Source organism: Mirounga angustirostris, unplaced genomic scaffold (genome assembly GCF_029215605.1).
Source record: "Mirounga angustirostris isolate CCGP_5_RB_7025 unplaced genomic scaffold, mMirAng1.0.hap1 SCAF_17, whole genome shotgun sequence".
Classification (NCBI taxonomy): domain Eukaryota; kingdom Metazoa; phylum Chordata; class Mammalia; order Carnivora; family Phocidae; genus Mirounga; species Mirounga angustirostris.
In genome coordinates this window covers 39,693,553-39,833,078 of record NW_026991725.1, presented here as the reverse complement: position 1 = coordinate 39,833,078, position 139,526 = coordinate 39,693,553, and the positions used below count along the sequence as shown (strand labels likewise).

General features: G+C 49.7%; 4 protein-coding genes and 1 pseudogene across 11 annotated transcripts in view; 3 read left to right on the top strand and 2 right to left on the bottom strand.

The window, feature by feature from the left end:
- The window catches only part of QRICH2 (glutamine rich 2), a 36,911-nt gene extending 8,375 nt beyond the window's left edge, over positions 1-28,536 (top strand). Inside the window, exons 4-19 of one of the 2 annotated variants that reach the window (XM_064582531.1) lie at positions 11,116-16,270; positions 16,832-16,917; positions 17,484-17,581; positions 18,091-18,205; positions 20,324-20,578; positions 21,537-21,659; positions 21,742-21,816; positions 22,002-22,166; positions 22,275-22,396; positions 23,006-23,071; positions 23,354-23,455; positions 24,059-24,262; positions 24,573-24,720; positions 25,116-25,209; positions 25,941-26,075; positions 27,619-28,536. In XM_064582531.1, coding sequence (XP_064438601.1) covers positions 11,116-16,270; positions 16,832-16,917; positions 17,484-17,581; positions 18,091-18,205; positions 20,324-20,578; positions 21,537-21,659; positions 21,742-21,816; positions 22,002-22,166; positions 22,275-22,396; positions 23,006-23,071; positions 23,354-23,455; positions 24,059-24,262; positions 24,573-24,720; positions 25,116-25,209; positions 25,941-26,075; positions 27,619-27,788 — 7,113 coding nt within the window. In that variant the 3' untranslated portion in view covers positions 27,789-28,536. Of the gene's footprint in view, positions 1-11,115; positions 16,271-16,831; positions 16,918-17,483; positions 17,582-18,090; positions 18,206-20,323; positions 20,579-21,536; positions 21,660-21,741; positions 21,817-22,001; positions 22,167-22,274; positions 22,397-23,005; positions 23,072-23,353; positions 23,456-24,058; positions 24,263-24,572; positions 24,721-25,115; positions 25,210-25,940 lie in introns of both variants that reach the window. The other variant, XM_064582530.1, reaches the window with a different exon arrangement.
- On the bottom strand, positions 7,332-11,121 carry LOC123853743 (cytosolic 5'-nucleotidase 3A-like; annotated as a pseudogene).
- Positions 28,537-30,553: 2,017 nt separating the features above from the next.
- Positions 30,554-36,312, bottom strand: UBALD2 (UBA like domain containing 2). Of its 2 annotated transcripts, none has more exons than XM_064582535.1 (3): positions 35,915-36,312; positions 35,452-35,514; positions 30,554-31,727 (listed from the first exon to the last, which is right to left on the bottom strand). In XM_064582535.1, the coding sequence occupies exons 1-3, from the start codon at positions 36,032-36,034 to the stop codon at positions 31,407-31,409; spliced, it is 504 nt and encodes a 167-aa protein (XP_064438605.1). In that variant the 5' UTR covers positions 36,035-36,312; the 3' UTR covers positions 30,554-31,406. The 2 variants fall into 2 exon arrangements, with proteins under 2 accessions (XP_064438605.1, XP_064438606.1); XM_064582536.1 differs by having other exon boundaries at positions 30,554-31,724; positions 35,915-36,311.
- A 15,977-nt stretch (positions 36,313-52,289) lies between these two features.
- Positions 52,290-131,288, top strand: RNF157 (ring finger protein 157). 5 transcript variants are annotated; one of them, XM_045888414.3, is made up of 20 exons: positions 52,291-52,557; positions 75,805-75,923; positions 103,693-103,781; positions 108,354-108,500; positions 108,956-109,073; positions 109,966-110,032; positions 110,301-110,344; positions 110,895-110,942; positions 113,051-113,122; positions 113,635-113,794; positions 113,951-114,063; positions 116,605-116,843; positions 117,792-117,900; positions 119,791-119,902; positions 120,342-120,520; positions 120,803-120,868; positions 121,912-121,960; positions 123,651-123,761; positions 127,454-127,494; positions 129,240-131,288. In XM_045888414.3, the coding sequence occupies exons 1-19, from the start codon at positions 52,470-52,472 to the stop codon at positions 127,492-127,494; spliced, it is 1,971 nt and encodes a 656-aa protein (XP_045744370.1). In that variant the 5' UTR covers positions 52,291-52,469; the 3' UTR covers positions 129,240-131,288. The 5 variants fall into 5 exon arrangements, with proteins under 5 accessions (XP_045744371.1, XP_045744370.1, XP_045744369.1 ...); XM_045888415.3 differs by lacking the exons at positions 127,454-127,494; positions 129,240-131,288 and adding an exon at positions 124,857-125,102 and having other exon boundaries at positions 52,290-52,557; XM_045888413.3 differs by lacking the exon at positions 127,454-127,494.
- Positions 131,289-133,186: 1,898 nt separating this feature from the next.
- FOXJ1 (forkhead box J1) lies at positions 133,187-137,577 on the top strand. 2 transcript variants are annotated; one of them, XM_064582122.1, is made up of 3 exons: positions 133,187-133,334; positions 133,880-134,554; positions 136,276-137,577. In XM_064582122.1, exons 2-3 carry the CDS (start codon positions 134,057-134,059, stop codon positions 137,029-137,031), a joined length of 1,254 nt encoding a protein of 417 aa, XP_064438192.1. In that variant the 5' UTR covers positions 133,187-133,334; positions 133,880-134,056; the 3' UTR covers positions 137,032-137,577. The 2 variants fall into 2 exon arrangements, with proteins under 2 accessions (XP_064438192.1, XP_064438193.1); XM_064582123.1 differs by having other exon boundaries at positions 133,204-133,334; positions 133,883-134,554.
- Positions 137,578-139,526: the final 1,949 nt, after the last annotated feature.

Below are 139,526 nucleotides of genomic sequence, written 5' to 3'. Positions count from 1 at the left end.
CCCTTCCCCCACCCCTGTAGCTGTTATGTCCATTTTTCTAGGATCACAGACTTTTGTGCATTCTGTAAAACCGTGACTTTGCTTTTAGTCACCGTGGTAAGCTGAATAATGTCGGTTTACACAGAGAAGGGGACTCAGCAGACGTGAAGTAGTTAGGGATCGTGAGATGGGGGCTGGTTCTGGATCATCTGGGTGGGCCCGGTGGTGGGATCACAAAGGTAACGATGAGAGGGAGGCAGGAGATTCGACCACAGAAGAGGGGGAGGCGATGCGGCCACAGAAGCAGAGACTGGAGCGACGCGGACACAAGCCACTCTTGAGAAGCCGGAGGAGAGGGGACGCAGGTTGTGCCGAGAGCCCACGCCATCGCCAGCCCTGCCCGTCACCTTGACTTCAGCCCAATGCAACTAGCTCTGGGATTCTGACCTTTTGAACTGTTCGTGTTGTGTGAAGCCACTAAGCTGCGGGGTAATTTGTCAGGGCAGCCATCTGGAACATATTAATACAGTCCCCTTCTTCCTCTTGGGGCAGTTGGTGAATGACTGGCTAGTCAGGGAGGTTTAGCAGCACTCTCCTGCCATTTTCTGTTGCTCTTGTTTCTGAGTGTCGGGCAATAACCTGGACACAAAGTCCACAGCAGTTGCTTCTTGGAGTGTCTTTTAAGACTTGCTTTAAGATTCCCACCCTCTGTTGTGCACACATATAATCCCCTCGGGTTGTGGGCAGAACCTGCGGATATGGTGGGGCATCTCTCCCATAATCAGGTTGTTAATAAATTGACTTCAAGTTTAATCAAAGGAGGGATCGGGTGGTCCTGACCTCATCAGGTGAGCCCTCCTCGAGAAAGTGAAACCAGAGGGTGGCCCCTATGGAGAGGGGGTCGCGTGGCTGGGTTTGAGAGTGGGCTCTAGGAGGTAAGAGCTCCAGCCATGAGGAGCTGAATTCGGGCAACAACCCCGAGCCTCAGATAAGGCCGCAGCTTAGCCTGGATTGCAGCTGAGGCCCCAACAGCGAACCCGATAAAACAAGACCAGACTCGTGACCCACGGAAACTGAGATAATAAACCCGTGCTGTTTTCGATGTCTACATTAGTGGTAACTTGCTCTACAAGAGCAGTAAAGGAATCTAGGACCCTGAGCTAGTGTTTTTGTTCAGTGATTTTGGGGGCAGCATCAACTAGTCCCAGAGCTGGGCCGGTAAGTCTCACCAGTGAGGCAGCTTTGGACCTCAGGGGGAAGTACCGTGCCCCCAGCCTGGCAGGCTCCGACTGGGTGAGGTCCGACGAGGTTGTGAATCTTTCCTGCTTCCTGGGATCTTGTAGGTTCTTTGTGAGTAGTAAGAAATTGTTTTGCTGAGATTTCCAGGTCTTCCGGTGTCCAGGGAGTCCACAGTCACCCTGGGGTGGTGCCAGTCTCACCCTGGCCAGAGTCCCCTACCAACAGCTGTGTGTTTGTGGCTTTACAGAGGTTGGTCACTGCAGGTGACATTTAAGATTAGAAGCATTGGGTGGGGGTGCCTGGCCAGCTCAATTGGAAGAGCATGTGACTCTTGATCTTGGGGTTGTAAGTTCAACCCCCATGTTGGGTGTAGAGATTACTAGAAGCATTGGGTGGGCCGGGGGTGGGGGCTGGCTGGCTCAGTCAGTAGAACACGCAACTCTTAGATCTTGGGGTTGTGAGTTCGAGTCCCACGCTGAGGGTAGAGATTACTTTTAAAAAATTTAAAAAAAAAAGAAAAGATTATAATCATTGGAACCTGGATCCTGACTAAAAAATGACTGTGATGGGGATCACAACATAGCCTCTGGTCAGGATTAGATATGCCTAAAAGGGGGTAGTGGGGAAACTGCTATAGCTGTGGCTCATGGAGACATCCCCCCTCCCGGCATTTAAAATTTGACTTAAAAAAAACAAGACTTTGTTTTTAGAGTTTTAGATTCACAGCAAAACTGAGTAGAAGGTATAGGAGCACCTAGCTGGTTCAGTCAGTGGAGCAGTGACGATAGATCACAGGGTTGTGAGTTCAAGCCCCACATCGGGCATGGAGCTTCCTTAAAATAAATAAATACATAATAAGTTTAAAGGGACACCTGGGTGGCTCAGTGGGTTGAGCATCTGCCTTCAGCTCAGGTCATGATCTGAAGGTCCTGGGATCGAGCCCCACATTGGGGTTCCCTGCTCAGCGGGGAGTCTGCTTCTCCTTCTGCTCCTTCCCCTGCTTGTTCTCTCTCTCAAATAAACAAAATCTTAAAAATAAATAAATTTAAAGAAATGGAGTAGAAGGTATAGAGGTTTCCCTATTTATACCTTCTGCCCATATACACACACATAACTTTCCCCACTAACAACGTCCCTCATCGGAGCAGTACATTTGTTACAACTGGTGAACCTACAAGGACACATAATGTCACTCAGAGTCCATAGTTTTAATCAAGCTTCACTCTTGGTGTTGTACAATTTATGAGTTTGGACAAACGTGTAATGGCATGGACACACCATGATAGTACCATACACAGTAGTTTTTCGGCCCTAAAAATCCTCTGCTCTGTCTCTTCGTTCTTCCCTCCCCACTCGCAGCCACTGATCCTTCCACTGTCTCCATAGTTTTGCCTTTTCCAGAATGTCGCGTACAGTTGGAATCCTACGGTATGACGGCTTCTTTCACTTAGCACTGTGCATTCACGTTTCCTCCATGTCTTTTCATGATTCGATATAGCTCATTTCTTTTTAGTGCTGTATCATATCCCGTGGTCTGGGATGGACCACAATTTGTTCATCCATTCACCTACTTGAAGGGCATCTTGGTTGCTTCCAAGTTTTGGCAATTACGCATAAGGTTGCTGTTGGCATCTGTGTGCAGGTTTTTGTGTGGACATAAGTTTTCAACTCCTTTGGGTGAATACCAAGGACTGTGATTGCTGGTATATAGAAAGAGTGTGTTTAGTTGTTTATAAGAAGCCGCCAACTGTCTTCCACGGTGGTTGTGCCATTTTGCATCCCCACCAACAATGAATGAGAGTTCCTGCTGCTCCAGATCCTTGTCAGCATTTGCTGAATTAGTCAGTGTTCCAGATTTTGACCATACTGATAGGCGCGTAGTGGTATCATGTTTTAGTTTGTATTTCCTTGATGACATTCCTGATGGTAATTTGTGTCTCTTCTCTCTCTAATTCCTCATCAGTCTGTCTAGAGGTTTATCAATTACATTGATTTACTCAAATAGTTTTTCATTTTATCGATTTTCTTTGTTGTTTTCTCTCCATTGTTTTCTGCTCTGATCTTCATTATTTCCTTTCTTCTGCTTGCTTTGGGTTTAATTTGCTCTTCTTTTGCTAGTTTCTTGAAGTGCAAGCTGAGACTCTTTTCTATTTCAGTATTGGCATTTAGTGCTATAAATATGTCCCTAAGTATTGCTCTAGCAGCATCCCTCAAGTTCTGGTATTTAGTTCAAAATACTTTCTTATATCCCTTTTGATTTCTTCTTTCATCCATGATCTATTGAGCAGTCTGTTATTTTGTTTCTAAATATTTGGGGATTTTCCAGGGATCTTTCTGTCACCCATTTCTAATTTAATTCCACTGTGGTCAGAGAATATAATTTGTACAACTTGAATCCTTTTAGATTGATGGATGTATATTTTATGGCCCAGAATATGGTCTATTGTGATAAATGTTTTGTGTGCGCTTGAGAATGTGTCCTCTGCTGTTGTTGGGGAAAGTATCCTATAAATGTCGATCGGGTTAAGTAGGTTATAGTGTTGACAAGTTTACTGTATCTGTTAGGGTTAAACTGTGTGTCCTTCCCCACCCCTCCCAAAAGGTGTTGAAGTCCTAATTCCCAGTACCTGTAAATGCGACCTTATTTGGAAATGGGTCTTTGCAGATGATCAAGTTAAGATGAGGCCATTAGGGTGGGCCCTAATCCAATATAAGTGAGTCTTTATAAAAAGGGGAAATTTGGACGGAAAGACAAGACACATGGAAAGAGAAGACGATTGCCCATAGATGGTAGGGAGAAGACAGCCATCAATGAATGCCTGAGGCCACCAGAGGCCAGATTCTCCCTCACAGCTTTAGAAAGAACCAACCCTACAGACACCTGGATCCCGAACTTCGGGCCTCCAGAGCTGGGAGACAATACATTTCTGTTGTTTAAGTCACCGAGTCTGTTATAGCAGCTCCAGAAAATGAATACAATGCCCTTGCTGATTTTCTGCCTGCTTGTCAATTAGCAAGATAAAGGTACTGAAATCTCTGACTATAACTGTGGATTTGTCCATATCTCCTTGTAGGTCTGTCAGGCTTTGCTTCACATGTTTTGAAGCCCCATTATTAGGTGCAGAGACATATAGGATTGTTATGCCCTCTTGATGAATTGATCTCCTTATGTTAAGAAATGACCTTTAAAAAAAAAAAAGATTTTATTTATTTGTAAGAAGGAGAGAGAGAGAGAAAGAGCACAAGTAGGGGAAGCTACAGGCAGAGGGAGAAGCAGGGTCCCCGCTGAGCAAGGAGCCGGATGCAGGACTCAATCCCAGGACCCTGGGATCGTGCATGACCTGAGCCGAAGGCAGACGCTTAACCTACTGAGCCACCCAGGTGTCCCAAGAAATGACCTTTTTATCCCTAGTGATATTCTTAGCTCTGAAATCTACCTTGTCTAATATTAATATAATGATTCCAGCTTTTTTTTTCTTTTACAAGTATGAATATGGTGTATCTTCTTCCATTCTTCTTTGTTTTACCTATTTGTGTCTCTCTATATAAAATTTTTTTCTTGTAAGTGGCGTATAGTTGGTCTTGCTTTTTTAACTAATCTGACAATCTCTAATTTAAAAAAATTTTTATTTATTTATTTGAGAGAGAGAATGTGTGCGAGCACAAGCAGAGGTGGAGGGGCGTGAAGAGGAAGAGGGAGAGGGAGAAGCAGACTCCCCACTGAGTAGGGAGCCCAACATGGGGCTCAGTCCCAGGGCCCTGAGATCATGACCTGAGTCAAAGTCAGATGCTTAGCCAACTGAGCCACCCAGGGACCCCTGACAATCTCTGCTTTTTTAGTCAGGCTGTTTTGATCATTTACATTTAATGTGATTATTGATATAATTAGGGTTGAATCTGTCACCCTATTAGGATTCTATTTGTTCCATCTGCTTTTTGTTCCTTTTTCCTTCTTTTTTCTACTTCTTTGGTATTATTTGAGTGTTTTTGTTTTTTAACCTCCTTTGTTGGCTTAATAGATACACATCTTTGTTATTTGAGTGGTTGCTTTAGGGTTTATAGATTTATACCTCTTTAACTTATCACAATCCACCTTCAAGCGATATTATACCACTTCACAAATAGTATAAGGACTTGACAATAAAATATTTCCAGGTGCCTTTATTTCTGGGGTCAGAAAACTTTTTGTGAAGGAGCCAAGTAGATATTTTAGGTTTTGTGGGTCATACGGTCTTTGTCACAGTTGCTCAACTCCATTGTCATTGCGTGAAAGCAACCATGAACAATCCAGAAATGAATGAGTTTGCCTGTGTCCCAGTAAAATGTCATTTACAAAAACAGATGATGGGGGGCGCCTGGGTGGCTCAGTTGGTTAAGCAACTGCCTTCGGCTCAGGTCATGATCCTGGAGTCCCAGGATCGAGTCCCACATTGGGCTCCCTGCTCAGCAGGGAGTCTGCTTCTCCCTCTGATCCTCCCCCCTCTCATGCTCTCTCTCTCTGTCTCATTCTCTCTCTCAAATAAATAAATAAAATCTTTAAACAAAAACAAAAACAAAAACAGATGATGGGATGGACTTGGCCCATGGGCCATTGTCTGCCAACGCCTGCTTTATGCGATTGTTGTCATGCATTTTACTTCTACATTTGTTATAAACCCCACAATACATTGTTCTTGTTCTGTTCAGTCAATTATCTTTCAAAGGGATTTGAGTCAAGAAAAACATTTCCAGTCTGCCTGAAGGATTTCGCTCAACATTTCTTGTAGTGTGAGTCTTGCTGTTGATGAATTTCAGCTTGTATTTATATGTTTGAAAACATCTTTATTTTTCCTGTGCTTTTGTGTTTCATTTTGTTTTCTAGTGGCCTTAACATATGGTCTGTTGTGGAAAATGTTGTGTGTGCACGCAAGGGTGTTTATACAGATCTTGTTGGGTGGAGTGTTCTGCAGATGTTTGCTGGTCCCGTTGGTCTGTGGTTCAAGTCTTTTATTTTATTGTTGATCTTCTGCCTCTTTGTTCTATCCCCATCAAAAATGGAGTATTAAAGTCTGCAACTATTATTGTTGAATTGTCTGTTTCTCCCTTTAATTCTGTCAGGTTTTCTTTATGTTTGTTAGGGCATTATTGCTCGGTTCATATATATTTGTAAAACTATTATGTCTTTCTAATGAATTGACTCTCTTATCAGTATAAAATGTCTTTTTTTGTCTCTATTAACAATGTTGTCTGATGTTAGTACAGCCACTCCACTTCTCTCTTGCTCTTTTTTTTTTTTTGAGTAATCTCTGTATTCAACGTGGGAGTCAAACTTACAACCCTGAGATCAAGAGTCGCTTGCTCCACCAGATGATCCAGCCAGGCACCACCCCCAGCTCTCTTTTGATTACTGTATGCATGGTTTATTTTTTCTATCCTTTCACTTTCTATCTGTTTCTTTCTTTTCTAACGTATGTCTCTTAAAGACAGCATATAGTCAGATCATGTGTGAGTTTTGTTTTTTAGTTTTGCTTTTCATTTCATGTTTATTATCAGTGCTTCACTACAGAACATTTTGTAATGATTAGTAACATATGGATACCAAGAGTTTTTTTCAAGCGCCAAGTGCCAATATTTTATGGTAAATATTAATGTTCCAAAAACAAAATAATCACACATAACACAATATCAGGAGATGGTTATGCCATCAGCATAATTCACCCAAATTATAAAAAGAGCAAAACTTAAAGCCATGCACATCATGTCACCATTTCATAAAACTTCTTTTTAACTTCTACAAACTTTGCCAGTATAAAAAAGGCCCTAAAAAACTTTGTGGTGGGGTGCCTGGGTGGCTCAGTTGGTTAAGCATCTGCCTTGGGCTCAGGTCATGATCCCAGGATCCTTGGATGGAGTTCCACATCAGGCTCCTTGCTCAGCAGGGAGTCTGCTTCTCCCTCTCCCTCTGCCTCTGCTGCTCCCCCAGCCCCCTGCTTGTGCTCTCTTTCACTTACTCACTCTCTCAAATAAATAAATAAAATCCTTTAAAAAAACTTTGTGATAACATAAACTACAAAACTCATTTTGGAAAAGTTAGAGGAGTTACTTTTCAAATTTTGGCTTTAAGATTCTTTGGGTTTTGTTTTTTTTTTTCAATCTGTCAAAAAGTGTGGTGAGGACTGTATTGAGAGAGGTGAAGAAAGAGGAGCTTCCAGTTGATGGGTTCAGTGTGTCTCAAGATACTCAGTAATGCAAAGGAAAATTTCAAGGGCAAGAATATATTATAAATAAGAGTTTTTGAGCAAGATGAATGGATAAGCAGTTCTTGTATCAGTTGCATCCACAGGAAAGAGGTCTTAAAGAATGCTTGCTTACAGAAGTTTCTGTAAGACAGTGTTGGCTATCTCCAATATTCATCTTTTACTGAAACAATATCATAAGGGTCCATGTACTTTTCTCTTTTTTATTATTTTTTTATTTTTAAAGATTTTATTTATTTATTTATTTATTTGACAGAGAGAGATAGCAAGAGCAGGAACACAAGCAGGGGGAGCAGCAAGCAGAGGGAGAGGGAGAAGCAGGCTCTCTGCTGAGCAGGGAGCCCAATGCGGGACTCCATTCCAGGACCCTGGGACAATGACCTGAGCCGAAGGCAGACGCTTAATGACTGAGCCACCCAGGTGCCCCTCCATGTACTTTTCTAAAAGCTCATCTACTCCATCATTTTGATATCCAGTTTCTAGAATGTGTTCAACATTGGCTAGTCCGTCTGCAATTCTCAAGCCTCCTTGGGAGTCTCCCAGCAGAGTTGTGTTGTTACTGTCTTATGGTTGATTTGAGATGTTCTGTGTTGTTCAAAGCCCTACCATGTTTATTTAATTCATGAGCTAGTTCTCCTTTAAGTCTTTTGAACACCCCATTTTCATCAGAATCCATGGAGTTAGTCATGACTCTGACGTTTGGATGATCAACACCAGCCTGAGGGATAACTTCTAGTACATCACCCATACCAGCTGAAAATTTGAACACAGGGAGACTGTGTTGTTGGAGCTTATTGAAGACATTCTCGTATCCTTCCTTGAACATACATCAGATTCTGCCGTAATTTCTTTCAGTTTAGCTTTTGGTAGAGCTTGTTCAACAAGCAAACCCTGTGATTTAGGTCACTGTTGAACCATATAAGGGTACTTCTCTTCTATTGGAGGAACAGGATCCATTTTACTAACATAATCTTTTTCCTTTAGTTGTAGTAATACTTTTTGGCCTCCATCTGTAACCAGCTTATAATTGTCAATGATATTATGACATGTTGGGCATCCTTTCCCTTTGTAGAAAAATCTACTTAGTGTCATGCCAAAGTCTATTATTATCTGAAAGGTGACAGGTCCTTCTTTGATAAGACCACAGATAATTTCTTCTCTTATAGGGTTCTTGATGTGAACTGAGCTTTTTGGAATTTTGACCTCATTTTCACACACACAGCAGATTCTTAATTAGTCACTTCTTGGTTATTCAGTTGTCCTCCAAGGCACTCTGAGTTCTTCTGTTCTTGATTGTCCTAGAGCCACAGCACAGACAGAAAGCAACATCCAGAGATGCAGGGCTTGGATATAGGCATCTCAGTGATCTTGGGCTTCTGCCTCATGTTTCTCTTCAAGGTGAATATGTCCTGGGCCAGCAGCACTCCTGCCACCAGGACACACATGCGAGTGCTGGCCATGGCTGCCTAGTCCATGGAGAGGGTCTCATGTGCCTCCAGGCCCAAAAAGAAAAGGTTGCACACAGTGAGTGTGGGCCCCCTGGATCATGTTTTTATTTTTTATTTACTTTTTTAAAAAAGATTTTATTTATTTATTTGACAGAGAGAGACACAGCGAGAGAGGGAACACAAGCATGGGGGAGTGGGAGAGGGAGAAGCAGGCTTCCCGCTGAGCAGGCAGCCCGATGCGGGGCTCGATGCCAGGACCCTGGGATCATGACCTGAGCCGAAGGCAGATGCTTAACAACTGAGCCACCCAGGCGCCCTGGATCATGTTTTTAAATCCACTCTGCAAATCTCTGTCTTCTGATTGGAGTATTTAATTACTGATAAAGTAGGTTTACTTCTTCCATTTGCTTTTTGTTTTCTATATGTCTTGTCTTTCCTGTTCCTCCATTCCTCAGTTTTGTCTCCTTTGTGTTAAATAAGTGTACTCTGGTGTACCGTTTTAATTCCCTTGTTGTTTCTTTTACTGTATATTTTGTTTCATTGATTTTTTAAGAGATTCTTATTTATTTGAGAGAGACAGAAAGAGGGAGAGGCACAAGCATGGGGAGGGGCAGAGGGAGAGGGAGAAGCAGGCTTCCTGCCGAGCAGGGAGCCCGACGCGGGACCTGATCCCAGGACTCTGGGATCATGACCTGAGCCGAAGGCAGACGCTTAACCGACTGAGCCACCCAGGCGCCCATGGTTGATTTTTTTAGTGGGTCCATAGCAGTGTTCAGTGTAGAGCCGATTATTCTCCACTTTTGAGGTAACACCTTTCTGAGTACTCTCCTGAATGGAGTTTTTTCCAAACTGGCTGATAGAAACAGGCACTGTTCCCAACCCTGGGAGAGTCTGGGCACTGTTCCCTCCAGCCTTGCAGATGGCTCTTTTCCCAACCTTGGGTAGTTTCCTCACATATACATGCTGATCATTTCTGTGCTGAACACCCAGAGAGGACTCTCTACAGATCTCCTGAATCCTCTCTATGTGTATCTCTCTTTCTCTCTCTCTCTTTTTTTTTTTTTTAAGATTTATTTATTTATTTGAGAGTGAGAGAGAGAACATGAGCCAGGGAAGGAGCAGAGGGAGAGGGAGAGAGAATCCTCAAGCAGACTCCCCCTCCCCGCTGAGTTCGGAGTTTGACACAGGGCCCGATGCCAGGACTCTGAGATCATGACCTGAGCCAAAATCAAGAGTCAGACGCTCAACCGACTGAGCTCCCCAGGCGTCCCTATGCTTCTCCTTTCTTTCTCATACTCTGTCCTGTGAGCTGTTTCAGTCTCCCTGAATGCTCAGGTCTGTCCCCTCAACTCAGGGAGTCCCACTCCTGGAAATGCAGCCTGAAGACTCTATTGAAATGGCAGTAAGCTGAGACAACAGTAGGGCTCACGTAGTTGGTCTCCTCTTCTTTCAGGGATTGCTAGCCTTTACTAGCTGATAGCCAGTGTCTAGAAAACCACTATTTCATCGTTTTGAGGTTTTTGTTTTGTTTTGGTTTGGTTTTTGGTTTTGGTTTTTACAAACAGGAGGTCCAATTCCTGTTATTCTATGTGGGCTAGAAATGGAAATATCCATAATTTTTTAATGGATTCTTAGTATTCTACTCTATAGGTGTGCCCCCTACATATATCAGTCCCCTACTGATAACCTATTTTCATAAACAGTGCTGCAGACTCCGTACGTATGTCCTGGAGCCTTTGTAAGAGTCCTTAGAGAAAATCTTATCTATGGAATTTCTGGGCCCTAGAGTTTGTGCATTTACATTTCAGATATATTGTTTACTTGCCCTGCAGTGATACTTCTACCATCGGCAATGGGCCAATGATGGGACAAACTTTATATTTTAAACTTAATAAATTACTCATGTCTTTTATTTGTAGACCCAGCAATAGTTGGAGTAGATCGCTTGTATTATGTGGTGTTCCTGCTGTCTTTTATGAGGGGGATTAACATATTATGATGTCATTTGCAAATGTGCAGATTCTCAAAGCCTTGGAGACCTATCCTTCAAGAATGTCAAAGTCTTTGTGTCCAGCCCAGTTTTGGGGACCAGAGGGTGTGTTTTTCCAAAAGCCCTAAGTCATCCTAGTCAGATGTCCCAGATTTTCTTGTCTTAGAGTGAGCGAGTCCTTTCTACTTGTAGTTAACTGTCTTCTTTCTTCCTCTTCAACCAGAGCTCAGAGACAACAACAGGACTCCCTAAACGCAAAGGGCGCACTTCCGTAACATCAAATGATATACTTCACGGTGGAGTCCCCATCAAGCGCTCAAGTGCTGACCCAGCTCTGGATTTTCCCAGTGGTTATGGCTCAGATCAGACCTTATCAGGAGTCAGTGGCATAGGAAAGCCCTCTGAAGGGGTTACCAGGGAACGAAGCAGAGGTGTCTCTGCTACTACAGTCCCGGGTAGAGAACAGCACCCAAGGGCCCGTGATGAAGGTGGCCTGGCAAAGTCCCATCACCCGCCTATGTCCCAGTTCAGAGTAGAATCAGATCGTCACAGGACAAGAGAACTGCCGCCGCATAGCTTAGCCCATCTAAGAAAAGATGAACAAGAGGCACACCCTGGTCCAGTTCAACAGGACTTACCTGCAGCCACTGTGGCCAGAGATCAACATCATCAAGTATCCCCAGATCAGCATAGGGGGGTGTATCCAAGCCAGGGTCAAATCTATCCCAGGCTAGTTCAGCATGGATTAAGACCACTTGGCACGGATCCGCTTGCATGGCACCGTCCTAGCACCTGCCCACACGGTGTGGTACCCCTCAGCATGGGTCAGTTTGGTATGATGCCACCTGGAATGGAGGAGCAGGGCTTGGTACCACCTGGCATGGGTCAGTATGGCATGGTGCCACCATTGGTACCTGGCACAAAACAGCAAGGAGTGGAACTACCTAGTACAGCTCAGCCTGGTATGGTTCCACGTAGCACATATCAGTATGGCATGGTACCTCCTGGCACAGACCAACAGCCTGGTGTCGATCAGCACGGATTGGTACCCTTTAGTATAGATCAGCATGGATTTTTAATATCTGGCATGGATCAACAAGGATTAGTACTGCCTGGCATGGATCAACATGGATTGGTTCCACATCTTACAGATCAACATGGTTTGGTATCCCCTGGTTTGATGCAAGTTGCTGCAGATCAGCAAGGTTTTATACAGCCCAGCCTGGAAACATCTGGGTTCATTCAACCTAGTACAGAGGAGCATGATATAATCCAGCCTGGGGCAGATCAACACAGTTTGGTACCAACTGGTACAGATCAGGCTGCTTTGGCCCAACCTGGTGCAGGTCAGCGTGGTTTAGTGCAGCCTGGTGCAGGTCAGCGTGGTTTGGTCCAGCCTGGTGCAGGTCAGCGTGGTTTGGTTCAGCCTGGTGCAGATCGGCATGGTTTGGTGCAGCCTGTTGTAGATCAAAGTGGTTTGATCCAGCCTGGTGCTTACCTACCTGATTGGGTACAACCTGGTGCATATCCCAGTGGTTGGGGACAACCTGTTGCATATCCATCTGATTTGGTACAGACTAATGTATATCCATCTGTTTTGGTACAGCCTAGTGCAGGTCAGCCTGGTTTGATACAATCTGGAATGGGTCAGCAAGATTCAGCCCAACTTAGAATGGATCAGTATGCTTTGGTGCATCCTGAAATGGATCAACATGGTTTGGTCCAAGTTGGAATGGATCAGCATGGTTTATTCCAACCTGGCACAGGTCAACCTGGTTTAGTGCAGCCTGGTGCAGGTCAGCGTGGTTTGGTCCAACCTGTTACAGGTCCACGTGATTTGGCCGAACCTGGAGTAGCTCAGCATGATCAGGTCCAACTTGGAATGGATCAGCATGGTTTGGTGCAACCTGGTGCAGGTCAGCCTGGTTTGGTCCAACTTGATGCAGGTCAGCCTGGCTTGGCGCAGCCTGGAATGGATCAACGTGGTTTGGTCCAGCCTGGTGCAGGTCAGCCTGGCTTGGTCCAACCTGGAATGGATCAGCGTGGTTTGGTGCAACCTGGTGCAGGTCAGCCTGGCTTGGTCCAACCTGGAATGGATCAGCGTGGTTTGGTCCAGCCTGGTGCAGGTCAGCCTGGCTTGGTCCAACCTGGAATGGATCAACGTGGTTTGGTCCAGCCTGGTGCAGGTCAGCCTGGCTTGGTCCAACCTGGAATGGATCAGCGTGGTTTGGTACAGCCTGGAATGGATCAGCGTGGTTTGGTGCAACCTGGTGCAGGTCAGCTTGGTTTGGTCCAACCTGGAATGGATCAGCGTGGTTTGGCACAGCCTGGAATGGATCAGCGTGGTTTGGTGAAACCTGGTGTAGGTCAGCCTGGCTTGGTCCAACCTGGAATGGATCAGCGTGGTTTGGTGCAACCTGGTGCAGGTCAGCCTGGCTTGGTCCAACCTGGAATGGATCAACGTGGTTTGGTCCAGCCTGGTGCAGGTCAGCCTGGCTTTGTCCAACCTGCAATGGATCAGCGTGGTTTGGTCCAGCCTGGTGCAGGTCAGCCTGGCTTGGTCCAACCTGGAATGGATCAACGTGGTTTGGTCCAGCCTGGTGCAGGTCAGCCTGGCGTGGTCCAACCTGGAATGGATCAGCGTGGTTTGGTGCAACCTGGTGCAGGTCAGCCTGGCTTGGTCCAACCTGGAATGGATCAGCGTGGTTTGGCACAGCCTGGAATGGATCAGCGTGGTTTGGTGAAACCTGGTGTAGGTCAGCCTGACTTGGTCCAACCTGGAATGGATCAGCGTGGTTTGGTCCAGCCTGGTGCAGGTCAGCCTGGCTTGGTCCAACCTGGAATGGATCAGCGTGGTTTGGTCCAGCCTGGTGCAGGTCAGCCTGGCTTGGTCCAACCTGGAATGGATCAGCGTGGTTTGGTGCAACCTGGTGCAGGTCAGCCTGGCTTGGTCCAACCTGGAATGGATCAGCGTGGTTTGGTACAGCCTGGAATGGATCAGCGTGGTTTGGTGCAACCTGGTGCAGGTCAGCTTGGTTTGGTCCAACCTGGAATGGATCAGCGTGGTTTGGTCCAACCTGGAATGGATCAGCGTGGTTTGGCACAGCCTGGAATGGATCAGCGTGGTTTGGTGAAATCTGGTGTAGGTCAGCCTGGCTTGGTCCAATCTGGAATGGATCAGCGTGGTTTGGTGCAACCTGGTGCAGGTCAGCCTGGCTTGGTCCAACCTGGAATGGATCAACGTGGTTTGGTCCAGCCTGGTGCAGGTCAGCCTGGTTTGGTCCAACCTGGAATGGATCAGCATGATTTGGTCCAGCCTGGTGCAGGTCAACCTGGCTTGGTCCAACCTGGAATGGATCAACGTGGTTTGGTCCAGCCTGGTGCAGGTCAGCCTGGTTTGGTCCAACCTGGAATGGATCAGCGTGGTTTGGCACAGCCTGGAATGGATCAGCGTGGTTTTGTACCACCTGGTGCAGGTCAGCCTGGCTTAGTCCAACCTGGAATGGATCTGAGTGGTTTGGTGCAACCTGGTGCAGGTCAGCCTGACTGGGTGCAGCCTGGAATGGATCAACATGGTTTAGTCCAGCCTGGTGCAGGTCAGCCTGGTTTGGTCCAACCTGGAATGGATCAGCGTGGTTTGGTACAGCCTGGTGCAGGTCAGCCTGGTTTGGTCCAACCTGGAATGGATCAACGTGGTTTGGTCCAGCCTGGTGCAGGTCAGCCTGGTTTGGTCCAACCTGGAATGGATCAGCCTGGCTTGGCACAGCCTGGAATGGATCAACATGGTTCGGGCCAACATAGTGCAGCTCAACCTGGTTTGGTACAGCCTGGTGCAGGTCAGCCTGGTTTGGTCCAACCTGGAATGGATCAGCGTGGTTTGGGACAGCCTGGTGCAGGTCAGCCTGGTTTGGTCCAACCTGGAATGGATCAGCATGGTTTGGTGCCGCCTGGTACTGGTCAGCCTGGCTTGGCACAGCCTGGAATGGATCAACATGGTTCGGGCCAACGTGGTGCAGCTCAACCTGGTTTGGTCCAACCTGGTGCAGGTCAGCCTGGTTTGGTGCAGCCTGGAATGGATCATCGTGGCTTGGGTCAACGTGTTGTAGCCCAGCCTGGTTTGGCCCAACCTGGTGCAGGTCAGCATGGTTTGGCCCAACCGAGAATGGACCAGCGTGGGTTGGTACAACCTGATGCAGGTCAGCCTGGTTTGTTTCAGCCTGGCATAGGTCAGTCTGCTTTTGTCCAACCTGGTGCAGATCAGCGTGGTTTGGGGCAAGTAGATCAGCGTGGTTTGATACAAGCTGGCACAGATCCACATGGCTTTTTTCAACCTGGTGCATATCCTCCTGGTTTGGTACAGCCTGGTGCATATCCGCCTGCGTTAGTACAGCCTGGTGCCTATCCACGTGGTTTGGTCCAACCTGGTGCCTATCCACAAGGTTTGGTGCAATCTAGTGCCTATCCACGTGGTTCGGTTCCACCTGGTGCCTGTCCTCGAGGTTTGGTCCAGCCTGGTACATATCCAGAAGGTTTCCTGCAGCCTAGTACTGATCAGCGTGGTTTGGTTCAACATGGAATAGATCAGCATGGCTTGAGGCAACCTGGTACAGAACGAGGCTTGATACCACCAGGCACAGAGCTTCGTGGCCTTCCAACATTCCACCCTGAGTTTCCAAAATTTTTCTCACATCCCTATCAGCATGGTGTAATACCTCCTGGCAGCTATCAACATGATCAGGTGTCACCACTCCTAGCCAATCAAGGTTTGGCATCACCAGGTATTGGCCAAGAGGGTTTATCAGAAACTTACCAGCAAGGTTTGTTACATCGTGGCACAGACCAGCATGGCCTAACACCATTAAGCACCCGTGTGGGATCTGTACAGCGAGATCGACAGCATTTGGTATCACCTGGCCCAGATCAGCAAGGCCAGGTACAAGCAGGTACAGACCAGCGTGACCGTGCATACTCTATCCCAGAATCTCGTGACCTATTGTATCCCGGCCCTCACGGCCCAGGCATTCTGGCGGTAGATCCGTACGTCCAGAAAGGTTTGGATCCAAAACAAATATATGCCTCGGACCAACCTGGAATTTCTGTCTGGACTACTCCAAGCCAAGCAGCCGCCTTTGCCAGGAGCATGGACTCTCTTAACCATCTCTACCGAGTCTCATCAGAAAAGAGTGATTTCCAGAGCGAAAGACATGATTCACTGGATAAATTGGCTCCGAGCTTCCCCATGGCAGTGGAAACATTTCGTCTGATGGGCGAGCTCATTGGCCTCTATGTAGAGCTCAAGGAGAACATGAAAGAGCTGGATGAGGAGCAGGAGGGCCAGACCGACTTGGAGAAGATCCAGCACCTGCTCGGGCTCATGGGTGGGTTCCACTGGTGCGGAGGAGGGACCACTGTCTGTGTATTCAACATCCCCTGGCCTCATCTGGCGGCTGGGCTTCTTCCTGAGTCACTGCAAATAGCGTGTCCCTTCTTAGCCTTTCTGGGCTCTACCACAGCCTTTGGGGTCCAAAAGATAGACTTAAACCAGTCGGAGTGAGGCGGTTCCAGTGCCCTGGCAGACTGTGTGGACAGCAGCTGAGGACGGTGGGCGGGGAGGGAAGATGCCGAAGAATTCAACTTCACCTTGGTCCATGCACAGCTGTGGGCCCAGAGAATAATTAAGATTTGAGAGATGGGTGGAAAGTGCGGGTCCGTAGTGCCAAAGCCCTTCGGGACAGTAAGCACTGGGTGGATTTTTTAGACGGTAGGGATACCCCTCTTTCCTTTCTTCCCATCCTCCCCCTTCCCCAGTCACCAGGACAAGCAGAAGCGAGGTGTCCTGCTGTTTGCTGGGGTAGCTTCCCCGTGGGGGCTGGGAATGGGGATTGGGGGCCTGCTGGAGATCTAACGCTTCTGACTAAGAAGGCCTCCACTTCCCACAGTCAAAAAGAGTCTACCCGCTGACCTGCAGGAACAGCTGAAGACCTTGAAGTCCTTGACCAAAGAAGTTTGGCAGGAAAAAGCAAAAGTAAGTAAGGGAGGGCCCGCCCACTTTGCCTTTGAGTGCCAGTCGTCTGATCACTTTCCATCTGTATTTTGATGGATCACAGGATCCTTGCAGGACATTATTATCTCATTGGATCTTTACAAACCCGTCAGGTAGGAAATGCACCTCAGGTATCATCATGTTCATTTCCTGATCTCAAACCTGATGCTCAAAGCCCTGAAGATCTGGCTGAGCCAACAAGGAGGCCATCCATGGTCCTTCCGTTACATGGGGGGCCATTTCCAACAGATCCCACTGGTACTGAGGCAGCCTTGGAGCCAAGTTTGTGGGACTGTCTGGGGCCGGTGGCCATGGAAGGGGTTGCTGGGTCTTTGTTCTCTTAAAGCCAGCTGTCCACGGGATGGACGGATGGACGGACAGGTGGATGGATGGATGGATGTCCAGAAGGGACACACTGACAGATGGTTTTTGTTAGAGGCTTAGATTAGGACGAGGACTCGGGAGAGGGGCTTGCTCGAGCTGCGGACACATATGCCGAAGGCAAAGAACTCAAGCCTACCTGACCTTCCTCTTCATTGGGTTTGTAGATGGACAGGATACAGAGAATCCTGGAGGGCACCGGGGAGCAAGAAATAGGAAAAGAAATGAAGAATGGCCAGCTGAGCTTGCAGCTGGGAATCCTCAGGTAAAATGCCCCTGCTGAGGGCAGCTTGTGTCCGGGCATCTCATCTCCCCAGCCGAGGAGGTGATGGCAGCCTTCGGTTCACTCACAGTCTGAACTGGCCCCTGTCTTTGACCCAGGTTGTGTCTGCCTTTCAGGGTGTCCGTTTGTAGTTCAAGTTGCTGGTGGAAGTTTCCGAGGTTCTCAAAACAGTTCAGCACCAGGGCTTGGGAGAAAAACAGCTACCAGTCTCTGTCCCCAGTTGGAGGCTGGAGGAGAACACTTACTTGCCAGAGCCCCCTGAGAGCCCTCTCTTTGTGGTGCCAGGTCGCACCCCCTAGAAACCTCTCAGGCCAGCACGGGGGTCCCCACTTCCCAGACAAGCAGCACCCGGGACTCCCTAGACAGAGCCTGCTGCAGGGAGGGCCCAAGAGCCGTGGTATGCATCTTCTTTCTGTCCCTGATGGGACTGGTGGGCCTGGGCCCTGGGGTGGGTGGCGGGGCCAGGCTGTCTCTTTCTGCACATCTCTCAGAGTTACCGTGGCTGACATTGAGAAGGAACTGGCCGAGCTGAGGGAGAGCCAAGAGCGGGGCAAGGTCAGCATGGAACATTCAGTCTCCGAAGCCTCCCTCTACCTGCAGGACCAGGTGAGACCAGAGCTCTTCTCAGAGTGAGCTATGGATGGTGGGACTACTAGACTCTTAGCTGACATACAATTTGCAAATAATTTTGCCCATCCTGTGGGTTGTCTTTCCACTCTCTTGTTAGTGTCTGCCTTTAAGATTTATTTATTTCAGAGAGAGAGAGAGCACAAGTGGGGGAAGGAGCAGAGGGAGAGGGACAAGCAGACTCTGTGCCAAGTGTGAAACCTGACGCGGGGCTCAATCCCACGACCCTGAGATCATGACCTGAGGTGAAATCAAGAATCGGACACTTAACTGACTGAGCCACCCAGGCACCCCGATAGTGTCTGCCTTTAAATCTTGAGTGATGCTTCGTCGTCAGTCATCCCAGAATGTTCCCACTGAAGAGCTTCTGGACCAGGAACAGCCCTCTTGCAGAGGATAGGATAGGAAAAGCCACTCGGCCAAGGGGACTCATGTCAGGAGCCCCCTCAGTGATAGAGGCCCCATTCTGGGCCACTCCCACGTTTGCCAGGACACTGGCATGTACCATTTCTTTCTTTTTTTTTTTTTTTATTTGAGAGAGAGAGAGAAAGCACAAGCTGGGGGGAGGAGGAGTAGAGGGAGAGGGAGAAGAAGACTCGCTGCCGAGCAGGGAGCCCAACGTGGGACTTGATCCCAGGACCCTGAGATCACAACCTGAGCCAAAGGCAGATGCTCAACCAACTGAGCCACCCAGGCGTCCCTGGCATGTACCATTTCTTGACCCCAAGCCAATTGTCCAGTGTGGGGCTTGAGGAGCAGAAGATTTATGTGTCCACAGCTTCCGTCTAAGCTTAGCAACCTCCAGGGTTTCCGGGGGCCACACTCGGAGAGAAGCCACGCCCCGCTGGGCAGGCCCAGGCTCCCGCCACAGCCTCTTCGAGGCACTGGCCCCCACTCTCCCAGATCTCCCACCGTCTTAGCTTCCTACTTCAGAACACACTGCTGCTTTCCCATGCTGCTTCTCGTCCCGGAACATCCTTGTCACCCCCACTTACCCAGCGGGCTCCTACTGGTCCTTCACAACTCCACTAAAATGTCCATAGTTTGGGGAGGCACCTTCCTCTCTTCTAGGGAGAATTAATCCGTCCTTTTTATCCCACGGACCCTCTGACATGCTCTTACGGACTCTTCAGAAGAGTGTAGGCTCTTCCGGGTGCAGAGCAAGGGTCTCACGAACTCAGGCAGTAGGGCGCTTGGTTGAAAGTGCCTTGGTGTGTGGGGGCTGGAAAAGGCAGGAACTCCTGGGCCAGGGGGGCCGTCTGGCCGGGGCCACTCCTTCTCTGTCTTTCCGTGTCTGTTTCTGTGTGTCCCTGTGCCTCTGTGTCCCTGTCCTTATCCATTTCTCTCCAATACCTCCACATCTCCCTCCCACCGTGCTCCCAGCCCGCTCTCCCTTCTCTCACACATGGCCCACAGGGGCTGCCTAGGCCCCGCGCTGTCACACACTTCCAAGAGAGGGGGTTCGGTTGGTCCAGACCCTCTCTGAGCCCGGCCAGAGGTCCCACAGCTGTGGGACCAGCTGCCCGAGAACCGGGTGCCAACCCGGGCGGGACCAGTCATGTGGTAATGCACGGGGACTGTGGGACACAGAAGAGGACAAGAGAGCCAGTGCAAGCATCTGCTTTTGCCCAGACCGAGAGAGGCCCCCGCAACAGAAGTAGCACCCATCCCACTGATTTCTTGTTACTGACATGCGGGGTGGGGACAGAGCCTGTGTGAGCCCACCCCTCCCGTCCCCAGGGCCCCAAGCTGCGACTGGGTGTCGTCAGGCTCCCCTAAGTGTTTGTGGACTAACGGACATCACCACTCGAGGGTTTAGCTAGAGGAGATGTGTCCTCACGCTGAATCAGTGAGCTGGCTGGAGAAAGGTCCAGAAGCCTCCATCCTGTAGGGGTTTTATTCAGCATCAAGGCTACACTCGCTGAGAACTCTGTTCACTATTTAACAGACGGGCACTGGGCGCCTCCTGCGTGCCCCACATTCTGTGAGGCACTGGGGGTGCAGCGACTGCCCGAATCACGCGGGCGCTGACAGCATGGACAGAACGTGGCCATGCCTCGCTCACTGCCCTGCACCTGCCTTCTTGCCCGCACCCAGCTTGACAAGCTCAGGACGGTCATCGAGAGCATGCTGGCCTCGTCTTCCACGCTGCTGTCCATGAGCATGGCTCCTCACAAGACCCTGTCAACCCTGGAACCTGGCCAGATTGACCCTGAGGCCACCTGCCCCGCCTGCAGCCTGGACCTGAGCCATCAGGTCAGCATTCTGGTGCAGCGCTACGAGCAGCTCCAGGACATGGTCAACAATCTGGCAGCCTCCCGGCCTTCCAAGAAAGCCAAGCTCCAGAGCCAGGTGACTGCCACTGGCCCCCCTCCCGGCATGGCCACCCATGCCCCACAGTGGGGAGCCACAGGCCAGCGGCCCACAGAGTGGGGAGCGGCTGATAGAGCTTTAACTGGCCTAAGGGCCAGTTTTCCATAGTGGAGCCCTTAACTGACCCCACAGGAGTCCCTGGGCCTTTCACTAGGTCACAGCGAGGACAGCAGCCGAGCTGGCTCTGGGGACAAGAGACCTGGCTCCGTGGGGGTGGGACGGCACAGCTGGCTGAGGGGTGGAGCCGTGCACTCATGTGCCTCGGGGGACACCGGCAGAGCTTTAGGGTTCATTGACTCCCCTTCACACCAGTCTTCCAGGCCCCTTCTTGATTCCCCACCAAAGGGCAGGCTTGCCGGTGGGGACAGGGAGAGTCACAAGTCCCTGAGTCCTGCCTCTTGGATCCTGGAGTTCAGATCCAGCCCAGGGCAGGTGGGGAGACTATAGCCCACATCCCAGCTCTCAGGAGCCACAGGGCAGCTCACCACTCTGGAGCCTCTACTGGTCACCCCCAGCGGCAGACCAGTTCCCCCAAGGCTAGACCATGGGGTGGTGGGGGACTGAGGCTCACATCCCGTTGGGTGGACACACAGAAAGAGCAGAGAGCCTCCCCACTATCGGGGGGAAATTGTGGAGAGCCAGAATGGGGTCCAAAGTTGGCCTACCTGCTGGGTGATTTTTTTTTTTTTTTTAATTTATTTGAGCGAGAGAGAGTGAGAGTACATGAGCAGGGGAGCAGCAGAGGGAGAGGGAGAAGCAGGGAGCCCGATGTGGGGCTCGATCCCAGGACCCCGAGATCATGACCCGAGCTGAAGGCAGACGCTTCACCGACTGAGCCACCCAGGCGCCTCTGGGTGATGTTTTAAGGGCTGATCAATCAGGCCAGCAATACTGCCCAGTGGCCCCAGGGAGCCTGCCTTTGTGCCACCTGCCACAGGATGAAGAGCTGCTGGGCCGTGTCCAGAGCGCCATCCTGCAGGTACAGGGCGACTGTGAGAAGCTCAATATCACCACCAGCAACCTCATCGAAGACCATCGGCAGAAGCAGAAGGCCATTGACGTGAGGGGCCCGCAGGGCTGCCGGGGCGGGGGCGAGGCCGTTCCCGTCCTGGCTCCTCATTCTCTGTTCCCTCGCCTCCCAGGTACTGTACCAGGGTCTAGAGAAGCTCGAGAAGGAAAAGGCCAACAGGGAACACCTGGAGATGGAGATGGACGTGGTAAGGGCCAGGCCCGGAAGAGCCACCTTGCGTCCCACAAGTTCTCAGCGGTCATTCTTCGAAAGGCCAGGAGTGAAGAGAAGCCCAGAGGGGGAGCTCAGCGTCCAGGCTTGATGCTTCAGGGCAGTGGGGCCCCTCCATGGCTCTCTCCCATGTGGGGGGCCCCCTCCTCTCTTTCCGGGCAGAAAGCCGATAAGAGCGCCCTGGCGGCCAAAGTGAGCCGTGCCCAGTTTGATGCCACCACGGAGCAGCTGAACCACATGATGCAGGAGCTGGTGGCTAAGATGAGCGGGCAGGAGCAGGACTGGCAGAAGATGCTGGACAAGCTCCTGGTGGAGATGGACAGCAAGGTGAGGGCAGAGGGCAGCTCCCGTCTGGATGCTGCAGATGGCTCCCCCACCCCCGCCTGGCTTTCCCAGCGCTCACTGGTCACTGCCCCACCTGCCCCCCCCCCGCAGCTGGACCGCCTGGAGCTGGACCCCGTGAAGCAGTTGCTGGAAGATCGCTGGAAGTCCTTGCGGCAGCAGCTCAAAGAGCGCTCTCCACTCTACCAGGCAGACGAGGCGGCGGCCATGCGGAGGTGGGGCACGGACGACAGCGGGGGCTGGGGGGGGTCCCCAGATGAACAGCTCTGGGGGAATGGCTGATCCCACTGGACCATCCCACAGCTGCCGTGACAGAATTTGAGAGCTTGAAAAGCTCTTCCAGCTTAGGCCGGTTCCTTAGGGCGGAGAAAGGGCGGGGAGAGAGGCTAAGGCTCTCTGGCACGGCTGTGCTCCGCGGGGCCGCCGTCCTGGGGACGGGCCCACAGTCCCCAGAGCTGAGCCTGCTCGTGGGGGGCTGGTCCACGGCAGGCTGGAATCCCAGGGTTTCCATTATTGGCCGCCAGAGGGCCCCCGAGGTTCACACAGGGCATCCATCAGGGGCCCTTTGAAAGCCTGCTGGCTTTGGGTTAGGACAGGTGGGTGGTGGATGGGCGCCCCAAAGCTGGCATGCCTAGGAGCTAGTGTGTTCCCAGGGAACTGGGACCAGATCTGCCTCTGTGGCTCGGGGCCTGCCACCCTGGTGAGCCGAGCTTCCGGCCCGCCTGGCCTGCAGAGGGGCCGTGGCCTTCTGTGTCCTCCGTCTCTCCCATTCCCGACCCTCTGGGCAGGGCACTCACCATCCGTGTGTATCCCACTCCTCACAGGCAGCTCTTGGCACATTTCCACTGCCTCTCTTGTGACCGTCCCTTGGAGACAGCTGTGACTGGACAGTGAGTGCCCACACCTGGCCAACCCCAGCTGGTGGCGGTCATGGGGGCGGGCCCAGGAGGGCTGCAGATCCTCCATTCCCTACCTGCCTCCAGCTCTTGTCCTTCCTCGTCTCCTCTCCCCCGGGTCCATTCCTGTGTGCCTGACCGCTTGCTAGCCCTCCGTCCTTCCCTCCGCCTCACCCTGGACCGGAAGCCTCCTCCGGCACGTAGACTGTGGAGTCCTGGATTTGGGAATGGGATTTCTCACTCCCCAACCCTCCTCTTCTCTCTGTCCCTGCCCAGATTTATCCCTGTGACTCCTGTGGGCCCAGCCCTGCCTGGGCACCGTTCCCTCCGCCCCTACACTGTCTTTGAGCTGGAGCAGGTCCGGCGGCAGAGCCGCAAGTACGGGGCAGTGGGCTTCCCGGGCAGGGCTTCACAGGCCAGACGGGGGCAGAGGCTGGAGGGCGAGTGTGGGGGGCTCCTCCTCCTGGCTGGACAGTGGGGGGCACGGAGTGATTTCTGGGCCAGCCCCCCAGTTCTTCCCCGGGAGACCACTTAGTAATCCCCTGCCTTTGAGTCCCTACTGGGGGTCCCGGTGGGACATTGCCAAGGGTGCTGGCTGTCTGGGGTAGCTCCTCTTTTTTTTTTTTTTTTTTGGGGGGGGGAGAAGGTGGGGAAGTATTGCACACTCCCTCGGGCTCCTGCCCCCCTCCCCGCTGCATTTCCATCTCCCAAGGATGGGGGTTCGGCAGTAAGGATGGTTTGAAACTGCACTTCGGAACCCTCGGGGTTCCAGGGAGGCAAGGCTAAGTGTGCAGGGCTTCTCCCCATTTCAGCTTCTGCCCTGCCCCATCCGTGGTCCCTCGGAGTGCCATGGGAAGGGCTCCTGCCCACACAGGGTCCTGCTTTAAAAGGCGCAGATAAAGGGGTGGCGTGGGCCAGGGTCTGAGTGTGGGCTCAAGCTGGTGTGGCCCCCTTACCCCGCCGTCTGCCTGCGCCCTACAGCCTAAAGCTGGGCAGTACTGCCTTCCCTCGGGGCGAGTTGGCGCACATAGAGCGGAGCGTGGGGCGCCTGCGCACCATGCACTCCAAGATGCTGATGGACATTGAGAAGGTGCAGATCCACTTTGGAGGCTCGGTCAAGGCCAGCAGCCAGATGATCCGGGAGCTGCTGCAGGCACAGTGCCTGAGCTCCCCCTGCTACAAACGGTAGGACCACACAGACCGGGCCGCTGGCCGCGGGGCTCAGCTTCTGCGCACCCATAGCCCTGAGAATGTCTCATCCACCGCTGGGGAAAGCCCTGCCAAGGAGGGGTGGCGGGGCAGGGGGTAGAAAGAGGGTATTAGAGGTCTTCAGGGTGGCCCAGCAGTGGGGTTGCTCGGCTCACCCATTCCCTTGCTCCTGCCCTGGCTCCCGGAGACCCCCGACACAGCGGTCCCACCTCTGGCCGGCTGGCCCCCACCATAGGTGGGTCGCAGGTGACACCTCCTCCCGGTGACTCTGCCGTCCCCATCACAGGGTGCCGGACACCGCCGACTACACGTACTCGAGCGTACCCCGGCGCTGTGGGGGCAGCCACACCCTCACCTACCCCTACCGCCGCACCCGCCTGCAGCACCTGTCCCAGGGCCTGTACCCCCCCGAGGAGGTCCAGATCGCCATGAAGGTTGGGGGTGCTGCCTGGGAGTGAAGAGAGAGGGCCCTGACATGACCCCACGTTCTCAAGTCGTTCTGGAAAAACCACCTAAGTCACCAGAAGGGCGGATGACCAGCCCTCTGCCTGGAGGCTGTTTCTGAAAGCCTCTGGTTCTTAGGCTTTGTTGGGAAGAATGCCATCCTGGCCACCTGCCATCCTGGCCACCATCTAGCACTACCATCCCCACCATGGGCCCTCTCTTCACCCTGGCGCTGCCAGAGCCCTGGGGGAGGGTTCTGAGCACCGTTTGGTTCTGGGAGTCAGGAGAGGACGTCACTCGGTGCCCCCCAGCCCTCGTGGAGGAAGGACCGGGGGGCACGCTCTAGGTGCCACATGGTAATGGATGTCCCCCTCCACCCCCACAGCATGATGAGGTGGATATCTTGGGCCTGGATGGACATATTTACAAGGGACGGATGGATACAAGGCTGCCAGGCATCCTGACCAAAGACAGTGAGTGTCCCGGGGGCCCAGAGGCTCCTTGCTCGAGTCCCCGGGGGTCTGTCCAGTTCCTGGAAGGCCGTGGGGCCCCTGGATCCTGGGTGCCTTCTTCCTCCGCTACCTCCCTGATTGCAAATGTCCTGAAAGCCCCAGGTCAGTGTTTGCAGGTCGGAGGCAGCCGTCCACTCTCAGCCAATGAGCCGGGACGTCATGGCCGCATCTTTCTTGTCAGCCTTCCTCCTCGTGCTGCCTCACTGGCTTGCCTGCCTCAGCCTCTGTTCCCAGCACCACCGGGGCCGAGTTCTGCCCCTCCTTCAAAACTCAAAATGCCCCTCCTCAGCCCCCCACCACTTGGAGAATTTCCCACCCCCCTGATGCCCACCTCCAGCGAGCCAGACCGCACTGTTTATCACTCCCCACCTGCTCTTAGAGCACTGTGTGCACCTGTCTAGCCGCCTGCCCTCCTGAACTGTGAGCCCAGGTCAGAGCCCGCCCAGCAGCAGGCACAGGGCTCCTGGGTGTAGGTCCCCAGAGCATAACTGAGTGGGTGGGGGGGTGGATGGACGCACGGACATGGGAACGAATGGAGTGCTTAGAAGGCGCATTTCCATCAGTTCAGACGGGGAAGGACCCCGGCTGAGGCTGGCTGTGACCGGTGGCCCTGCAGCCCTCTCCCCATCCCACGGGTCCCCCCAGAGCTCTCACTCGGCGTCTCGGAACTGACCCCCCCCTTCGCTGTCCCCCGCCAGCCTCCATCTCCGGGATGACCAAGCACAAGGCCAAGCAGTCGCAGCCCCACGTGCACAGGCAGCAGTCCCTGAGCGACAACGGCCAGCTGCCCTCGCGGCCTCAGAGTGCTCGGATGCTGGCGGGCAACAGTCCAGGTAGCTTCCCTTCGGCTGGAGCAGCCTTCCAGGTGGCCTCCCCACTGCCCCAGGGCCTCTCCTGCTTGCCCCGCCGGCCCCCTTTCCTGTCCCTGATGGTCTGTGCCCTCATTTCCCCGAGAGAGGAAGTGCGTAGGAGCCGAGAGATGGGATGGGAGGGAGAAGAGAGAAAGTCCATCTTTACTGAGTTCCTGTTATGTGCCAGGGCTGTACTGTCCGATGTCCCAGAAGAGGGAACAGGGGCAGGGTTGCAGCCCAAGGCTCCGGCTCCAGACCCGAGTCCTGCCCCGGCTCACAGGGGCTCACTCTGCTGAAGCTGGTGCTCAGCTCTGGGCGGCAGCTGGTGGGCACCCCTCAGTCCGACCTTGTCTGGGGAGGAGCTTCTCCTCACCCCCAGGCCTGGAAGGCCCCCTGAGTCCCCATTCTCCCCTGAGGGGCTAAATTCTGCCTGAAAGTCTGGGTGCTAAGGGTCCCCCAGGGTCCAGCCACACTTGGGGACCAGAGAAGGACACAGGCCTGGAGCCACGAGGCCGGACCACCTTCAAGTGACTCTGAGCAAGTCTCCCCCCATCTCCAGACCTGTTTCCTCATCTGCCCATAAAGGGGTGCTGGATTGGTGCTACTCAGAGTCGGGGCGCCCGAGAAAGGTGATCTAACGAAAGGGGCTGACCTTCCTCCTATACAAAGTTACGTTCTCCCAACACTTTGCAGATGCCTGCAGGAGGTTCAAGGGCCGCCCCCCCTTCCCCCACCCCTGTTAAAGGCCCAGCCCTAGATGCCCTTTACCACCCATTCCAGTTCCAGCGCTCAGTGAGTGCCTGGAGGAAGCGGAAACAGAAGTGATAGCCCAGGTCGTGGCACCTCGCCTTTAGTTTAATCCTCACACCAACATTAAGAGGTAGGGACCACTGTGAGCATCACTTACAGCTGAGAAAATGGAGGCACAGAGAGGTTAAGGTACTTGCCCAAGGTCAGACAGCTAGGAAGCAGCGGGAGTGGGATTCAGACCTAAGCTGTCTGCCTCCGGAACCTATGCTGGTCACAACGTGTGGCAGGTGACTCAGTGGCGGACGGGCCGGGACAGACGACTCGGTGGCGGACAGAGTGCGGGGCTGTGACTGCGTTCTTGGGGGCACTTAGCTTCCTCCTTCTTGGCACTCCACTGTCTACTCCGAGAGCACCTAAAATGTCAGGGGAGCAGGAGAGGGAGAGAGGGCAGGCTTAGGAACAATTCCTGCATCTGTTGGTGTGAACAGTGCCTCAACAGCCCCTGCATTACTAGAGGAAACATCACTTAAGAGGCAGGCTCTCTTGGCCACCAACGGAGGGCTTGATTATTTTTAACTCCCAGAGATTAGCAAGGAGCTCTGCTCAGGAGCTCCCGTGCAGGCTTGCACTGCCCACCACAGCCCTGCGGGGCCCCCCTCCAGCATTCTGCCCGCCCCCCAACCGGCCTGCCCTTCGTGCAAGCTGGGGAGGGCCTGGCAGGCTGCGCCGGGTGTGGGGAGTGGGACAGAGCCACCTCAGCCCCCATGTCTCACAGCTCCTCCTCGTCCGCGGAAAGACAGACCCTTGTCCTCCGAGGGGCACCTGGCCCAGCCCAACGCAGCCCACCCGCCCAGCCCCAGCGAGATGGAGATGCAGATGGACTTGCCTCCCGGGGAGGGGCTCGAAGAGCCCACCCGGGGACCGCGGTCCACCACTGCTCATTGACCAAAGTTATTAATAAATGTGTGGGAAGAAGCTTGGGGGCAGCGACGCTTCAATGGGCTTGTCTCAGGAAGATGGAGTGGAAGGGGAGGGACCCAGCCCGGGGTCCAGGTGGCCGGCCTTCAGTTATTGGACAGGTCGGACTTACAGCCTGAGAATGAGACCATGACCCGCCCCGCCAACAGATGAAGCTACCCTCCAAGGGTGCGGGGGCTTCAGGAGAAGCTGCAGAGGCCGGACCCCAGACCCGGGGGCTGGCGGGCCGCAGCAGGACCCACTCTCACCCCTGTCAGCTCTCTCCTGACCTCAGCGGGACCCCGAGGCTGCTGCCTTCCCGTCTGGGGAGGCTGGGGCGTTCAGGAGAGGTTGGGGTTCGTGGTGTCCGTGCACCAGCCGTGCCGTGCAGTCAAGGTGAGGGTGGCAGCGCCCGGCTCCTGGCACCACGTCCCGGGGGAGCAGGGCCCCCGGGCACCTGGGAAGTTTTCGGCTTGCTGCCTCTGCAGCTTACCCTTGAGCAGCTGCTACAGAGGCAGAGGGGCTGCCTGGCCTAGGCTGGTTCCCTGCTCCGCTCACCCCTCCCCAGAAAGAGCAGAAGGGTGTCAGGAGGGGGTTTGCCAGGTGACTGCCATTTGCCCAGCAGCCTCCAGGCCTAGCCTTTGTCCTGCCCCAGCCCGCTGGGCTCCACTAGCCCCAAACAGGCACGAGGGTTCAATGCTACCCTGAGTCCTTTGTGCTAAGGGTCTTGGCAGGTTTGAGGGGACAGAGGAGCGAGGGGCGGGGACTGAGCTCAGCAGGTGCAGCAACTCTAAGGGACGAGCCCCCAGGTCCCACTGGAGCCCTGAGGACAAGGGAGAACTGCCCTCCCCCTGCGGCCTCTGAAGTCACAGAAGCAGCTTTCCTGTCTTCAGGTCTGTCCTCATGGGGGGCCCCCACCCCCAGTCCCCATCACCCCGACATGGGAAGGGGATGTCTCACATAAGAGGCCTGCTTTAAGGTGTGAGTGGATGGGGTGACAAATGACAAAAGGAAAGTGTGGCAGGAAACTGCCCAGAAAAGGGTTTCTCCCCAGTCCCGTGTGGGCAAAGGAGGGTGGGGTTGGCTGGGGGTGTCATGGGGTAGGGCAGGTGCTCCCTATGGGGTGTGGGGGGGCTTTCCCCTACTTTCCCCATGGGCTGAGACCCCATCCATCTTCATACAATGATCTAATGCTCTGGCTAGACAAGAGGAGGGGAGCAGCTTGAACCTGGGGGCCCGGGTCGGCAGGCCTCACACCAGGTACCCTTTCCTCTCGGAGCAGGGGGCAGGGCCCGCTCCAGCCCCTCTGCTCCCACTCGGGCTCCTATTTCTCACCTTGCCTGAGAGATGTCAGAAGGTTGCCAGCTCAGTGTCCCTGGCCTAGAATCCAAACTCACCAGCTTGGCAGGGAGGGGCAGAAGCAGGCCATCCCAGCCCTCCACACCCAGACCTCCCCCGCGCAGGCAAGGACACGGAGGGGAGGACATTCCCCAAGCAGCGCAGGCCAACCCCCATCCTCACACCTGGGCCAGGCCGCCCACCCTCCCCAGGCTGTGGTCCACGCGCCAACCCCCATCCTCGCACCTGGGCCAGGCCGCCCACCCTCCCCAGGCTGTGGTCCCAGCGTGGCCGCCCACATGCCCTGCAGGGACTTCCCCTTGCAGCCCCGGAAAGCACAGGTGGGCTGGCTGAGGGGTGAGGCCGGGAGGAGGCCCAGGGGTTTCCAACCAGGAAACAAAACTGAAAGGACTAACCCATCCTCAAAGTAAACCATCCCATGCAGAGGGGCTGAGGGCAGCTGTGGGCAGGTTCTGCTTGGCTCTGCAGGGGCCGCTGGGCGGGCAGGCTGGAGGAGGTGGCCTGGCCTACTACGCAGGGCCCTTCTCAGGTGTCACTCCCACTTTGGGTATGAACCTCCAGCCCCTGCAGCCCCAATCTACAGCACGGTCGATTACAGGGCTCTGGCCCCCCGAGGGAGAAAACAAGCCCCCCCAACACACACATGTTGAAGGGGTCTTGGGGGGCCGGGGGGGTGCAAGGTAGCATCCCTCCTCCCCAGCATGAGGCTGAAGAAATCCCAACCCTGGGGCCAGCCACCCACTCCTCCAGCCCCACCTCACCACCGGCACTGCCCGGTCATTTGAGCGAAGGCCCCACTGGGCCAGGAATCCCCAACACTGCTTCTGTTCCAATGGCTGGAGGCTGTGGGGAAGGTGGGAAGGGAAAGGAAGCCAGTCCCTTTGGGGACTCACCCTGTCTCTGTGGATCCCGGACAGCCCTGGTTGACCTCTGGGGGATGGCCGCTCAACATGCACTCAGGGCCAGGCTCCCCCAAGAGGCTGAAGATAGGAATAGAAGGGGTGGGCCCAGCGGGAAGATGCCTGGGGGGCCTGAGCTGGGGGTGGGGGTGGGGCCTGCCAGGGGCCACAAGTGGAGGAGTAGCTCCCCCCACCGCAGACAAGGCTTTAGGGCCAAGTGCCAGCCTGTGGCAGGCCACACTGCAAGGGCCAAGAAGGGGAGAGGGTCACGGAAACCAGTCAGGCCCAGGCCCCACTCTCCCTCCCATACTCAACTGGACCCCAGCCGGTCCCATCAACCCCCTGGTCTGGACACCCCTTCTCCGAATATCCAGACCAGCCACATGGCACCGAAGCCCCACCCCCCCAATCACAGCACACCCCAGGAGCCCCACCCCCCCTTCCCAAGGAGAGCCTGGTTTCCTACCAAGGCAAATAAAGGCACCGCAAACTAGGGAAGTTAGAAAAGTCTCTTTTAAGTTTTTAAATTAAAATTTCACCCTGGTGAGATGATTGATCTGGGAAGTAAATCCAAGGCAAGCTCTCCACTCTGTCGGGTGGGACACACAGTGGGAGAGACAGGGTGGCCGAGGAGGATCAGGACCCCTGCTAGGCAGAGCCTGAGTCTCTGGCCCAAGCCAGCTCTTTAGTTCTGCACAAGCCCCGCACATCTGGCTGGCGACGGGTGACACCAGAAGAGACCCGGAGCTGCAGGGCCCCTGAGGAGCCAGCCGCGGAAGTCCGGTTAGGGAGAGCTCGGATGGCAAGGGGCCTCCACACCTTCGGCCGACGGGCGCTTCAGGGAGCCCCTGCTGTGGAACTCCTTGAGTGGATCCACGGTGGTCCTCGATTCCCGAAGGCGTGACCTCCAGGAGGCAGCTAGCAGACCCCTCATGACTGCAGGATCACCCCACCTGGCTTCCAAGCACCTGCCCTGGGACGAGGGGTGGAGGGAAGGGGTGCTGGCCCAAGGGGACGCTCTGGCCCTTCCCTGCCGACCCCAACACCTCGGTCAGCCAGCCCCATTCTCACATACATTAGTTATATTTATATTTTCATATATATTATAGTTATATATTAAAAAGAGAAAAAACTTGTCTGAAGAGAAACTCCTGAAGGACCCAAGTGGCTCAGGAAGTTTACTATCCCCCCCCCAAACCCACAAAAATTATTTTATAAAATCTTCCAGTGCGATCTTCAGGAAACCCCCCCCCGCCCCGGCTCCCCCCACCCCGGCCCTCCTGTGTCCCCACGACCCTGGACTGCCCCCCCGCCCCAGCTCCAGCCCAGCGCCCGGCAGCATCCAGTCTCATCTCTGGCCATCCATGGCAGCCATGGCTTTCTGCTGGGCGCCACCCTGCTGCGCTCCAGGGGGCCACGTGGGCTGTGGGTGGTGGAGGTGGTGGAAGCTGTGGGCCGTGGGGGAGGAGGGCGGGATCCAGGCGGCCTGGTGGCTGGGTGGGGACGAGGCCCAGAAGGGGCTGAAGCTTGCAGGGGGGGAGCAGGCCACGGCCGTCATGGGACTATTGCTGCCCTGCAAGCCCTCGGAGGCACGAAGCTTGGAGAACATGGCCAGTGCGTCAGGGAAGTTGGGCGGCGTGGCAGGTGTGTTGCTTGGGGTGCACATCTGCTGGGAGAGAACACAGGTGTCGGGAAGGTTATGGGCACACGCCACCCAACTCTGAGCCATGCCCAGTGGACCCCCAACAGAGCCTACGGCGGGGCTCACCCAGGCCGGCCCCTCCTCCATTCCCATTTTCCAGTCCACGGGCGGCTTCCACAGAACAGAAGCACCCTTCTCGCCCTGAGCCAATACAAACAATAAAGACAAACCCCGACAATTTTTACCAAAACCAAAGAGCGTTTCCTGAATGCCGGGCAGGGACGCCCCCGAGGAGTGTCCGCAGCAAAGGGTTAATTCCAGCCAGAAGCCAGGCCGCCCGATTCAAGTGAGGACAAGAGAGCAGCCCAGGACGCCAGCGCTTAGCGCCTCAGCCTGGGTAAGAAACCAGCTGGCGCCCTCAATAATCCGCCCTCAGATGTTCTGAGGTTGTTGGTCAAAGGAAGGCAGCCAGACCCAGGGTCTCCCTCCGCTGCTGAGGGCGGAGAACAGAAGCCGCACCTTCCCAGCGTCTGGCCTCACTCCACACTCTCAGCACCAGCGGGCAGACCTGGGAGGCTCTGTCTCATGATCTCAGTTGTCACAATGCCCGGGCACAGATGAGGAAACTGAGGCCCGGAGCTCAAGTCAACGGACCGAAACACACCCGCTGCAGGCTACAGGCTGCGAAAGATGGGATTCCTGGGCTCGGATTCCCAGGGCGGTGAGGGGGCCTCCGAGGCCCCAGCCCTTCAATCTCTAGCCAACCCTGACTCGTCTGTGCTTCACGCCTGGGCTCCCCGAGGACAAAAACCAGGGATTTGGGTTTCTGTGTCCCCAGCATCTCCTCCATGATGCGTTGGCAGGATGCTGGCAGAGTCTCAGCCTGTTCAGTCCCCTCAGCCCTCCTCCTGGGGGTACTTACAAACACCCCAACATCTGCTGTTTTCTGCCACTACCCTGGGAGGGAAACTCCCCAAACCCTCCAGTATCCCCCACCCTTTCTGATCAGGGACCCCAGCTGGGAAGGGCAAGGACTGAGGTAGGGTGCTGTACTGTGACTGGCGTCCCCCCCCCCCCCCCCCGGCCAGCAGCATGGTGGGGCCGGGGGGGTGCCACTCAGAAGTCTCTCCCAGGACCCTGGGGAAGAGGCAGCAGAGAGCAAGGCCTACACAAAGCCCGTTCTGACCTCACAGCAGCTTCTCCCTTTCCCAGGAAGCCAGGGAGTCCTTCTTTGAATTTCTCCTAATTTTAGCAACACCAGCCCCTCCCCCAGGCACGGGGCTAGGGGAGCAAGATTCTAGGGCTCTTCACCTCGCAGAGGGAGCTTTTCACAGCTCTGCAGTTAAATCCCAGCCAGAAATGGGGAGGGAGGCGCATCTGTCCTGTTAACTGGGCCAGCACCCTATCAGCAGCCAGGGAGCTCCAACCATTGTCTTCCTCAGGGGCGGCCACGGGAGACCCAGCAGGCCTGGCCCCACCCAGACCACTTCCCTCCTCCCTCCACTATTCCCCGCCCCCCACCCCAGGGCTGACTTCTCGGCAGCAGGAAACAATGAATGGGGGGTTGGGGGGAGAGGCCAATTGCATCACAGCATCGTGACTTCCCCAGTTGACCAAGCCAGTGAAGCCGCGCTCAAGAACCACCCTGCCGCAGAGAACGGCCTGGCTCGCCTGGACCAGGGGCCTCCTGTGCCCACCTGGCTGTGTGAGCTCAGGCAAGTTCCTTAACCTCTCCGAGGTTCGCCCTACTTCGGTAAAAGCAGGGGTTTGGACCAGATGTTTGCAAAGCCCCTCCAGCTCTTTGCTTCTAACAACTATGGATGGAGCCCACTGCACCCTGCTTCCAATCTAGTGCCTCACTCCTCAGTGCCCCTCAATTCAACCCGGAGCCCCCCCTGCCTGGGGGTGCCCTGGGGTCACTTCTGGAATTGCTATTATGCCATCACTGTTGTCTTGCTTTTATTTAACTTTTTCCTTTGTCTCTCTCAAAAAATTACAGACTCCCTGAGGGCAGGAATGGCATTCTCCACTGTGCTGATGAAGTACTCAATACGCGCTGTATTGCTGTATTGATGGATACACCGATTATAATGTCTGTTACGAAAACGGCCTTGAGGGAAGCTTTAAGAGATTATAATCCCTGGGCGCCTGGCTGGCTCAGTTGGAAGAGCATGCGACTCTTGATCTTGGGGTCGTGAGTTCCAAACCCCGTGTGGGGTATAGAGACTACTTAAACAAATTAAAAAAAAAAAAAAAGATTATAACCCCTTGGGATTTGCAGAGAAAGAACAACGAGGTCTAAAGGGGCCGGTAGTCCCCGCTCTCCCGGGTCAGCCTCCCTCTTCACAGCATCGCAGAATGGCTGTGCTGGAAGCCCCTGGGCTTTTTCGAATGGCCACAAGCTGGTGGAGCAAACCTCAAGGCTCTTTTGAGAGATAGGAGGCAGGGTGCTCCCAGGCTCTGCTGCAAGGTGGGAGCCAGAGCTTTCCCATGGTCAAGTGCAGGGGAGGGTCTCCTGGAGATGACCCCTCTTGGTTTACAAGGAACCTGGCCTTAGCTGCCACAGCCCTGCAGCTCCCCCAATTCTCCCACTGTGTTCCAATACGTTTTTTGTCTTTTGATTTATACACAGCATGAGCCATTCCAAGCGGAAAGCCGGTTAAAAGGTCAAGATAGACCCTTCTACTTGTCAAAGGACAACTAGATGAAAACAAGCAACTAGATGAAAACAGGGCACCAAGGACAAGACACAGCAGAGGAACCATCTCAGCTCCTCCAGGAAAGGCAGCAGCTCTGAGAAGGGAGCCACGGGTAAGGACACCAAGTGTTAAAAATGCCAAAAATGCACTCTGAAAGCCACAACAGATCTCCTGGGGAATAATGTTTTACAATCCCCATAGCGGAGCCCAGTCCCTCCTCCCCCAGCAGAGCTAATAGGTAACTAGGGGGGTGGGGTGGGGAGGGGAGGGGAAGGCATTCAAGCTTCTGAAGTGAAAGCGATGTCCTGTGCCCCCGGAAAGCAGAACACCCCACTGGCCAGGAGGGCAAAGGCTCAGGCCGAGGGGGCCAGCTTGGGAAAGAGAAGAAAGCATATCCAGACCTGAACCGCTCTGTTTCCTGTACTTTCCGTGTCTTTACATACTGAAATTAAATGCAAATTCTTGTCCTTATCTTGTCAAAATCCCTCCATCCTCCACACTCAGGGCATGTCCCTTTTCCAACAACAGGAAGGAGAGAACATACCTCTCTGGGTAGAGCCTCGCTCCCTGAGCCAGGGTGGATTTATCCCTTTCCTGTTCCCTGCAGAGCTGGCTTGTTTGGATGCGGGGCTACCACTCCGACAGCAAGTCGGGGCTCCCGGTAAACACAGACACCCCAGCTTCCGGCGCCCTCAGGCCCTTCACTCGGGCTCCCCGCTCCCCCAGACTGAGTAGTTATTATCCGAGCCCCCTCCCCACGCCCCGCCACCCGCCCTCCTGCCCGCTCGCCCCGGCGAGCGCGCCCGGCCCAGGCCTGAGGTCGAGGGTACGGCAGCCCGGGAGGCCGGGCCACGAAGTCGGGCGAGCCGGCGGCCCCGGGAGCCGCTCTTTCCTGGAAGACATTTTGGCTCTTTGTTTACATCGCGGCGCGGCGCTTCCCGGCAACATGGCTGTCACCGCCGGCGGCTGACAGCGGCCCCCCGGCCTCCGGTGGGCTGCGGGCCGGGGAGGACGCCCCAGCTCCCCGCCCGCCGGCGCCCGGACCCACTTACCATCTGGTGGTGGTGGTGGCTGTTGGGAATGTTGGTTTCTTGGAAAAACGTGCTCAGGGCGGTCTGCGGACAAACACAGCGGCAGGGCGGCGGTTAGCGGGGCCCGGGCCGGGCCGGGAAGCCCCCCACCCCCAACCACCGCCCGGCCGGCGCGGCCCCGCGAGCGGGGCTGCTCCGCGGTGTCCCCTCGGACGGCCCGGCCCGGCCCGCGGCGCGCCAGGGGGCGTCCCCGGGCCGCGCGCCGGTGTGTGTGTGTGTGTGTGTGTGTGAGCGGGTGCCGCCGGCAGGGCCCTCCGCGCCGCCCCCGGCCCGCGCCCGCGCCCCACGCGAGACCGCGCGGCCGCCGATCGCCTGGCCGGGCGGGCGACATAAATAGAGCTCCCCGTCCCCGGCGGCGCGCCGCCGGCCGCCCCGCGCCTCCCGCGCCTCCCGCACCCCCCCCCGGGCCTCAGCCCGCGCGCACCTCGAACTGCCAGTGGGCCGCCTGCAGCAGCTGCTTCGCCTGGTCGGCCGCGCAGCCCGCGGCCAGCACGAACTGGTTGATCATGACCTGGTGCCGCAGCTCGTCCATGTTCACCGACATGGCTCCGGCCGCCGCGCGATCCCGGCTCGGCGGCCGCGGGAGGCCGGCCGCCCTCGGCTCGCGCTCGCCGCCGCCCGCCCGCGGCCTCCGGACCCTCGCCGCACGCCGCCCGCCGCCCGCCCGGCGAGTGTCCCGGTCCGGCTCCCGCGGCCGCCGACACCACAAACAACGGCGCGGGGCGGGGCCGGTGCCCAACGTTCGGGGGCCGCGAGTCGCCGCCGCTGATTGGCCCGCGCCGCTCGGCCTGCGCCCGACTCTGGTGCGGACGTTCGATTCGAATCCTGCGGCCTGCGGCCCGCACTGTTTCTCTTTTCGCCCGGTCGCGCCCATTGGCGGAGGTCGGCGCCGTGGGGCTGCCCGGCATTGGTCGGCCGCTGTGTTTTGGCCCGTCCGGGCTCCTGGTTGGCCACGGCCGGGAGTTTGGGGCGGAGCCGCGCGCGCTGATTGGCCTCCCGTGGGCCCGTTTGAACTCAACTTGAAAACCTTGAGTGTCTGCTGATTGGCCGAGGGCCCTGTGTTTGCTGTTGTAGGCTTGGGGGTGGTGCGGCCAAGTTCATTCATTACTTCATTGAAACTGAACATGCTCAGCTGGAAAAGCAAGACAGAGTGGCTTTGACTCATTTCCTCTGAAAGATGTGGTCATCTCGAGACACAGAATGATCAAAATAGAAAACAGACAGAGGCTTTGCAGTTGCTCAAGTCCCCAAATTGTTTATTTTTTTAAGACTTTCAAGCAGCTCTACTTTTTTTTTTTAGCCTTTTATTGAAATACAAGGTACCCGCTTTCTGCCTCCTTTCAGTCACTATCCTCCCCAAAGGCCGAACAGTCTCTTCCTGGTTTTTAGACCAAAAACTTTGCTCTCTGAAGATGTAAACCAATGTTAACATACACTAAGCATAGTTGCAAAAGGGAAAAGTTAGTGACTTTTTCAGTCATTAATATCCCAAGCCGGGAAGTTTTCTTTTTCTTAAATCGGTTGACCTAGCTGAAGTTTTAATTTCTACCATCTTTCTAAAAATAGTGTTTCTAGGGGCGCCTGGGTGGCTCAGTTGGTTAAGGATCTGCCTTCAGCTCGGGTGATCCCCGGGTGCTGGAATGGAGCCCCTTGTCCAGCTCCCTGCTCAGCGAGGAGTCTGCTTCTCCCTCTGCCCCTCCCCCCCTTGCTCTCTCTTCAAATAAATAAATAAAATCTTTAAAAAAAAACAACAGTATTTCTCTCAACCCTAGCTATTTATTTATTTATTTATTTATTAAGATTTTATTTATTTATTTGACAGAGAGAGAGATAGTGAGAGCAGGAGCACAAGCAGGGGGAGTGGGAGAGGGAGAAGCAGGCTTCCCGCCGAGCAGGGAGCCCGATGTGGGGCTCGATGCGGGGCTCGATCCCGGGATCCTGGGATCATGACCTGAGCCGAAGGCAGACGCCTAACCATCTGAGCCACCCAGGTGCCCCCAACCCTAGCCATTTAAAAACAAGATTTGTTTATGTGTGCTGAGCTTCCATCTTCTGGATAAGGATGTGATCCTTCAGGGGTGCCTGTCTGGCTCAGTAGGAAGAGCATGTGACTCTTGATGTTGGGATTGTGAGTTCGAGCCCCACCTTGGGTGTAGAGATTACTTAAAAATAAAATCTTAAAAACAACAAAAAAAAGGGGTTTGACCTTCAGGGCTGTGTCTGGAATTGTAGGCGTGGGGTAAGAACTAGGAGTTGAAGCAGATGGAGGAAGGGGCAGAGAGGTTACAAAAGTAAATATTGCTAGGGATTCACTGTTAGAATTTCTGTTTCTGAAAAACTTAGCAAGTTTTGGATCTGAAATACCAATCCCATGGTATATTGAAATTAGTTAAGGGTCTGCAGAATAGGAGGCTAGAAGAAAGCAAGCCATAATTCTATTTTGACTTTGCCTAAAGTGAATGTAAGTCTCTGAGAAAACTTGACCATATAAAAAATAAAATATAAATAAGAGAAAAAATTACACCCGATGTTTATGTACTGATGAAAAACAGCCTTGGGCATTATAATGAGCTTGTCCCATTTAGTTAGTCTTTTTGTTTGTGTGCTTGCTTGTTTGCTTGCTTATTTTGAAGGGGAAGGAGTCAGCTTTTTGACTGCTTCTTTTGCCATAATGAAGCGCACACGGGCTGAGCCCCAGAGTGTGGCTGGAGAGTCAAGTACAGCTTGCAGCCCTTCCCTTCCAGTAATTGCAAGGTGAAAACAAAAGTGAGCAGCCAGCAGCTTGTATTGCAGGGAGCTCAGGCCATAAGCAGCCCCAGAACAAGGAAGTACCGACATTGTGGGGTTCCAGTTTTCACAAGTACATACAGATGGCAAGCATGCCACGACCGTGAGTGGTAGGATTTACCCGGGCAGAGGCATTTCAGCCTGCAGGATCCCTTGGGTCTTAATTAAGAAGTTCTCCAGGAAAACCAGCATCCTGAAAACACCAGAATTGCCACCCCACCCCCTCCACACCCCCAGAAGAGGGAGAGCAACAGAGCTCTGTCTCTGATCTTGGCTGTGAGAGGTGGGAATGCTCAGTCAATACTTTGGCTTCTGAGAATCTGGTTGGAGATGAATTCGGGTATGGCTTCCCCTTCTCAGGCTGGTTAACACAGGAGTGTCCCTGTCCTGGGAGCGCAGGGAGAATGAATGAGGTCATGTTTGTAGAGGGCTTTGAGCTGCTGGGATGAAAGCAACTCTCCAAGTGCGAGGTATTATTAACCGAAGGTATCATTATTTTAATCTGAGAGGACAATGTGCGGCAGGTAAAACAGAGCAATAAAAACCTGCCCATTAATAACAAGTCAAACAGTGGTAGCCTCAGAAGGAAGAAAATCCTCGTTCCATCAATGGTCTGAGCTATAGAGGGAGCCGAGACCTGGAAGAGAGACGGTCACAGCCGATATTTCCTGGGGCGGCTCCCAAGGATGTTGTGAATGTAAGTCGGGGAGTGGGTGCTGAGACAGGCAGCAATGGCCAGACCACAACAAACCACCACCACCTACCGAGCACTTCCTGTGAGCCAGGCACCTTTCTAAGAGTTTAATGTCAGTGAACTCATTTCAATCGTCACAAGAATCCAGAGTCCCATTGCACAGCCAGGCAGGTAAGGCACACGGGAGGGGAGGAGCCTCCCCAAGGTCACAGTAGTAAGGGGTGGAGTGAGGCACGGCGTGGGGTCTAGTTCCAGAACCTCATGGTTACCCCTTACGGCTCGCCCCCTTCCTTCGTGCTGGAGAGGTTGCCTTTTCCACACAAGGGCTGTCAAGGGCACTGGGATTTCCACTGGGGATACTTGGACATGAGTGAGCCCCCGATGGGGAAAAGGGGACACCAGCTGTCTTTGTATCTTCGTATTTCTTGTTTCCCTATTGCTCCTTCAAGTTGCCAGAACAAAGGGACAGGTGGCCAGGAGAAGCAGAAAGAGTTGGGGGAAGGCGAGGGAGGGTGCGAAGGATGCCCGCTCCAGGATGAGAAGGCAGCACGAAGGCCGGCAGCACTGAGGCCCCCCTGGGCAGCTGGCTGAGGCTGGACGGTCCGGCCCGGGAAGCGGGGGCTCAGGTGCTGACCGGTGGGATGGCCCCCTTCCCCTGTCTTGGACTTCCAGTGCTGCTCCTAGCTTTTGTTTGCTTCCCGCAACCTAGGTTGTGCTACTACTTTTCAGTGAAAATTGATGCTATTTCTACTATAGATAGTGGGTTAGGTAGACCTTGCCGCTTCGAAGCATTCGTTTTTTTTCCCTAGTCTTTCTCCTTAAAGAGGATGGGGGCTAGTGCAGGAGTGCTCCCTCCACTCCAGGCAAATCCCAGTTCTCCTCTGTGATAATTGAGATTTATGTCTATTGAGAATGTACTATGAACCCAGCTCTGTGCTAAATCCTTTGTTTGAATTACCTTATTTAATAAGGTAATTACCTTATTTAACAGCCCAGTGAGGTGGGGACTGTGCCTATCCCCAATTAGCAGGTGAGAAAAGCAGGGTCAGAGGGGCACCTGGGTGGCTCAGTCAGTTAAGCGGCTGCCTTTGGCTCAGGTCATGATCCCAGGGTCCTGGGATCGAGCCCCGCATCGGGCTCCCTGCACAGTGGGAAGCCTGCTTCTCCCTCTCCCACTCCCCCTGCTTGTGTTCCCTCTCTCGCTGTCTTTCTCTCTGTCAAATAAATAAATAAAATCTTTAAAAAAAAGCAGGGTCGGAGAGGTTAAGTGACTTGCTCAAGGTCACTCAGCTAGCTCCGGGTGGAACTGAGCTCTGAACTCAGCATGTGTGTTTGCCCCCAAAGCTGGTGCTCTTAAATATCATAATCTACTTTCTATCCCTGCCTAGCCCCTGGCATCCACCTTATCTCCTCCCTTGGTGTTACTAGAAAGATAGAAAAGGGGACACCTGGGTGGCTCAGTCGGTTAGGCGTCTGCCTTCGGCTCGGGTCATGATCCCAGGGTCCTGGGATCGAGTCCCGCATCGGGCTCCCTGCTCCGCGGGGAGCCTGCTTCTCCCTCTGCCTCTGTCTCTCTCTCTCTCTCTGTCTCTCATGAATAAATAAATAAAATCTTAAAAAAAAAAAAAAAGAAAGATAGAAAAGTGTGTCTGGGTTGTTGGAAGTAGCAGGAAGGTCAAAGCCATTCCGCAAGTGATGAGTTCATGCTGGTTTACACCAGATTACATTTTCACCAAATGTCACATGTCCCCCAAAGGACAAAGGCCATACCACTCCCAACATAGTAAATGGCATTTCCTAAAAGCAGCACTGGGGGCCTGCACTCTGTCCTGCGCCAGCCAGCTGGGTGATAAGGTGGCCCCACCTCCCATTGCCAGGTGTGTCTCACGGTAGGTGAGTCTCTGACAGCCTTTCGAAGGGACACCGGAGGTGGGGTCTTTGCCAAAGGGGAGAGAAAGGCAGGGTAGAGAGACAACTTTCTAAGGAAAGTTCTCCTTCTCAGGGGCCTTCGTTGTCCGCTTGGACTCAGGCTCCCAGCCACTTCCTCTCGAGGGTCTAGGAATTGACTGGCGTGGAGCTGGGCCTCTGTAGCCTCACCCTTGCATTCAAAAACATGGGAGACCCATTGCTGTGGCAGCTGCTGAGTTCAAGTTTTGAGGCAGCCTCCTTACCTGACCCCCCTTTTCCTTTTTTTTTTTTGAGAAATACATCACACACCAAGAGTTCATATATAACCTCTGCGCGGTTTGAGGAATAATGAACAATCACCCACGTACCAACACAGAACCTAAGATGTCCAAGACTAGTACCTTTGAAAACTCTCACGTGAGCCTCCCCAAAAGCATACCTTCCTTTCCTCCCCAGACCTTAATCCTCAAATTTGCATTAATCATTCCCTTGCTTTTCTTTGTCCTTTACTCCTGTAGGTATGTATCTCCAAACAATGCACTGTGGGTGTGACAGATTGATTCTTTTGCATACGTGGCTCACCCCTTCTGCCCTCCATCCCTCTCTTCATTAACTCTGCTGGGTGAGCTCTGTGGACCCCGCGCCCCCACCCTTTACCAACATGGGTCTCTTGCAAACAGGGCTGGCTCTCTTGTTCTTTCTTCCATGACCCCAGACAGCAACTCTGATCCAAACTAGCAATCATAGATGGTAAGAAGATAGGAGGGCTCCTTGAGGGAGGAAGAAGTGAAGCTGGGAAGGATTCAGGTAGATAGAAAGGAGAGTGAAAGGAATTTTCAGAAGGGAGAATAGTACGAACCAAGGCACAGAGTTACTTTGAAAGCGAGTTCATAGCAAGGAGTTTTCAAGCATCTTTTGGGAGACATAGGGTGGGGGCGATGCTAAGCTTGGATAGGCAAGGGTTAGAGTGGACCCTCTGTGGGCTGTGGGGTAGGAGGGGGTGGTTAGTATCCTTCCCTTTGTTTCAGAAAAATGGCACATGCTTTCGCAAGGTGGTGCAGAGACTCCTCAAATTGATCAGGTCAGGCTAAGCTATGTTCAAGTAAGTACAGTCCTAAAATCTTACTTCTTACCAATACAAAGTTTGCTGCAGTTGGGTGACTCTCAAGAAGAACTGCCCTCTGGGCAATGACCTGATGACCCCGACTGTGGGAGTTTCCACGATCATGAAGCTCCCACTTGATAAAGCCCTTGGGTGGCTGCCTGTTTTTATAAATAAAGTTTTATTGGAACCCAGAGTGTGGCTGGAGAGTCAAGCACAGCTTGCAGCCCTTCCCCTCCAGTAATTGCAAGGTGAAAACAAAAGTGAGCAGCCAGCAGCTTGTATTGCAGGGAGCTCAGGCCATAAGCAGCCCCAGAACAAGGAAGTACTGTCATTGTGGGGTTCCAGTTTTCACAAGTACATACAGATGGCAAGCATGCCACGACCATGAGTTATTTGTTTCTGTATTATCTATGACTGCTTTTGTACTATAGCAGAGCTGAGTAGTTGCAGTATGGATCACAAAGCCTAAAAGGTTTCCTATCTGTCCTTTGCGCTGTGTGGAACATTCCAGCAGGCAACGTGAGCACTAGAGAGTCGAGCCTTGGCAATTACGTGTCTTAGCCCAAAAGTAACACACCTCTGTTCACGGTTCCTTGTCCAGAAGAATCACGTGGCCTCTCCTAATCCAGGGGGAAGCAAGAAATAGAGGAGACCAGGGTATTGATGAGCATTATTACCATCTAACTGCCATGTGGCTTTTCCACAGGCGCCAGGCTGCTGGGCAGCGAGGATGAGCCTATTTTCACCTGCTTATCTCTAAATCCCAGAGGCCCAGAGGGAATTTACATGGCCTATGACTGGAGCAGAGCAGAGGGCAATGTTGAAGAGGTCTGGAGTTTCTGATGAGTTGCTGCTTGAGGTTTCAGGAATTTTCAGGAACACAGGAAGTCAGGGCAAGTCCTGGAAGAGACGTGTTTGGTTAAAATAAAGTCCCTGATCTTTTTTTGCAAGTTTGGCAGTGATAGGTGCCCTTCTCCTCTAGGAACACAGGGCACCTTGGGGTGAAATTTGGACGTGTGCTATTTCCTGACCCCAAAAGCCCAAGCCACACCGATCATTTTTTGGACCAAGCACGGGTGCTGTAAATGAACCCAGGGCAGCGTTCTGCATAAAGAGGAAGGAAGTATTTACTGAGAACGAGAGCACTGCATTGTACACAACAGAATTGGGAAACCACCAGAATGTGCCTCATCACCAGCAGTGCCCAGGCCTGGCCTGCCCCTGGGCCCAGAGAGCAGTCAGAGAAAATCCCTCATCCTGCCCTTCGGCAGCCTCCAGACCAGAGCTGCCCCACTGACCAGACTGGGTACGGAGCCCAGTCAGCAGAAGGGACTGCTCCAGGAGATAGGGCGTCTGTCCAGGCCTGAAGGCAGTTATGAAGCACAGCGTCCACAGAGAATATCTACCAGAGCTCTTGGAGAGAAGTTTAAGGCCAAAAAGGATTTCTATAGACAAGAGGACATGGAGTGTCAAAGGGCTTGTTGAAAAATGGCCCCAAAGGGAAAAAAAAAAAGGTCCTAGTTCAGATAAGGAGGTGATGTAGAAGGAAGTGGGTAGGATAAGGAAGACAGATTAAATATGGAGGGAGGCAAGGCAGAGGTGGGGCTGGAGGGAGGGCCCCGTGCATTGCCCTTTATTACTGGTGCAGCTGCAGACGGAACCACTCTGCTAACTTGGGGACCAGCAGGCCTGGTACTGGGACAGGTTTCCTATGGAAGCTGGTAGGACAGGCAGTCTGTGGGGAAGACCGGGGGCTTTGGACTCAGATGAACCTCAGGCAAGTTCCTGCTCCCTACACCTTCTTGAGGGAGCTTCGGTTTCCCCACCCAGGAAATATAACAGTGTTAATCTCTTCGGCTTGTTTTAAAGATTCAATGAGATAATCCATTCAAAAGTGCTTGGATGGAGTGATTGCTCAAAAATTATTATTCTTGGGGCACCTGGGTGGCTCAGTCGGTTGAGCAACCAACTCTTGGTTCCAGCTCAGGTCATGATCTTGGGGTTGTGAGATCGAGCCCTGCATGGGCTCTGTGCTCAGCGGGGGAGTCAGCTTGAAACTCAATCCCTCTCCCTCCTGCCCCTCCCCCTGCCACATACTCGCTCGCTTTCTCAAATAAATAAATAAAAATCTTAAAAAAAGAAAGAAAGAAAGAAAGAAAAATTATTATTCTTTGGGGCACCTGGCTGGCTCGGTCAGTAGAGCATGCGACTCTTGATCTTGGGGTTGTGAGTTTGAACCCCATATCAGGTGTAGAGATTCCTTAAAAAGAAAAAAAAAGCTTAAAAAATGATTATTCTTCATATGTATTTCAATAGCCATGTGCACTTACATATGGGAAACAATGTATCCATTGTTTGGTTGGGGGCGGGGGTGCATTCAAAGAAAAGTAAGACCAGGGGTGGCAGGTAAACAGGCTCAGGGAGTGGGCAAACCCTGATGGGCAGCATTTGATGGTTTCTGTGGTTTAAATAGTCTCTTTGTGGCCAATTTCAAGCTACTAACAGTTTAACACCTGGCTGGCAAAATTCCTGTACAATCAGCTCTAGAGAGCAGGCTCCAACCCAATGAGCTTTCTCTCTAGTTAGCAAATGACACATTAAGTGCAAAGTTAACAATAGCGACTCATAGATACACCCCCTGCCCCCAGTCCACAGAGGACTGATCCAGATCCAGAGCTAGAGGGCCATTTAGGGGTGGCAGTCCCTTTGGTGCAGGGACTGAGGCTGTTGCATTTGGGGGAGGAAAAAGCCTGGCTTTTTCTCTGGCCATTCAGCAGCTACCACAAGTGTGATGGGTAAGATGTGTTCCTGGCATTTTGAGTTCCCAATGGGCACGGAAAGATGATATCTCAGGGGATCCAACCCCTGGGCTCTGCCTCCGAGCTGTGGGGCACCAACCTCCCTTTCACCATATGCACACTGAAGGCAGGGCCTTTAACACACGTCCTGGCTCTGAAATCCCAGAATTCTGACATAAAAAAATGCCTTGGGAATTCAACCACTTCACAAACAAAAAAAAATTTTTTTTTGATTAAAAAAAGTTAGCATTTATTGAGCACCTGCTGTATCCCTTGCTGTATCCTCCTGCTTTCTATACCTTGTCTAACTGAATGTTCAAACAGCACTTTGCTATTCTCATGTCATTTATACAGGAGGAAGGTAAGGCTCAGGGAGACTGAAGGACTTTCCCAGGGCACAGAGACAACGGTAGAAGAGCTGGGTTTTGAACCTTGTCCTACATGTAAGTATCAAATGAGTTATACAGAAAATTATTCGTGCAATAGGACTTCTAAGAAAGAAGAGTCAACGGTGGGCAGGGTTCTCAGAGGCGGCTTCATAGAGAAGGTGGGATTTCAGCTGAGGGGATTCACCTCTGCACACATCAGTCGCACCTATAGAAAGGTTTACCATGAGCAAACACATGAACAGGAATGATAGCTACATTCACGGTACAAGTGGGTTATATGAGAAGCAGAGGGAGGAAATACCTCAGGGGTAAAACACTTGTCTTGTTTAAGGTAATAGGGAGCCACTGAAGGTATATGGGCAAGGGAGTAGCATACCAGGAAAGTTAACCCGAGAGTGATTTTTTTTTTTTAAGGATTTTATTTATTTATTTGAGAGAGAATGAGCAGGGGGGAGAGGTAAGGGAGACGGAGAAGCAGGCTCCCAACTGAGCAGGGAGCCCGGTATGGGACTCCATCCTAGGACCCTGAGATCATGACCTGAGCCGAAGGCAGACACCTAACCGACTGAGCCACCCAGGTCCCCCACCCCAGGGTGATCTTTAGAGACAGGACCAAGAAGCAGGAAGACTAGAGAAAAAGCTAATGAAATCGCCAGACCTCTCTTCATACATAGATTTCATCTTGGAATAAAAGATAACAGTATACGACTAAGCAATATAATAAATATACACCTCATGGTGCATAAAAAAGATCTAGGGCTTCCAACAGTACTGTGAGAACCAAAACTGTAGGTAGTACCTCTGTTTATTACTCGGCATGCTCGACACAGAGTCTTTGAAACACCCTAATGAGGATGGTAGTTATCACTTAAATAAACAAGCAATTAGCTCAGGAATAAACGTGTCATTGTAAATTAAGTCATTGAATCTCTGGCCTGTGGTGGACTTTAGCCCATACTCAGGCTTTAGCAGAGACACATCATTAGTGCGTATAGGATGCTTTTAACCCACTTGATAAGAATCTGATCTGACCCTCCGTAGCTGCTCTCACTCCCCCCTTCTCATGTGCTGGGCTTTGGTTCCTGTGCCTGCAAGGAGTTAGGTGACGATCTGACCTCAGCTCCAGTTTCTGAGGAGTGGAGGGGGAAGTGCAGCTGAGAGAAGCTCACGGCTTTCTTATTCCTACTCAAGCATGGTTATGGACAGCTTCCATGCAAACGCAGTGTATTGCGTGTCGCATCCGCACTGTTTGTGTTGGGTTTCTGAGCTTTTCCCTGAGTTGATTTGTCTTCTTACATTGGCCCTAGAACACAGCCTACCGTGCAATAGAAAGAAACCAGACCAGCAGTACGCGTTTCGCTTAGCAAGACCCAGTGCATGGATGGAGCCTGGGATCCCCGAGTTCTGAGCCCTGCTGCTATTTGTGTGCCTTGGGCCAGTCCCTTCCCCTCCCCTGGCTGCTGCTGCTTCATCTGTCAGGTGAAGGGGCTGGACTAGATGACCTTTAGACTTCTTCCAGATCTGATGCTCCCACCAGGACATGCATTGTCAAGAAACCCTAGGAGAAGGAAGAGAATTCATTCTCATTTTCTTCCTTTGAATTTCTGAGTAACCACAGTTGATCATTGGTTAAAGAGGGGTACGAGGGCTGTCGCCACGCTGCCTGTCTCACACTCTGGTTTCTCTGGGTCGCGGGAGACAGAGGCTGGGCTTTTGGCCTGCCTGGTGTGTTTACCTGAGAAGGGCAGTAGGGGCAGCCGAGTGGATACTGGGCTGAAATAGCAGTGCATTCTTTTCGCACTGACTTCATCGCGCAGAATGTGCAGCCCCAGGTAGGGCTGAGCTCAAAACCAAAAGCAGGGCTGGGCAGATGAAGGCAGAAGTGAGTGTACTGAAACTAGCTTACAGGGTCTGGTATTTGATAGAACGATCTGGAAGTCAACTAAAATAGGGGTGCCTGGGTGGCTCAGTCAGTGAAGCGTCTGCCTTTGGCTCAGGTCATGATCTCGGGGTCCTGGGACCGAGCCCTGCATCTGGCTCCCTGCACAGCAGAGAGTCTGCTTGTCCCTCTCCCTCTGCCCCCCACTCGTGATCTCCCTCCCTCCCTCTCTCTCTCTAAAATAAAAAAAAAATGGAAGTAAACTAAAATAAAGTGCAATAGAACAGACTCTAATTTCTTTCTTTTTTTTTTTTTTAAAGATTTTATTTATCTATTTGACAGAGAGAGACACGAGAGAGGAAACACAAGCAGGGGGAGTGGGAGAGGGAGAAGCAGGCCTCCCACGGAGCAGGGAGCCCGACGCGGGGCTCGATCCTAGGACTCTGGGATCATGACCTGAGCCGAAGGCAGACGCTCAACGACTGAGCCACCCAGGCGCCCCTCTCCTAATTTCTTTAAACTAGTCCCTTAATAGGATTAATGTCCCAGGTCCCTCATTTCTGCAGATGCCAGATGCCCAGGCAGCAGGGCTAAAACTAGGGACAGGTGGTTGAGGTGCCTACCTGGGCCTGGCAGTGAGCGTGAGCGCCACGTGAAGGTCACGCACCCTAGCACCTTACTCTCCTCACCCTGGGCTCGGCCACGCAGGGCAGCGTTAAGCATCGTCTTTCATTTTGGTCTTAAATGGAAAAGTAGATTAAGAAGCTACAGACCCAACTGAAGTTTGCAGCCCTGTGAACAGTTCTCCTTTGTTAGCTGCACATAGCTGAGGAGGAAATTAACAATGAGGAATTCACATTTGGCAAGAAGCAAAATATGAAAGCCTGATTGCTGGCTTCCTAATGGACAAGGTTATTTTCCTCAACAGAGAGCGTTAGGTCGCCCGAGGAACCATCTGCAGGGTCCAAAAGCATTTAGGATCAGACCCCTCTGCCAGTGTCAGCCTAGTCCACTGACCTGGAGTAGGATGTGAAATTCTCTTCTGGTTTTTTAGCTTTAATCCACTGAAGCCATGGCCCAAGGACTGAGAGTGGGATCAGGGGCCATGTGTCGTTGATTGGGCCCTATCTTTTGGAGACACCTGCACTCACTCAGAACAGCCAGAGGTATAATCTTCCTATCACCCTAGCAGGGACAGAACGGCCAAACCAACAGCAAAGAAGGGGTCTGTCTTAGCCCCAGCCCTTTTGGGTCCCAGATACATCCCCCCACCCCACCCCTTTCCCCTGTTGTCTTGGGAATGCTGTGCTGCGAACAGGGCTGCATCTGTCAGCTTTTCACCAGCAGGCTATCTCTCCTTCCTGTTACAGGAATCTGTGAGAATCGTTCAAATGAGTGGATTGTCACAAAGGTGGAAAATGCACATCTGAGCTGAAATCAGGACAGCCCAAACGAGCAAAATTGAAAGCTCTAAGGGACGAGCTGACCTCGAAATTACTCTTACCCTGTGCTTCCCCCACCCGCTTCTCCTTTGTCCCTTAGACCCAAGGTTGAGAAAAGCTGGGACCTGATAAAATGTGTGGCTTTTCCCTCCCAGCCTTGAGTGGATGCTTAGAGGAAACCCGTGAGACCCTTAAACGCTGGGTTCTCTGCGGAGATTCTCCCAAGGGCTGCCTGTGTAGCATGCAAATGGAGAGGATGCTGTGAGGCCGTTTACACAAAGGATGCCTGGTATTTGCCTGTAATTTCCCCACGCACCCTGTGCTACCCCTCACCAGACCATTTATTCAAGTTAAAAGCATTTTTATGGCTCTCTTGATGGCAATCACTTCTGGATTTTTCCTTTGTCTGTGCCGTCTTCTCCCTCAGGCCCTCTCCCTGGCCCAGATCTCCGGCAAGGGAGCCAAGTGGCGCCAAGGAAGGACCAGAGAGGAATGTAGGACTGGCCCCCGAGAGGTGACTGCTCCAAGGCTTGGTTGCATACCTCTTCTTTGCCCTGGGCACTGACTGAAGTTCTCTCTTCCCCAACAACAACACTATGGGATTACATTGTAGAAAGTGGGACTTGAACTCAACTCCCAGAAAGTCTCTTTGAGCTACAACTTTCTCCAAACTATCCCCTATCCCTTTCTCTTCTGCCTCATGAGCCTAGAGGGCTGGTTATCACGTCTTTTTGTTTTTTAAAATTGATTGGAAAGAATTTTTTTTTGAGTAGGTTCCACACCCAATGTGGAACTTGAACTCACAACCCTGAGATCAAGAGTCACATGCTCTACCGACTAAGCCAGCCAGGCCACCCTATTACTTCTCTTTATTTATTTATTATTTGTCTATTTATTTTTCCTACTATTTCTTTTTTAAAGATTATTTATTTATTTATTTGAGATAGAGAAGGCAAGCACGGGCGGGGGGTGGAGGAGGAGAGGGGCAGAGGGAGAAGGAGAAGCAGGCTCCCCGCTGAGCAAGGAGCCCTATGTAGGGGTCGATCCCAGGACCCTGGGATCATGACCTGAGCCGAAGGTAGACGCTTAACAACTGAGCCACCCAGGCACCCCCCTAAAGATAAATTCTTAATAAAATAAAATTACCTGGCCCTCACTGGCTGCTGTGAAGAAGCAATGAGTGGATCAAGGCTCAGTTAAAAAGAAATAATAGGAAAAGGGGCGCCTGAGTGGCTCAGTTGGTGAAGCGTCTGCCTTCCACTCAGGTCACGATCCCAGCGTTCTGGGATCGAGTCCCACATCCGGAACCTTGCTCAGCAGGGAGCCTGCTTCTCCCTCTGTCACTGCTCCCCCAGCTGTACCCTCTCTCTCTCTGACTAGTAAATAAATAAAATCTTAAAAAAAAAAAAAAGAATTTATCTTTGAGTAATCTCTACACCAAACATGGGGCTTGAACTCACAAGCCCTGAGATCAAGAGTCATATGCTCTACAGACTGAGCCGGCCAGGCACCCCAGGGCCAGGTTACTTTACAGACGAGAAGACCGAGAATTGGTGAGAGCTTAGTTCAAAGTTATGTAACTGGTTAGGGTCTTGATTTGTCCAACTCAAAGTCTGTGCTTTTTCTCCATCTCCGTTTCTTCGATTGTAAAATGGGGGTGTTAAGAGCACGTACTTCATAGGGTTACTATGAAGGATGAATGCTTTAATATGTAAAAGCATTCAAAACAGGACCTGGCAGAGAGAGTGTTCAATAAATGTCCACTAATAGTACTGTGCTATGCCTAGTTTTTCTTTCCTTTTCTTATTCTAAGCATTGGATTCCTGACTCATTTGTGGGAGGAGGAACCAGTTAGGCTTGGACAGTGTTATCTAAGATGAGGAATGAACCCGTTTCCCAGACTCAGAGCAGGCTGAGTTGGGACCAGAACAGATCCTTGCAAGCAACAGAACTGAGCTGCCCTATTGAGCCACATCCCCGCCTGGCTCTGACTGAGACCCTCAGATTCGGAGAAACCCATAAAGAGGATGGTGCAGGATGTTGAGGGCAGGAAGAACAAAGGTTTCTGAGCAGATCCCAAGGTGATGAGGCAACATTTTACTCTGCAATGTGCTGAAGGCCTTCTATTTTGAGGTGGTTCTAGATTCTTCATGACTGATATTGTACCTATGGTTTCTATAAGGTAGGGCCTGCATGAGGGGAGAGGAGTATCAAGAAGGACATCGGTTCCCTGCCAGAGATATGTACGGAAGCCTTCCAGTGGTTAGGGCCAGGGGCTGGAGGGAGGGCTCTGAACTCTGCCAGGTGCTTGGGAGAAGGCTGCCCACCAGCTTGTCTGGGCCAGGGACTTGACCTGTAGCTCAAGCCCCTCTTACAGCATCAGTCAATATAAATAACAGCAATGCGTTCCTGCCATCCTGGGGACTCTGGAGAAAACCAAGGCAACTGGGCTTCGGTGCCTTTAGCACCAGGTCTGTTGCTGAAAAGAGGGCAATGAAAAATGCAAAATGGAATCAAGAAAGAGCCAGACTCTATAAAAAGGCTTAGCGAACCTAATCAAGGGAACTGAACACTCCACACTGTACTTCAAACACTGTGAAAAGTTGAAGTCATGTTCTAGCAGCTGAAATTTCTGCTGATCAGTCCACTCTCTCAGAAAAAACCCCACCAGACCCACAAATAAAAGGTTTAGGGGCGCCTAGGTGGCTCAGTTGGTTAAGCGACTGCCTTTGGCTCAGGTCATGATCCTGGAGTCCCGGGATCGAGTCCCACATCGGGCTCCTTGCTCAGCGGGGGGTCTGCTTCTCCCTCTGATCCTCTCCCCTCTCGTGCTCTCTGTCTCTCATTCTCTCTCTCTCAAATAAATAAATAAAATCTTTAAAAAAATAAAAGGTTTAAAATACAGATGTCTATAATTAAGCTTTAGAACGTCGCCTTCTGCCTGTCCAAGCCTCCCACAGTCTTGTGTGCTTTTATCAGGAGGGGCCCCTTGTTCTGCCTGGCCCTATTTGCGTTCCCCTGCGTTGACTTTTCGCACGCAGGCCTCCAAAGTTTCCAAAAGATGCAATCAGAGGTTGGATGTCTTGATCTTATCTTGGGCTGATGCTCTCCAAACTTCAGAGCTACAGGAGCCGCCTCAGGGACCCAAAAACAGAGTGCATGGAAAGCGTTCGGCGCTTTGAAAGGAGCTACGTGAGAGGGATGGCGACATCTTCTAGCGGGTTACCGGTATTGAGTAATCTCCCTGACCCCTGGGAGATGGGATCAGCAGGGCGCTTTGGGGCAGAGGCGCTGGGGGGCAAGAGAGATGCTCACGCCACGCAGTCCTCTGCTGCGAACGCAGTCCCCCGCTGCGAACGCACTCGGACCGCTACGGCTGGGGGCCGGGGTCAGGGCCCGCAGGCCGGGGGCGCCCCTCTGCCGGCTCCTGACCGCCGGCTCGCTGATGCCAGGGGCGGGGCTGGAGCAGCCTTCCCTCCGCCGGACGGCCGCGCGCCGCCTTCGGGGGGTCTGGGAGAATGGCGAGCAGCCTCCGGGCCCGACTGTCGTCCGACCCGGAGTCCCCGGCCCCCGCCCGCAGCCTTGAGCCCCCGGCCGGCTCCCCGCGCCGGGACCGCCGCCGCTCGCGCCTCGTCCCGCCGCCCATTGGCTGGCGCGCCGCCGACGCCCCGCCCCGCCCCGCCATTGGCCACGGCCGCCGCGGGCCCCGCGCTCGAGCGGTCGCTGACATCACGCGGCCTGAGGCGGCGGCGGCGGCGGCGGCGGCGGCGGCTGCGCCCCCGGCCCGGCCCGCAGCCCCCCTCGGCAGAGGCGCCGCCGCGGGGCCCGGCGGAGGATGGTGCGCAGCGCGCCGGGGGCTCCCCGCTGCCAGAGCCGCAGCGCCGAGGCGGAGCCGGCCGCGGCGGGCAGCCGACCCCCGCACCGCGCGCGGGGCGAGCGGCCGCGGTGAGGCGCGAGGGTGGCGCGGGCGCAGCGCCATGGGGGCCCTGACCAGCCGGCAGCACGCGGGCGTGGAGGAGGTGGACATCCCGTCCAATTCCGTGTACCGCTACCCGCCCAAGTCCGGTGAGGGCCGGCGGGCGCGGGCCGGGGCGCGCCCGGGGCCGGGGGTGGGAGGTCTGCGGGCCGGCGCGGGCCGGGGCGGGGGGGGGTCCTTGGCGGGGTGGCCGCGGTGGCCGGCCGGCCCGCCGCCCGAGGACGCGAGCGGCCTGCAGGCCGTGTGCCCGGTGGCAGAGACGCGTGCGGGGGGACTGCGGCTCCCGAGGGGCGGGGTGGCCGCGGCCCCGACGGGACCCTTGCTGCGCGCCCGGTGCGCCTTTTCCCCTCGGGAGCTGAGGGCTAGGGGAGGCGGGCCTGGCATCCCGCACCGGCGCCTGTGCTGGGGGCGGGCGGGGGGGGCGGCCGGGGTCCGCGCATCCAGGCCTCTGGAGAGGGAGGCACGGGCGCAGGTTGGAAGTAGGTTTCTCAGGGCGAAGCTTCCAATGCCTGCTGGAGGATGGAGGCCCAGAATGCGTGTGCAGGGCTGCGCTTTTCAAGAGGCTGTCAGAAGCCAAAAGAAGTGTTTAACAGAAATGTTTGGGAGTCTGAGTATCAGAGTCAGCCGGGTTGTCCCTTTGCCAGAGTAGCGGCAGACCTGGTTTTTAGAATGGGGATAGCTTGGGGACAGGGCAGAGGTATTTAAAATGTGCAGAAGTATTCCGTTTGTTTTCAGAATCATTAAAAAGGTAAACGTGTCCAGCCTCTGGGTTGTGGCATAAAGCGTCAGAGCTGGAGGCGGATTTTGACAGAGAAGGATAGAGGATCACAAGTGGATTGAGCACCGGCCAATTCTGGACTGCTGGTGCATGACCTAACTCTATGCTTTATTTTTCATTGCTTTTCTCAAGACTTCTGGGGGACCGCTGGCTACCATCTTCTCTTTGGCCTAGGACCTGAGGAGGATTTTGGTGATCTTGGAGAGGTGTCAGAATTAGAACCTTAGGATAAAGACATGCTAATGAGATGAGCTGGTTTCCCAGCAGTGTGTCCAGTCTGTGCCAGGTGGAAGCAGGGACCAGACAATGGACCTGCACCCTGCAGAGTGTCTGTGAGACCTGTGTTTCTGATGCTTTTGTGCCAAAGCATGAATCCTTGCTGACATGAATATGATTAAGAGCCGTTTTAGAACAGTCTAAGATAAAGCTGCGGATCTTTAGCGTTTTAATAGAACTCTAGCTAATTACGACTATATGAAACCAATGCCAAAAGAAGCATGCACTTTGCTTTTTAATAGACAAAAATATGCACAAGTATTTGTGGGGTTTTTTTTTTTCCCTGAAATCACTTAGCTTTTATTGATCACAATATGGAACATGTTTTGCTGAGCTTGGAGATTTCAGTAGAGTTTGCAGTCTCAGAAGAGGATTCACCCTCCCTTCACGTGTGGGAATTAGCATAGGTAAATCTCTAGAAGGCTGTTCCCCAAAGGACAGTAAGTAATACAAGTATGAATCTTGGATGATGATCATAAAAGGATCAAAAGGCCAAACTAAAACTTTTCTTAACCAACACACTCAGTGCTAACAGTCTGAAATAATTCTCTCCACTCCATCCATGTTTTAGAAGTGTTAACTAGTTGTAAATAATTTTTTTTTTAAAGATTTTATTTACTTATTTGAGAGAGAGAGAATGAGAGAGAGCACATGAGAGGGGGGAGGGTCAGAGGGAGAAGCAGACTCCCCGCTGAGCAGGGAGCCCGATGCAGGACTCGATCCAGGGACTCCAGGATCATGACCTGAGCCGAAGGCAGCCGCCCAACCAACTGAGCCACCCAGGCGCCTGTAAATCATTTTTAATTGGAAGTTATGTATGTGAGAAATCTTTACAACAAGGGGACCACATTATTTATGTTGAAGATAAAACACAAAAAATAAGAATCAGGAGCACCTGGGCAGCTCAGTTGGGTAGGCATCTGCCTTGGACTCAGGTCATGATCAGGCTCCCTGCTCGACATGGTGTCTTCTTCTCTCTCTCCCTCTGCCTCCCCGTACCCCCCCAACCCTGGTTCTCTCTCTCTCAAATAAAAAAATAAAATCTTAAAAAAAAAAAAAAAAAGAATCATAACATTCAGGTCCCAGTCAGCAAACCTTTGTGTACTTGAGAATTTCCATGAACTTGTATATGCTCTAGTGTGGAGGCATCTCCCACCCTTCATCTGATCTTTAAATTGACCTTTTTGTGGGATGATAGTTTTGTAGACCTGAAAGTAACCTTTGAGAGAATTTGGCCCAGGATACGCTCATCTCACCAATAAGAAAATGGAAGTCAGAGAAACAAATTAGCATAGCCAGGGTCACCCAGTTAGTGCTCTTCTCTCTAAGCCATCAGCCTCTGCCTTTCACAAGGAATTGGACTTGTGATGATTTGTGGAAAGGAAGCTGTTCTGCGCCAGGACTGAGACAAAACTCAAAGGTCTGTCCTTGTTGAGGGATCAGACTGGGTTGATTTTGAGAAGTCTTATCTTTTAAAAAAAAAATATTTATTTATTTGACAGAGAGAGACAAGGCGAGAGAGGGAACCCAAGCAGGGGGAGTGGGAGAGGGAGAAGCAGGCTTCCCGCCGAGCAGGGAGCCTGATGCGGGGCTCGATTCCAGGACCTGAGCCGAAGGCAGATGCTTAACAACTGAGCCACCCAGGTGCCCGAGAAGTCTTCTTATCTTCGGTAGTGATAGAGCAAAGCAAATAGCAGAGTCTGCTTTCTTCAGGTGACCGGCTAAGCCGAGACCTCTGGCTCTCTGGAAAGTCTCAAGCTCTGCTGCCTGTGGAATAATTTCAAAAAGCAGCTCTGTCATCTGTCCCTGTCTTGATGATCACAGTGCCCAGCAGAATTGCTTTCCTTATTTTGTATTTTTAGAGGAACCCCTTAGTTTTGTATGCTCACTGAACTGGAAATATTTAGAAATTATTGAGAACAGTGGATTTCATGTTAAAACTTAGGTTCATTTTTTTAGAGATGGGTGGAAATAAAATAGCCTAAATTTTTTACGATTATTTATTTTTGGGGGGCGCCTGGGTAGCTCAGTCAGTTAATTGTCGGACTCTTGATCTCAGCTCAGGTCTTGATCTCGGGGTCATGAGTTCAAGCCCCACACTGGGCTCCATGCTGGGTGTGGACCTACTTTAAAAAAAAATTTATTTTTTGAATAAGTAATGTAAGTTACATGATTCAAAGTTTTTTTTTTATTTTTAAAGATTTTATCTATTTATTAGAGCATGAGTGGGGACGGGGGAGTGGACAGAGAGAGAGGGAGAGAAAGAATCTCCAGCAGACTCTGAGCAAAGCCAGAGGCGGGACTGGATCCCATGACCTTGAGATCATGACCTGAGCCAAAATCAAGAGTTGGATGCTTAACCGACTGAGCCACCCAGGCGCCCCCATGTTTCAAAATTTAATAGAATGAAAAGTCATACAGTGAAAATCTTGTTCTCACTGTACTATTCATCTACCCAATTTTCTTCCCATACACCTCCCATCCCTGTGTAACCACTTTTAGTTTCTTTGGAATTCTTCCAGAGTTTCTTGTGCAGATAAAAGCATAACATGCAATTTAGACTGTTCTGCACCTTTTTTCTCACTTTTTAAAAAAGATTTTATATTTTTAAGTGATCTCTATGCCCAGTGTGGGTCTTGAACTCACAACCCCGGGATCAAGAGTCACATGCTCTACTGACTGAGCCAGCCAAGCGTCTTTTTTTTTTTTTTTTCACTTTTAGAGATATTGGAGGTCTTTTTATATTATTTCCATATTAGAGAGTATCTTTGTTCTTTTTTTTTTTTAAAGATTTTATTTATTTATTTGACAGAGAGACACAGGGAGAGAGGGAACACAGAGGGAGAAGCAGGCTTCCCGTGGAGCAGAGAGCCCGATATGGGGCTCGATCCCAGGACCCTGGGACCATGACCTGAGCTGGAGGCAGACGCTTAACAACTGGGCTACCTAGGCGCCCTGTTTTTAACAGCTGTATAATATTCCTTGGTATGCTAATGCCCTGTTTTAACATAGTCTTCTGTTGATGAACATTTGGGAGCTTTTTGTTGTTGTTGTTTTTCAATTTTTTACTGTTGTAAACAGTGCAGCAATGATGGATGTTATATAAATGTTCTTCAGTGGTATTTAGCTTTCTTAATAAACACATGATTTTTAGTCATTTAAATAACAAGGCATGGTGGGAGCTCATTTCTAGATAGTATTTCTGCATTAGCATAGAAAGCTATTTATAGCACTGTTCTGCGTTTGGTTGTACCTTTGTAATTTTTGAGTTAGAAGCTATGCATGCTTTTAAATCCTTCTCTAAGATCTTCCCTTCTTTAAAAGGCCATGATCATTTGTTTAGCAAAGGTATGGCTTTGCTGAGGTGGTTGTTTTTATGCATGCATGCTCATCTTTTGAAAGGGGTATCCACATTAATAAAAGTCATTAGGCCTGTTTTCTCTATCCAGCAAGAAATGGGCATACTATAAAGACAATTTAATTCATTGTAATTCAGCACCTAATGAATCTAGTTTATTTTTTCTACATATTTGAGTAAATTGAAAAACAAGAGTAATTCACTTTGCTCAGGTTGTTTTTTTGTTGTTTTAAAGATTTTATTTATTTATTTGACAGAGAGAGATAGTGAGAGCAGGAACACAAGCAGGGGGAGTGGGAGAGGGAGAAGCAGGCTCCCGCCAAGCAGGGAGCCCGATGCGGGGCTCGATCCCAGGACCCTGGGATCATGACCTGAGCCAAAGGCAGACGCTTAACGACTGAGCCACCCAGGCGCCCCTTGCTCAGGTTGTTAAGAGCTAAACCTATTATAAAAATTCAGAATGGTAGAGTCCTGAGCAGTTAGCATTGTTATTCTCCAAATTTTTGTTACATTGGAGTACATATATGCTTGTCATGTGGGTCTGTCCTATGGCAAGAGCAGTTTTTAAAGCACAGGTCATGGGGTGCCTGGGTGGCTCAGTTGTTAAGCGTCTGCCTTCGGCTCAGGTCATGATCCCAGAGTCCTGGGATCGAGCCCTGCATCGGGCTCCCTGTTCAGCGGGAAGCCTGCTTCTCCCTCTCCCACTCCCCCTGTGTACCCTCTCTCGCTGTGTCTCTCTGTCAAATAAATAAAATATTTTAAAAAATAAATAAAGCATGGGTCATGTCTTTGTCCGTTAGATAGTTATAAAAGTTACTCTTAACTTTTAGGAACATTAATATTAGTTTTGACACCAAGGACTTAAAAATCTGGAACTCACTACAGAATAAAGAATTGTGTGGTTCTGGCACAGTTAGATACCTCAAAATTAAGTAAGTTCCTGAAATCCATAGTAAATACATTTAATACAATAAAAACCTCAGTGTTGATCCATTTAATGATGAAATCATCAAGATCAAGAGTTCAAATGCTAGTAATTTTTTTTGAGAGAAAGAGAGAGAGTGTGCACGCACATGTCCATGCATGTGCGTGCGAGTGGAGGGGAGGGGCACAGGGAGAGGGAGAGAGAGAATCTTAAGCAGGCTCCGCACCCAGCGCAGAGCCTGATGTGGCTTCACCTCATGATGTGAGCCAAAGTCAAGAGTGTGTCGCTTAACTGACTGAGCCACCCAGGCGCCCCTCAAATGCTAGTATTATTTTTTTAAACACTTCAAATGTAGTACTTCTCCTGTTGTTTTTTTAAAGATTTTATATTTTTATTTGAGAGAGAGAGTGAGCGAGAAAGAGCATGAGCAGGGGGAGGGGTAGAGGGAGAAGCAGACTCCCCATTGAGCAGGGAGGCCTATGTGGGTCTCAAGCCTAGGACCCTGGGATCACGACCTGAGCCAAAGGAAGACGCTTAATGACTGAGCCACCCAGGCACCCACCTCTTAAAACATCTAATATTTTTGCTTTATTTGTACTTCACTTCATTGTTAACAGACTGATTTCTTTCACTTCTTGATTTTGTCCTCAGATTTAGGGCCTTTGATTTCCTTATATGATGGTGGTTATGTTCTTTGGTTCTTTAGCATCTCTTTTCTCTTTCTGTTCATTACCATCAATGTACATTATTGAGCACCTGCTATGCACCAGTATATAGATTCTGATCCTTGTGCTCAGTGATTTTGATTCCTATGGCAAGCAGCAGGATAGCTCTCAAATCAACTTTGTAAGTCAGAATATGGGTCACAGAAGGAAGTATTAACAATACAAGCTATTTGTATTAACAATACAAGCTATTTGGTGGCAGAATCATTTAGCATTCTCCAAGAAACAGAAGCAATAGGAGATATATTTTATTAAGATTTTATTTATTTATTTGACAGAGAAAGAGAGAGATCACAAGTAGGCAGGCAGGCAGAGGGAGAGGGAGAAGCAGACTTCCCGCTGAGCAGGGAGCCCGCTGTGGGGCCCAGTCCCAGGACCTTGGGATCATGACCTGAGCCGAAGGCAGACACTCAACCGACTGAGCCACCCAGGCACCCTGATATATGTATATTTTAAAAATATATGTATATCCCTTAAAATAAAAAGACTTATTTAGAGGAATTGGCTCCTGTGATTGTGGAGGCTGGCAAGTCTAAAATATTTAGGGCCCGCCAGCAAGCTGGAAACTCAGACAAGAGTTGATATAGTCTTGAATCTGAAATCTCTAGAGCAAGCTGGCAGAATGGAAACTCAGGCAGGATTTCTATATTAGAGTCTTAAGACAGAATTCCTTCTTTTCTGGGGAACCTCAGTTTTTGCTCTTATAGTCTTCGTCTGGTTAGATGAAGCCCACCCACATTATCAAGGGTAATCTCTCTTACTTAAAGTGAACTAATTATAGATGTTAATCATGTGTGCAAAATAACCTCACAGCAACATCTAGACTAATGTTTGGATAAACAACTGGCACCATACCTTAAAATTTAAGTTGACATATAAAATTTAACAATTATAGTGGTTTCCTATTTTAACTAATTATTCTTGCAAAGTAGGTGCTAAGCTCGAGGTTTTAGTTGCTGAAAGAGTGCTTGTGCTATGAAAACATTTTTTTAATCTAAAAATTATAGCCTTTAAAAATCCTTATTTAAAAATTATGCTCCTTCCAGAATTTTAGTGCTTATCATCTATATCAGAGGTAGAATGCAGGCATACAGAGATAAATAAGAATACAGATATACCATAACCAAGTGGGTTATATCCTGAGAATGCAGGGTTGGTTTGATATCTGAAATCAATGTTAATATTTTATATATCAATGCTTAATATCAATCAATATTAATATATTGTTTTAGTAGACTAAAGAATAAAAACCACATGATCATTTCAATAAGTGGAGACAAAACATTTGACAAATCCAGCCTTTTCAAGATGAAGAACACTTAGCAAACTAGGAATAGAAGGGCATCTATGAAAAGCCCAGCGAATATCATACTTAATGGTGAAATACAGAATGCCTTCCTGCTAAGATCAGGAACAAGGCAAGGATGTCTGCTTTTGCCACTAGTGTTGATGGGAGATCCTAACTGGTATGGCAAAATAAACACACATACATGTGTAAAAAAATATCTTTAAGGTATTCAGATTGTAAGGGAAGAAGTAAAACTGGCTATTCACAGATGACATGATCCCGTATGTAGAAAATACCAAGGATTCCACAAAAATACTACTACAATTAATAAATGAGTTTAGAAGGTTGCACATCCAAGATCAACATACAAAAATCAATTCTATTTTTACACACAAGCAATAATCTGAAAAAGAAATTAAGAAAGCAATTCATTTCCAATAGCATCAAAAAGAATAAAATTCTTAGGAATAAATTTTTTTTTAAATAAAGATTTTATTTATTTATTTATTTATTTATTTATTTATTTATTTATTTATTTGACAGACACAGCGAGAGAGGGAACACAAACAGGGGGAGAGGGAGAAGTGGGAGAGGGAGAAGCAGGCTTCCCGCTGAGCGGGGAGCCTGATGCAGGGCTGGATCCCAGGACCCTTAGGATCGTGACCTGAGCCGAAGGCAGACGCTTAACGACTGAGCCACCCAGGCACCCCTTTAGGAATAAATTTAACATCAGAAGTATAAGACTTGTACACTGAAAATTCTAAAATGTTGCTGAGATTGATGCTTTAACTAAAGAAGTTTAAAAAGATCTAAGTAATTAAACATTTCATGTTGGAAAACTCAATATTGTCAAGATGCCAACGTTCTAAAAATTGAGTCAAAATCCCAACAGACTTTTTTAAAAATAAATTGACCAGCTGATTCTTATATTTACATGCACATGCATGTACAAGGATTTAGATTATCTAGAACAACTTTGAAAAGGAAGAATGGGGTGTCTGGCTGGCTCAATTGGTAGAGCATGTGACTGTTGATCTCCAGGTTGTAATTTCGAGCCCATCGTTGGGTGTGGGGATTACCTAGAAATAAAATCTTAAACAAACAAAAGGAAGAGCAAAGTTGGAGGACTTTCACTACCCAATTTAAAACATTATTATAAAACCATAGTGTGGGGCGCCTGGGTGGCTCAGTTGGTTAAGCGACTGCCTTCGGCTCAGGTCATGATCCTGGAGTCCCGGGATCGAGTCCCACATCGGGCTCCCTGCTCAGCAGGGGGTCTGCTTCCCCCTCTGCCCTCTTCCCTCTTGTGCTGTCTCTCATTCTCTCTCTCTCAAATAAATAAATAAAATCTTTAAAAAACAAAACAAAACAAAAAAAACCATAGTGTGGTTTGGCACAACAAAAGGTATATAGATCAATGGAAGAGAATTGCAAGTCAGAAATAAAACCTTATATTTACGTTCAGTTGATTTTGACAAAAGTACCAAGTCAAGGGGTGCCTGGGTGGCTCAGTTGGTTATGATCTTCTTTGACTCCAGTCCGATCTTGGGGTCTTGGGATGGAGCCCTGCATTTAGCCCCAGTGGGCTCCGTGCTCAGTGGGGAGTCTGCTTGTCTCTCTCCCTCTGCCCCTCCCCTCGCTTGTGCTGTCTCTCTCTCAAATAAATCTTTTTTTTTAAATTTAATTAATTTATTTGATAGCACAAGCAGGGGGAGCGGCAGGCTCCCCACTGAGCAGGGAGCCTGACGCGGGGCTCAATCCCAGGACCCTGGGATCATGACCTGAGCCGAAGGAAGATGCTTAACCTACTGAGCCACCCAGGTGCCCCATAAATAAAATCTTAAAAAAAAAAAAAGTACCAAGGCATTTCAACAGGAAAAGAATAGTGGGTGTTTTTGTTTGTTTGTTTGTCTGTTTTTGTTTCAACAAATGGTTCTGGGACATTTGGGTAATAACAAGCAAAAAAAAAAAAAATGAACTTAAACTCTTCACATCACCAAGAATTAACTCAGAATGGGTCATAGAATGAAAACACAAGTCACAGAATGGGAGAAAATATTTGTAAATCGTATATATGATAAGGGATTTGCATCAAGAATATATAAAGAACTTGTACATACAATTCAATAAGAAAAAGACAACCCAACTAGAAAGGGAACAATGGTCTTGAATAAATCTTTCTCCAAAAAAGGTTATACAAATGGACAATAAACACATGAAAAAATGCTCACCCTCATTAGCCATTAGGGAAATGCAAATTAAATCTACAATTAGATACCACTTCACACCCACTAGGATGGCTATAATCAATATAACAACTAATAACAAGTTTAGTGAGGATGTGGAGAAATTAAAACTCTGGTACCCTGCTGGTGGAAATGTAAAATAGTGCAGTTGTTTTGGAAAACTGTTTCACAGTTGCTTAAATGATTCACTAATACCACTTCTAGGTATATATACGTCCAAGAAAAATGGGGAATAAATAAATCCACACCAAAATGTGTACATGAATGTTCATAGTAGCATTTTTCATAATAGCTAAAAGGTCGAAATAACCCAAATGTCCATCAGCTGGCAAATGGAATAGCTGATAAAATGTGGTAAGTCCATACAATGGAACATTATTTGGCAGTAACAGGGACTGAAGTATTGGTATTTGCTTCACCATGGATGAACCTTGAAAATATTAATGTTAAGTGAAAGAAGCCAGATGCAAAATGCTATGTGTTGTATAATCCCGAATGTCCGTGAGAGGCAAATCCATTGAGACAGAAAGTAGATTAGCAAGTGTCAGTGGCTGGAGGAAGGGGGAAATGAGTGACTGCTAGTGGGTTTCTTTTTGTGATAATGAAAATGTCCTAAAATTGTGGTGAATAGTTGCATAACTCATTTGAATATACTAAAAAACAATTGGATAGTACACTTTAAATAGGTGAATTGTATGGTGTGTGATTATATCTCATTAAGCTGTTTAGAAAAACGGGCCTAAATGTAAGAATGAAAACCATAAAACCCCTCAAAGAAGATATAGGAGAAAATATTTATTTGATTCAGGATTAGGCAAAGAGTTCTTTGATATAGCATCAAAAGCACAATCCAGAAGAGAAAAAACTGGTAAATTGGATTTCTTCAAAATTAAGAATGTTTCTGCTTCAAAAGACATTAAGAAGCTGAAAACACAAGCCACCTTCTGAATGAAAATATTTGCAAAACACACGGATAAAGGATTTGCATCCAGAATGTACCAAGAACTTGAGCAACTCAGTATTAAAAAGACAACCCAATTTAAAAATGGACAAAAGAGGGGCGTCTGCATGGCTGAGTTAAGTGTCAGACTCTTGATCTCAGCTCAGGTCTTGGTCTCAGGGTCGTGGGTTCAAGCCCCGCGTTGGGCTTCACGCTGGGCGTGGAGCCTACTTAAAAAATAAAAATGGACAAAAGAATAGAGATATCGCCAAAGAAGATACAAGAATGGCTAATAAACCCATGGAAAGGGACGCCTGGGTGGCTCAGTTGGTTAAGCAGCTGCCTTCAGCTCAGGTCATGATCCCAGGGTCCTGGGATCGAGTCCCACATCGGGCTCCCCGATCAGCAGGTAGCCTGCTTCTCCCTCTGCCTGCCACCCCTCCTGCTTGTGCTCTCTCTCTCTCTCTGACAAATAAAAAAAATCTTAAAAAAAAAAAAAAAAACCCATGGAAAGATGCTCAATACCAGTAGTTGTTAGGGAAATAAAATTAAAACCACAATGAGGTAGTACTTCACAACCAAGAGGATAGCTACAATAAAAAAGACAATGTCAAGTGTTGGTGAGAATGTCGAGAAATTGCAATACTTGTGCATTGCTGTTGGGAATGTAAAATGGAAACAGCCACTTTGGAATAGTTTGGGCGAGTCTTAAAATGTTAAACATAAATTTACCTTATGATCTAGCAATTCCACTCCCATGAATCTCTCCAAAAGATTCACACACAGACATATATACAAGTGTCCATAGCAGCATTGTTCATAATAGCCAAAAAATGGGATATAATCCAAATGTTCATCAGCTGGTGAATGGATTAATGAAATGAGACATATTCATACAGTGAAATGCTGTTCAGCAACTTAAAGGAATGAACTAGTGATACAATCTGGACTACATGGATTAACCTCAAAAACATTGTGTTAAGTGTAAGAAATCACATGTAAGACTATATTATATGAATCCATTTCTATGAAATGTCTAGAAAAGGCAAATTTATGGAGATAGAAAACAGCAGTGTTTGCCTCAGGCTGGGGAACGGAGTGGGAGTTAGTTGTAAACAGGCATGAAGGAACATTTTGGGGTAATGAATGTTTTCAACTGGATTGTGTGATAGTTAACCAAAGTTATTGAGTTGTACGATAGATGAATTTTATGCTGTGTATAGTATACCTCAATAAAGCTGTTAAAAATAACAGTACAGAGGGGTTTATACCAACTGAATAAAATACAGAGAAGAGCTTGATCAATTAGGGTAGAATTCTTGGGAGCAATGGCTCGTCTGAACACACTGAAGGGCTCCCAGATAGTCCAAGGGGAAGAATAGTATCTGTAATGGCCGGGAGGTTGCCGGTGTGCTTTTTAAAAATTCTTAAGTTTTTATTTTAATTTTTAAAGATTATTATTATTTTTTTTTTTTAAAGATTTTATCTACTTATTTGAGAGAGAGAGAGTGCACAAGGCGGGGAGAGAAGCAGAGGGAGAGGGAGAAGCAGACTCCCCACGGAGCAGGGAGCCCAACATGGGGCTCGATCCCAGGACTTCAGGATCACGACCTGAGCCGAAGGCAGACGCCTGACTGACTGAGCCACCCAGGTGTCCCTAAAGATTATTTTATTTATTTATTTTATTCTTATGTAATCTCTACGCCCAACATGGAGCTCAAACTCACAATCCCACGATCAAGAGACACATGCTCTCCGGACTCAGCCAGCCAGGTGCCCCTTTAAGTTTTTATTTTTTTTATTTATTTATTTTATTTATTTATTTATTTATTTATTTTTAAGATTTTATTTATTTATTAGAAAATGAGAGACAGAGAGCACAAGAGGGAGGAGGGTCAGAGGGAGAAGCAGACTCCCCGCTGAGCAGGGAGCCCGATGTGGGACTCGATCCCGGGACTCCAGGATCATGACCCGAGCCGAAGGCAGTCGCTCAACCAACTGAGCCACCCAGGCGCCCCTAAGTTTTTATTTTAATTCCAGTTAGTTGCATACAGTGTTATATTAGTTTTAGGTGTCCTTGCCAGTGTTCTTGATGGATTTAGAGAATAACAAATAGATTAGTTGGTTGAGGCAGAGAATTCTCCTAGAAGAAAGGTAGTGAGAAATAAAATTTGGGAAGGGGGTAGGAACCAAAAGAAAAGAACCAGATGGTGTTCTAAGGAAGATTTAGCTCTTAGAGATATAGGTTGTAGGGATAAAAAGATTAGAAGCATAGAGATTTTCTAGGGAACTATAACCTGATAATCCACTGTCATCGAACTTGGAAAGGGCTGAGGTCTTGACAAGGATGCTTTGCACAAAAGCACATAATCAGTGTTTGTGTGATTTTGATGACTGTGACATTTTTAACCTGAGTGACCAGAGAAGTAAAGCACCATTGACAGAAATTGGGAATCTGGGGCAGAAACTGCTTTTAAAGTGAGTCCCAAATGTCAGCCAGGGCTTTACTGCTCCTCAAAATCCAGGCAGATTAGACAGAACCCCCCCCCCCAAATCATAGAGTATAGACTTCTCATGCCCCTTCCAAGATTTCTTTGAATTCCCAAATGACCCATGGCACAACCATGTTGGCTCCTGAGCTCCAGCTTGCTGTCCCTGCCCAACAATAAATGTGATTTCACTCCATTCTTCAGTTTCTCCAAAAAATTCCATTCGCATAAAGTATTCAAAGTGTAGATTCTACTGAATATTTGTGGAGGGTGATGAAGTTGGGGTTTACATTGCAGAAATACAAAGGAATAGTAAGCATCATCACCCTAAACTGTACTTCATCTGGGGAGTTTCACTGGCTATTGAGTTCACCAACCTGAGCCTTTCTTCATCCTAACGTTTCTTTCCTCTTACCTCTCCTTTTTTGACTCTTCTCCTTACCCTTTCCTCAGAAAAAAAATTACAAAGCCGTTCGAGTTGCATCAATAAGCAACAAACGTACCCGGCACTTGGTGTATTGCTCTCCATTCTAAGTAGCTCATTAAGGTATATTCCAAAAAAGATCATGCCTTTGCTAAGAGGAGTTCTGGTGACAGCTCTTAAGATAAAATGCTCTTTATTCCCCCTCTCCCAGAAAAAAAAAAAAAGGTTATTCATTGAATTTGAAGCAAAGATAGGATATCTAGATGAAAGATATGGCAGGTGGTTAAAGATTTGTACTGAAACCAAAGAAAGATCAGGGGAAAATGTTTGGGAGTATGGGAAAAGAGAAGCCAATGTGTGTTAATTGCCCACTGGGCCTAACAACAATCCTTTGAAAGAGGTGTTACTATCTGTTTTATAGATAAAGAAACCAAAGCCCCAAAAAGTTAAATAACTTGTCCCAGGTGACCCAGTGGAGGAAGGCAGCACCGGGATCAAATTCAGCTGTTTTAAATCAGAGCCTCTGCTTTGATTCTATGAGGAAGAGAAAGAGGGAGGGAAAGAATGAAAGAAAAGGAGAGACCTGAGCTCTTGAAGACACATCCATGTTTGTGGGCCGCATGAAAGCATGAAACAAGTTTTAGGTAGGAAGAGACTCAGAACCATGAGGATTTTGGAAGCCAAGGGGAAAAGAGCCTCAGAAATGAGCATGGAAGTCTTCTGAGCATTCATAAGGTGAGTGAAGTGTGAGAATACACTTGGCCTGCTGGGTGTTCCAGGGAAGAGTTTCAATAGAGTGGTGGAAAGCACTGTAAAGGCTTGAGGAGTCACTGGATGTGGGTGGGAGCAGACAGGAATGACAGATGGGTGGCCAGTGGGCGGATTTTAAGGCATGGCACATGGAACTCTTTTTGTATTTGTTTTTTAAGTTGAGAAGACCAGAATATGCTTGCAGCACGAGGCAAGTAAAAAGCCTGTGGAAAGAGGAATAGAAACAGAGAAAGAGAGAGGTTGTTGATGAGATCTCGAGGAGGTAGAGACAGTTGGGGATGGGAACTCAACTGGAAAAGTTAACTTTGGAACGGGGAGAGGACTACCTTCTTGAGGCCAGAAGAAAGTATGGGTAGAAATATAGGGAAGTTGTAAGGTTTTGAAACTTGTATAATGTTGAAGGGTTTTGAGGGAATGTCATAAAGTAGAAGGAAGACAGGTAGGGAGGTCAGGGTTGGAACCTTGAGAATGGGGGGAAGGTTTGGATCTGTTGACATGTGCCTTGCTTCAAATACTGTAAAGTTACAGTTGTTAAAACTATATGGTACTCAAACAAACTTCATTGTGCTTGTTCAGAATAGAATAGAGTCCAGAGCTAGATATATATAGCATGATAAAAATAGATTTTCAATTTAGTGGGGGAAATGGAACATTCAATAAATGGTGTTCGTAAAGTTTCCTATTTGGAAAAAAATGATTAACACCTTATCCCACACAGTCCATAAGGACAAATTCCAGATGTAAAAACAATCAAATAGCAACAATAATACCACCCAGGAGGGAAGAAAGCAAGCTCGCAATGTAAACTAGAGAGGAGGGAATGTTCATCAGTAGAGAACCGGTTAATTAAATCTGGATGCTCAATGGGAATATAGTGTAATGGATAAGAGTACACATAGGCATTCTGGAATAAAAATAGCTGCATTTTGGACCTGACACTGCCTCTTACTACCTGTGTGATCTTGGATAAGTTACTTGCTTTCTCTGTGCATTTATCATCAGTTCGGTAAAATAAAAAAAAAAAATTATATCACCCACCTGATAGGGTTGTTGTGAGGAATAATCTATTTGGTACCTGATAGTACAGTGCTGGTACATAGTAAGTCCTCAATATGAGTTATTGTTATGTAGTCATTAGGAATAATGAGTTCGATCCATAAGTGGACATGGAAGGATGCCTATAGTACATTAGGCAAAAAAAAAAAAAAAAAGAAATGTAACTTGCAGATCAGTATGTGTAATATCCCAATTAAGTTAAAAAAGAAAATAAAACAGAAAACCTGAACGTGTTTATATATGTGTAGGAAAATCTGGAAGGCCACAAACCGGTTGTTAATAGTGGAGTTACTTCTCACGGAGTTGAATTAGATTATCGCTTTTTTTTTTTTTTTTTAAAGATTTTATTTATTTATTTGAGAGAGAGAGTGAGAGAGAGAAAGAGCACAAGAGGGGGGAGCAGGAGAGGGAGAAGCAGACTCCCTGCTGAGCAGGGAGCCCGATGTGGGACTTGATCCCAGGACTCCAGGATCATGACCTGAGCCGAAGGCAGTCGCTTAACCAACTGAGCCACCCAGGCGCCCTAGATTATCGCTTTTTAAATTACATACTTCTGTGTATTTTTATTTTTTGCAAAGGCATGTTTTACTTGTGTAAATTTTTTTAAAGATTTTATTTGTTAGCATGAGCGGGGGGAGGGGCAGAGGGAGAGGGAGAAGCAGACTCCCTGCTGAGCAGGGAGCTTGATGAGGGACTCAATCCCAGGAGCCTGGGATTATGACCTGAGCCAAACGCAGACACTTAACCAACTGAGCCACCCAGGTGCCTAGGTGAAGATTTTTCAAATACATGAAAACCTAGTAAGATTCCCATAGCCAATTTTCTCATATTTTAATTTTGTATAAAATTATTTTTAAATACAATTCCATTTTCTGCAGCAATCGAGTATATAGCTCCATTAGTTCAAAAGCAGATAGTTGAAGATTAATATTTTTCACTTACAGGCAGGATATTTGTTTTACTGTGACATCCATAAAAATAAAAAGAAGGGAAGATTGCATCCCTATCAAAATACCATCAACATTTTTCACAGAGCTGGAACAAATAATCCTAAAATTTGTATGGAATGAGAAAAAACCCTGAATAGCCACAGGAATGTCAAGAAAGAAACCAAAGCTGGTGGCATCACAATTCCGGACTTCAAGTTCTATAACAAAGCTGCGATCATCAAGACAGCCTGGTACTGGCACAAAACATAGATCAGTGGAATAGAATAGAGAACCCAGAAATGCACCCTCAACTCTGTGGTCAACTAATCTTTGACAAAGCAGGAAAGAATGTCCAATGGAAAAAAGTCTCGGGGCGCCTGGGTGGCTCAGTTGGTTAAGTGACTGCCTTCGGCTCAGGTCATGATCCCGGAGTCCTGGGATTGAGTCCCGCATCGGGCTCCTGGCTCGGCGGGGAGCCTACTTCTCCCTCTGACCCTATCCCCTCTCATGCTGTTTCTCTCTCTCTCTCTCTCAAATAAATAAATAAAATCTTAAAAAAAAAAAAAAAAGACAGTCTCTTCAACAAATGGTGTTGGGCGAATTGGGCAGCCACGTGCAGAAGAATGAAATTGGACCATTTCCTTACACCGTACACAAAAATAGACTCAAAATAGATGAAAGACCTAAATGTGAGACAGGAATCCATCAAAATCCTAGAGGAGAACACAGGCAGCAACCTCTGTGACCTCAGCCACAGCAACTTCTTGCTAGACATGTCTCCAAAGGCAAGGGAAACAAAAGCAAAAATGAACTATTGGGACTTCATCAAGATAAAAAACTTTGGCACAGCAAAGGAAACAGTCAACAAAACCAAAAGGCAACCTACAGAATGGGAGAAGATTTTTGCAAATGTTTTATCAGATAAAGGGTTAGAATCCAAAATCTATAAAGAACTCATCAAACTCAACACCCAAAGAACAAATAATCCAATCAAGAAATGGGCAGAAGACATGAATAGACATTTCTCTGAAGAAGATAGACAAATGGCCAATAGACACATGAAAAAGTGCTCAACATCACTCAGCATCAGGGAAATCCAAATCAAAACCTCAATGAGATACCACCTCACACCAGTCAGGATGGCTAAAATTAACAAATCAGGAAATGACAGATGTTGGTGAGGATGCAGAGAAAGGGGAACCCTCCTACACTGTTAGTGGGAATGCAAACTGGTGCAGCCACTGTGGAATACAGTATGGAGATTCCTCAAAAAGCTAAAAATAGAGCTACCCTACAACCCAGCAATTGCACTACTAGGTATATACCCCAAAGATACAGATGTAGTGAAAAGAAGGGCCATATGCATCCCAATGTTCATAGCAGCAATGTCCACAATAGCCAAACTGTGGAAAGAGCCCAGTTGTCCATCGACAGATGAATGGGTAAAGAAGATGTGGTATATATACATAATGGAATATTACTCAGCCATCAAAAAAATGAAATCTTGCCTTTGCAAAAACGTGGATGGAACTAGAGGGCATTATGCTAAGTGAAATAAGTCAATCAGAGAAAGACAATTATCATATGATTTCACTCTTATGTGCAATTTAAGAAACAAAACAGGAGCATAGAGGAAGGGAGAGAAAGATAAAATAGGACATAATCAGACAGGGAGACAAGCCATAAGAGACTCTTAACCATAGGAAACAAACAGGGTTGCTGGTGGAGGATGGAGTAACTGGGTGATGGGCATTAAGGAGGTCCTGTGATGTAATGAGCACTGGGTGTTATATACAACTGATGAATCACTGACCTCTACCTTTGAAACTAATAATACACTGTATGTTAATTAACTGAATTTAAATTCTTTTTAAAAAGGGAAGATTGCTTATACATCTTGCAATAAAAACTCCCACTTAGCATAAGATAGCAGCTAAAATCCCAAATACATTTTACTTTATCATTTAATCCACACAAATTATCAAAATTTTTTGCCTGCTCAACATTTTTGTTTTAGTTTTATAAAACATAAAGTTTCCATGACTTAAAAAGTTTAAAATCTTTGATTTGCAATTGTGCTACGACAGTAAATAAATTGCTATTACTTAGAGGCCTAAACAATTTTTTTCCCTAAGTCTGTTTCTATAGGCAGACATACTTCAGTAATTTCACAGATTTGAAAGAAAAGGTTTTTTTAATTAGAATTTTTGTTAACATGTAGGGTACCCATAAAGTTTAATGTGTACAATGTGATGATTTGATATATGTATATCTTGTAAAAGGCATACAGAGTTGTAGAAAAATGGGAAATAGATTTAATTGTCCTTCATTGTGTGATGTTATACTTCATAGCAGTTTGGTGGCAAATGTCAGAATATCTCATTGGGCCAGATGTAACTCATGGGATCAATTGAGCAATATTTAAATTTCACTGTGATGTTAGGAATATGCCCTAATAGCTTACATTCATTGGGTAAATTATTTAAGACAGTGAATTTTTTTTTTAAGATTTTATTTTTAAGTAATCTCTACACCCAACATGAGGCTTGAACCCACAACCCCAAGATCAAGAGTCGCATGCGCTGCCGACTGAGCCAGCCAGGCACCCCAAGACAGTGAATTCTAACTGAGATATTTTGTTGTTGTTCACATGATGAGGAACAAATAGCTGTATTTTTCTTTGTGGGCAGTTGAAGTCAATTTATTGATTTGGACTCTTGGCTCAAAAGTTGTCCTTAGTACAAGTTCCCTTGGAGTTGCTCTGACATTTCTGTAGAGCCAGAAAGTATTGATAAGTGGTTAAGATTAAATCCGTTGGTGAGGAGGAGTGTCTGGAGCTATGCTCTCCACTGTGGTAGCCACTAGCCTCATGTGGCCGTAGAACACTTAAAATGTGGCTAGTCCAAATTCTCTGTAAACAGCAGAGAATATGCACCAGATTTTGAAGACTCCATGCTTTAAAAAAAAAAAAAGAATGTAAATAGCTTCTTAATAATTTTTATACTGATTGCATGTTGATAGAATATTTTGGATATTTTGGGATATTGGGATATCCAATATTGAGACAAAATATATTTAAAAAATAAATAAAATAAAAATAAAACTAATTTTGCTGGGCACCTCGGTGGCTCAGTTGGTTAAGCGACTGCCGTCGGCTCAGGTCATAATCCCAGGGTCCTGGGATCGAGCCCCACATCGGGCTCCCTGCTCAGGGGGAAGCCTGCTTCTCCCTCTCCCACTCCCCCTGCTTGTGTTCCTGCTCTCGCTGTCTCTCTCTCTGTCAAATAAATAAATAAATAAAAATCTTTAAAAAAAATACTGAACTTGGATTAGTGTTGGACATTCTGAACCAAACCTTTTTTTCCCTTTATTTCTTTTTATTGTAGTGAAAAATATGTAACATTAAATTTATTATCCTACCATTTTTAAGCATGTAGTTCAGTAGTGTTAAGATCGCTAGAACTTTTGAGCGCCTGGGTGGCTCAGTCGTTAAGCGTCTGCCTTCGGCTCAGGTCATGATCCCAGGGTCCTGGGATCGAGCCCCACATCGGGCTCCCTGCTCAGCGGGAAGCCTGCTTCTCCCTCTCCCACTCCCCCTGCTTGTGTTCCCTCTCTCTCTGTCAAATAAATAAAATCTTTTTTTTTTTTTTTTTAAAGTCGCTAGAACTTTTTCTTCTTGCAAAACGGGAACTCTATACACATTAAACACACTTCCCCCTTCTCCCTCCCACTCATACCTTATGTTTTAAATATAATTTTGGAGATCTGTGTATGATGTGTTTTCTTTTTTTTCCCCTTTCCTGATATATAATTGACATATAACATTGTGTAAGTTTAAGATGTACAACGTGATGATGTGATATAGATCTGTCTTGTAAAATGATTACCACAAGATGTGTCTTCTTAAATCCCACAAAGAAATTGAATATGAATTTTGGTGAAGAAATTATAGCTAACTTGGGGCGCCTGGGCGGCTCAGTCAGTTAAGTATCTGACTCTTGATTTTGGCTCAGTTCATGATCTCAGGGTCATAAGACTGAGCTCTGTGTTGGGCTCCAGGCTAGGTGTGGAGCCTGCTTAAGATTCTCTCTCAGCCTCTCCCTCGGCCCCTCCCTCTCCCTGTCAAAAAAATAAATAAGAAATTATAGCTAGCTAATAATGAAAAACTTGCAGTTTATCCATTAGTCACATATGTCCGTATTAGCAAACAGGCGAAGTATTGTAGTATAGCTCTTTTCCCCTACCATTTCTGATTTTAGAGCATGGTTCATGCTAAGAAGTAAGAATGTGCACAAACTGTCCAAAAGGCGTTTTTTTCAGGGACTGTTAGTGTGTTAGGTGTTATTGTCTGCTGATATGGTAGCTCTCTCTACATGACCCTGCACTGGTTCGTCCCTTTAGACAGCTGGGGCAAAGAGAAAGCTTTATCCAGGCTGCAGATGGCGGATTTGTTCTGTCTCACTAGCCTAACTAGGGCAAGTTATTAGACGGGTCCATTTCAAAAGAAAGCAACAAGCCAGCTTTTGGTTGCCTTAAGCTCATTTTTTCTTTTAACTGATAAGGTATTTTCATTTTAAGTGCATCAAGGGAGATCATCTTTTTAAAGGAATTTTGCACCAACTCTGCTACTGAAATGAAAAGTCCTTAATCTCTCAAATATTGACCCTAATTTTAAATCTTTGTATATTTGTGTTCTTGATTTTTTTTAAAAGATTTTATTTATTTATTTGTGAGAGAGAGAATGAGAGAGAGCACATGAGAGGGGAGAGGGTCAGAGGGAGAAGCAGACTCCCTGCCGAGCAGGGAGCCTGATGTGGGACTCGATCCAGGGACTCCGGGATCATGACCTGAGCCGAAGGCAGTCGTCCAACCAACTGAGCCACCCAGGCGCCCTGTGTTCTTGATTTTTAATGTAAGGCAAAACTACAATTAGCTTTACACTGCTTTCTTGATAATCTCTTCTAATATTATGGCAAAAAAGAAAAGCCATTTCCAGTAGAACCCTATCACCATCTTTAACCCTATGCCCCCCAAGTCATTAGTGCTCTCCTCTTGCTGGGATCAATCACTACCACCTGTAAGTTGATTATCTATCTGGATGTCATTGTCCCTTCATCCCTCACCTGACTGTTCACACGTGCTAGAAACTCAGCATGTCCCCTACTGAACTGGACCGTATAGCTCCAGACACCAAACCTGCTTCTCTCCATTCTTTATTCATGTCTTGGGCAAGCCATCCATCAATGTAAAATCTTTTTATTTTATTTTATTCTAGTAATTTCTATCCCCAACGTGGGGCTCAAACTCACGACATGGAAATCAAGAGTCACACTCTCTACCACCTGAGCCAGCCAGGCTCCCCAAAATCTTTACCTTTTAAAATTTCAGCTAATGTATAATAACTATATAACCTCTAATGTGTAGAAAATATATTTTGGTAAGGTTCAATAGTAAATGACTTAATTATTTGAGATGACTGCTTCTACTTAAGGCAACTGGGCACCTCCCCCCTCTATAAATTATGCACTTGGAAAATAGGGCTTGCAAGTGCTCGACATAAATAATTGATAATTAAGCTTTCCTAAGTGATGAAACTCACTGTTGTATCACCGCAGATGGCTGCCATTTGTATTTTTCAGTTTTGGTGGGTAATTTTCACGAGTTCCTCAGTGATAGATTTCGGCTGTTTTTACTCTCAAATAATGTTTTCCTATTTGTTGTTTAATTAAAGAATTGCCTCACTTTGTGGTGAGTGATTTTATCCACATTGCTTTGTGTAATAAGTGTTTCTAGACTAAAGCTCCATGGGAAGAAAGCCCAAGAATGAATATTTGGTTCAGTTTTTCTGTTAGAATTTTCTTCTCTGTCTTCCTTCCTGTGGCTTCTTCACAGGCTGAAAGTGCTGAATCTCACTGTTTTTAGTTTGCAGTAAACTTTCAACAAAAGTTGAAATTGGTTTAGAAAATGTATCTATACCCTCACCGTGTGACGGATGACGACGAAGCCTCTCACTGTTTCAGAAGTTCTTTGCGTTAATCCAGGAATTGAGGAGAGCCTTGAGAAGTCTTCCCTTCGGATGGCTTACCTTCCTGGGAGTATTTAGATTATAGAAATTTGGGTTAAGAGGCATTCATTTAGTCATCTAGGTTGGAAAGTATTCCCAGACGGAATTTGCAGCGTTACCTAGGCCTCCCATGGTGACTTACCAGTTCTGTCACGTCCTGGCACAGTCCTCGTCTGTCTGGGCGAGGCAGATGGGGATTCTGACCCCCGACTGCTGATCGCCTCTCGTTATTATCGTGTTAGAAATATCCCTGCCTCCTGGCTGGTCAAGGTGGGGCAAGGAGCGCCTGCCCTAACTGACATTCCTGAAACCCTGGCCGTTCGCAGTTAGTGAATTTGAGACTGAGGGTGTGTGTGCATGAGTGTGTGTGTGTGCATGAGTGTGTGTGCATGCAGGTGTCTCTGTATCCTAGCACTGAACTACTGTCCTGTTAAACTCCATAATCTGTGTGGTAATTGGTAGGTAAAGCCAAGGACAGCTGTATTATTTACATTCGTATTTTCCTGTTAACGATCATTTTGAAGCAAATATGGAAAAGGAAGAGCCTTCGTTGGAAAGGGTTATAGAGGTCTATACATAGTGGTAGGCAGGTACTGAGACTTCTGTGTGTAGGTACGAGCTGGCTTAGGAAGATCGAGGCAAAGAAATGTGTGTGTGTGTATAGGCTGATACCTGCAGTTAAGATTCCTGAATATACAGAGGATAGAAAGTAACCACTTCAAGTTTAAGGGGGAAAAAAACAGGAACAAAATACATGTATATGTTCATTAATGTGCACTGAGGGGCCTTCTGGTCTTTTGGCTGATGGTATTACAGACAGATCATGATAAGGATTCAATTGATAATGTTAAAAGGAAGATCAATTTATTTACGTTGGGTATCTTGGGTTCTCACTGCTATGATTTTGCTTATTTTGTGCCACTGTCCCAAATCGAGAGACAGTTCTCTTGGGATTAACAGTTACGCTAATTATTTGTTTGAAGGGTTAACATTTTTTTTGAGTTGGCTTTTTTACTTGGTTTAGTTTGACTGGTTTCTGTTTGATGTTTCTGTCTCTCCCTGTCTAGGAAGCTATTTTGCCAGCCACTTCATTATGGGAGGAGAGAAGTTTGACTCCACGCACCCTGAGGGTTACCTGTTTGGAGAGAACAGTGATCTGAACTTTCTGGGGAACAGACCAGTAACGGTATGGTTATAACCTGTTTACTTCCAGGTGGGGCTTCGGTGGCCAATTCAAACAGTCTTATAAAGTTTGTAACCACTGGCTCAGCAGTGCGTGTAGCTTGGTGTGAGTTGAGAGGGGCCCTGGGAGCCAGACCACAGCCCTTTTGCTGGCAGTGGGTCTCTCGTCCCTAGAGGCTGACCCGTGGAAAGGCTGCTGGAGTCTGCCTAAGGGTGAGGACATCTCCCATGCTCTGGCTGTCCTAAGGATTCTTGTCTCTGCCTAAATACCACCTCCACAGACAGCCCCCTCCCAGCTCTGCTAGCGCATCCTCACCTTGCTTTTTTCCTTCCTCATAGCACTTAACTTCATATAGGCTTTTATTTCTGTCTCGCCCTCTGTTTATTATCTGCCTTTTCTTTTAGAATGAAAACTTCACAGGACAGGAGGTATTTTTACTGTTGCACCCCAGCACCTAGAACAAAGCCTGGTACATACTGACCAGCCCTTAAAGATTTGTTGAATGAATGACCGAAAAGTTTTCCCTTGATATCTGAATTGATATTAGACTATGTCTCTGTTCATTCAACTCATTCCATAAACTCTTATGGAGCATCTTCTCTGCACCCAGCTGAGGCTTCGGAAGAATGGCTGCCATATGGCTTGTGAGTAGCCGCTGGGTGCCAAGGAAGGTCCTCGAGACTTTTCAGACATTATTCCTAATCTTCATAAGGAACCACCTGACAGATTTATCATTATTATTTTTTTTAAAGTAAGCTTTATGCCTAACGTGTGAGACTTGAACTTACCACCCCGAGGTCAAGAGTCTCGTTCTCGGGTATTAAGGAGGGCACTTGTGACGAGCACCAGGTGTCGTATGTAAGTGGTGAATCACGAAATCCTACACCTGAAACTAATATTACAGTCTGTTAACTAACTGGGATTTATTTTTTTTTTTAAGATTTTATTTATTTGAGAGAGAGAGAATGAGAGAGAGAGAGCACATGAGAGGGGGAGGGTCAGAGGGAGAAGCAGACTCCCCGCCGAGCAGGGAGCCCGATGCGGGACTCGATCCCGGGACTCCAGGATCATGACCTGAGCTGAAGGCAGTCACTTAACCAACTGAGCCACCCAGGTGCCCAACTAACTGGGATTTAAATAAAAACTTGAAAAAATAAGTCACGTGCTCTGCCGACTGATCCAGCTACGCGCCCCAGAAGATTTATTATTTACCCCATTTTATAAGAGGGAGACCTGAGGTTCCAAGAAACGAGTAACGACAATACTAGCGTTTGCGAAGCGCATGCTATGTTCCAGGCACTGTTCTCAGTGTTTACATGAAGTTTTCCCAAAGTCAAATAACCAGGTCTGCATGGCCGCAGATCAGTAACCTTTCCACTGCTTCCCATTGCTTCAACATCTCCTACCTTCCTCCAGAAGCTCCCAGTGTATGAGGCAGACAAAACATAGGAACAGGAAATGTCTGAATAGCAGCAGAGGTCTGAAGTGATGGGATACTGTGGGGCTCGAGAGCGGGAGAGGAGGACAGCGTGCTCAGGTCGCTGGTGCTGAGAAGAGGTGGAGGGTGTTGAGCAAGGCTTTGGAGATGCCTGGGTTTTCACTAGCAGGGTGGGGAAGGGGCTTTGCAGGAGAGAGGTGCAGAGGATGGGCCTAAAAGCATTCCCATTGTTGAATCAGCAAACATTTACCAAGCAACTGCTATGTGCCAGCACTGTGATAGGTGCTGGGGATACAAAGCTGAAATGAGCATGGTTTGTTTCTCCCTGGAACAAATAAGGAAGCCAGTCTGGCGGGAGTGGACATTTCCTGATGGCAAAACATGATTGGAAAGGTAGGTGGGGTCTCCATTACCTCCAGAGGTTTTTGACTCGTTCCTGTAGGCTGTGGGGAATAGTGAGGATTTTTAGGCAGATAGGTGACCTGGAGAAATTTTTTTTTTTTTGATGATATGTTTCCATTGTTTTCTTCTTTTGTATCTGGAGTGACCCCCTCCTCTCATTCACAGTCCAGGAGTGCTTTCAAAATGCCCCATCCTTTCTGCTTCACGTTTGGTCCTGCCAACTAATGCTCATCCAATGTCTGCTCTTTTTTTTTTTTTTTAAGGTTTTATTTATTTATTTGACAGAGAGAGACACAGCGAGAGAGGGAACAGAAGCAGGGGGAGTGGGAGAGGGAGAAGCAGGCTCTCTGCAGAGCCGGGAGCCCGATGCGGGGCTTGATCCCAGGACCCCGGGATCATGACCTGAGCCAAAGGCAGACACTTAACGACTGAGCCACCCAGGCGCCCCAAATGTCTGCTCTTTGATTTTGTTACTCTGCCTTAGCAATTAGAGTAGAGGGATCTTTCTTTTTTGATAGAGCCAGTAAGAATTTTGTCTCCCTTCACGGGAGTCAGCTCATGCTTGGAAAACGGCCCTTTCTTCTTCTTCTTTTTTTTTTTTTTAGATTTTATTTATTTGACAGAGAGAGACACAGCGAGAGAGGAACCACAAGCAGGGGCAGAGGCAGAGGGAGAAATAGGCTCCCCGCGGAGCAGGGAGCCCGATGCGGGGCTCCATCCCAGGACCCTGGGAACATGACCTGAGCCAAAGGCAGACGCTTAACGACTGAGCCACCCAGGCGCCCCGGCCCTTTCTTCTTATGGGGACTTGCCATTTGCATCAGTTACTCCCTTTCTGTTTCCTTCCCTCTGTTGTCAGAATAGGGGTTTTTTTGTTTTTAATTTTGAACTTCTCAGGCCATAGAGATTATTTAAAAACAAATAAATGCTTCCCTGGGGTCATTTGGAGCTTTCTGCTGGCTGGCACACCTTCCCAGTTCAGTTGCCTCGTTGACACTTCTCTGTGAACCCGTGAGGGACTGAGCTCCTCCTGAAGCCCTGAGCAGCTTTGACCTTACACTTGAGACTTTTTCCCAAGGAGTGTCAACACTGGACTTTTTGTTGTTGTTTCTATGTGGTCATCATTAAATATGTTTGATGCCGTACTAAGCAAATGTTTCCAAAAGACATCAAATCAGAGTAACTTCAGATAGGCAGCTCGAACTGTAGTATACAGAATGAACGCGGCACGTTCCCTTTTCTTTCCCCACACGTTATTCCATAGTGGTAACAGCGAACGTTTACTGGACACTTCCTGTTTGCAAGGCCTGGTTGTTCTAAGCTCTTCATCTGTGTCCTCTCATTTTGTCCTCACACCCTGATGAGGAAGGTCCTTACTGGACAGATGAGGAACATGGGCACCAGGAATTTAAGCAAGGATCAGCAAGCCTGTAAGTGATTGAATCAGGATTTGAACCTAGCAGTCCAGCTCTAGAGGCTGAAGCGCTCTGTTGTTGCTGCTCGTCAGGGCGTGTGTGCTCAGGATCTCTGCCCACATCATGTCGGTGAGTCTGTCCGAGTAGGTCATCAAGTGCAAATTGTGAGATGCGGAGAAAGATCTAAAAGTAGACCTAGTGGCAGGGACATGATCTCTTGGAGTATCTCTTGGGAGAGCTGCTATGTGGTGTGTAATTCCATCTACCGCCGTGACCTCTGTGTTTTGCTGTTACTGCACATCACACCTGATTAGGGGACAGCCCAGAGATTGGGGATGGACTTGTAGCTTGATTTCTGAGGAATGGACTTCTACTCTCTAGAAACATGTCCCTGGGGTCCATAACTGGGCATCCGGTTGCAGAAGAGAGAAAACAGCCTTTTAAAGGCATCAAGCAGCTCCTCCTTCCAGAGAGTATGAAGATGGGGAGAGGAAGATGTTGAAATAAATTGTTATATAAAATATAAATACCATAGACTTCTTGGCTTGTGGGACTTGTGGTCTTTCCTGTCATTTCTGACTGATCAGACTTCAAAGTATCTCCTGCAAACGTATCACTCGGCCTATAGTTTGTACCGGAGGCCTGCTGATCTAAACTTACAATAATCCGTCAAAGCCAAATTTAGTATCAAGTCCTAAGGGTCAGATTTAAAGAACGAGAGTGTGCATATACCTAGAAGGATGGTGGAAGAGAGGCTAGAATTAAGATTTCAGGTTTTGTTTACATTTTACCATTAAACCCTTTGCAACCCTGGCAGATCTATTGCTAAGGCTCTCAAATTACCCAGTGTAAATGGGGAGAGTTCTGACATTATAGGAATGTGATGCTTGAAAAATGCCTTGGAATTGCTGGATAAAAAGAAGCCCAGAGCAATGGTGGCTACAGTGCTATCCCCTCAGGTCGGTTATTTATGCAGCTACTGAGAGTTTTCGGTGGAGAGAATATTCACTGGCTTTTAAGTAACTGTCTTAAGTAGTGAACAGGGCTTCTGAAGGTCTTTCTGCTCTGATCCCTGCATCTAGAGGAGCTAAGATCCCTGTGTTTGTGCATCACAGTTATAAAATGTTAAATAAAGACCATCCTTCCCCTTCCTAGGTGGGGAAGAGCCGGTGCTGATTTTTTGCTCCTTTACTGAGCTAGGTCTTCTTTTGTCAAGGTAAATTACTGCGAAAACTCTAAGTTATTTAGAGGCTCAGTGAACTGAGGATTGACAGAGAATCAAATGATACCTGCGTCCAAATGTATCCTCTCATCTTTGAGGAAAGTAGTTGAGTTTTGGTCAAGCCCCTGATACTCCACATCATCTTGTGTGTTCTGTCCCTGGGCCGCTGGGGACGGCTTTTTCCTCCTCATGCTCCCTGCAGCCAGGGCTGCACAGCTGGCCTTAAGAACCAAGGTGCACACAGGTGGGCCTTTCTTCTCCCCCTAATAGAGATACACCCAATCAAGTCTCTCTAAATTGAGCCCCTTTATTCACATGTGTGCAGGAAGAGCAGGGTATTTTATTATATTTTTTATTTATTTGAGAGAGAATGAAAGTGAGAGAGATCACAGAGGGAGAGGGAGAAGCAGGCTCCCCGCTGAGTGGAGATCCTGATACAGGGCTCGATTCCAGGACCTGGAGATCATGACCTGAGCCAAAGGCAGACACTTCATGGACTGAGCCACCCAGGCGCCCTGAGAGCAAGTTATTTAAAGGAACTTGACAGTATATCCATTTGTGCAGTAGAGTTTTACACATGTGGAGCTTTGTGTCAGTCATGGTGCCATTCATTCGTTCAATAAGTATTTGCAAATCATATGCTGTGCTAACAACCGGGAGTGCAAAGATGAAAAAGACTTGGCCCCTGCCCTGAGGCACTCCCAGTATGATGGGGCAGATTGCCCCTGACTGTGATGTGTTCTGGTAAGTTCTATATGACTGTATGAGAGACAGGGCCAGAGTGCTCTGAGAGCAGAGAGGAGTGAGGATGCCTTCTACCCAGGACACTGGCTCTGAGAGATGACTCCTTGGACTGGGCGGGATGAGCAGGATTTCCCAAGTGGATATTGGGAAGGTCATCAAGGCAGAATTAGCAAGCAATGTAAGGAAGCAACTAAGATGCAGACGTGCCTGTTGGGTTTCCAGAATGATGAGTGGGCTGTAAGGATTGGATTTTGAGGGATGTTGGTGAGAGATGAGGTTGAAAAGACAACTGGGCCCATGTTTGAAGGGTCATGAGGATTGTACTGAGAAGTTTATGCCTTTCTCTGTAAGGCAGCAAGGAAGGTCATACTCATGAGTTTCTTTGTCACTGACCAGCTTTGTGGTGGTGCTGTTTCAGGTATCAGCCCTGAGTGAGCCTCAGTTTTCCCGTCTACAAAAATACCTATCTTGCAGATACATTTTAAGAATTCAAAGAATGACAGCTATTATGATTTGATTGACCTTTCAGAAAGTTAATTCTTTTTTTTTTTTTTTTAAGATTTTATTTATTTATTTACCAGAGAGAGACACAGCGAGAGAGGGAACACAAGCAGGGGGAGTGGGAGAGAGAGAAGCAGGCCCCCCGAGGAGCAGGGAGCCCGATGCGGGACTCGATCCCAGGACCCTGGGATCATGACCTGAGCCGAAGGCAGACGCTTAACAACTGAGCCACCCAGGAGCCCCTAGAAAGTTAATTCTTTAAATCACCTCATGGTGTAGAGAGTGAATTGGAAAGACAAAAGATGAGGGACCAGTTAGGTAGTGGTTTGTTTTAGTTAAGGAAGAAGATACAAAGTGCCTGAGCTAGAATAGTGATATTAAAAATAAAGATGGTGCAGATTCAAGAATTGTGGGCAGTATGACTTGAAGGCAGGGAGTAGTTAGGGACATGAGGAGCAACCTCTGTGGGAGAGCTAACACTTAGACTGGATGCTGTGTGTGGGTTTTATCTGCAGTTTGGTTTGTGCCCAGGCCCCAGTGTCCTCAGATGGGTCAGTCACAATACAGGCACCCTGCGTTCGACTGCTCGGGCTGCTGAAACAAAACACCGTAAACTAGGGGCCTGAACAACAGGTATTCATGCTCAAGTTCTGGAGGCTGGGAAGGCCGAGATCAAAGTGCTGGCAGATTTAGTTCTGGTGAGGGCCTTCTTGCAACTGACCTTCTTGCGGGGTCCTCACATGCTGGAAAGAGAGTGCTCTCTCCCTCTTCGTCTCTTTTTAAGGGCACTAATCTCATCTTGAGAGACCCACCATTATGACCTCATCTAACCCGAATTACTTCCCCAAAGCCTCATCTCCAAATACAGTCCCATTGGGGGTTAGGCCTTCAACATATGAATTTTTAGCAGGACATACAAGAGCCCATGGCAAGAACATGCCTCTTTTCTGTGGGTATGTGCGTATGCCTTGTAGATTGAGTTATTTGTCTTTTGCATGCTATCATCTTTCTTCCTTTATAAATTGTAGTACAACTATGTTTAGCATTTAGTTTGGCAGTATTTATATTTTTAGTTATGCAGACCCTTTAAGTCAAGCGACTTCATGGGGTGCCTGGGTGGCTCAGTCGGTTAAGTGGCTGCCTTCAGCTCAGGTCATGATCTCAGGGTCCTGGGATCGAGCCCCACATCGGGCTCCCTGCTAGGTGGAGAGCCTGCTTCTCCCTCTCCCTCTGCCGCTCTGCCTACTTATGCTCTCTCTCTCTCTCTGTTAAATAAATAAATAAAAATCTTAAAAAAGAAAAGTCAAGCGATTTCATTTCTCTGAATCTCTGTATAAAGGAGAAACACTCTCCTTTATATTCTGCTACAACACTGATTCACTTTTGACACCAGACGTGGGCTTTGCACGCATCAGGCAGGAATTGTTAAATGAATTACAGTGTGTCTACACTAAGAACTGATATTCAGCCAAAAATAAAGTAGATTTGTACCCACTGAGATGAAAATATGTCCATGACCACATGGTTTGCTGAAAAAGCAAGTTGTTATGTATAATGTGGAATCTGATTCCATTTCTGATCAAAATAACAGTGTGTCACAATATACGTATGTTTGTGTATTTATATTTGTAGGTACATAAAATACGTCCGAGAACAATGCATTTTACCCTGTCACAGTGGTAACTATTGGTGTACATCAGTGAGGGGAGGTACTTCTGACTTTGTATTCTTCTATATGAATATGTATTTGAATTTGAATTTTTCCTAATGAACACATTTTTATTTTTAAAACAGAAGCATTTAAATTTTCTGTAAAAATAGGAAAAGGGACTACTTACTGCTGAGCAGGGGAGGAGACAGTTCTAGGAAAATACATGGAATAGGAAAGTTAAGGAAATTCATAAAATAATGGCTTAATTGTTTAGTGAACTGCAGGAAGGGTGTGGCCTGCTGAGTGGGGTTGGGGGCTTGTGGAGAATAACAAAAAGATCAGAATAGGCATGGTGAGGACTGGAGCCAGGTAGCTGCATCCCATTGGTGTCAATATGCAATGATTTACCTTTAGCAACATTCAATTCGAGGTGCCTGGGTAGCTCAGTGAAGCGTGTGCCTTCGGTTCAGGTCATGATCTCAGGGTCCTGGGATCAAGCCCCAAGCTGGGCTCTCCACTCAGCAGTGAATCTGCTTCTCCCTCTCCCTCTGTGATCTCTCTCACTTTTGTTCTCTCTCAAATTTTTTTTAAAGATTTTATTTATTTATTTGGCAGGGATGGAGCGAGAGAGGGAACACAAGCAGGGGGATTGGGAGAGGGAGAAGCAGGCTTCCCGCCGAGCAGGGAGCCCGATGCAGTTTAAAGAAACCGTAAACAGCCTGTACCCGCCACCCAGATCAAGAAGTGGAACATTGGCAGCACCTCCGAGGTTCTCCCCGTGCCTGACCCTGATTGCATCTGTATTACTTTGTTAAATAACAGCTTTATGGAGATATAATTCACCATGGGTTTCTGCATGGTAGAGTTACCATCTTTCTCTTTGTCGTTAATAAGTATCTTGGGGAAGATAGTTTGAAACTACTGCTTAGATTTCTTTTTTTAATGCAAAAAGCGTCAACTAAGTTTGCTCCTTCCTTTAGCTAAATATGCTGCATTGGCCAAGTCTAGTGAAATAGGGTGTTCCATATTAGATCTACTGCCTCACTTTGAGATGTAAGATGGGGATCATGGTTTTCTCTCTGGTGTGGAAACTTCAGGGTATAGTTATATGGATAGAAGCTATAGAAAGGGGGGCACCTAGGTTGCTCAGTTGGTTAAGCATCCGACTCTTGATTTCGGCTCAGGTGGTGATCTCAGGGTTATATGCCTGAGCTCTGCGTCGGACTCTGCACTGAGTGTGGAATCTGCTTGAGATTCTCTCTCTTCCTCTCCCTCTCTCTCTCCAAAATAAATAAACAGGGGTGCCTGGGTGGCTCAGTCATTAAGCGTCTACCTTCAGCTCAGGTCATGATCCCAGGGTCCTGGCATCAAGCCCCGCATCGGGCTCCCTGCTCGGTGGAGAGCCTGCTTCTCCCTCTCCCACTCCCCCTGCTTGTGTTCCCTCTCTCGCTGTCTCTCTCTCTCTCTCTCTGTCAAATAAATAAATAAAATCTTAAAAAAAATTTTTTTTTAATTTATTTATTTTTAGAGAGAGCATGAGCAGAAAGGGCAGAGGGAGAGGGAGAGAGAATCCCAAGCAGACTCCATGCTGAGCACGGAGCCCGACGTGGGGTTCAATCGCATGACCCTCAGATCAGGACCTGAGCAGAAATCCAGGGTCTGATGCCCAGCTGACTGTGCCACCCAGGTGCCCCTCAGTTACCATTTTATTGAACACCTGTGATAGTCCAGGCTAACGTTAAACACTAGAGAAACAAAGGCAGATAAAGTGCGTCCCTGAACTAAGAAACTTCTCCAACAGCCAGGAAACGAGAACATCTTGGAGGAGGGGCTGAGGAGCAAAGGTACGCAGGCAGCTAAACAAGATGAGGGCCATGTGCTCCGGATGATTCCATCTAACAAAAGCTTAGCATCCAGAGGGCTGTGGAGCCGGGCCTAGAGGGAGAGGCCTTGTCTGCCTTCCTGCAGGCTTTGGACTTTTCTCCTGTAAGCATGGGGAACCACTAGTGGGTTTTAAACTGGGAGTCCTAGAGTACACATTTTGAAAGATCACTCAGACGACAGTATAGAGGATGAATTAGAGGGTCGTGAGGACAGGTAAAGGGGCACCAGATGTCCACAGGAGATTCGATGGAAGTCTGTTCTCAGGTTGCAGTGGGAGTGAAGAGGATGGCCCTGATTCCTGAGGCAGGATTTACGTTGGTAACCAATATAAGCAGCAGAGTCTCGGCTTTGGTAACTGGACTGTCTTCGAGGCCCCCCAAAGGACATGGCCAGCTAGTGGGTTTTCCTGTTCTGTGCGGCAGACCCATCCTAGCGTGCCGACTCCTTTACGCCTTTTGATCTTTTCTTCCAACAACTGCTGTGGCAGGTTCTGGAATCCATTAGTGTGGTCCGTTGCTTTTCTGAGTTCCCATGAGGCCACCTTCCCCAGCCCAGGTTAGACCCAGGGCCCTTGCCACGGTGTTAATTCTGTATCAAGAGAATATGTCCCCACACCAGCAGGCTCTCCCTCATCCAGCTTTATATTCCACACCCCTTGATCCAGCACCCTCAGACGACTCCCACATACTCTGTTCCGACCTGTGCCTGTTAGCCTGGGCCTGCATATCTTTGGCATAATAACCCCCCCTTCTCTTAGCAGGCCTGCAGGCCCCAGGTGAGTAATACTCAGATTTGACCCTAATTATGGCCTATGGCCTGGAGGGAGGATGGGGCAGCGCCTTTGTAGGGCAAGCACTGTCTTGTCTTGTCTGAGACCGCTGTGTCATCTTCAAGCAAGGGGGATTCCCCTATCTTTCAGGGAGAAGAAGCCGGCCCCTTTGCAGGTCCAGGGAATCTGGGGTTCACGGTTCTCAAGTGAATGTACATAGACATCCCCTTCTTAAGCCTTAGAGTCCACTCTTTCCCCACCGGGGCCCTGACTTTGACTTCATAGGCTTACCTGGGCTGAGAGCTCAGCCTTCTCTTTGGTTCGGCCATTCCTTAAAATTAGGTCCCGTGCCTGTAGGAGATGACTGTCTAAAATTTGCCAGGGGAGGCTGGCTGACGGTCACACTTGGCCTTAAATTGTTGACTGCTGTATCCGAGACTGGCTTTTTCCCTTTTCGATGAACGGATGGCTCTTAATAGCCGCTGCCCGCTTCTCCGGCTTTATTAAATCCATTTCTCCTGTACTTCCTGTACCAGAGACCATGAACCAGCCAGTGCATCCCCTTCCTGTGTCGCACCACTGCAGCACGCCAGGGACCATCTGGGCGGGTGGGTTCTCACTGCCATCTGGCTGGTGGGTAACCTACCCCCAGATTCCACCTGCAGAGTCCACTTCCTTAGGCAGCTGCTGATAGCAGTTTCTCTAGAAACAAACCTGAGATGGAGACCTTTGTGAGAGCTATTTATTGAAGGAAGGCTCTCCTGGGAATGTGGATAGCAGAAGCCAGATGGGGCAGGGGAGCAGAAGTGAACGATGTGGTCTTGGCAGAGACTCGCTTCTGCCTGGTCCCTCGGGAAAGCTTTGGAGTACAACTTGTACTGCGGAGTCGTCCTGTCTTGAGGCAAGGGGCCTGGCCTTTGTACGCCCTTGCCCATGTCTCACTGGCCACTGACGGCCCCGCGGTGCTATGATGAAGGGGAGATCAGGGGTACTTTCTTGGACCAGGAGGCTCTGGTTCCTAATTGCTGGAGAAGAAGCCACGATGGGCTGTTTGTCGCCAACATTCTCAGCAGCTGGAGAACGGGAACACAGTGAGGGGGTGGAGGCAGGATGCGAGAGCATCACTGTGCAACTCATTCTCACATCTGCTCTTGCTTTTTTCTCGCCTTGCTTTTTTTTTTTTTTAAAGATTTTATTTATTTATTTGACAGAGAGAGACACAGTGAGAGAGGGAACACAAGCAGGGGGAGTGGAAGAGGGAGAAGCAGGCTTCCCGCCGAGCAGGGAGCCCCATGCAGGGCTCGATCCCAGGACCCTGGGATCATGACCCGAGCCGAAGGCAGATGCTTAACAACTGAGCCACCCAGATGCCCTGGCTTGTCCTTTTTAAAAGTGATATTTATTGAAGTACAACAGATACACCAAAAGGTAACAAATCCTACATGTACACTTGATTTTCACAAAGCAACCACACCTCTTATGACCAGTGTCTAGATCAAGAACTAGAACACGGCCAGTCCCACAGAAGCTCCCCTGATCCCTCTTCCTATCACCACCGCTAACTCAGGGTAACCGCTATCCTGTCTTCTCTCCTGATTTGATCTTTATATAAGTGGAACCATACAGACGGGCCCATTTATGTCTGGTTCCTTTCACGCAGAACGGTTGTGAGATTTGCTTGTTTCGTTGCATAGAGTGATTGTTTATTCTCATTGTGCATGTGCTCCGTGTGTGAGTGCCCACAGTTCATCCACACGATGGTTTATAGCATTTGGCATTCTGTTGTGTGGGGCTATGACAAAGAGTGCTGCTTTGACCATCCTGTTGTATGTATCTCAAGGCGTGTATGGATGCATGTGTCTTCTGAGTGTACCTGGGACTGGCATTGCCTTGGCACGGGAGTATGCTCTTGTAGATACTGCTGAGCAGTTTTCTAACGCAATTGCACCAATTTTCCTCCAACCAGTTTGGTTTAGAGTCCCCACCACCTAGTATTTTCCACCTTTTTCATCCTGGTGGGTGTGTAGGATTAATTTTCATTTTCCTGATGACTCATGAGGTTGAGCACCCTTACATAAGTTTATTGGCCATTCGTTTTCCTCTTCTGTGAAGCATCAGTTCAAATCTTTTCTATTAGCTTGTTTGGTTTTTCTATTAGCTAATCTGCTTTTTCTTTCTTGGTAAGGAAATACTAAGAAAATAGGAGTCCTTTCTCAGATAAGTATATTGCAAATGTCTTTTCCCACTCTCTGCTTGCCTTTCACTCTCTCTTTTTCTTTGAATTTATGTATTTTTATTGAGAAATAATTGACATACAGCATGTTGATCAGACATATTTATGTATTGCAGTAGGTTTGTAGTCTTAGCTAACAGCTCTCTCAGGTCACATGGTAGAGAACCCTAACCCTAACCCAAGCCCAGCACAGCTCTTGGGTGCTTCCTGCAGAATTCAGTAAAACTTCAGTATTTTGAGGCCCGAATAACTCAATGTGAGGTCAAGCCAGATCTGACAGGAAGAACATCCTATTGAAACTCAAGCTTTTTAGCTTTTTTTTTTTTTTTAAAGATTTTTTTAATTTGACAGAGAGAGGCATAGCAAGAGCAGGAGCACAAGCAGGGGGAGTGGGAGAGGGAGAAGCAGGCTTCCTGCCGAGCAGGGAGCCCGATGTGGGGCTCGATGTGGGGCTCGATCCCAGGACCCTGAGATCATGACCTGAGAAGAAGGTAGACGCTTAACGACTAAGCCACCCAGGCGCCCAAGCTTTTTAGCTTTTAACAGAATTTTCTTGTTCATCTATATTCAGTCCCAGCTACAGTAATTCATGTTTTCCTTTAACACCAGAAGTTCATCTAAACTGAAAGGAAATGTAGTTCTGTCCAGTGCTGTACCATCATGGAAGAGGAAACTAGGATGTTTATACAGAGACACTTTAAAACAGGGTTTTTGTTTTTGGACTTTAAAGAGCTGCTCCCCATCTCACCAGGATGTGTCTGCTTTCGGGAGAGGGTGTATAGGCATCTCAAGCTGCAGTGAATTTCGTTGCCCTTTGTACCCCTCAAGTCCTGGCTTCTCCCCTCTTCCTAACATACACGAGAGGCCCGTGTGGCAACGGAGCACACGGTGTTGTGTGCGAGCTGAAAGAGGCCTTTGGGTATTTTATGTAAGCATTGTAAAGAATGTATCTTGTCATTCTGGAAAGGGCAAAACTATAGGGATAGAAAACAGATCAGTGGTTGCCAGGGACTGGGGTGCAGGGAGGGGTTGCCTACAGAAGGACGTGAAGGAACATTTGGGGGCGGTGGAAGTGTTCTGTATCTTGATTATGATGGTGGTTACATAGTTGTATGTGTTTGTCAAAATTCAAAGAACCGTGTACACTAAAAAGGGTGAATTTTACTTTTGATGAAAATTAGATCTCAATAAACGTGACTTAAAAAAAGAGAGTATGTCTTAGAAAGGAGGAGTAGGTGGGCGCCTGGGGGACTCAGTTGGTGAAGCGTCTGCCTTTGGCTCAGGTCATGATCCTGGAGTCCCGGGATCAAGCCCCGCATCGGGCTCCCTGCTCAGTGGGCAGTCTGCTTCTCCCTCTGCCCCTCACCCCACTCTCACTCTCTCTCTCTCAAATAAATAATAAAAATAAAATCTTTAAAAAGAAAGAAAGGAAGGAGGAGTGGTTCATAGACATGCCAGTGCTCTGTCTGAGGCCAGCTGTCTACGTAGCTCAGGGGGCCCCTGTCCGTGGGCGGACACCACTGAGTGAGGTGCAGAGCTGGGGGTGCACGGGGTGCTGGGAGGGGTGAAGGGCAGCCTGGCCTCTGTATCGGCAGCCCTCAGCCTCAGTCCTTAATCCCAGCTCCCCAGAAGCGGGTACGTATGCCTCCCTGCAGGACAGAAGCTGGTTGTCTCAGACCTGTGCTTGGTTTTCTTCGGTGGCTCCTGGTTGTTTTGGGTCATGCTGCAGAAGTCCTGTTTGTTAGACTGCCAGGGCCACAACCTTGCTTACCTCCCACTGCCTTCCAGTCATGAGCTGAGAACCTCAACGAGCCTTCCGGTCACTATGGTAGAACTTTATATGTCCCCCTGATAGCCCGCTGTTCCTGAGAGGTTAAATTCTAATAGAGCATGTGGCAGATTTGCAGTAATTCTCCTGGGTCACAACAAAGTGAGATAGATACATCCTAATGCTATTTACTCCAAGTGCTTTAGGATTCATAGATAAGAGATATTTATCTAATTGCTGATATTTCATTCATACGTTCATTTTCCTAAGTACAGGCATACCTTTTTCATGGCGCTTCACTTTCTTGTGCTTCGCAGATGTTGAGTGTTTTACAAATTGAAGGTTTGTGGCGATCCTGCATTGAGCAAGCCCAACAGAATTTGTTCGCTTCATGTCTCATGTTGCATTTTGGTAATTCTTACAATATTTCAAACTTTGTCATTATCATATTTGTTATGGTGATCTGGGATAAGTGATGATGACTGACTCGCTGAAAGTTCAGATGGTGGTTAGCATTTTAGCAATAATATATATATATATATTTAAAGATTTTATTTATTCGAGAGAGTCAGAGAGAGCACAAGCAGGGGGAGCAGCAGAGGGAGAGGGAGAAGCAGACTCCCTGCTGAGTGGATCCCAAAGCGGGGCTTGATCCCAGGACCCTGAGTTCACGACCTGAGCCAAAGTCAGACACGTAACCAACTGAGCCACCCAGGCGCCCCAGGAATAAAATATTTTTAAATTAAGGCATCTACATTATTTTTTTTACACATAATGCTATTACACACTTAAAAGACTACAGCATAGTATGAACATAACTTTTATAAGTACTGGGAAACCGAAACATTCATTTGACTCACTATTGCAGGGGTCTGGACCCGAACCCACAGAGTCTCTGAGGTATGCCTGCATTCACAGCTGTATTAAAGAATTTAAAGAATTCTTTAAAGAAGATGGTATCATCGGGGTGCCTGGTTGGCTCAGTCGGTTGAGCATCTGATTCGGTTTCAGCTCAGGTTATGATCTCAGGGTTCTGAGATCGAGCCCCACATTGAGCTCGGCACTCAGCATGGAATATGCTTGTCCCACTCCTTCTGCTCCTCCCCCTACTCTGTCTGTCCCTCATAAATAAATAAAATATTAAAAAAAAAGATAGTATTATCACTAATGATAATCATGAATGATCACTAACGATCAACAATATTTTCATAGCATTGTATGATCTTTAAAACATTTCTTATTTGATTTTAATTACCCTAGGAGATAGACGAGGGCTGTAAATCCCATTTTACAGATGAGGAGACTGATGCCCAGAAACAATAAATTACTCACCCGAAGTCTCACTTATCAGTAAGAGCAAGAATCGAGGCCTGAAACTGGGTCTACTAGCTCCTGGTGTTGCCATCACTTTATTAAATAGTCTTTTTTCTTTTTCTTTTTTTTTTTTTAAAGATTTTATTTATTTGACAGAGAGAGACACAGCGATAAGGGAACATAAGCAGGGGGAGTGGGAGAGGGAGAAGCAGGCCTCCCGCAGAGCAGGGAGCCCGACGCGGGGCTCCATCCCAGGACCCTGGGATCATGACCCGAGCTGAAGGCAGACGCCTAATGACTGAGCCACCCAGGCGCCCCTTAAATAGTCTTATTTTCATTCTCTGCTCCCGCATGCAGTTCACTGGCAGGACCAGAGGGTCTTAGCTCCCAGTTAAATTTAATAAATGTTGTTGCACAAACCCTTTATTAAAAAACACTTGGCAGTGTGTGTTTTCCAGTTACTTTGTAAAGAACACTCTTTGTGCCAGCCTACCGTTTAGCCTGAGGGGCAAATATTCAGAATCCTGAGAGTCATCATGGGCACATGCTATGCTCTCCTGAAGATCTTATTCATGTATTCGTACCTATTTCTATCTTCTCCATGTTCTGGTCTAATCACTCTGGGTGATACAAAGACAACTGTAACATGGATTTTTCCCTCAAGTTTATAATCTCGCAGGAAGAGCAGACATACACACACATGGGGAGGACGTGATACACGAGTTGTTCAGTTTCACAGAAGCTCTGAGAAAGGAACTTTATGACATAAGTTTTGCTGACTCGGAAAGTGCCACTAAAACACTTGAACTTGCGGTTTGTTGGTTAATGCTATTTCTTAACAAACCAGAACACAAAGATCTGAGTGGTATTCAGCAGTGAAACTAAAGCATCTGTGTTGTAGGAATTTCCTCGAAATTTCTTTGAAACATACTGAAGCTAAACGTACACACTCTCACCTCTGTTTCCTGTTGTCATTGGACACGCCACCTTACGGGAAACTATGCTTATTGCTGTTGCATTTCAAAGAAAAATTTGGTTAATTTTTTCAGCTTTTAAAGAGATGCATAGTGGCCTTAATTTGTAATGAAACTGTTCTACAAATTCTATAAAAGTCAAAGACTTCTGAGTCCAGTAACAGTTCACTACATGTACAGAATAGCATCCCCAAGAAGCACACTTACTGTAATCTCTAAAATGGTCTTGCCAGACCCATCAGGTAAAATAGCAGCCCCGATTATTACAGAAGTCAATCTTTAGAAGGCAGCACTGGTAAATGAGCTTTGCAGTAAAGGTTGCTATAATAAAAGAAGAGAATGTAGTCCCTAGCCATTTTTCTATTTATTAATATTTTAAATGCTGGAAACAAAAACAAACAAACAAACAAACAAAACCCAAAAAAACAAAAAAACAAAAAAAACAAAAAAAACCCAACCAACCAAACAAACAAAAAATGCTGGAAACACAAGTGTATGTCCTCAGTTAACCCATACCTTAAAATATGTTTAAAAGAAAGAGGAGAGGGGCGCCTGGGTGGCTTAGTCATTAAGCGTCTGCCGTCAGCTCAGGTCATGATCCCAGGGTCCTGGGATCGAGCCCCACATCGGGCTCCCTGCTCAGCGGGAAGCCTGCTTCTCCCTCTCCCACTCCCCCTGCTTGTGCTCTCTCTCTCACTGTGTCTCTCTCTGTCAAATAAATAAATAAAATCTTAAAAAAAAAAAAGAAAGAGGAGAGCATGTGGTTGGGCTGAGCACTTCACAGAAGTAGTGATAGTAATAAGTACCAGTGGGCAGAGGTGACGGTCTACAAAGTTATTTCACAAATAATAGCTAAGCCATTGTCTCCTGGCCTCTAACCTCCCCAGATGCTGGGGCTGGGGCCCAGGGGTCACATTTCTCCATCACCCACTGCTCCCTGCCAGGCTCCGCCAACACGGGGTACTGGAAGGACTGGAGGAAGAGAAGGGCCCACCTTGGAAGTCCAATAGGGACTGTACCGAATCTGTAGATTGCTTTGGGTAATATGGACATTGTAACAATATTAATTCTTCCAATCCGTGAGCATGGAATATTTGTCTTTTGGTTTGTCTGTGTCATCTTCAGTTTCTTTCTATCAACTATACTCAAGAAGAAGAAGAGAAATTCTGAGTCCCAGGTTCAGCAGGCCTCTGGGATCTGATAACCCCCACCTCTCCCCTCTGTTCCCTCAGCCCAAAGGGGAGGGAGCTACTTCCTGAGGTCACTCGCTGTCAGCTCAGTGTCCCCTTCTCCTGTTTTAGTTCTCTAATGCCTGTTTAACCAGTGCCTTATATTAAATTCTCTCTATTAAAATAACCGGTGTGGTTTCTGTTTTCCTAACTGGACCTTGATTAATAGAGCCCTTAATCTCACAAGTTATGAGGTAGCTAATAGTAAGCATATTTTACTGGTAAGGAAGTGGGGACTTAGTGAGGTACAGTAATTTCGTCTGAAATTATATGACCAATAGTACAAGAGCCAAGACCCACACCTTCTACTTTGAGATCCTCTGATTTCCATTGCATCTTAGCATTTCTCTTGCTGAATAACCTCTTACACAACCATGGTCCATTTATCCAAACTAAAAGTTAGCATAGGTGCATTGCTATTTTTTAAAACTACAGACTTTACTTAGCTTTCTTTTCACAAAATCCCCCCTCCCCCCCCAAAAACCCACTACAGACTTTATTAGGACCACACTAGTTTTTCCACTCATGTCTCTTTTTTGTTCCCGAATCTAATCCAGGATACCACACCTTTGCTTGTCACATCTCCTCACCTCTGTTAATCTGTGACAGTTTCCTGGTTTTTCCTTATTTTTCATAACATTGACAATTCTGAGATGTACTGGTTAGGTATTTTGTAGAACTTCCCTTGGTTTGGTTTTCAGGTGTTTTCTTGTGATTAGACCAGGGTTATAGATTTGGGGGAAGACTACTAGGAGGTAAGTGCTCCCCTGATTGCACCACCCCAGAGGTACATGACAGCTCATCTTAGTACTGCCGATGGTGACCTTGATCACTTGGTCAAGGTGGTGTCTGTCAGGTTTACCCACTATACGTCTTTCCTTTTCCATAATTTATTTGTTAGAAGCCAGTCACTAAATCCTTGCTGAACTTTTGACTTCCCACTTAATTAGGGAGCTATGCTTTCTTAACAGATTATTAACTAGCACTTAAAGAATCTTTATATTGATGGCCAAGAATTATAAACCTAAGAATCAGATTAACGATGTTAGGTGATGTGACCATGTATTGCTTCTTGGGGAATTATTATCCATTGTACTATCTTTGTTTTGTGCCATGTTTAAACTTGGAACTTGGCTATTTTTAGTCTCAGAAAGCTTATGGTTAATGCCAGGACACCTATTTATTCTTGATGAACTGGAATCATCCCGGCAGGCCCTAAAAGATGATCAGAAGCTCAGGGTCTTAATAGCCTCCGGGAAATCAGTTAAAAGAGGAAGAGCCATAGAGACACAGTTGCTGAGAAGAGGAAAATTGGAAATGTTAAATGATGTGGCTAAAGGAGTGGAGATTTGCAAGAATGGGCTGAGAGGTGACAGGTGACGGAGATGGAGATGCGGAAGTCTCAAGGAGGCCAAGGGAGGGATGGGGATGGAACACAGAAGGAGAGGGAAGCCAGTGACAAAAATCGACCTTGGAGTTGGACTCTGCCCCTGGTATATTGTAATATGTGCATTTTGTCTCTGAGATTCACCATTTATATTCAACCTATGAAGGTTATAGTTCTAGCTGCTAGGTTTCACTGTATAGCATACTTCAATGAGCTTAGGCTTTCAAAGGAGCCAGATAAAGTAGTTCAGTTGGGTTATATAACCTTAGGTTAAAGGGTGACTGAAAAATAATCAGAGCTCTCAAAACTTTTGGAAGTTTAGCAGGACAAAGTGGAGCGAATGTCGCCTTGTTAAAGTAGCTGCAGGATACAGATCATAATATTAATAACTTAGAAATTAAAGTTATCGGGGCACCTGGGTGGCTCAGTCGTTAGGCGTCTGCCTTCGGCCCAGGTCATGATCCCAGGGTCCTGGAATTGAGCCCCACATCAGGCTCCCTGCTTGGCGGGAGGCCTGTTTGTCCCTCTCCCACTCCCCCTGCTTGTGTTCCTGCTCTCGCTATCTCTGTCTCTGCCAAATAAATCAATAAAATTAAAAAAAAAAAAGAAATTAAAGTTATCAAGACATATGCTGTAGGTTTTTATTGTATGCTAATTATATGGAATTTACAAATCTCATGGTTAGCTGAAGAAAATAAAATCTCAATAGGGTTACTGACTCAGAGTAATGGCTTTCTTCCTAGGGATATATCTGCAAATAGATAGCCTAGGCAAAGTCACCAGACCTTACCAGGGCTGAGAATCCTGTCATTGATTGGCTTGTAAACTTAACTATTTCTGTATTTCATACTGTTATTCTTTTTTCTAAAGCCAGAGCATATTTTCTTTCCAGGAATATGAGAAGAGACTTGACAACTCTTGTAACTAATCTTGGACCTTATTTATGTCATATTAGAGTCAGTGTATTTCAGTGGGAGCACAGAAGGACAGCTTGGAGTTTTTCAACTTGAAGACCAGCTTATGGGGTTTTTTTTGTTTTTGAAATATGGAATGGGGCGCCTGGGTGGCTCAGTTGGTTAAGCGACTGCCTTCGGCTCAGGTCATGATCCTGGAGTCCCTGGATCGAGTCCCGCGTCGGGCTCCCTGCTCGTCAGGGAGTCTGCTTCTCCCTCTCCCACTCCCCGTTTGTGTTCCCTCTCTCGCTGTGTCTTTCTCTGTCAAATAAATAAATAAAATCTTTAAAAAAAAAAAAAAGAAATATGGAATGAAGAAGACTTTGTTCCTCTTGCCTGTCTTAGTAATTGGCCTGTTGAAAAATGACTGGAAAACTAACACTTGGTGGCATTGGAACATTCATACGCTTCTTTGGGGACAGAAAAAAATATGTGTGGTATATTTTAAAATACCTCTTTCGACTAATACCGGTCCTTGTCTCTCTGGGCATATTCAGTGTCAGGCATCTCAAAATCTCTTGTTTAAAAGTGGATTCTTATTTGTGAGCTGGGCTATGAGTCTTGCGACCAGATGAAATCCGGAAGTCAGGCGTCTAGAATGGCGTGCTTGTCTGAAAGGAGTAGTTTCTCTGACCATTAGTCATTATTTACCAACTTGCTGGAGGGAAAAGATGACTGTCTGCTTTAATAAAAGCACTTCTTTTTTCCCTTTTAACCCCCTTTAAAATTATCTGGTGTTAGGCAAAATCCTTTATAGCTAAAAACAGCTCATCTTCAGGAAGGTACTTTTATTTTAGAAGCACAGTATGAGTGGGTTGTGCTTTATCTGGGTCCTGTGGGGGGGGGGGGTGGTGTCTTGGTGAGAGCTTTCTATCAGTGGGGAACTGAAAGTCGGGGAGGTTTCAGTTGTCACCAAAGCAGTACATAGCAATGGTCATTGACCCAGATCTGTGTGATTTTATGGTGGATGCTTTACTCTGCAGTGGATTTTTCATGCTTTTCTTATCACCTGTTAGGGTGATTGGAGAGAATTGGTTAATTGGACGTAATCTCATCCTAGGGTTTAAATATTTTGGAAAAGGTCAACATCAGATGTGATGTCACATAGCCATGACATTGGTCCTGTGTGCTTCCTGCCAGGGAACCTTGCAGAGGAGTTAACAGACTATAAATAGACTGCCTTCTTGGATTGATTCCTTTGGTAACCGGACCTGGACACAGAGCATCTTTGTGTTAAGGTCATCTTGTGACACCCTCTTAATGTCTCCCTCACATCTTTGATATACGTGGAAAGAGTGTCTCGCATGTTATCAGCTTTGTGATCACCAGTCTTTCTACACAGGTGATTGACTCCCCACGAGTAATGGGAAATCGAATGGATGGGAAATTAGTGAAAAAAGGTTTCACTGCTATAAATATAGCTCATTTGACGTTCTGGTCCACCGCAGGCCCAATACAGTCTGTCTCAGGGCTGGTTAAATAGGCAAATTTGTATTCATTTCACAACGTTCAAGCCGAGACTAAACTGTTCTCCCCTGACACTGATTTAAGAAAATGTTCTAAAGCATCACCAGCCTAAAAATACCCACTGGTAAGTCTTGGACACATTACACATCTGAGAAGAGGGGAAGTAGAGAAAGCTGAGAAAATAAGCAGACATTAAATAAAAAGGAACTGAAATTTAAATATAAAAGCCCTAAAATCTATAAAAGAAAGCATGCATGTAGTGCTGTAAATGAGTTATTCATACGACCCCAGATGTTGGTTTCCATAGTAACTATTATTTGATTCTTTGGCACAAATATTACATATCTGCTAATGTATAAAATGAGTACTTTTCTATCTTAATTATAGATTATCTAAAATAATATCCTGTCTCTTTGAAGCAGGGCTTTGGCATTTGGAGCATTTTCTTTCCTAAATGAAAACTGAATTAGTGCATTTTAATTTGTTTTTCTCCCCCACCCCCCCTTTTTTTTTTTCTATTTTTCAGCCTTTTTTCCTATTAAGTTTCCTTTCAAGGAATGTTCATGGCATCATTGTTTGTAATTGTGAAAACTAGAAACAGATCAAGTCTTCATTAGTGAAAGATTAGTGAGTACATAATGGTATGACTTCCCTAAAAAATCCAGGGCTCGGGCGCCTGGGTGGCTCAGTTGGTTAAGCGACTGCCTTCAGCTCAGGTCATGATCCTGGAGTCCTGGGATCGAGTCCCGCGTCGGGCTCCCTGCTCAGCAGGGAGTCTGCTTTGCCCTCCGACCCTATCCCCTCTCATGTGTTCTCTCTCATTCTCTCTCTCTCAAATAAATAAATAAAATCTTTAAAAATAAAAAAATAAATAAAAAATCCAGGGCTCTTTGGAGACATGATCAATTCCAGGGATGGAGAAAAACATAAGATTAACCTAGAATATCTTGTGACTCTAAAAAGTAAGGAAGTGCTCACAAAATGATGGAGGCATTGTCAAAGGACAGAGTAGCCAACTGAGGGAGCCCCCAACGGCCACATGGAGGCTGCTGTATGCATATGACCAAGGCCGAGGCTAATAGCAAATGTTAGCAAATTATGTGGTTTTTTTTAAAGATTTTATTTATTCATTTGACAGAGAGAAACACAGCGAGAGAGGGAACACAAGCAGAGGGAGTAGGAGAGGGAGAAGCAGGCTTCCCGCCGAGCAGGGAGCCCGATGTGGGGCTCGATCCCAGGACCCTGAGATCATGACCTGAGCCGAAGGCAGACACTTAACGACTGAGCCACCCAGGCGCCCCTCAAATTATGTATTTTTTTAAAAAAACCTTATTATTGAAGTTAATTAATTATTTTTCTGAATGACTGTAGTCCTTTTTATAGACTGCTGGGAATTGCCCAATAATTTACAACTAAAATAAGATATCTTATTACCTCATAGGCATTGTGAACATATTTTCTACAACAAAATCTGAGTGCATCTGTTGGGGTAGTTTAACAAAAAAAGTGAAATTAGAAATTAGAATGGTTTAAAAAATCTAGGACGGGGCGCCTGGGTGGCTCAGTCAGTGAAGCGTCTGCCTTCAGCTCAGGTCATGATCCCGGGGTCCTGGGGTCGAGCCCCACATCGGGCTCCCTGCTCAGCGGGAAGCCTGCTTCCCCCTCTGCCACTCCCCCTGTTTGTGCTCTCTCTCTCTGTGTGTCAAGTGAATAAATAAAATATTTAAAAAGAAATCTAGGATATATGGTTGCTACACACACACTCACACACGGACTCATTCAGTGGCGCACGACGCTGCTTCTGTTCCGTCTAAACTGGCAGTTCCTCCTTTGGTCACTAGGTGGCACTGGGCCAGTGTCCGGCAAGTGTAAAAGGAAACTGATGAACGCTAGGATAAAAGGCCAAAGAGGAACTTACTTGCTCAGTGTTCACGCACAACCTGGATGGGCAATCCCCTGGGGCCCATTGAAAGAAAGAGTTCATTTGGCTGAGCCTGTGCTAGGCTCCTGTGCTGGACTTGCGATGTTCGGGATTTAAAGGACTCTGAGATTTGGGCTACTTTCAGTACAGACACAGCAGGCCAGTCCTGGGAGGGTGCTGGACCAGATGCAAGCTGTCACAGCTCTGGGCCCCCTACGGACAGAACCGAGAGAGGGGTGCCTGGCCCCTCACTGAATCCCAAGCCCAGCACGCGACTCAGGGTGAAGTGAGAGTATTCAGTGGATGGATACACATCTTTGTTCCTTAAAAATAGTTTCGAGGAGAAACCACTGTGTTCTAGAAATATCTGTCAGCACCACGCTTTTGAGCAGCTCAGGCAGGAGGTGAGCAGTGGCTGCTTCTGCCGCTGGCGGTGTTCTCTGGCGCCGCCATGCCCTGAATGTATGTTCGTGTCTTCCGCAGGGGCTCTTAGATCTTGCCAACGAAAGGATTCCGTCGTGCTGTGCTCCAAGGAAGCTTTTCTCTGAGACCTCAGATACTCCCGTTAAAATCTAAAAGGAGTATTGCATTAGATCTGCTTCTGTAGGTACCGTTGGCTAAGCGTAAGGATGTAATCCAGAGTTTCGACTCGCGTTCAGAACCTGAACAGGATTTGGTATCTTCTGCAGTGAGTGTTTAACTGTCAGACTCTCTACACTTTACACAGCCTCCTAGAGAACTCCCGGGATCGGAGCCGCTTGCCCTGCACTAGCTGAGGCAGCTGCAATGGAAAGAATGTGGCTTTGGAGTCAATTCCTGGTTCTGGGTTCAAATCCTGATGCTGCTACTCATTAGCCCTGGGTCTTCAGTAATTACACAAATCTTTTTTTTTAATTAATTAATTAATTAATTTATTTATTTATTTATTCATGAGAGAGAGAGAGAGGCAGAGGGAGAAGCAGGCTCCCAAGGAGCAGGGAGCCCGATGCGGGACTCGATCCCAGGACCCTGGGATCATGACCTGAGCCGAAGGCAGATGCTCAACCATCTGAGCCACCCAGGCGCCCCTACACAAATCTTTTAATTCAGTTTTCTCATCTGCAAAATGAGGATGTTAATACTGACATTCTTCATTTATCTAATCAACCAACATATTTTTGAGTTCCTTGAGGACCTGACAATCTGGTGTGCATGGCAGACATGTCTCTTAGTGTTGAGCATATCAAATAAGAATGTACTTTTTATTTTATTTATTTATTTATTTATTTATGTATTTATTTATTTATTTATTTTAAAGATTCTATTTATTTGAGAGAGAGAATGAGACAGAGAGAGCATGAGAGGGGGGAGGATCAGAGGGAGAAGCAGACCCCCACTGGGCAGGGAGTCCGATGCGGGACTCGATCCCGGGGCTCCAGGATCATGACCTGAGCCGAAGGCAGTTGCTTAACCAACTGAGCCACCCAGGCGCCCCAAGAATGTACTTTTTAAATTTTATTTTTTGAAAGATTTTATTTATTTTTTTATTTGAGAGAGAGAGAGCACACGAGCAGGGGCAGAGGGAGAGGGAGAAGCAGGCCCCTTGCAGAACAAGAAGCCCGACCTGGACTCGATCCCAAGACCCTGGATCATGACCTGAGCCAAAGGCAGACGCTTCACCGACTGAGCCACCCAGGCGCCCCAAATAAGAATGTATTTACACTGGAGGTGGATGGTGGTGATGGCAGCATGACGTGTGAATGCATTTAAGGCCACTGAACTGTGTGCTTAAAATGGTGAAGGTGAACATTTTCATATTATGTGTATTTTACCACAATTAAATAAAGTAACATAAAAAATTATATATATATATGTATATATATATATATGTGTGTGTATATATATATATATATATATAAAGAACCCAGCCTGATCCTGGCACATAGTAGATACTCAGTAAACATCCACTAAATTAAGGAGTAAATGGTGATAAAGAAGGACCAAACAGAGTTTCTTCTCTCAGATACAACCTTGGCACAACTAGGCCTGTCAAGGGAAAGAGATGGCCTTTTCAATCTTGTACAAAATATGCCACCAGGTCCACAGATGGAGGAAGACTGCCAGGCCTTCTGTAAGGCCTATCCTGACTTCTTGCCTCAAGCTCAAGATGGCCTTATGGAATGCCTTCCCATTTCTCAGACATCATTCTGGAGTATATAAACTGAGCAGCTTCATGAAGGATACCTAAATGCAGTTTCTGGAATTCTGTGGCACTTTTCATAATGAAGACAGGCTTTAGGTAAAGACTAGTGGACAAAGAATAAAGTTTGGTCTGCTCAGAGACTAATGGACAAACCTTCGAGGTCAGTACCTTTCTGACAGAGAACTGAAGCTCCAGGATTATTCTAAGTGGAAGACGAAGAACACTCATCTTTCTTTTTCACTTTCCTTTTGTTTTTCTTTTTTGGGGGGGGGAGGGTGAAGAATGAAAGAAGAATCGCCTTTTTTTTAAAACTCAGGTAGGAGTTATGGATAACTCCCAAGTACCTGTGCAAATGAATATGATTAACTTTGCTACTCCAGAAAAAAATTTTAATCCCAAAGTCATTTATTTTGGCTTTAGAATAGACTAGCATTTGTGTCGGATTTTCTTGCCTAATTACTTTTTGCTTAAGCTTATTTTAAAATTGTTTTAAATTCCTTTAGTGTGACAGCCTAGGGAAGTGGGGGGTGGGGAAATGGGCCACAGAGAGGATCTGAACTAGAATTGCAGCTTTCCTATAGAAAAGCCTCCTCGTATGCTGCCAGTGGGAGAGCAAAATTGGAATCAGCTTTCTGGAGAACAATTTGGCAAAATATTTTTTAAAGTCTTAAAAATATGCTTACTCTTTGATCCAGTAATTCCACTTCTAGGAATTTGTCCTAAGGAAGTAATCAAACAAGCCTGCAGAAATGTAGGAACAAGGCACTCACCACAACATTTGTATCGGCAAAAAAAAAAAAAAAAAAAAAGACGACGACGAAAAACGAGTAAAACCAATGGAAAACATTGAATACTGTGAAATTGATTAAATAAACTATGTCCCTTTCTCCAACGTGTGTAGTCATGTTGTCTGATTATAGACTTTTGAAATGTTTACCACATCTTTCTAAGTGAAAAAGAGAATAAAATAGTGGGCACAGTTTGAAACCGTGTCTAGATACAGAGAAGGATAGGTGAGGAGATGGATGGATGGGGGAATGGAGGCCTATCTCTCCAAGACACATTCTGCAGTGTTAACTTTGGTATTGCCGAGTGGTGAAATTGTAGCCGATCTTGTATTTTTTGTGTGTTTTTCAGATTTTCTACTTGAACATGTATTGCTTTGTAACTAGAAAAACCAACAGTCCTATATTTTAAGAGAATATATGTTTAATGTATCAATGAACACATTTAGTGTTGCTATATAATACCCACAAAGTGGGTAATCTGAATGCACATAAGGTAGACGGAATGTATTTACTTCAGGGTCACATTCATACAAGTGAATTATCAGCAATCATATTAAATACATAAAATCAGATGTACCGTAGGTTAAATTATGTTTCCCAAGAAAAAGAACCACATTCAGCAAAAATCTGTGAAGGCACAATTAGAGGATCATGTCGGTGTCCTATTTTCTGATCCCAGCACTAGGAGGTAGACAGTTCTAGAGCTAGGAGTACCACAGTTTTGCCAAGCTACAAAGACTGGTCGGTGGGTTTTCTGTGAATTATGTGTAAAACATGTTTATTGTCCAGATAACACTAGAACAATACTGGCAGCATTAAAATCATTCTTAATTGTCTGAAAGCAAACCCCATTTAAATTTTCTACTGCGTCCCCTTCCTTATCTCATTATCATCATGCAGAACTCCACATCTCAATGGGGAAAGAGTGAAAGCATAAGGTAAATGACAATCATAAACCTTTGATGACCCCAAAATAGCTCTTGGCTACATTTTCAAGAACTCTGCTTTATATAACCAGCTGCAGGGAAAATTTGTTCTTCACTGTTTGCAGCCTCAGCTCTGTACACATGATGGGGTTCTCTTTTATTTGCAGTTCCTAAATTCCGAAGACACCATGTGGCTTCACTGAAGGAAAAACCTTGCAGGTCTGGCTCCCTGTTGTCTCAGGTCAGATGGAAAAGCCTTTTGTGATTAACTCGGCCACAGTGTGTCCTTTGGTATTTGGAACTTCAGTAGGAGTTTTTATTAGTTATCCACATTTTGAATGCTGACTCAAATAAGCTGCCTACAATGGAAAAAGCAGATAAATCTAGCCCTTTTGACGCCAAATCGAATCCCCGTTCTCCCACTGGCTGTGACCTTGAGCAAGTTCACTTAACATGTCGGGTCTTGGTGTCCTCAGTTAGGAGAGTGGGGCCTTCCCATTTCACCTCGAAAGGCTGTTCTTTGTCAGCCATGAGGCTTTGTGCCAGGAGGGGACAGTTATGGTCTCTCTAAACACACTGCCTTCTCCCACTTTGTTTCTGACAGTTTCCTTATGCTGCCCCACCTCCCCAAGAGCCCGTGAAGACTCTGAGAAGCCTGATCAACATCCGGAAGGACACACTAAGACTCGTAAAGTAAGTTCCCCTGGGGTGGGGCTCAGGCCAGGTTCTAGGTGCAGTGCAGCCGACTCCCCCCAGAGACTTGGGAAGCAGTTTCTGCCAGACCCGGAGTCTGATCCCCCGGGGCTCAGGGACGTGAACCGCCCTGGCACTGACCGAGCAGCCCTGGCCCCGGAGATTAGGTCTTCCTGCATCTAGATTGTTCAGAACTTGGCGTCTGTGTTTGTGAAGGATTTTCCCTTTCCTGGAAGCAGTCCTTATTATCCTTGTTTTATTATTTTTTTAAAAAAAAGAAGAATTATTGCGGGAACAATTGAATTTTGCCACTGCTTCAGCAAGCCTAGGGAAAAATGGGATATTTGAAGTTGGAATATAACATCCTTATTTTATTGCTTACATTTACTCTTTATCTCATGTGTCCTTCCTCTGAGGAACTCATAGTGCCCTCGGCTGGTTGGTTAATCATCATCATCAACATTAATGATCATCAACACTTGCCTTCTCTGTGCGATCTCTAAGATAGTGTAATTTCGACACTGATGCTGCAGATAGCCAGTCTGCTAATGCACTCGCTGGTCCCCTGGGAAGGCAGATTTGGCTAGGGCAAATGACGGGTCCCAGGTTTTTCTAAATGGACACGGAAGATGTCAGTCCTGTTAACATTAGGAAGTTTATTTCTCTCAGATAATTGTTTTAATATAACAACTTTATTAAGATAAAACTCACATGCTGTACAATTCACCCATTTAAAGTGTACAATTCAGGGGCGCCTGGGTGGTTCATTTGGTTAAGCGTCTGCCTTTGGCTCGGGTCCTGATCCCAGGGTCCTGGGATTGAGCCCCACATCGGGCTCCCTGCTCAGCGGGAAGCCTGCTTCTTCCTTTCCTGCTCACCCTATTTGTGCTCGCTCTCTCTCTCTCTCTGTCAAATAAATAAATAAAAATCCTTAAAAGAAAATAAAATAAAGTGTACAATTCAGTGGTTTTTAGTATATTCAGAGTTGTGCAATCATCACTACCATCGAATTTTAGAACATTCTCGTCACCCCCCAAAAGAGACCCTAGACTCACTCGTGGTGACTCCACATTCCCCCCTCAAAACTCTCTTCCAGACCTAAGCAGCCACTAATTTACTTTCTGTCTTTTTCTCTTCATTTTTATGTTTCATTTGTCCCTGAAGTTTTGACTGCTTCTCCAACTATTCCCCCAGCCCCGGAGTCCACTCTGGGGACCAGGCAGCCTCAGAGGGAGGTGCTCTGCCGGGGAGCAGCCTGCAGCTGGGGGCTCGCCCTCCCGGGGGCGCTTCACCCTCCCTGGGGCAGTCCCCGAGGCAGCAGAATGGATTGAGGCTCCTGAGGCCACTCTCTGCACTGTGTTTCTCTCTCATCACACGTGGCTATGGCTCAAGGGCCACACTCCAGCAGACTCTGCAGTGCTGGGAGGCGCTAGCAGAACCCCGCCTGGAAGCCGAAGACCACCCTGCTTCCCAGCTCTGCAAGCACCGAGCACGTGCTCACATAAGTCCCTGAGCTTAGAGAGCAACACCACACTTTACCTTTCTCGGCTGTTGTCAGGATTCAACAAGATAATAGGAGGAAAAACACCTGCTGTTCAATAACCGTTAGAGTGAAGGGTGTTCTTGCTCTGTTTTTCCAAGATTACGGGAATAGGGTAGATTCTGATTCACAGATTTCCAGGTAAAGATGGAGGATTGAACATCTTTTGCTTCCAGTCAAAACCCACTAATACGAGTATTTTTTAAAAGCATTAATCCAGAAGACCTGGGGGGGATGGGAAAGAAGCCACAGCAGTGCAGTTTAGGGACTAGAACAAAGGCCAGTGTTAAATAACTTAGCAGGCCCTGGAGATCAGAATCCTGAGTGAGCAGAAGGAAAAGCTGAGAGTCACCCAGTTAAACTGTTACCCCTGAAGGCTCAGGAATTGGCAGTACCAGGGCCTCTGGACACCAAGATGGGAGGCAAAAATGAAGAGGATTGGTGGGAAGCATGCTGAAGAGGCTGTCCGATCCCCCGCTATGCTGCACAGCCAGAGTTGCCCTCCCCACACCCTGGCGGAAGGCTGGCAGACGATTCTCAATGGAAAAGTTAAAACAGAGACCCTGGACTCAGGGGACCCAGGCACAGCTAAAGTTGAACTCAGTACTAAAAATGGGGGTTAAGTAAATTTAGGTACACTGGATGTTGAACCCTCCAGCTTGCCGCCCTCACACCTTCTGCCCCCAGGCCCTCGTCCAAAGAGAGGAACACTGTCTCTGAGGAGTAGAACCCTCCCGGATGGGAAGACCAAAGAGACTGGCCTTGGAGATTCCTCCAAAGACCCAGATCAGTCCCTGGGGAAGCCCAGGGTCCCCAAACTACACCATGCACTCAGAGTTCCAATTAGGGCTTTTAACTTTCGTTTTTTTAAGATTTTATTTTATTTAGTGCACCTGGGTGGCTCAGATGGTTAAGCATCTGCCTTCAGCTCGGGTCATGATCTCCAAGTCCTGGGATTGAGCCCCGTGTCGGGCTCCCAGCTCAGTGGGGAGTCTGTTTCTCCCTCTCCCTCTGCCTCTCCCCCTGCTTGTGCTCTCTCTGTCTCTCTCTCTCTCAAATGAATATTTCATTTGAGAGAGAGACAGCACCCACACAAGCCAGGGGAGGGGCAGAGGGCAAGGGGAAACAGACTCCCCACTGAGCATAGTGCCCAACCCTGGGCTCATCCCAGGATCCCAAGATCATGACCTGAGCCAAAACCAAGAGTTAGACGCTCAACTGACTGAGCTACCCAGGCGCCTTTGGGTTTTAAATTTCTTTTTTTTTTTTTTTAAGATTTTATTTATTTATTTGACAGAGAGAGCCCACAAGCAGGGGGAGAGGCAGCGGGAGAGGGAGAAGCAGGCTCCCCGCTGAGCAGGGAGCCTGACGTGGGGCTCTATCCCAGGACCCTGGGATCATGACCTGAGCCGAAGGAGACACTTAACCGACTGAGCCACCCAGGCGTCTCTGGGGTTTTAAATTTCTTAAATATGAGCAGACAACCAAAGCTTCTTAGATGTGTAAGGAATGCCCATAATATGAAAGACAGTGGCAGAACAAACCAACAGGGGAAAAAAAAGACTCAGAAATTAAAAACATAGTAGCAGAAATGAAAAAGCCAATAGAATGGAAGAAGAAAAGTTGAAACATTCCAGAAAATGGGGGTGAAAAGGTTGAGATACAGAAAAGAGGAAAGATACAAAGAATAGAGTGCCAGTGCACAAGGTCCTACATCCAACTAATGGTTCTGGAAAGAAAACAGAGAATATAGAAGGAAGGAAATCATCATTAATGACATAACTAATTTAAGAGAATTTCCCAGAACCAGAGGGCCTGAGTTTCTAAATGGCAAGGACCACTGGAGCGCCCAGGTCAATGGATGATAAGGCAAAGGCCCTACATCAAAGGAAAACAGGGTCAGCAATCAGAATAGCTTCTTCTTGGGAGCAACACTAGAAGCTGAGAGATAATGCAGCCATGCTTTCAAATGGCTTTTTAGAAGTATTTGTAACCTGGAACTCCTTACTCAACCAAACTTTCAATGTAGTATGACTGTAGAATAAAATCTCTCAAAGAGTTTGTCCCTCCGACACATCCTAGTGGAAGAGGGGCCCTGCCACAAGGAAAGCGTACCCTGATGAAGAAGTTAGGAAATGCGGGAAGGAGGTGGCGGGGACTTCCCAGGGTCATGGGGGAGGGTGGTCCCTGGAGGCTGTGTGCAGGCACATAGCAGGCCTGGGGTCCCCTGGGCACCTCCTCAAGAAGACGAAATGCACGGAGCACCTGGCGCTTCTGAACATGGAGAGAGATTTAACCAGCCAGCAGAGGGCTAGGGTTTGGGTGGGTGATAAAAGACACAGAAAACTGAGCCACTGAAAAAGGAAATGAGCCCAAACTCCAAGAAAAACTGATGCAGGAAAAGACAAATCAGCGATTACTCTGTGGCTAGGTTGGGGATCACGTGAATATAATCGCAGTAATGCAGACACGAAGGTACTGAGCTACCAGAATCATGAAGTATGCACTGGGGGGCGGCGTACTTATATGGGGCAGCGAGAGGAAAGAGAAAGAAAACCTGCCTCCCATGGTAGGAAGTCTGTGGATAACACCTGAAACTGAAAAGTCAAGAACCGTGTGAGCATGTTCTGTAGAAACATGCAGGTAAATGCCAAAATGATCAGCTAAAAGAGGTAGAGATGGTTTCTGAAGAGGAGGCGGGGGGAGGGGGGCTGCTGCTTTTGTGACAGGCCTTGTGGAAACTATGTAAACTATGTGAGTAGTAACTTCAATTACAGTAAAAACAAAAACAAAAACAAAAACAAAAAAATTCTGGCCAATGCCCAAGCGTTCACTAGCGCTGTGAAGTATCAGACATCACCGAAATGCCCCCCCACAGTGTCATGAGGGACTTGGCCAGCATTCAGAATGAAGACAGAGGCCTAAAGTCTGGCCATGGAGAGAAGCTCACAATGTATTAAGTTAAAAAAAAAGATAAATCTAAAAATACTGATTTGCTATCCCCCAAATGCTGAGTCTGTGTGGTTTCCCAGGTGTGCGGAGGAGGTAAAGACCCCTGGAGAAGAGGTTGGCAGAGCTAAAGTCCGCTACAACGTGGAGTTCACCTTTGACACTGACGCTCGGGTGGCCATCACCATCTACTATCAGGCCACGGAAGAGTTCCAGAATGGGATTGCCAGGTGAGAACCAGAGACCAGGTGAGCCGCGTCCTTCCCACACGGGTGAGGGTCCACGCCTTCCACACTCGTCCGTGGAAGGAAACCTGCTGCTACCGCCAGGTGAGATCTCGCTCCTGAATTTGGATTTTCGTCCCAGAGCCCCACCTCTTTACCTTTTCCCTGCAAATTGTGCCATCCTGTGCCGTGGCAGGTGGCCGCGGAACCTTTCATTTCATCAAGATGCTGTTAAACATCAATTAAGCGACCTTTCTGCGGATGGGTGGGTTGAATGGATAAGTTTAGCGGCATGACGGAGCAAGAGCAAAGGAAATGGATGATAAGGGAAATATTTTCTTTCCTTTCCTTTTCTGTACCCAGAGCCTGCTGATGTTGAGACCAGGCGTGGGACAGAGGAAGTGGCCCCTCTGTCTGGGCTCGCTGCTGACTTTCGCTTTGCTTCCCTCTTTGCTCCACAGCTACCTCCCCAGAGACAACAGCCTGCAGTCGGAGACGGTGCGTTACAAGCGAGGGGTGTGTCAGCAGTTCTGCCTGCCCTCCCACACCGTGGACCCCTCCGAGTGGCCGGAGGAGGAGGTGAGTGGCCTCTGGACCAGGCGGCAGGCTGCTGGCCGGAGGGGCAGGGGCAGCTTCCTCACGTGGACCCAGAGGGGCCTAGGGCCTCGTCCGGACTACGGCCAGCAGTGCCTGGGCTCCCTGGAAGCTCGGAGGCCACGCTGTCCTTCAGCCCTGTGACTTCTTCACGCCCTTAAGAGATACCTGATGTCGTTAATTTTTCTGTTCCAAAGTAGCCCATTCACCTCAGATACTTGGAGAAAGCCATGCTCAGAGAAAAGTACCTGCAAGTTAGAGGATTTTATAGCCACAAGGCTTTAGAAAGAAACCGTGGAGGGCGCCTGGGTGGCTCAGTTGGTTAAGCGACTGCCTTCGGCTCAGGTCATGATCCTGGAGTCCCGGGATCAAGTCCCGCATCGGGCTCCCTGCTCAGCGGGGAGTCTACTTCTCCCTCTGACCCTCCTCCCTCTCATGCTCTTTGTTTCTCATTCTCTCTCTCGCAAATAAATAAAAATCTTAAAAAAAAAAAAAAAAAAAGAAAGAAAGAAAGAAACCGTGGCCTTCAATGAAACAGACTTAGGTGGTCACAAGGTTGACGAACCAGAGCAGAGATGAAGTTAATGCTGCTGCTTTTTTTTTTTTTTAAGATTTTATTTATTTGAGAGAGGGAGAGCAGAAGCAGGGGGAGCAGCAGAGGGAGAGGGAGAAGCAGGCTCCTCGCTGAGCAGGGAGCCCGATGCGGGGCTTGATCCCAGGACCCTGGGATCATGACCTGAGCCAAAGGCAGACGATTAACCGACTGAGCCACCCAGGCACCCCGAAGTTAATGCTTCTTGACGACATCTCCCTCCCTGATGGACTACTGTGCCATTTCAACATGTTTTTTTTTTTTTTTCCTTTTCTCTCCCTTCAGCTTGGCTTTGATCTGGACCGAGAGGTTTACCCTTTAGTGGTCCACGCCGTGGTGGATGAAGGAGACGGTAATGGGCACTTTCTGTCTTCTTTTCGCTGTACACACTGCCCTTTGGTGGTGCACGAACAACAGGCCCTCTCCATCGGGATCAGGCAGGTGGTCTCTACGGCCCCGCGTGCTCCCGGACGAGAGCAGCATGGGTCACAGAATGTGCCCCTTCTCCTCATACCCCAGAGCGTTGGTTTGCTGGGTACGGGGAGTCGGGGAAGGTAGACGGGCATCAAAGTGTGGTGTTGGGCTTTCTTCCTCCTCCATGTGCCTTTTTTTTTTTCCAGAGTATTTTGGCCATTGCCATGTACTGCTGGGCACTTTCGAAAAGGTGAGTAACTTCACAGGGCCTCACTTTATTACTTTTAACTGGCTTTTGTGTGGGGACGCGGGCAGCCCTGTCTGCCGGCTGCCTGAGTGCAGCAGGATGGGTCTGGCTCGGAGGCCGTGGTCAAGCCGGAGGCTACCCTGGGGTCTAGTTGCAGCCCTGCTGCCAACTTGCTGTGTGACCTGCAGCTCCCGAGGCCTCAGTTTCCTCTTAAAATGGAAAGGTCAGGCGCCTGGGTGGCTCAGATGGTTAAGCGTCTGCCTTCGGCTCAGGTCATGATCCCAGGGTTCTAGGATCGAGTCCCGCATCGGGCTCTCTGCTCCTTGGGAACCTGCTTCTCCCTCTGCCTCTCCCTCTCTGTCTCTCATGAATAAATAAATAAAATCTTTAAAAATTAAAAAAAAAAAAGGAAAGGTCAGACTGGATACTTGGAAGGCCCTGCGGGTGTGAGGAGTCTGTAATCGCACACATGTGTAATTGAGAGCAGTAACCAAGAACACCTGGTACCGTCTTGCCCCTCCTTCCAGGTCATAACTGTTCTCTTTCATTCCAGCACACAGATGGAACTTTCTGCGTCAAGCCCCTCAAACAGAAACAAGTGGTAAGTATTTGACGGCCAGGGGTCCTCTGTGTCCCCCCACCCTTCTTTCTTTTGATCTTTCTCTTTTTTTCTCTTTTGCTAAGCACCCTTCTTCTCTCCCACCACCCTTTTTTTTTTTTTTTTAAATCAAAGAAAAGTAAAAAAGGGAGTACTTTTGTGTGTTAGAAACTCCTTGGGTGGCCTGAAAGGAATACTGATGTTGGGTGTCTTTATTGTTCCAGAATTGTTGGTGTTGCGGCGGCCCTTATGTGAGCAAAGGACTTGAGAAATGAAAGGGCAAGATTTGTCTCTTGACATTAGGTTTAGGGAGAGCTCTTTTTATTTAAAATGCCAGGGTGAGAAACATTCCAAGCTAAAGGATAAAGTGTTGGGGTCCAATTCAGAGCCAGTTAAGCCCAGGGCCCTAATTCATCCCACCACCGCTTTTCTACAATCCCAAGTTTACTGGCCACCTGCCCCCTTCCAGAATGACCGGCAAGTTCTGCTCCTAACCCCTGCTAGGTGCCAGTACTTTTTTTTCCACTTTTGCTGGAGTGGGAGTAGAGTCAGAGAGAGTGAGGAGGGGAGAGTGGTGCCAGGGGCATTGGCAGGCCTCCCTGCAGATGCATGATAGATGCATTATTCATTCTTGGGGGTTAAATGTTCTTCCCTCTTCATGAAGTCAGTAGCAGTTAATAACACCTGAGTATAAATTTGTTGATAATATCCTTTCCAATTTAATCAATTAGTAGGTTGAAACAAGTTTTAAAAGGCAGAGGAGAAAACAGATCCTGAGCCCAGGGTACTGCCTAGGAAGGCCAAGCCTTGGTGAGTTGTCTCATGGGGAGGCCTCGTTCTCCAGGACACCTAGAGAGGATGGAAAGGCTAGGGTAGCTCAAGGTAAATGGTTTATCTATTTTCCTATTGCCAGCTTGACATTAGCAACAGACTCTGTCAAACTGGAGAGTGGGATATGAAATCAGTGACAGGCTCAGTCTCAGGGGAGGACCTCAGTGGGACAGAGGTGAAGCAGAGGGAGGAGTGGGCTCACAGAGAGAAACAAGGGAAGGGCCTGCTTTGGCACTGACATGGCCCAGGCTAGGGCAAGTGGGCATTGAAGTTGGGGTTTTAAGGAATAGGGCCAAGAGGGCTCCTTGGCCATGTGGGTGGTGGGGTGGCTCGTGCAGGTGGAGGGGCTCAATCGGCCTCCCCTTCAAGGTCCTACTCTCTGTCTGTCTCTCTTCTCATGTTTTCTCTTCCACTCCTTCCCTTGCCTGTTTCTCCTCTCTTTCTTTCTCTGTTCCATTCCTTTATTATTTTTTTCTAAGATTTATTTATTTATGGGGCTCCAGGGTGGCACAGTTGGTTAAGCGTCCAACTCTTGATTTCAGCTCAGGTCGTGGTCTCAGGGTCGTGGGACCCAACCCTGCATCAGGCTCCGTGCTCAACGGGGAGTCTGCAGGAGATTCTCTTTCTTCCTCTTCCTCTGCTCCCCCCCTCCCCCCGCTTGTGCGCTCTCTCTCTCTAAAAATAAATTAATTAATCTTTAAAAAATAAAATATTTTTAAAAATAGATTTATTTATTTTAGAGAGAGCGCGAGGCAGGGAGGGAGAGAGAAACTTGAACAGACTTTGTGCTCAGCATGGAGCCCGATGCAGGGCTCAATCTCGCCACCTGATCATGACCTGAGCCGAAACAAAGAGCTGGACACTTAACTGACTACACCACCCAGGCGCCCCTCCTTTCCTTTATTTTTATAATGTCCACACTTCACTTCTATTATACAGCTAATGCTTTTCTTTTGATGCATATTCTTCCACCCTTTTGCTAGTCTGTGCCTTTCTTAACTATGCTTTCCTGTCCGTAACAGTGAGCTGCAGTACGCAATTAGTGTTGTAGTAAGTTTATGTTCCCTCTTGGGCATAATGGTGGGTGAATTAAACATTTGATTTTCTTTTCCCTGTCAGAGAGAAAACATAAGTAAATAAAAGCATCCTTTACTTGTCTAGGCTTTTGAGTTTTTTCATTGTGGATCAGTAGTCCTTGGTTACCAGAGAAGGTTGAGGGGCGAGTTCCCACTTTCTCTCCGGAGTCAGCCTGCCCTTGAACTTTGCTGTTTGCTCTTCAGGTAGATGGGGTCAGCTACCTCCTTCAGGAGATCTATGGAATTGAAAACAAGTACAACACACAAGATTCTAAGGCAAGTTCTATCCAAAATTCTGAATGTACTTTTCCCAGGAGGCAGAGGGAGAAACGCTCTGATGAAGCTAGGATCTAGGGGTTTAGCATGCCAAACTCTGGAATCAGTTTGGTCCGAGGAGGGTATTTTCTTCCTCATTCCAGATGCTGATGCTTACATCGCTTTGGAAATGAAAAGCCTTGGCAGGTTTGGAGGAGTTCCTCTGCAGAGGTCTGGCCGCTCAGTTACCCGGCTACCCTGCAGAGTTCCCACATGGCCACCACCCTTCCCCGTGTGGTCTCCTTATGTCTCTGCCCCGACCGTCTGAGCCCCCTAGGATGGCTTGAGATAAACAGCTCCCAGAATAAGTGAAACCCAGTATGCAAATGCACGTGCTAAACTGTAAAGTCCAAAGTAAATGTAAGATTTTATTCTTACTCCCCGTCTCAGCTCTTCAGGCAAGCTGCTTGCAAAGAAAACAGAGGACGCCAAGGTCTTTGTGTCACTGGCTACGTTTCTGTCTCCCGGGACAGGTGGCTGAGGATGAAGTAAGCGATAACAGTGCCGAGTGTGTGGTGTGTCTCTCCGATGTGCGGGACACTCTGATTCTGCCCTGTCGCCACCTCTGTCTGTGTAACACGTGTGCTGACACCCTGCGCTACCAGGCCAACAACTGCCCCATCTGCCGCCTGCGTGAGTCCCAGAGCCGCAGGCCGAGACCCACCGGGAGGGTCTGCAAACTGACCACCTGACCGGCGCGCGGGAGGGGGCCCTGTGGCTTGTGCCCCGGCTCCTGTTCATCCTGACTCCTGCACCGGGATGGCCTGATGTTCTGTTTCCTTCTTCTAGCCTTCCGGGCACTGCTCCAGATCCGGGCCATGAGGAAAAAATTGGGCCCCCTGTCCCCAACCAGCTTTAACCCCATCATCTCGTCCCAGACGTCTGACTCAGAAGAGCATTCGGTGAGTTGGGCTGGGCACCGGGACCACCCAGGAAGCACGCGCTCTGGTCTCCTTGCTGGCTCTTTGCACCTTTCATCCTTCTTTACCTGACTTTGCAACAAGTAATTAAACCTTGACAAGCTGCAGTGTTTAGTAAGCTGGCTGAGGTCACGTTGTGTTAAAACCAACCAGTATTACAACGGAAAATTGGATACTGATCATTAAATCCCCCTTTTCCTCCCTGGGAATTCGGCGTCCAGTTAATATTCGCCGTGCCTGGAGCAGCCTGCTTGCCTCCTCACCCCAGTCAGGAGCTCCCCCTAAGCAGGAACAAGGGGATGACTGTTTTGCACTGGAATACCATTTACGTTTATCTGGGTCCTCGAAGGAGGTAACTGTTTTTCTTTATCCCATTTCATGGCTCCAGCAACTGGGAGCCAAGTGGATGACATACTTCACTTCCGTGTCACGGTGCAAGTAGATAGCGCTAGAATGCAGCCTGGAAGCTGTGTGGTCTTAGCGGACGCCGTCTCCACATTCACACACAAGTGGAGGAGAGCCCTCCTTCAGTACGTGGTATTAGGATAATTAGTTAGCTATTTAGGGAGGAAAAATCAGCTTAGAACTTCACTCCTTACCAGCTTAACAAGTAAATTCCAGACAGAGTAACTAGTTAACTATATTACAGCAAAAGCAAAGCAAACCAAACATTAAAGACTGAGTAAATTCTAGGTGAGTCTTTAGTTGACTTTGAATGGGAGAGGACTCTCTAAGCTTAAAAGCAGAGGAATGCTACAGAAAAAATAAAGTGTAGATTTTACCACATAAAAAAATTAAAAGTTCAGGTGTGTAAAAGATGTGTAAAGGATTAAAATTAAAAGGCAAACCATGAATCATTTAAGGAAAAAAAATGTCTTCACAACATTTATATCAGAGAGAAACCTAATATCTTTGCCATGGCTCCCATGAATCAAACAGAAAATAAATGGACAAAAGATATTTTTTAAAATTCTCAGAAGAGGAAAAAAAATTAAAATTAAAATTAAAAAAAATAAAATTCTGGGGCACCTGGGTGGCTCAGTCAGTTAAGTGTCTGCCTTCGGCTCAGGTCATGATCCTGGAGTCCTGGGATCGAGCCCCACATCAGGCTCCCTACTCCACGGGAAGCCTGCTTCTCCCTCTCCCACTCCCCCGGCTTATGTTCCTGCTCTCGCTGTCTCTGTCAAATAAATAAATAAAAATCTTAAAAAATAAATAAATAAAATTCTTAGAAGAGGATGCTTAGCTGGTTAAACGTCTTTTTTTTAAGTTAACTACATTAAAAATCCACAATATGCAAATTAAAATGAGATACCATTTTTCACCTTTCAGATTCGGAAGCTTTTTATTTTTTTATTTTATTTTATTTTATTTTTTAATTTTATTTATTTATTTGACAGAGAGAGACACAGCGAGAGAGGGAACACAAGCAGGGGGAGTGGGAGAGGGAGAAGCAGGCTTCCTGCTGAGCAGGGAGCCCGATGTGGGGCTCGATCCCAGGACCCTGGGACCATGACCTGAGCCGAAGGCAGACGCTTAACGACTGAGCCACCCAGGCGCCCCTTGGAAGCTTTTTAAAAGAGACCCCATGGGGGGCATATGCGTGGTGCAGTCTGTTAGGTTAAGAGTTCCTTCCGCTCAGGTCAAGATCTTGTGGTCCTGAGATGGAACCCCGCACTGGGCTCAGGGCTGAGTGAGGAAGGAGTCTGCTTCAGATTCTCTCCTTCCCCTGCCCCCTCTACTCCTCCCCCTGCTCACTTGCACCACATGTGCCCTCTCTCAAATAAATAAATAAATAAATAATAAATAAGGGGCACCAGTCGGTTAAGTGTCTGCCTTAAGCTCAGGTCATGATCCCAGAGTCCTGGGATCGAGCCCCACTTTGGGCTCCCTCTTCGGTGGGTGGGGGTCTGCTTCTCCTTCTCCACGCCCCCCCCGCTTGTGCTCTCTCTCTCTCTCTGACAAATAAATAAAATCTTAAAGAAAAAAATGTGGTTTACAGTAGGAAATGTTGGACGCTGCTAAATCCCCAGCATGAGTAGAAGAGGTAGGAAATGTGGACTCTATGAAAAGGGGACGTATGTGAAGGGAAATATTTATGTTTGCTGACAGAAGCAGGATATAAAATTGTTATTTACAGAGTATAACTGTGTAAACCATACAGAGAAAAAGATTGGAAGAAAATATACCAGAATGGTAATGAAGGTTTTATTTTGGGAGATTTTATTACTGATTCTTCGCCCCCCCTTTTCTTTATCTTTCTGTATTTTTCAAATTTCCTGTAATAAACATATATTTCCATTACGATAAAAAAATAAACATTACTAAGAAGTTCATCTCGAAGCAGAATCTAAGAATATGGGTTTCTGTGACATTTTATCTTTCTTTGGCCTCTTACGGAAGCTCTTCTTGCCAGACCAGATGTAAAAGAAAACATTTTTCAAGTGTAGAGCAAGAAACACGATCATGCCATAAAACAAAGAGTACTTAATTAATTTTTCAACCCGTCTCTGATTGCCCTAGTCCTCAGAGAACATTCCGCCAGGCTATGAAGTGGTGTCTCTTCTGGAAGCCCTCAATGGGCCCCTCACCCCGTCCCCAGCGGTCCCAGCCCTCCACGTGCTTGGAGATGGCCATCTGTCAGGAATGCTGCCCTCCTACGGCAGCGATGGCCACCTGCCCCCTGGCAGGACACTCTCCCCGCTCGACCGCCTGCCTGACTGCAGCAGCCAAGGAATCAAGCTCAAAAAGAGTCTTTCCAAGTGAGTGGTTGGTGCTCAACCGTGTTGACCCTGGGGTCCCTGGTGATACGCTTTCACTCCATCTTTCCCCTCCTCGGTACTGGCTCATGTCCTGGGTCCCCAGGGCAGGGTAGACCCTTTGGGCTGTTCCCGAGCTCTTCGTTTCACGGAAGACCTGGGGCTAACACTCATGCAGGTTATCCCACTCCTTAGGGGGCGGAAATAAGGTGGCATGTGGGTACTTAGGAGAATCCAGACAGGCACATCTTGTGTGTTTTTGGTAGGGGGATGGGGTATGGGGAAGAGGACATCCCTGGGGTCAGTGAGGCCCATGGGGAGCATAGTCTAAAGACTGAAGGACATTATGATCTGTACCTGTACCTCTTAGGCATTTAAACCCAACTAGGCACCAGCCATGAGAAGCTTTCTGTGGCAGAGTAAGGAGCATATTTTATAGATAAAAATAATTGAGACCCTAAAAATGTCAGTGGTTTTTTCCTGGTTCGGACACGAGTTATTGAAGGAGTTAAAGGTAAAGTGGAGATTTTCTTTTCTTTTTTTTTTTTTTTTAAGATTTTATTTATTTTTTAGAGAGCGAGCGAGAGAGAAACAGCACGAGAGGGGAGAGGGTCAGAGGGAGAAGCAGGCTCCCCGCCGAGCCGGGAGCCCGATGCGGGACTCGATCCCAGGACCCTGGGATCATGACCTGAGCCGAAGGCAGACGCCCAACCACCTGAGCCACCCAGGCGCCCTAAAGTGGAGATTTTCTGACACCCAGAGGGCTCTCAGTCCCTCCAGAGGGCTCTTTCCCACCTCCATCCTCCTTCTTAAGACCTAGGATCCGCCCCTCCCCTCCCCTTCCCTCTGGGCCTTCTTCTTCCTGTGGAGTCTGGCTAACGGGAGTGCCGGCCAGTTCCATTCTTTACATGGACACTGGCTTCAGATGCTCCTCTCTCTGGACTTTTGCAGGTCTGTGTCCCAGAATTCTTCCGTGTTGCATGAAGAGGAAGATGAGCGTTCTTGCAGTGAGTCAGAGACCCCGCTCTCTCAGAGGCCTTCAGCCCAGCATCTGGAAGAGGTAATCTCGTTCTCCGTTTCTTGGACCTGCAGGTACTTTTGTCCCACCAGCCTCTCCAGGTCCATCCGCTTTCATTCGCTCCTCAGGCCAAGGTTTCCTTCCGTTCCTCCTTTCAACAATACATTGAGCCTGTGTTAGGTGCCAGGCGCCGTTCTGTACTCTGAGAACAGTAGCAGTAAGGAGACGACAAAAGTCCTCGCCTTTGGGGTGCTGATATTGGGGTTGTCTTGATATTGGGGTTGTCTTGGTATTGGGGTTGGGATGGACACCAGGGCAGTAAAAACTGGCTGTGGATCAGTGTGTCAGATAGGGGAGAGAGGGAGCTCGAGGCTAGAGGAGGGGCTTGCTGCCTTTAAAGAATAGTCTGTGGACAGAGCTGGAAGGAGGTGAGAGTGTGCAAACGTCTGAGGAAGGCGGGTTCCAGACATAGGGACAGTGGCTGCAGAGCCTGGCCGAGGTGCGCTGGGAGCCCAGTGCGGTGGGGTGCTGCCCGTGAGCCCCACGGGCTCTATTTAGCAGGCTTATGACACCTGCTCTTTGTACGGCAGTGAGCTAGGTGAACTGCAACAGGCAAAGTTGATAAAGCGGTCCCTGACCTTGGGTCCTCGGGGTCTAGTTGGGGACAGGACAGGCACACAGTTTCCAGCACTGTGTCTAGCACATAATTGTTGTTCAGTACGTATTTGTCGGGTGGGTGAATGATGCTTTTTCTCTGAAGATTTATTTATTTACTTGTGAGAGAGAGAGCACGCACGCGCACATGCTCAAGTAGGGGGAGGAGCAGAGGGAGAGAATCTCTGCCAAGCGCAGAGCCTGACACGGCACCCATTCCGCAGCCCATGAGGTCATGACCTGAGCCGAAACCAAGAGTCAGATGCCCAACCGACTGAGCCACCCAGGCGCCCTCGAGTGAATGAATCTTAACTATAGAGAATGAATGAACATGAACTATAGAGAGCTCCCCCAGAGCAGGGACAGTACGGTGCGGTGGCAGAGACATGAGAGATTATGTTAAGTGGAGAAGACCAGGGAGGTGTGCTGGAGGAGTAGCATGTAAGCTGGATCTTGGCGTTTTTTAGACTCATAGAGAAAGGCAAGAGAAGCATTCTAGGTGGTGGGGCAGTCCGTGCAAAGGCCCAGAGCCAAAGCTGGGGTGCTGAGCAGGCCAGGGGTATGGGAGAGCATGGCCCACGCAGTTGCAGACCGGGCTCCCAGAGAGCAGCTGAGCCCTCGGCAGGCCTCCCTGGCTCAGGCAGGACAGAGTGCCTGAAGGCCAATAAAAACAGAACTCCTTGGGGCGCCTGGCCGCCTCGGTTGGTGCAGCTAGCGACGCCTGATCTCAGGGTCATGAGTTCAAGCCCCACGTTGGGTGTGGAGCTTACTTTAAAAAAAAACAAAACCACAGAACTCGTGGAGAAAAGGGGGTGGGGACAGAACCCCCATCTGCCCGGGACGGGGTGAGGGTACTAGCGCAGGGGGCTGCTAGCTGGGTGTCCGGAGGGGGGTGGGAGGCAAACGGGGTGTTTGTGCGAGGATCGTAGAGCTGGACCTAACCCGATATCCAAGGGGGGCCGCGTCGCAGGCCGTGAGGCCTCTGCTGGTTTTGTGTTCTTCAGAAGGAAAGCGGTTTCTAGTCCTGGGAAACCCGGGGTGTTCCCATGTCACCTGAGCTCCAGCCTTTGTATGGCCCAAGCAGATGCTGAGCCCCCGGCAGGATGTGCTGACTGAAGTCGGCACCTCCCCTGGGAGGCAGCCCTTCCAGCCCAGGGCTGCGGGGAGAAACCGCCCCTGCTCCGCACAGAGCCTCCTGACGCTGGGGCCCTCGGCCCTCCCAGTGCTCCCTCCTTCCCCGGGCCCCTGGCCCTCACACCCTTCCTCCGTTCCCTCCAGGAATGTGGTGTAACCCCAGAAAGTGAGAATCTTACCCTGTCATCCTCGGGAGCTATCGACCAGTCATCTTGCACGGGGACGCCTCTCTCTTCCACGATCTCCTCCCCAGAAGGTACACGAGGGAGCGGGAGCGATTTCACGTTGTTCTGCTCGGCCCAGTCCTCGGCGCTCCCGACAGCCCCTCCAGAGGGACTCGGGCCGGCAGGTTGATACCTAAGCTATGTGAAAACCAGGCTCCTCTCAGAGGCCGGGGGGTCCTGCTGCCGACTGCGGGGAGGGCTCATCTCACCCCCCGGCCCTGCCATCATGGGCTCCTTGAACGCTGACTCAGGGACAAGCAGATCCTTGCTCCCTGGGTTGGGTTCTGAGCTCTAAAATGTGAAGGAGCAGAACCTCGGAAGACCTGAAACCTAAACCTTTGTCGATGAGGCTGTGACGAGGCCACTGTCGTGCCTGCTGCGTGAGCACAGGGAGGCCGCTCTGCTCCTCGGTTTGCTCCCAGAAGCCATGCCTGACCTCCCATCTCCTTCCTTCCTCCCCTGGCTCCGCAGACCCTGCCAGCAGCAGTCTGGCCCAGTCGGTCATGTCCATGGTGTCCTCCCAGAGCCAGCACTCCCAGATCAGCACCGACACGCTCTCCTCCATGTCCGGCTCCTACATCGCCCCTGGCACTGAGGAAGAGGCGCTCCCCTCGCCGCGGGCCGCCAGCAGGGCCCCCTCAGAAGGAGAGGTAGGGGAGGGATGAGGGGGCATTGTCTCTGCTGCTCTGTGCTCTGCACACGCGTCCAGAGTAGCTCAACCCAGGGCCTGCCAGGGATCCCTGCCAGGTCACCCGCTGTGCTGGGAAGGAGTGCCATGGAAAACAAGGTGGGGCCGTTGAATCAAAGCCTCCCTCACGCCTGACTCCTCCGTCTGGTGCCACGTCTGTCCCAAGGACCTGGTTTGGGTTTGCCGGCGGGCCAGGTGGGAGAGCAGTGGTGTCCGGGCCTTGATTTCTGCTGCTCTTTGGCAGGTGATGCCCACACGGTCTGCAGACAGCAGCTTCATGGGCCTGGCCGCCGAAGAGCAGGACGCAGAGGTACCACGGTAGTGGGCGGCAGGGCTCCCTCCCCTCAGAGGGACTGTTGGCGCTGACGGGGGGTGCGATGGGACGGGGGCTGTTCTGGAAGAAGCCTTCCGAGGGGGCGTGTTTGGCTCAGTTAGGGGTGGGGTGTGGTGTAGAGGGAAGAGTGGCTATGCGTGCTGGTCAGCGGACTGTCCCTTAGCACAGCACAATGGTCGCGTGTAACAGGCGTCCTGGAGGGAGTCCTAGAGGGAACTCTTCCCAGCCAGACCCTAGACCTGAGGATGTGGTCGTCCTTCGTTCACTTAGGATTTACACAGAATGACTGCGGTGCAGGAACTTCCTGGCACTGGGAGACATGAAGACCCCAGTGACCTGGTTTTAGCCTCCCCCTGTCCCCCCACCCCGACTATATATCCTCATCCAGGGGCGCCTGGCTGGCTCAGTCAGAAGAGCATGCAACTCTTGATCTCAGGGTTGTAAGTTCGAGCCCCACGTTGGGTATAGAGATTACTAAAAAATAAACAAACTGTTTACTCATCCAGGAGCCCCATGGCAGGTGGTGGGGACAGGATTCAGGTTCAGCATAGAATGCCCTGAGGGAGGTGCTCAGGAAGTACATGAAATGCCCAGGTCACAGTGAGGGCACTAGAACTTTTTCTTGAGCCAGATGCTCTCATGGGAGTATCTGGATAGGGTTTGGGATCCTAAGGAATTTCTGGAAGTTTTATGATCTTACTGTTTGCTTCTTCATTTGACAACGTTTATTTCCACCTTCAAGAGACAGTATGAGCTAAACTGTTACCAAGGCTAATCCTGACATTCCCTGGGTACGTCTGTAATGGGGCTCAGACCTAGTCCCTGTGGGCAGACCATGCCTCCCCAAGCAAAATCTGTCTCTGCCAGGCCTCCTAGGCTTCTCAGCCACGATGGGAAATGTGAGCTATTGACGAAGGCCCTGGAGTGAGATACCTTAGGCCAGTTACTTCTGTCTTCAGCCGATCAATATATTCACTTCACTGCTTCTATAGACTCATAGCACCTTCCTTCTGTCCTAGGGAAATGATGTTATAGAGGAAGAGGATGGATCGCCCACACAGGAAGATGGTAAAAGACCTGGTCTTTTGCTCCCTCTCATTAGATTCCTTTCCTGGGTGATCTTTAAAGGGTACAGAAAGGGGCACTGGTATGACTCGGTGGCTCCACTCAGTTGTGTGGCTGTTGGGGAAGGCTTGTCTTCCTGATGGAATAGCAGAGCAAGCAGAGTATTCGAGGACCACAGTGGTCTTCTTGGCTCTTTCAAGGCCTCAGCGCCACGGACGTCAGGACGAAGCTGCTGCAGAAGGCACACGGGGAGCTCTGTACCTGCGTGGACTAGGTTCTGAAGCTTCTTGGGCAGCCCCCGTCACCTTCCTTCCCGCTTCCACTTTTCGGCCGGGTCCACAGAGCTGCTCTGGCGGCTCTGATGTTTACCAGCAGCAGTAAAACAGTTTCCTCCACTTGGGAGAAAGGCCTGTCAGGCAGGTGGTTTGGTTCCGCGTTAGCCAAGAAGATGGCTGGTGTTTCGGTAGCAGAGAGACCTTAGGGGCCAGCGGGCACAGAGCAGGTGTGAGAAAGAGTCCGACACCTGCAGCCCAGCGTAGACGAGGATCTGTAGGCTGCTGGAAAGACTCTCTTTACTGTGACTCAGGCCTCCGTTATATCTTCAGATGGAAGTGTTTTGTGTCCAGGAAGGCTGGGAGAGAAGGAATGATCTCCAGAGCAAGGAAGTGGGAAGAGGAGGTGGGGCGGGGAGAGTCCCCTGGGAATGGAATCGCCCCGGCTCCGGGAGCCAGCATCTCTGTCCTGTGCTGCTCTGAGGGGCCTCGTTGCTTCTGCTTTAGCGCTGGCCGTCGCTTGGGGAGTTGAGGGGTGTGCATGCTGGCCTGACCACTCCCGCCTGGCCCAGTCGCCCCGAAGGAGGGCCTGGCCGCCAAGGCTGCGCCTCGGCCACACTTGCACGCCAACCCAAGACGGGGTCGGGCGCTTCTTCCACTTGGTTGATGCCTTCAGTCCTCGAGGTTCCCAAGTCTCACCCTCTGTGAGCGCTTCCCCCCCCATAGAATGTTCGCTTCTGAAAAATGCAGGGTGGCGGGCGGTTTCCGCCTGACATTCCAGAGCCCACACAATGGATTTATGTTTTTTCCTCTCCCTTTCATCAAGAGAAGACCGGAGGCGTGGGGGAAGCTAGGAAAAATAACATCTGAAACCTTCCCCTTCCCTTTACATGTCCGTAGGTTTGTGCTCAGACCCTTAAAACACACTCAGAATAACAAACTAAGTTTCATAGGAAAATAAAACATAATTTTGTGAAGGTGGTGATCCTGACTAATATGCAAAATTATGGAACCTGAGAACTTTAGTTTTTGTTTTATGTATTTATCATTTTACAGAGCCTTGCGGTCATAAACACCCGACGGGCCCTGACAGACGCAGGCAGGAGCAAGGGCAGCCTCTCTCCACGCCCCCTGTGCGGCTCTCTGTGGAGCCCACGTCCCGCAGCCCTCCAGTGGTCTCCCCACCTGCTGGGAAGGGGCCAGTTCAGGAGACAGGGCAGGACAGGGCAAAAACACAGACAGGCCCACGCAGTTTGATTCCTTTATTGTCCACTCTTTACCCACTTAATTACTGTCTTTTTTTTAACATATGATTTGATTTTTTTTGTCTCCATCCTTAAGATTTTTTTTTTTTTTTAAGGACAGCAAAGCAGAGAACAAATACAGCCAGCCCCTCTCTAACTGCGTTAACTCCGTTACAGGCCAGAGGACATGCGCATTTCTAGGTATGGAGTGTGAAAATAACAATGACTTTGGCATCGCCAGCGTGAAAGCACTGGACAATAAGCTGTGCCCTGAGGTCTGCTTACCCGGTGAGTGGCAGTCTGCTGAACATGAACTTGGTGGGAGACGCTCCCCTGCTCGCACCCCTGCTCTCACCCTGGGACACCCACCTCCTGCCCTGCCCTTCCTGCAAGAAGGCCTGGGCTGTGCTAGGACGCTGGAAGCCAGATGCTGGAAGGAAGTGAGGAGGCCTCGGGAGAGTCCTTGAACTTTGTGCAGACAGCAAACCCTGCTCTGAGCAAGACTGTTAGGACAGGAAGACAGGAGTAAAACCCCCTCTCCTTCCGAATTGGCCTGACTTCGCCGCCCTCCACCCCGATCCTGGGTGGGGGGGTCCCATGGCAGGTGGCCTGGTCTTGTTTTCATCAACAGGAAGTTTGAGGCAGACCCTGCCTCTCTGAGAAGGTCTTAGAAAGATAGCCTGAGTCCTTGAAAAGGGGATCCGATCCCTAGCTCCTCGGAAGGAATTTGTTTAGTTAGGAGCAGGGAGGAATTTGAAAGCCGACGTGGTTTCGATTAGCACATGGCTCTCTGAGCCAGTGAGCTTTGGGTTACCAGTCGCATTGTACTTATTATACTTGGAGGTCAGGGGTCGAGGATGACTATGCTCCCTGGAGCCCTAACTTTAAATTTGGTCAGGACTATCGACATGCCCCTTGTCCCTTCTCCTGATACTCAGCTGAACCTGGGATAACTTCTTACGCAGGAACCATGCTAATCACACTGTGAGCACTCACCTCCTTCTAGTCTATGTGCTCGTTCAAGGGCTCCACGAACTGCTTCTCTGAAGCCAAGTCTTGCCCAGGTGGACTAGGTCAAAACTGCCCTCACAGCAGAGATTGTCCTCCACGTTGTGGTGTCTGTAATCCCTTCAAGATCCCCTGAAATGAAGACTTATTTGAACTCAGAACAGCCACGTCACATCGTGGGTCCAGTGCTTTACTCGCTCAGCGAAGCGGCTAGAGGCTTTGGAGCGGTGCAGGCGGCCACCCTCCGTCAGCCTGTGAGAGACACCAGGCCTCTCACGCCTGGCCCCACACAGGCTGGTGGCCCGGAAGCCGTGATTCCCAGAAGATGCTTTCTCCAGCCTTTCAAAGGCCTCTCTCCGGTTGTTTTCTATTTAGTGTGTCCTGAAGATACTGCCCAGGACTCTTGACGTTCAGTGAGGCCAAAGATGCCATGTCAGTCCTCCTGCTTCTCCCGCCTGCTGGTGGAGGAGGGAGCGTGGACCCAGTCGGGCCTGGACTGGAGCTGTGGGGCCCGGGCACACGTCACTTCCTGCCTTCCCACTCCTCACCTCGCTTCCGTCTGTCCATTTGTTTTTCACGTCTTTTTGCCAAACGTAAATCTGTCTGTCTGGTTTGTTTCTTTTGAAGCTCATTTCTGTTACGTAGACTTCGTGTGGAAGTTCACGTTCACTGCGCCAGCACTGTCCCCTCCCCTCCCGCCCCCCCGCCCCCGGCCACGCTGTGTCCGACACCACGCTTGCTGGGCGCGCACATCCCAGAGGCTCCTGCTTACGTCTCCAGCCCTAGCTGGCAAGGGCCTGCATTCATTCGATAGATTCTCTGAGAAAAAATATTTGCAAAGATAAATTAATCCCTGCTCCACAAAACATGGGGATGCTTCTGTGGCAAGCATTACGAGAAGGATTTGAATTGGCATCCCGTGTCACTAGGCGGGACAGATGACACCTCTGTCCTCTGCCCTGTGTCTGTGGCCGCTCTCTAGCAGCCATCCTTTGGCTAGGCTCCTGCCTCTCTCGAGGGGTGCCCCCACCCACCCCCGTTTTTTGGCAGAGGGAGCTGCCGGGAACTGTTTTAGGCCATGCTGGTGGAAACGGAGCTTGTTCTTTCTGCTTCCTCCTGCCCCTGACCCCCTCTGGCCAACCTGCTTGTTGATATTTATTCCACTTACGGGATTGCTTATGGGAAGAGGAAAGGACCCCGGGGTCCCTTATGGTGCTCTCAAGAGCCAGCGGGCTGAGACGAGACTAGGTTCACAGTTCAGGCCAGTCGTGCAACCAAATGCCTGTGACGCCTGTTGGGAGAGCAACTCAGGTCGAAGCACTTGAGGTGTCCCCTTGTCCCCTCCCCAGAGGTCACAAGGGCTCTTAGGGGAGAGGGAAACACGTCTGCTTTCTTGGTAAAATGTTTCTCTGGTTCTGCTGTTAGCATCACACTGGGAGCAGTGGGATGGGGACCTCTCGGGAAGCATCTGTTGGGTTAATAACAGGAGTATCCACTGCGGTAGGTCCCGTGGAATAAATAGGCCTCCTCATGCTCAGCTCTTAAGTTCACACTTCCATCCTGTGACTGAGACGCCCGCGGGCTGGCTTGGCTCCATGTTCTGCAGCCGTCAGGACACCTTCTCAGGCACTCGGTCTCTGCTTGAGTCTGTTTCCCTCTCCAAGTGGCACCGCTCCCTTTATGGAGGGCTGAGTTTCTAGAAGCAGAGCTGTGGGGAGCCTCCCATGCTCTCCCCTGCACCACATGCTGTCCTCCCCATGCTCACGCACGCTCTGCCGGGAGACCCAGCTGATGATGAAAACCACGCGGATCCCCATCCTCACCACTCTCATCACACTCATGGGGGTGCCACTGGGAGGGCGCCCGTGTCCCACCAGCCCTTCTTCCCCTAAGAAGCTTCTGAGCCTTCTTGGGCCCCAAGACCAAGGGGGTGGCGTGTTCTGAGATTGTTCTCAAAGGTCTCAAAGGACGGAAGTCGAAGTTGACAGGTGCAGGTGGTGAGCAGGTTAGAATTGTGAAGCCAGGCTAAGTAGATGCAGTTCCAAGGAATCGGATGGAGTAGCACACAAGCAGCAGCAGGGGCCAGGGCACCAGTGATGAGTCTGTGAACAGGTTCTGGGTAGTGTATGTGATGGAGAAAATAAAGCCAAGACTCATTTGGGTTTGTTGGTGGAAATAGAAATATATTTTTAAATGACCTCATTGTGCAGGAGTGGACGTACCCAGTGAAACGGAGCAATACCTACAGAAACCTGAAATTCAGGTCACTCCTCTCTTCAAGCCTCACAGCCTGAGAGGGAGGTGCTGCTAGGAAAGTTTACACTTCATAGACACGAAGGGAAAATCTGAATTCGGTTTCTCTTTCCACTGGAAACTCTTTGAGACAATCACACTATTCTCGCGCTTACATCTAATCAGTGGCTTGGTAGAGGCAGGAAAGGAGTGTGCGGAATTCCCCTAAATATGCTCCCCAAATCTACCTCTAGAGGTCTCTCTGCTCGCCCATTTCTCCTCCTCTAGATGGGACTTGCAGGGAAGGCACCTTGATCTACCTCCACGAAGGATTGCAGTCACCAAGCTCCAGTGTCTGGCTGGAGGGCTGCACGGGGCCGCAGGAGAGCCCTAGCAGGGTTTTGCTGAGGGCCCATCACATCCCGTGCAGGGGGGAGGGCACCTCGTTATCGCTGGTCAACCTCCGCCTCGCCGCCAAGTGGATCAAGAAGCCCGGGAGAACAGATGCTGGAGCTCTAGTCTTGAGGCTATTCCAGAAGGAACGGTTTTCAGCCCTGGCTAAGGCTTCTAGAGTGGTGGAGTTGGTAGCAAGCACTCCTGTGAATTCAGAGTCAGGACAGCCTGTTGGTCCGGCGTCCTGTGGCGAGCTGGTTGGTGGCGGCGGCAGCGTGGATTGTAATGTGTGCGTGTGTGTCTTCTCTCTTGTTCACCGTTTGCTTTTGGTCTCTCCCACTAAACAGCCGCCGTTCCGGAGTCCTGCCCCATAAACATTGAGGACTAGGTATGACATCTACCAAATTCTATAAGTGAACGAACAACTCATTGCATTTTGGGGGTTCCTAACCTAAAGGGCAATCTTGCCTTCTCTTTGTCCTGTCACACTTGAGCACCATCCTTAGAGGAGAAAGCACTTTTGACCCATGTCCCAGACTCCAGGGAAGAGAAATCTCCAAATTCCATCTGGGTGTGAGAGATACCTATGAGTTTTCTGTTTCGCCCACTTCTCTTCCTGGGGGCCCACCTCCACAGACTATTAGAGCCTTAGGATGGATTATCACACCAGGACCCTTACGGTAAATAAGCAGTTTATACCTACTGAATCCTAGTGTTCAGACCATTAGAGGGGCTTGGGCTGGCCCTAGTGTGAGGCTGACCCCAGACGTTGGAGAGCAGCCCCCTCAAACACGAGCACAGGGAGCCTCGGGCCCTCCCTGTGCACCCGAGCAGCCGGGTCTGTCCCCTGCAGGAGTCCTCTGAGGGGCCAGGCCTGCCCCGGAGGAGGGCAGGGGTTCCTGATTCCCTCGCACTCTGAGATGCGCACTGTGGCGGTGCGACAGGTTGGGGGGCACCGTGGAGCAAGCGTGCCTCACCGGGCTGGGGGTCCTCATGAAGGCGGGCCGCGCAGAGGTGCAGCTCTGGAGGGCTGCGGGGAAGGCCGCAGGGAGGGCCGGGGGACCCCATGGAGTTAGGTCTTCACCCGGAGCCTCTGTCTCTTGGGGGGGGGTTTCGCGCTGCACTGCATTGGATGAGCCTGGCTGGGCCAGGAAGACAGTTGAGGGGAGACCCCGGGAGAGATGAGGGTGGCCTGATAAGCGTGGGGGCTGCTTGTTGAGCACACCCTATGAGTCAGTCCTGTGAGGAGAGCACTCAGCCCCCATTTGATGGGTGGGAGAACCAAGGCTCCCAGTGAAGTGAGCTGCCCAGGATCATGCAGCCAGGCAGTCAGGACCCAGGAGTGAAGCCCGGGTTTTCTGACCACAGGCGGACAAACAGGAGGCAGGGATGGATTCAATCCAGAGCACCAAGGACAGGGGAGCCAAAGATGGGCTTCCGGCCCCAGCAGCCGGTTCTGATCGTGCAGGAGTGGCGACGGATTTGGGGGAGGATAAGTTCAGGGCGTGCTGCCTGGGGGATCCCAGGGCTCTCGGGCTGGTGTCTCCCGGGGTTGACGGTGACCTCAGCAGGCTGCTAGGGGCAGGAGGGGACGAACAGCCCCAGGTGTGCAAGACGGGTGCTGCAGACATCACATCGGCTCCCCACCCCCATGCCCTCTGTCCCTGGCACCCTGCTGGGCTACTAGCCCCCACAGCAAACACTGACACCAGACCCACATTATCACGCTCTTCTCGCTCGTCCACTGCTTCCTGCCCTGGCGAAACCTCAGCTACACCTGGTTTCTTTGGCCTGTCCACCATAACATACAGGCAAACTTAAACAAAGACACGGAAGTGGATTGCAGGGCAAGTTCATAGAACAAGAGCTACCCTGCATGTTCCTCTCCGTCCATAGTCTCCACAGTGGCCATGACTGTACTTAGCCCGGTAGGACAGGAGCAGTCCCCTGCCCCCAAGGCGCCCACCGCGCCCAATTCTCTCTCCCTCGCTGTGGCCCATGCACACGCACGGGAGTTTCAGATAACATGCACCCTGCTAGACTCCGTGCCGAACTCCTGGGCTGTCCCGCTGGAGAGGCCGTCTGGACCCGGCCAGAGATCGGCTTCTATACCCTTCCTTCTCTCCACTCCAGGCACCTGGCAGGCCGATGACAACGTTGTCAGTCGTCGGAACGCACAGCGCCGGCGCTTATCATCCGGCAGCCTGGAGGACCCCGAGGACAGGCCCTGTGTGTGGGGTCCTTTGGCCGTCTGAGAGCCCCAGCCCGTGCACCTGGGCTCCCTCCTGCCCCCACCTTCCCTCCTGGCCTCACTGGACTGCTGGTCTCCTGGGCGTCCTCAGCGAGACCATGAAGACTGCATCCAGATGAAAGCTGGACGTGGAAGCCACCTGCTCCTGCTCCCAGCCCGGTCTCCTCCATAACCATGACCCTTCCCCTACCAGCAGGAACTCGAAGCCTCCTCTCTCCTTGTGGGCTGGAGCCTCTCAATGAACTGCTGCTCATGGGACCCTTTGCAGGACTCTCTGGAATGTATCCACCCTATCTTGATCTTCAGGTGGAGCCGAGATCCACAGGCTGGTTGTTTCTCATCTTTTTCTCCTTAGGGGGCGTACCAAGAGGACCTGGAGTTTTGGCAATTTCATTACAAACACCCATCTGGCATTTTCTTGTCTCTGGAACATCATAAGCAATTTGAACCCTCCACTTTGGGGTGGGGTTGGGGGATGGCTCCTGTGAGAAGGGAAAGCCATTTTGCACTCTAAGCCAAGTTTCCCTCAAAAAGCATTAGGAGCTCCTTTCTCAAGGATGAGAAACGGTGGCAACCAAAAAGTTGGTTGGAAAAAACAGTTCTTGCTTCTGGTCACAGAGCTAGTGTCCTGGGCCTCATGTGTCTGTCTGCTTAGGAAGGAGGCCTTGGATCGGAGAATCCCCTAGTTACATGATTACCCTTAAGAAGGTTATTCATGGTCAGGTGCATTCATGAAGGCCTGGGACGCCATCCTAAGGTGACTTTTCAAAAAACACATTTTTGGCCACTTCTGTCTGCCAGGCACTGTGTTGTTAGCTGTCCTATATTCTCACATTTCATCACTGCACCCCGTCAGGTGGCATTCTTACACCTATCATCCCTGTCTCCACCCCTTCTTGTGAATAGTTGAAGAAATAGGCAGAGGGAGGGGGTTGAGCAGTGATTCTCAAGTTGGAGCCCAGGAGTCCCAAAGGAGGAGGAGCACGCTGCCGAGCTGGGGCTAGCGGTGATGGGGGAGCCTCCCGACGCCACGGGTTTCCCTCCCCTGCCTTCCTGGCGGGGGAGGAGGATGGGGAGGTACTCCTTCCCCAGGCTCTTTAGAGATTCAGAGATACTGTTCAAATCATGTGCCCCCCAGCCCTCCTCAGCCCCGTGTAAGGCATGTAGACAAAAGTCTGAAACAGCGAGGAGTTACTCCTCCTCTCTCAACACTGGTGTTGCCAGTGGGTTCCACCTAGTTCTTGGACAGATGTGTTGTCCACTGGCTTTGGGGAAAGGTGGTCTTTTAGTGGAGCATGAAATAGGGAAGCAAGGTCACATACAGCCATTTGTGAGGCTGAGATGCCGTGGAGCCTTAAGCTCTGCCCATCATGATGGCCTGTCTTCATATTTGGAATCGTTACCTGAAAGAGTTTTTTCAGGGCCGTTTCCAACACCCCAAAGAGAGCCCGGTGCCCAGGGAATCCTTCGCACCTTCTGTGTAGCTTCTTTGCACTGTCAGGCCTTGTGGTTATGGCTTAGGTCCTGCCCTGGTTGGGGGAAGGCCTGTTGTCCTGACAGACATGACATGAACCAAGCCTGAATCGAAGCTTCTGTCCTGAGTCCCCATGTCCCCCTCTCCGAGGGCCTGCCATGGACTCTGCTGCTTCAGGCCCCACTCCTTGTCCTTTCTTTCCCCCAATATTCTTACAGCCCCTTGTGTGTTTGACATTGGAGCAATAACCCCACTTCCTGATGTCCTTGAAGTTTAAGCCCCAGGGAATGGGGAGCTTCCCTCAGCCTGGGGTGGTGGCACACAGCCTCGTATTCACAGTGTGGTGTTACCCGAGATGAAGGAGATGCAGGTAAACAGTAGCCACAGTGGCCAGGAACCCTGAGGGGAAACCATTATCACCCTCTTCTGAGGAGGACCAGCCTGTGTCCTTCCTGAAGCACATGCTGGGTCCTCCCCCCAGCAAGAGGCTCACAAAGATTCTTCAAGGCCTTGGTTCCATAATCAAGACATGCCTGCGTTAGAAATGGCCCTTTCACCCCTGTTTCTCAGATGAGCTTTCCATCTTTCTCTCTCTCTCTTCCCCTCCCCCTCTCCCCTCTTTGTTCTTATTTGGCTCTTAGGCAAGCAGAAATACCCCATCCAAAGGAGCTGCTCTTTAGTCAGCCTGATCAGGGAACAGGGCAGCTGCCAACCCTACTGCCCCAGTCCATCATCTGGAGACAGTCATGTTCCGAGCAATTGACCCAGAGAGAATGGGAGGGGGCCTGGCCCTTCACTTGAGGGCACTGACTGTCTGGAGGCCCGTGGCTTCTCCCGCCAGCTCCTGCCAGAGGTCTGAGCTCTCCCGTGGCCTCCAGGTGGTGTGGTGATCCAGAGCCTTTTTCCCTTCCTCACCCAGTTCCACACACCAGAGTTTATGGCCACATAAACTCTGGGGCATCTCCTGGGCACAGACCCACACACTTTGAGCCGTCTCACCTGGGGAGAGTTCGTGTCCTGCCCGCCTGATCTTGGCATGCTGGTTGATCACTTCGCTTTAGGACCTGCACACCTGGTGTGTGCACGTGTGTGTGTGTGTGGACTGTTGGTACCATCCGTGTACCCCCTCCCACTCATGGGTACACTCATGGGCACACTACAGTGGGGACGTCAAGGATGCAATATTTATGGATTGCTGCATGATTCTTAAAAACGAATAAAACTGTTTACAAGGGAAGGAGAGCTGTTAATTGTGCCCTTGGCTTATTTGTGAAAATCTCTGACTTTGTCCAGTGCTCAAATATTTTTATTCAAGAGAATCTAGAAGTGGAGGAGTGGGAGAGGGCATGGGGTAGGGAAAGACATGCTCCGGGGTAGGAGGCTTCCCACCCCTGCCCTCCTGCTTCTGGGCAGAGGCCTGAGTGAGGAGCCCGCACCCCACCCTCACCCTTAAACCGGAGAACTTCCACCACTGCAGCTCCTCAATAATTGGAGAGCAGGAAAGCTGGTGGGAGGAGGGAGGCCAGGGGAAGGGACGAGGAAGCCCCTGGTGTCCCCCCACCCCTAGTCCCTGCCACTTAAAAGTTGGTGACACTAACGGGGCAAATGACCCTGCGAGGAGAGTTCAGCGAGTCGCGGCTTCTCTTGAGTTTCACTCACGGCTCCGTTTCCTCAGCTATCTGAAAAGGAGGGAGAGCCCCTCCGCAGAAGCCTCTGGAAAGTCAGCTTCCGGGAACCTTGCAGAGTACAGGGGAGGGGAGGGAGCCGCTTACCGGGAAACCCTACCCGCCGCGGGGCGTCTGGGATCGGCGCAGCCGGGACCCGAGCGGCAGGTGGCATCGGAGAGTCGGACCTGCCTGCGGGCCCCGAGACGACGCTCAGGGTGGGGAGGGTGGGAGAGGGCACAGAAACGTGAGCCCAGAAGAGAGGAAAGGAAACCCTAAGCACACGGTGCCCGAGCCCGCTCCCAGCCAGGGCCCCCGCGGAGCCGCCAACGCCCCGGAGCAGCCGGGACCGGAAGGGAGCGAGGGCAGGAGAGCGGCGGCCGGGGCGAACGGCTCCCCGGCGCGCCCGGGGCCTCGGGCGGGACCGCGCGCTTCTCCGAGCCCTGCGCGGGGCCCTCGAGCGCGAATGCGCGGAGCGGGGACGCGGTGGCGGGTAGGGGGCTGGGTGGCGCGGGAGAGGGCGGCAGAAGGAGGGAGTTCCAGGAGAGTTGCCGCCAGAGAGAGTGGCCAGGGCCCGCGGTCTCCTTGGAGACGTGCTGACCAATAGCAGCAGCGGAAGCTGTTTATGGGGGCGGGGCGTCGCCATGGCAGCAGAAGAAGCCTTTGCAGCGGCTACTTAATGCCGGTCCGGGGGCCACCGGCGCTCAGAGAGGCGCCGTCGGGCGGGGGGGGCGACGAGAAGCGCTGGCGGGGCCCTCGAGCTGGGGACAGAGAGCCGCAGGGGGTGGGAGGAACTTCTTCCAGAACCTTCTTTTGGCCCGGGCTGCTCTCTGAGCCAGGTAAGGGACTGAGACGGCTGCGGCCGCGGGAAGGGAGGGTGTCGGTACCAGCCCGCTCTCCCATCCGTCCTCGACGGAAGTGGTGGACCCGGGAATGACATCTGAGTTTGGGGGACACTTACTTCTCGCCCCCCCATAACTCCTATCCTGTTTCCTTCCTTCCCCGTTATCCCCCATCCTAATATCTCTTTTCAAAGATCGGACGACCTCCCCGTCCCCCTCCCGGTGATACTGCCCTCCTGGGTTCCCTCGCCCCATTTCCACTTGTTGCGGTGGGGGGGGTGATTTCCCGCTCTTGGGGAGAAGGTGATAGCCTCAGAGGCCCCTACCCTCCTTCCTCCTTTCGCTTCTAAAACCTTGGAGAGGAAAAGAGAGACGGACCCAGTGGGGGTCGGACCCCCGGGCACAGCTTCTGTTTCCCAGACCTCGGCCAGAAAAGATCCTCGCCAGCAGCGGGGACGATTTTAGAGGAGCCTCCCCCTCGCACACACTCTCCCCTCGGGGGCAAGGGGGAAGTGCTCAGCTCCCGCTGTGGTCCTCCCCAGCAGGTACCACATTCATTCATATTCGGAGGAGGCGACCCCGTGGTCGCGGGATGGAGGCGCGCGTCCGGGAGGCCCTGTAACCGGAGCCGCGGGAGTCAGCGGGCTAGAGAGCGCTGCGGGCTACCCCCCGGCTCAGCCCGTGGATGTTGACCGCCCCCTCGGAGAGTCCCCGCAGACATGGCGGAGAGCTGGCTACGCCTCTCGGGCGCAGGCGCGGCGGAGGAGGCCGGGCCGGAGGGCGGCCTGGAGGAGCCCGACGCCCTGGATGACAGCCTGACCAGCCTGCAGTGGCTGCAGGAATTCTCCATTCTCAACGCCAAGGCCCCCGCCCTGCCGCCGGGGGGCACCGACCCCCACGGCTACCACCAGGTGCCGGGCTCGGCCGCTCCGGGGTCCCCCCTGGCGGCCGATCCCGCCTGCCTGGGGCAGCCGCACACTCCGGGTAAGCCCACGTCGTCGTGCACGTCGCGGAGCGCGCCCCCGGGGTTGCAGGCCCCGCCCCCCGACGACGTGGACTACGCCACCAACCCGAATGTGAAGCCGCCCTACTCTTACGCCACGCTCATCTGCATGGCCATGCAGGCCAGCAAGGCCACCAAGATCACCCTGTCCGCCATCTACAAGTGGATCACGGACAACTTCTGCTACTTCCGCCACGCTGATCCCACCTGGCAGGTAGGGGAGGCGCTCCCTCCCCGCTCTCCTCCTCCCTCCCCACGCCAGGGCAGACTGGACTAAGGTCCCCAGGTCCGCAAGCCAAGTAGGCTCGGTGCAGCCAGGGCCCCAGGGGAGGAAGGCCATCGCCGAAGGACCTCAAGGGAGCCTAGTGCTTGGAACTGCCCCTCCTTTGACTTCAGAGACGGAGGAGGGAGGATGTTTAAAGGGCTTTAGAAAGGGGGCAGACCCCGAAATTCCTGGGGAAAGCACCTGTCACTCATCCAGTAGACCCAGCTCAGAGACCAGGGTCAGACTGTGTGTGGACATGGTCCCCTAAGAGAGGATGATGGACTAAGGGACACATTTTTGTCCCAAGTCCTAGAATTCCTAGACACGGCCCTGCCAAAGGACACTTGTCAAGGCCAGACTCAGAATCGGATGCTGGAGCATCGCCCCTGCCAGGCTCTGCATCCTGTGTTGTTTCAGTTGGCTGGGGGAGGGCAATGGGGTGTGAAGGCCAGCTGTGTCCCAGTAGGGCTATGGGGTCTTCCTAAAGTAAAGCTGCTGCCCCAGCCCCTCACCCCAACTCCTCCCCCGTTTCCTGCCTGCTGTCCTCCCCCCTCTTCTCAGTCAGCCTCCCTGGGGGGACAATTACCTGAGCCAGGTGCTTTCCACAGGGGCTCTCCCTGCCACACTGCCTTCGCGTTCCAAGTCTCCGGAACCTGGCACAGAGCAGCCAAGGGGCCCAAGCCTCCATGTAAACATCCCAGCCTTGCCAGGGGGCACGACCCACCCACCCACCCTGCCTTCTGGGCCCTAAACCCCTATCCCCCAGCATGGTTTGGACAAGACAATGCACCTAGGAATGAACAAGGCAGGATGGTGATTTGAGGCCAGGCAGACACGAGTCTGCCATCATCAGGATCAGGGGCTACTTAGGGACAGAGGCCCCAGAACGTCCAGACTTTTCCCTGGGGATACCCACAGGGAGCAGGCTGGAGAAGCACAGTCCCAAACTCTTCCACATTTGCGTGGGCCCTGACTCTGGGGCAAGTGCCGTTTGTACCCTCAGTGAGAAAGCAGAGAGACCCCCAGCCCCCACCCTCCCCGAAACCTGTGAAGCTCAGGCTGCAGGAAATGGGCCTCAGGAATGAGCCCTGTGCTCTAGGCTGGGTAATAATCAACTGAGGCCTCCATAGCCTGGGTGGGAGGAGGGGGCCATGGGGGTGAGGGCCCAGGCCAGCAGCCGGCTCAACAAACAAGCCAAGTCCTCCGATCCCCCCACACTTCATCCCTACGCGCTCAGAGCACACACCCTCACACCCTGGCTAGCCCGGCTCCCCCCACCCCTGCCTCCACCCACCCACTCCACAAACAGAGAGGGCCAGCCAGGCCCAGGCGGAGTGAGATGGCTGTCCAGGCCCTGGGGGAGCTGAGGCCTTTGGCCCGAGGCCGCAAGCGGTGGGGTAAGGGAGGGCGGGCAGGCCGGGGTGGCACTGCGAGCCACTCTGCGGCTCAGGGCTCGGATGACTGAGCAGGCACATATCCCAGCAACGGGGAACAAAAGCTCCCAACAGCACTCCTGGCTCCCGGTGCCCAGTGGCTGGTGCCCCAGAGCCACTGGCCAGAGCAGTGCGGCCGTCCCTCCTCCCGTGTGGGCAGGAGCTCTCCAAGCCGCCCATGGCTGGCCCTTCCCACTCACCCAGCCCACCTCTTTCTCTCCTCTCCCCCGTGCCCAGAATTCCATCCGCCACAACCTGTCGCTGAACAAGTGCTTCATCAAAGTGCCTCGGGAGAAGGACGAGCCGGGCAAGGGGGGCTTCTGGCGCATCGACCCCCAGTACGCCGAGCGGCTGCTGAGCGGGGCCTTCAAGAAGCGGCGGCTGCCCCCGGCGCACATCCACCCGGCCTTCGCCCGCCAGGCCTCGCAGGAGCCCAGCGCCGCCCCGTGGGCCGGGCCGCTGACCGTGAACACCGAGGCCCAGCAGCTGCTGCGGGAGTTCGAGGAGGCCACCGGGGAGGCGGGCTGGGCCGCGGGCGAGGGCAGGCTCGGCCATAAGCGCAAACAGCCGCTGCCCAAACGGGTGGCCAAGGTCCCGCGGGCCCCCAGCGCCCTGCTGCTGACCCAGGAGGAGCAGGGTGAGCTGGAGCCCCTCAAAGGCAACTTTGACTGGGAGGCCATCTTCGAGGCCGGCGAGCTGGGCGCGCTGGAGGCCCTGGAGCTGAGCCCGCCGCTGAGCCCCGCCTCGCACGGGGACGTGGACCTCACCGTCCACGGCCACCACATCGGCTGCCCCGCTACCTGGGGGCCTCCGGGGGAGCAGGCTGCCGACAGCCTGGACTTCGACGAGACCTTCCTGGCCACGTCCTTCCTGCAGCACCCCTGGGACGAGAGCGGCAGTGGCTGCCTGCCCCCGGAGCCCCTCTTCGAGGCCGGGGACGCCACCCTGGCCGCCGACCTGCAGGACTGGGCCAGTGTGGGCGCCTTCTTGTAAGAGGCCGGGCCCCGCCCCACCTCCGGACAGTGGCCAAGTCAGGGCCCAGACTGCCCCCGAGCACAGGCCCCTGGACATCCTACCGCCCGGGCAGGGGCTGGGCCGGGTCTCCCGAGGCTGGCCCCATGAGGCCGCACGGCCCCCAGCCCGGGCTGCCCTCGGATTCCGGCCCAGGAGGCTGAGAACGGGGCGGGGGGGCGCCCAGGTCCAGAACTGCTGCCTCCCCAGCACCGCCCGCCCCCCTACACACAGTGTTTCATTGATCCTCCTCTTGCCAGCCCCGGGACGGGCTCAGGGCCCTGCACTGTGGGAGCTGCACCCGGAGGGGCCCTGGCCAAGCTGGGGAGGGACAGTACAGGGCCCGCCCCAGGGCACCTCAGCTTCCACGCCTCTCCCTCTCCCGCTGTCCTCCCCAGGTCTCTATCCAGAGAAAGGTCCCAGGTACAACAAATGCTAATTAGGTGAGAGCAAATTAACCCCCTGGAGGCCTCTCCGGGCAAAGCCTCCCTGGAGCTGGGGAAGGGTGGGGGAGGGGTGGGGCTGGGGGGGAGGGGCAGAGGGCAGAGACAGAATGAGGTCGGGGAGCCTGGTGGGCGAGGAGGTTTTGTAAGGCCTCTGGGGTCTTCTCCTGGCCCCATCCCTCGGGGTGGAAAGGGAGTGTAAATCCCTCATCTTTCAGCCGGACCTGAGGCAGAGCGCGGCGGGGAGTTGGGGTTCTGGGGGTTGGGGGCAGGGGCATCTGAGCTGCAGTGGGGAGGAGGACAGACAGACTAATGTAGTGAGTATAGCGATAGGCTTAACAGGGAGAGGTGCAGAGCTTGCTAGAACCTTTGGGACCAGGAAGGCTGGGATCGCCCACATCCCTGCCTGTACTTGCTGGGGGGCAGTGTCTAACTCTACCCGGAGCCCCTCCGTCTGCGTCCCACATCCACCCTCCTGCCCTATGGGGCAATTTAACCTTTTTCATGGAAAGTTATTTACAATTTAAAAATTTTTAAAAATAAAATGTTTAAAAATGTGAAAATGGACCTGCTTGCAACTTTAGGGCCAGTTTGGGAGGAGGGGGTCTTTCTCTTCACCGCCGGAGGGGGAATGGCTGGGAGGAAGATGGAGAGCACCGAAGGCCTCAAGAGTGTCCCCTGATGAACTCCCCATGACTTTGGTGTCCCCAGGGAGAAAGGGGCTGAAAGGCAGCCCCCAGGGGTCCCCTCCAGCCTGGGGCTGCACAATGGGGAGAATGGCACCCTCAGCCCCGGGAAGTGGGCGACAAAGAAGACACAGCCCCCTCCCTGGTCCTGGGGACTCACAGGGGCCGAGCACGCCCAGGGCTCAGCCCACGTGTCTCTGACCGCCAGGGCCTGCCCGGGCTCGCCTGCCTGAGTCTTCGGTCCCAGCCCGGGCCTGTCTCCAGCACCACCCTCCCTCGGTCCTCTCCTGGAGGGACAGGGTGTGAGGCCAGAGGGCCCCAGCCTGGCACGTGCGCACCAAGCCTGGCACCTTCCCTCCCGGGCCCAATGCAGGCTGGAGGAGGAGGAGGAGAAAACCACCAGGGAAGTCAAGGTGCCCAGACCCTGCTTCCCCACTCGCTCACACCGTGCACTCTGTGAGGGACCCGCCTACCAGAATCCGGAGGGGGAAACCGAGGCACAGGAAATGTGTGTGGGGGTGACACCCAGCAGCACCTTTCCCTCCCATCACCCCAGCTTTGTCTGGAGCCCACCTCTCCACGCAGCCCCCTCCCACACACACGGCACAAACGGGCCCTGTCTCGCACAATCCTGCCCAGCCTCCATGGACCCTTTTCTCCCGAAGCCCCTTTCTTTCCCTTCTCTCAAGTCTGGCGCTTGGCCAACCTGGCATTCCCAGTGCTAACTTGCTGCTTTCATTTGCTAATTATTCCAAATATTTCAGGAGAAGCGCGCACACTGCAGGGCCAGCCAGCGAGGTTGGGGCCTTACTGAGCCCAAAGCCAGGCCACCCCCGCCCCACAGCAGGCTGAGGAGGTTTGCCCTCCGCTGAGACTCTCTTCGCTCCCCAAGCGACTCCTCCCTCCCTCTCCCCACCACCCACCAGCTTCCTCTCCACAGTCCCCAGTAGAGGCCTTCTCCAGGGGCTCCCCAGGGTCAGCCTCCAGCCCTGGCCAAAGGGGGTACACCCTGGATTGACAGGTGGGGTGGGGCCCGGGCATGAGCATTTTTAAGGGTCCCCAGATGCTTCCGACGTGTAGCGAAAGCGGGGAGGCGGCTCTGAAGGGGCTGGGCCCCGGGGCTTCACACCCACCCACCCACCCACCCACACCCACACACACACACACACACACACTCTTCAGCCCGCAGCATCAGAGAGTGGGGAGAAAGCATGCACCTGCAGCTTATCCCTCCGATCCATCCCTGCCCTGGCCCTTGGCTGGGTGGTTTTTTAAACAAAGGTGTTCATTTACCTCATATTTATTTATTTATAAATTCAGTGTAATCCCAATCTAAATAGATTTCACA

What these genes read in the sequence shown, in the direction of transcription:
- UBALD2 (XM_064582535.1), bottom strand. Translation starts at nt 36,034, where the DNA reads ATGTCGGTGAACATGGACGAGCTGCGGCACCAGGTCATGATCAACCAG. An exon ending in CGGCCCACTGGCAGTTCGAG is followed by an intron (nt 35,515 to 35,914) that starts GTGCGCGCGGGC and finishes GTTTGTCCGCAG; the next exon opens with ACCGCCCTGAGCACGTTTTT. An exon ending in GCCACCACCACCACCAGATG is followed by an intron (nt 31,728 to 35,451) that starts GTAAGTGGGTCC and finishes GTTCTCTCCCAG; the next exon opens with CAGATGTGCACCCCAAGCAA.
- RNF157 (XM_045888413.3), top strand. Translation starts at nt 52,470, where the DNA reads ATGGGGGCCCTGACCAGCCGGCAGCACGCGGGCGTGGAGGAGGTGGAC. An exon ending in TTCCAGAATGGGATTGCCAG is followed by an intron (nt 108,501 to 108,955) that starts GTGAGAACCAGA and finishes TTTGCTCCACAG; the next exon opens with CTACCTCCCCAGAGACAACA. An exon ending in CCCTGAGGTCTGCTTACCCG is followed by an intron (nt 123,762 to 129,239) that starts GTGAGTGGCAGT and finishes TCTCCACTCCAG; the next exon opens with GCACCTGGCAGGCCGATGAC.
- FOXJ1 (XM_064582122.1), top strand. Translation starts at nt 134,057, where the DNA reads ATGGCGGAGAGCTGGCTACGCCTCTCGGGCGCAGGCGCGGCGGAGGAG. An exon ending in ACGCTGATCCCACCTGGCAG is followed by an intron (nt 134,555 to 136,275) that starts GTAGGGGAGGCG and finishes CCCCGTGCCCAG; the next exon opens with AATTCCATCCGCCACAACCT.